A 126035-nucleotide genomic window follows, 5' to 3' on the forward strand; every position below is an offset into this window, starting at 1 on the left:
TATAATGGGCCATATGTCCAGGGGGTGGGCACCCTGTAGTGTTGGGTAAGTGTAACTTACAGTATTGTTTAGCATGTTCATGAAAAGGGAACATACAGTGCACCGTAGGTGAATTGCAGTCTCCATCCCTCTCTCTAAGCATAAATCCAAAAAGTGGGCGGGATTAAAACTTGACGGATATAAAAAAGCAGGAGAATTATTCTGGGCAGTCACTGGATGCTTTAACACATTTTAGAAGCTTTAACTTTAAGGATTATTTTGGGGAAATTCCTTTTCAGGTAAGCTTTGCTTTGTTTATGATAATTTTATGTCTTGGTTTTCTGTCAATTCTGTATCTGTTTGATATACTAACTATAATCATTATGATTATTAATATAATTAAGTTTGAGTAATTTACTGTGTGGTGTGTGTTTGTGTAGAAGAAATGCAGATTCTCCTGTCACTGCTCTTAATGCTCTCTTTGGGAGCCGCACAGAAAAGCAGAAGACAAAATGCTGAGTGGGATTTCCGAGCTGAAGGTAAAACTCTGATTGTGGTAGAAAGATACTGAGACATTATACCCCATCCACACCCCTACATTAGGCCCTCCACTTTGGTTCCTAACATGAAAAAAAAAAAGTAAAATACCAGCCTGGTGGTGTTCGTGTGCCAATATCCGACCAATAGCATCTCAGATTTTCACTTGTTTCACAGCAATTTAATATTAGACAGGTGGTACTAATGTGATGGCTGATCTGTGTGTGTGTGTGTGTGTGTATGTATATGTATATATATGGATATATATGTATATACACATATACACATGTTGGCTTAATAAAGTTTGTTGGATCCATTGCTGACACATTTGTGCAAATGCACACACACCGCTTATATATCGCAGCAATTTCCGTCGGAATCTGTAAGGTACTTCAGTACTGTGAACTAGGTGTGTATCGTACTCTTGCTATTGACACTCAAGGCATACTGGGAACCAGTTGTAGATTTGGTATAAATATCCACGGCTACGTGTTTTCTTATTAAAATGGAGAGCGGGTGGTTTTTGTTTGAGTATTGTAGCTGAGAAGACCAACTCCAGAGGATGTGCAAATCTCACCTTGGTTCTGGACAACTGGAAGTATGCCATCATGACCCAGGTGAAAGACCTGCTCCTCAATGACCACAGCACTGTGCTGCCGGACTATGGGAGGTCAGTTCAGTATGGTTTACAGTGGGTGGAGTGTGGGTGTGTGTTTTAAGCTCTTTGTGGGAACCATGAGTGCTTAGGGCCTTAAAAAGAAAGGTCCTACGAATGGTTCTTTGAGTAATGCCACAAAAGCATGTTTGTAAGAGAGATGTGTGAAGAACTTTTTAATAGAAGTTTTAGTTAATTTATGGGTTCTGAGAGAAAATGTGCTCCTCTCTAAGATTACTGACTGTCTTGTGGTTTCAGCCATATAGAAAGTTAGCAAATGGTCATCTTACTGCTTTGTTTGCCAATCCTGATCCTTTGAAGTTTTAACCATGAGATGATGCAATCACCCCCCCCCCCCCATGTTGATTCCCTAAAGTACCCTCACCTTCATCCCTCACATACCCCCTCTTTAAACTCCTCCTCACCCTCACCTCAGTGTACTTAAACCTAAACCTAAAGTCTATGCAGTCTTTGGACTGGAATGAACTGGACTTGATCAGACTAGACTGACCATGATCATCTGAGCTGTGCCCGTGTCTGATTTTCTGTCTGCACGTGAATAAAACTCCAACCCTAAAGATCCAGTCTCCTGACTCCTGAATCTGACTCCTGAATCTGCCGAATTCCTAACAGTCCTTTACCAATTTAATGGTTCTTAATACTCGCACATCTCTATTATAAACATTTTTTTTTTCTGGGCCCAAAAGTGCTTCTTCTTTGGCCTCGTTAAAAAAAAAACCTTTATTTTTAAGAGTGTAAGGTCCTGGAGATTTGTGATAGCTCCACAAAGAGCTTTTTATCTTATTTTTAAGAGTGTAAAAAAAAATTCAGGTCCACAAGAGCAGAAATGTCTTAATTTAAAGATACAGATGAGCCAAACATTTGTTTGTTTGTTGAGATGAAGTTTAATGATCCTAAACAAGTTATTTTGGTACTACGAAGCACTGAGGAATTCTATATCCTTTATTTAAAAAATGTCATACCTAAGTAATGAGTCTTATCACCTTCAGAGAGCCAGAGAGCCAATAAGCAAGCTGGTGGGTCTTAAATTCTGTGTGGTGGTCTTCTGATTACTCTAATCTTACATTTAAAAATTATTCCCCCCATAAATTCCCCCTGTAAACCCCTGCAGGATCCAGCCCCTGTCTGAAGCCCTCGGTGATCTCTACAAGGAGTTTAATGCGCTGAAGGAGCGACTGGGCGAGCTCAGTGCAAAGTTTGAGTCAGTGGAGTCATTTGTGGACGATGTTCGGGCAGGTAGGAGCTCCTCTGCCCCCAGAGAGCAGCGTCCTAGAGAAGGAGGAAACGAGCCTGAGGCCACACCAAGGAGAAGAACCAGAGTGGTGCTGAGAAAAGTGAAGAAACCAGAAATCCCACAAGTGTAGAAGAAGGTTGAGAGAGAGAGAGAGAGAGAGAGAGAGAGAGAGAGATTATTTGGTTTCAGGTTTATTTGTCAGGACATTTATGCATTGAAATGCTTGTGGTGAGGCTCAGGTTGATGCTCTACAGGAGGACAAAACTATATACATACTAAACATATTAAAATAAAGTTATATAAAAATTATATTAAATAAATACAAAATACACACAGAATATACATTCCAGTTGGTCCATTCATCATAACATTTTGACACAAGTGGGGGGGAAAATTACATTAAGTGAATGTATGTGAATAAAAAAAAGAAAAAACAAACAAACAATATATACGTGTGTGTGTGTGTGTGTGTGTGTGTGTGTGTGTGTGTGTGTGTGTGTGTACACCCTTTAATTGGCAGAATTCATTTGCATTGCTAGCTTATTTTAGGTAATGGTAGTTTTACACTTATTTTATGTCCCACTGTATGTTTGCAACTGTGTAACCAAAGCCTGTTTACACTGCGTTCTCTTCTCTTGCCCAGTCATTGCAATCTGCTGTTTCATCATGCCATTATTCCTGTTACCTCTTTCTTTAATAGAGTAAATGGGTTTCACAAGAAGAGCTTCACACAGAGTCCTCTACATGTAAGAGTTCACATCTGGAGTCAACTTATATATAGACTTATATATATATAAATAAATCCCCTCTGTAAATTACAGAAACAGTGGAAAGGCCTCTTTTTTATTGTAAAGCATTTTTTGAAAGCATTTGAGAATGCATCTCTTTAATTTAACTAAATTCCATTGTATATTCTTCTACCATCTAATGTATCATCTTAATTGTTATTGTAAAAAAAAAATCACATTCTTACTCATGAGTTTTATTACTGATTCTGAACAGAAACGTAAGAGTTGTTGTTTTATTTGTTGCTGAACTGTCGCAGCTCTCTGTGAAGCACGTTGAACTACTATCTGTATTACATTTGCTCTTATTTCTACTATTATTACTGTTTGATGTGACTCAGATATTGCCATTATTTGAGTTACTTAAAATAAGCTCAAATGCATTATATGCAAAATATGTAAAATATGTATTTCATCTGTACAACCGTAACCCTAACTAATAAACAAACACAAACACACACAAGCCTTTCATTTCTATAGTCACTATGTATTTGTTTATATATATATATATATGCATATAATATGTGTTTTTTGCAAATGTAGGCTGGCACAGAAACATGCAGTATCTTTATAAATATAATCTTGTCTAATTATTACATTTTAAATAAATGTTAATATATTTTTTAAATATATAAAAAATAAATATAATTAGTAAATAGATCCTCATTTACCAGCAGTGCGGTCAACACCGTCGCGTTTTTTACCACTGCGTGTTTCAGCCGCTAGGTGGGGCTGTTGTGCAAGATTGTAAAAACACTGTTAGACATGTATTATCTTTTTAATAATTAATAATGTGTTATTATCTGCTCACGTGTCTCCAGCAGTTCCCTTTTACAGTCTCGTCTAAAGTTTCCTAGTTTAACTGGTGAAACTGAAGCGCTGCTGAAAGGCTCAGGCTCCAGGCCGGGTCAGGGGCGAGCTGGAGAAACGAAACTGAAAGTGTGGAGAGAGACTTCAGAGCTGCAGAGCGCAGCAGCCACTCCAGCACAGCACCCAGCACAGCACCCAGCACAGCACGGAGCCCAGGACCACAACCCCTAGGTAGGCTCTGCGTTTTACTTTACCTACTTACCTAATGCTAGAGGAGAAGACAGTTGGGATAAGGAGACACCTTCAGCTCTGTTCGAGTGCCCTGTCCAATAAAGCAGGGCGATGACCTGCATGAACCACAGCAAAGAGCTGAAACGCCCAAACAGTGAACCTTCACCAACACAAGGAAACGAAACTTAGGAGGAACCTCTCTGAAGCAACCCTGAGGCCTAAAGGAGAGCAGCAGCTGCAGACAGGTTTGGGCAGTGGCTTTTCGAGTCATCACATGAAAAAGTGCACCAACATTAGGAGTGTAAGAGAATAGGTGCTATATAAGCTAGGAGAGAGAGAGAGAGAGAGAGAGAGAGAGATAGATATCAGAGTAAATCATAGTGGATGAGACAGGTTATGATATTATTACTATTATTGTTATTACTTTGGGAATACAGGCATCTTACCCTGACCATATGTAGACCAACATTGCATATGTTTTTGCTTACGTTCTAGGCTTGTCTATGGTACCTGCATGACCATTATGATCACCAACATAACTAGCATGTCCATGCTGCTTGCCAGCTTGACCAGCTTGACCAAACTACTTAACCAGCATGATCAGCTTTAAACTTTTTAATGGATTTTAGGTTTTCTCATGAAACAAAAATATATAAATGTCATGTTTGCATTAACATAATCAGACAATCAGTCATCATTTTTAATAATTTTAATAATAAATTTTTGTAAACAATGTTGTGGAAGGTATGTATAGATGATAAGTGATGAGGGTCTTGTGTGCACTTGGGTTGATTGGGGTAGATACATTTGAGGGTTTGAGGGCTGTGTGTTGAAATAGTGGGTTCTTGTAATTTTGGAGTGTACATTGTGTTGTTAGTATCTGTGAACCTGCCTTGGTACTGCTGATTAGTGTATTTATTACATTTTTGTAATTTATTTTAATGTTATTGTTATTATTATTATTATTATAGACCCCTTTACTGAGGCATTTGACTTAATGTAACTTGTACTTTCTCTTGACAGACTTCACGTTCCCCGAGTAAAGCTGCATTGTCCCCATGAAGCTGTGTATTTCAGTCGCAGTCTGTTTGGTTTCAGTACTAATGTAATCATAGCTACATTTACTGTAATGTACTTCCTCATTTTTTGAGAAAAGAAACTTGAAAATGAAAAGGAAAAGGCAAAACAAAGAGAGAAAGAAAGGAGTGAACACAGCAGCCGGGAACAATGACAGTCCCAGGGAGAGTGGAAGGAAGAAGACGACCAAAAAATCTGAGACCTCAACCCCAGCCCAATCCCAGAGCCAGCACAGAGACCCCGCATCCAGGTCAGAGGACCAGGCTAAACTTCAGGAGCCTGACCGGAGCTCCAACAGGCCAGAGCCTGAGAAGGGCAAAGTGGAGGCTCAGACGCAAACAGTCAGACCAAAGGTCAAAACCAGTGTGACCCAGACTGACTCTGTAAAACTAGTTAGTCGTCACACACAAACAGAATCAGCACAGCAGACGCCACAGCCCGAGCCAGCAGGGGGCGCTGTGGAACGGGAACCGACACAGCCAGACAGAGGGAATGCAGAAGATGAGAAGAATGAAGGAAAAGGTACTGTAGACAACAAGAAAGAAGCCACAGCACCTGAATGGGTTTACTGAGTACTGTAGGAGTGTTGTTCATTGACATTCAGGGAATTATTTACACTGGAAATCAATAATTTCACCTCATCATAGCATATAGCTGACCCCAAAATGATTAAATATTGGATACTAAACTTTTATTAGATATGTATTTTAATAGGGCTCTAAGTTGCTTTGTAAAATGTTATGACATGTTTTTAGAGAAAAACACTAACAGTACTGTAAACACACAAAAGCCTGGGGCAGTATTTCTTATTACACTTATAAACATGCTGTGAAAAATTATTTTAGCAATGCCATAGAAGAACCAAAAGAACCATGGTTCTCCATGCTTGTAAAAGAGTCCCAAAACCCCTTTAAAACAACATTATGGGGCATGTACACCTTAAAATAGCAGCTTCAGAAGCATGTTGATGCTCCATTGACTGTACTGGGGAGAATGGCATCTCTGTCCTGTAGTATTACATTTATGGCATTTAGCTGAAGCTCTTATCCAGAGCGACTTACAGTGTTAGTATTTGGAGTTGTGCCCAAGGACTCTTGTTGGTGTCACGCAGCATAGTCACCCAGACCAGGAACAAACCCCAGTCTCCCACATGGTAGCTGACTGGCAGGTAGTGGTGTTATCTGTTGCACCACGCCATTACTCTCCTGCCCCAGTCCACATGCTTTTTTCACATTCAGATGCCAGTTCTGTAGCTCTCGGCTTGCCCAGAAATGCATGTGTACATCTGTCCATGAGGGGGCGCTCAAAGCATGATTTATATTTACGGCAGTTGTGTAAAAGTGCATTACACTCCCCAACTCCATGGAGAGCCATGGAGCGAAAAGTACCAATTCTTGCACAATTCTGCTTTAAAGGCTTAAAGCAAAACTATGTAAAATTTTTGCCTTAAACCTTGCTGTCGTGCTTATCTGGCCTCGGCATGCTGCTAACTGCATTATGGAACTTTGAAGAAATGGCAAGATGACGCTTGTGTTTTCACAAATATTTGTCATATGTGCGCCTCAGTCCACTTCCCGGCTGTAGGGGGAGCCCAGGAGCAAGAAATACTAATTTTTCATAGTGTTGCTCTAAAGAACCTTTGTTAGATGTAAAGCTTGTTTACTTTAATTTTTAATTTAAAGGTTCTTTGCACTCACACATCTCTATTACAGAAATGGTTCCTTTGTGGCATTTTATTCCCCTTTTTTTTTTTTAAGAGCATAGGGTGTCTATGTGCTTTGTGTTCATTGATAGATGTGTGAACTTAGAAGTGTTCAAAGACATTTTGGGTGCACAATGTTGCATTAGTTTATAAACACCAAAAATGTCCAAATATGTGGACAAGTACAAAACTAGCAATTTGACAATTGAATATTTAAAAAGAATAGTAACTTAAAAAGATTAAAGAAGTAAATAAAAATGTAAAATGTAACTATTGGTTAGCTCTACTGTACATTAGGTTCCCTTTTGGAGATTGATCACGTTAAATACTGTCTTATTTGATCTTAGACAAGAAGAATGTGTCCAACCTTAATGTGAAAATGGGGGAGGAGAAGGGCAGTAAGAGCGAGAAGGTGCCACAGCCAGCAGAAGGCCTGCAGAAGTCCTCCGACCCTGGGTCAGCAGAGAAAGGACCGAAGTCATATGCTGCTGCTGCATCGTCCACTGAACCACCCAGAGGCTTAAAGGAAAAGAAAGATCAGGCAGCAGGGAAACAAGAGGGCCGAACTCAGAACGAAGGAAAACAGAGGTGGGTTACTTTTTACTTTTCAGATGATCCCGTTTGTGGCATGTACCATTAAAAATCCGGGTTCCTGAATAGTTATTGGTTTTGGACGTGTGATTCTTTGAAAGCCCTTTAGTTGGTATAGAAGCTTTGCATTATGTTCAAAGTCATTAAACATTTTTCTTCCATCACAAATCTTCTTTACAAAAAAGTGGTTCCTTTTTGTGACATTGCTCTGAAGAACTCGCTAGTTAGCTTTCCACCACCGCACCATGCTACCAGGGCTGGAAGGGTGAAGGCTACCATGTGTTTCCTCCAAGTCTAATGAAGCCAATACAAACAGCTGCTAACACAACGACACCCGACAGCTGTACATGCTTGGAGGAGAACACTAACCGGCTGTACTGGCTTATGCTGTGCTAAGTGATGTGGAGAGGGAGGGCCAACACTCAGACAGTGAGGCCATATATGCTCTCTTTATGCTTCATGGTGATAAAATATCTCTGAAAGTGATGAGTATATAGAAGACATTACTGTAATGTGCCTCATACTTTTAAATCCCTACAGAAAAACATCCCCAGAGAGAGGACCAACCGGACAGCCAGCATTCACTTTCTTTGTGCACATAATAGTGGATAAAGGATTCAGGTTTAACAGAGATAAAGACAAACTTCTGCTCATTCATGACGGAGGACGTATTGAATTGGACATTACGTACTTCAGGTAAGGGTTTTCTTTTCTTTTTTCTACTACACTATTTAGTAGTAAACAGATTAAGTACTGCAGTAGTCGTTGGGCCCGTTTATCTGTTAGAGCAGGACCCTTATATTTAGTTGAAAAATTATGAATTTAATATGTTACTCATAGCCCACTTGCAGAGTGTATTTAATATAATTATGCATTTTTGCGGCACCATTTTCCAGTCTCGCTCTGTCCCTTAAATCAACAGGATATTTTTGTTACTGTGCCTTTTTGTGTTTGGCTGCCCAATATTGTGCCTCATTCTGAAAGCTGACTGAAACTTCTTAATGTGAATGGGTGAAGCTAATATATATATATATGGTGAAAATTTCATGTAGCCTCAAATAAACCTGATATATATATATATATATTAGCTGAATTTGCAGATATATCGCAGCAATGACGCAATAAGAGACTCCTCATTGCCTAAAGGCTTTGACCATCATATAGTAATAGTAGCATACTGTATTTGCATAGTCTTTTTATACTGTGATATTTGATGAATAATTTTTCATGATGTCTTTAATATCAGTGGACTTTGGTGTGTGTTGATATACATTTTGTTCTTGTTTCTTCACATACAAGAGGTTTGCGTGAGAAAGGATACCTGATCGAGGCAAAGTTTTCAGTTGATGAATGTAATTTGCAGAGAGACAGCACAATATCATATAAATATGCAGTGCTCCAGAGACAGAACGTAATACCAGAAATTGCTTTAAGACAACTCTGGATTTCTTTTGGCCATTCAAAAGGTAGAGAAATTGTCTCTTGCATATCTTCTATTCAGACGAGCCTCTGGCTTGTTCCACTTAGTTGATGTATTTTATGTCTAGAAATCCACCTTTTTGAGGCCCATATGAGTCGCCCTGGACTAAATAACTGGCTGAGAAGCTGGATTAAGTCTGCTGATAAAGTCGTTACTGAGGCTTGGGAGAATTCTGCACATTTTCTGCTGGACAGACTGTTTGAGACATGGAAACTGTCAAACCAGGACAACATTCATCAGTTCATTCAACACTTAAACAGCTATAAGTGTTGTTTTCTGGCTGCCAGGAGACGGGTATTGTACTCTGAGAATGTGACAACGCCTGTTGTTAAGGTCAGTGAGTTGTTAGTGTTGTTTAGATTAATTAGTAATTCAAGGTGGTTTAACTGAAACTGGAACTTTGAAGCTCTGCAGTGCAACCCTAAATTATGCTGCTTTGCTTTAGGTGCCAGAGCTGATCGCACAGAAGCTGGTGAACATGCTGAATGAAGTTAGAGAACAAACAGAGAGACCCTCAACGACTGCCAGCCCCCTGATGCTAGGTCTCTCAGTGTTCCAGGTGTGCTGTGCATGTGAGATTGAACTTGGGATTAAAGACTGGGGCAAAATCTGTCAGCTGGTCTCCTCTGGTGCTGCGCAAGGACAACTAGGGGAAATTCAACATGCCTTTCCAACACTGCAGAAGTAAGTAGAAGGACAAAGAGGTAGAAAAAGCCTTTGAATAATACAGCAATTCCACAGTATTCTGCAGTCATGGCCAAAAATAAAGAAAATGCACCACATTTCCCAGAATTATCCCAATTTGTTGCAGTTACAAATTATTTAGTATTCACAACTAAAATAAGCTGAAAAACAGTCAAAAAAGAAGAGGGAAACAGTCAAATCTGATATGCTGAACTCCAGAAATGGACTGGACAAAATGATCAGCTTTTTGAAATGAATAAAAATAACTGGATTTCATGTGATGCTTCTTTAATTTGTACGTGTGGTAAGTAGCAGGTGCTGGCAATATGGACATCATACATTCAGTCAACCTCTCTGTACCACATTGAGCATGAAGAAAAGAAAGAAGAGCAAAAAGTGGTCTAGGGATGTGAAAATTTAGGGCTGGATGATATGGTTAATATACTAAATACTATATCATGACATTTAAAGACATTTGTCACAATATTAATCATGATACATGTAATCACATGTAATCAGATTCTCAAAAACTACTATTCAGGTACTCTCACTGAATACAGTGATTTTTACTCAACATCTGCTGCACTTCATCCAATTAAACCAGTCTAATTACACTGTTTGTAATAAAACCTGTAGTTGATCAAGCACTAACAATATCCTTTAAACTAACAAAACGAACAAAATTTTATCAAAAATACGATAAAATACCGTCATATTGCCCAGCACTATGAGAACCAGAATTATGGACAATCTCAAGGCTACAAGTCAGTCTCCAGAGATCTTAATGTTTCTATGTCCACTGAGCACAATGTCATTAACATCATTAAGACGTTTATAGCCCATGGCTGTTTAGCTAACCTCCCTGGATGTGGATGGAAGTGAAAAATTGCTGGAAGACTTGTCAGAACTTACCAGAGGAAGCCACAGTCCTTCTGGACGTTTTGGTAAAGCAAATCATTGTAGCATTTACAGAAAATAAGATGAGGCCTTAATAAATGGTCCCTACGATCAAACCTGACAGAGGTTCAGGTTTAAATTTGTTAAGGTTTTTCTGCTGGTTTTGGTACTGGATGCTTTGACTGCATTGAAATATGACATCTGGAGAATACCAAAGAATTGTGCCCAGTAAGGGCCCAGTGTAAGAGATCTCAGTAAGAGATCACAGAAGGCAAAACATTAACTGCAACTGGGAGAAGTGGTGCATATTCTGATTTCTTTTTTCAGATAATAATAAATATAAGTGATTATTCATTTTTATTTATTAGGAACTCCTACCTGGTCTCCACCTTCTTGTCTCTGCCTACCTTGCAGATCCTTTATATACTTAATATTTCCCCAAGTCACCCCATATGTATGTGTATAAACAACACAAGTGTGGCATTACAGTTTAAATTATTGCAGTAAAGGCAGAACTGGCTGTTTGAAGCAAATCATTGTAGCATTTACAGAAAATAAAATGAGGCCTTCAAAGAAAATAACCCGGTCCCCACAATCAAAAGACAGAGCTTTATAGATTTTATTTTTCAATGCCTTGACTACATCTGAAGAATACCAAATAATTGTGGAGCCCAGTAAGGGCCCAGTGTCTCCATCAGAGATCACCCAGCAGAGCAATGACCCAAAGCACCCAGCACCCAGAAATGGTTTAAGACAAAGCGCTGGAGAGTTCTAAAGTGGCCAGCAACAATAGTCCAGAGAGTCCAGATCTAAAACTGTGCACATATAACACATGTGAATAGATCTCAGGAGTTGGGAGAAGGCATCCATCAAATCTGAGAAATCTAGAGAATTTGAGAAAAGAAGAGTGGTAGTGTATTATATAGTATATAACAAGTGCAGCATTATATTTTACAATATTGCAATAAAGGCAGAACTTCTATAGGATCATAATACATTTACATGTTACACACATAATCTTAAGAGTCTTACCAATAAACTGGTGTTAGTAAAGCAACAACATTCTTGTCTGTAAAACCTTGATCCTTCTTGATTTGATTTGCAGGACAGTATTGGGTCTGATGATTCAATGTGCTCGGAAGCTGGTCTCAGAGCTGGTGCTGCTGGTCCCTGTGCTCCATACTCTGAGGCAGCCAGGAGCAGACGCAAACCGGCTTGGGTCGACTGTGGAGGAGACCGACTGGGCTGGACTGCAGTACGTGGAATATCGTCCATACAGAGAGAGGATAAAAACACTCCCTGACAAAAGGAGGTTTGTTATATTGGCTTTTGTGGGCCTTTTTGCTTTTAATATAAATTAAGGAATATATATAAAAATAAATCTTCATTATTCATTTGAATCTACTATCATAATTCAGATATGTTATAAAAAATGTTTCATCTATAATACAGTGAGGAAAAAAGTATTGTCAGTCACCAATTGTACAAGTTCTCCCACTTAAAAAGATGAGAGAGGCCTGTAATTGACATCATAGGTAGACCTCAACTATGAGAGACAAAATCAGAAAAAAAAATCAGAAAATCACATTGTCTGATTTCTAAAGAATTTATTTGCAAATAATGGTGGAAAATAAGCAATATTTCTGGCTGTCACAGACCTGTAACTTCTTCTTTAAGAGGCTTCTCTGTCCTCCACTCATTACCTGTATTAATGGCACCTGTTTGAACTCGTTAACAGTATAAAAGACACCTGCCCACAACCTCAAACAGTCACACTCCAAACTCCACTATGGTTAAGACCAAAGAGCTGTCGAAGGACACCAGAAACAAAATTGTAGACCTGCACCAGGCTGGGAAGACTGAATCTGCAATAGGCAAGCAGCTTGGTGTGAAGAAATCTACTGTGGGAGCAATAATCAGAAAATGGGAGACCTACAAGACCACTGCTAATCTCCCTCGATCAGGGGCTCCACGCAAGATCTCAGCCCGCGGGGTCAAAATGATCACAAGAATGGTGAGCAAAAATCCCAGAACCACACGGGGGGACCTAGTGAATGACCTGCAGAAGCTGGGACCAACGTTACAAAGGCTACCGTCAGTAACACACTACGCCGCCAAGGACTCAGATCTTGCAGTGCCAGACGTGTTCCCCTGCTTAAGCCAGTACATATCCGGGCGCGTCTGAAGTTTGCTAGAGAGCATTTGGATGTTCTGGAAGAGTATTGGGAGAATGTCTTATGGTCAGATGAAACCAAAGTAGAACTGTTTGGTACAAACACAACTCGTGAGGAGAGTGAATGCTGAGTTGCATCCAAAGAACACCATACCAACTGTGCAGCATGGGGGTGGCAACATCATGCTTTGGGGCTGTTTCTCTGCAGAGGGACTAGGACGACTGGTCCGTGTACATGAAAGAATGAATGGGGCCATGTATTGTGAGATTTTGAGTGCAAACATCCTTCCATCAGCAAGGGCATTGAAGATGAAACGTGGCTGGGTCTTTCAGCATGACAATGATCCCAAGCACACTGCCAGGGCAACAAAAGAGTGGCTTCGTAAGAAGCCTTTCAAGGTCCTGGAGGGGCCTAGTCAGTCTCCAGATCTCAACCCCATAGAAAACCTTTGGAGGGAGTTGAAAGTTATTGACCAAATACTTATTTTCCACCATTATTTGCAAATAAAATCTTTAAAAATCAGAAATCATGTGATTTTTTTTTCTCATTTTGTCTCTCATAGTTGAGGTCTACCTATGATGTCAATTACAGGCCTCTCTCATCTTTTTAAGTGGGAGAACTTGCACAATTGGTGACTGATTAAATACTTTTTTTCCCCCAATGTATTTCATATGGTAAAATAAACTTCAGAAGCCTAACAGATTGGTCTTTAGTTCCACGTTGCAAGCAATACATGCCTGTATCACTGGCGCACCGGCATCTCAACCAAAACCTAATCCTAACCCTAACCCTGGTCCTAATTCTAACCCTAACCTCAGCCTAATCTTAACTCTCATCCTGACTCCAGTCCTAACCTTAACCTTAACCAAAACCTAATTTTATCCCTGGTCCTAATACTAACCTAAATCCAAAGCCTAACCCTACCCTGGTCCTAATCTTGACCTCAACCCTAATCCTAACCCTCATCCTGGCCCTATTTATAACTTTAACCACAACCTGAAACCTAACCCTAACCCTGGTCCTAATCATCATTCGAACCTCAACCCTAACCCAATCCCAACTCTCCCCCTGACCCCTTAATCTCAGCCTAATCTAGTTAGGCTCCAGTTTCAGACTGGTATCAGCAGCAGGTCTATAGCAGCTGATTGAGATGTTGAGATGGTCTGTATTAGAGCCGTTAGATGATCAGTGGTGTCTCAGGAACATCTGAACATCTACAACATCACTGAACATTTACAGGTCTGAACTTGGACTCTCCAAATAAAGTGAAGAACAGCTGGATTCAGTAAAAGTCTTAAGTAAAAGTCTCTTGATAATCCACTGAATGTTCATGTGCTGCTCCATCACTGAGATGTTGTTGAGATGTTACTGAGAGTCTGTCAGTGTTAATTTTACCACTGTTTATCAGTACTGTTGCAATACTATAGCAATACATGGACAGAAGAGTAGCTTGTATTCCATATGCAAGACAGTCGTGTCCTGTGTGAAATAACAATCGTTATGGACGGGTCCCAGTGTACTACACAATAATGTAAGGTAGTGGGTTTTAAAATTCCCTTCCCAAACTGAAAAGAACACTTTCTTGATCCATAAGTATGAGGCTTTAAATGGGATCGAAATACAGTCAACCATTTTCACCTTTGTCTTCTCAGCATGATGCTCCAGATGGTCCAAGAGCACAAATCATTGGCCAAGGAGAACCCTCAGATTTTGACCAGCTGGCTGTCCATGATGGCTTTTGAGGACATGATCCAGTTTGCCACGTTGACAGGCATTGTTCCTGAATATCTGGTTCAGAGTCTGATGTACAGACTAAATGATGTTGAACTGTATCTTCACAACATTAATGCTGCTTTTTTATTGAAACTCCTGGAGGTGGGTGATGCCAGACAGCAATTTTTATACATTTTTCACAGAAGCTCAACATTTATTTAATTTTCTGTTCATTTTACAGCTCACTGAGGAGATCTTGAGATATGTACTGAAGGGGATTGAGCAGGACATTGAACGGTACGCTGCCTCGGACTACTGCTTTAGGACATCACCCTCGTGTTTGACTCATTAATACAGTGAATCCAGTCTCTGCTACAGTTGTATGAATGTTGCTCACTGTTTGTTTTGTGTCATATGGTTTTGTTTTCAGAATCAGGGCCTCGAAACGTTTGGATGGCATATTTCAGTGCTGCGGGAAGGTTCTTACAAGCACTTGCAGAATAGCTCGACAGAACATCCAGATGTTCCAGGCAGGAGTTTTATCTTTCCGGCTGGTGCTGAAATTGGCTGAAATTCAGTATGAAGTACTTTCAGAGGTACAGGATCTCACAGCTCTGCAACAGATATTCCACTCTGCTCTGGGCTAATGTTCACAATGTAGTGATCACTGGACTTTATTTTCAGAGTGGAGAGGAGAGAGATCAGGAGAAAGCACGCCTTTTGTCCCAACTTGAAAACATGCAGAAGGACTTCATTCAGTGGAGGGATGGACTTCTTCGCCAGCCACTGTTCCACCAATCTGCACTCTCTTACCCCAAAGAAATAGAGGTACAGTATTTTACAGTACAGTCAGTAACTAATATTTGATATTTAGTATAACGTCTGATTCATTTTGAAATGTGAAAAAATGCTTGATACAACAGTCCTTAGTGTTAAAATGCAGTAATGTAAAAGGTAGTTATGTGATGCTTAATTATATAAATATTTGGTGAATATTTTGCAAGTTCACTAGTTGTAAGCACAGTGTAATTAATGTGAGAAGTACCAGGTATGTTTCAGTATTTAATAACTAGATAACTACTAAATTACTTCAGTAAATACATGCACACCTTATAGTATACTAGGGGTGAAAAGGGGTGTAACATGTGTAGGGTATCTACCACTACCACTGGGCATATTTTTGTCCAGTAAAGTCATAAATTCAGTATTAACATATATGTTTAATGGTAAGTTTTCTGTAGTACTATGGTAACAGGACTGTAAAATATTGATGTACATAATAATTAGACACCGAATACCTATTCTCATCATCATCCTTTGCAGAAAATGCTTACACATACATTTACATTTACATTTTACATTTACGGCATTTAGCAGACGCTCTTATCCAGAGCAACTTACAAAGTGCTTTGCTATTTACTCAAGAAAACCTCAGCTAGTTAGAATAGACTAATACAAAAGATACCTCCAAGCTTAGACATTGCTAAACACAATTCAATAAGGCGACCATAGAACTATTCGTCCAAGTACTCTCTGAAGAGGTGGGTCTTCAGTCTGCGTTTGAAGACAGCGAGTGACTCGGCCGTTCGGACATCCAGGGGCAGCTCGTTCCACCACTTTGGTGCCAGGACAGAAAAAAGCCTGGACGCTTGTCTTCCGCGGATTTTGAGGGATGGCGGGTCGAGCCGAGCCTTACTTGAAGCTCGAAGGGCTCTTGGTGCGGATCGGCTTTTGACCATTGCCATTAGATACGGAGGGGCTGGTCCGTTCTTGGCTTTGTAGGCCAGCGTCAGGGTTTTAAATCTGATGCGGGCAGCTACAGGAAGCCAGTGGAGAGAACGCAGCAGTGGAGTGACATGGCTGAATTTAGGGACATTGAAGACGACCCGTGCCGCTGCATTCTGGATGAGTTGCAGGGGCCTGATGGCGCGTAGAGGGAGACCAGCCAGAAGAGAGTTGCAGTAATCAAGTCTGGACGTGACGAGAGACTGAACAAGCACCTGGGTGGCCTCTCTAGAGAGGAAGGGTCGAATTCTCCGGATGTTGTACAGAAGAAATCTGCAGGACCGAGTTACGTTTGCAACATGACTTGAGAACGATAACTGATCATCCATCACTACACCAAGGCTGCGGGCTTCAGTAGAGGGAGTGACCAGTGAGTTCTCGAAGGTGATGGCAAGATCGTTTCTTGGTCCAGCAGTTCCCGGGATGTACAGCAGCTCCGTCTTGCTGGGGTTGAGTTTGAGGTGGTGAGCCGCCATCCAAGACGAGACGTCGGCGAGGCATGCTGAGATACGGGTGGAGACCTGTGTGTCAGACGGTGGGAAAGAGAGCATGAGTTGAGTGTCGTCGGCGTAACAGTGGTAAGAGAATCCATGGGAGGATATCACTTTACCAAGAGAGTGAGTGTACAGTGAGAAAAGAAGAGGACCAAGAACTGAGCCTTGTGGAACGCCAGTAGAGAGACTACAAGGAGCGGACGTGTCGCCCTGCCACGTTACCTGGTATGAGCGTCCCTGCAGGTATGATGCAAACCATTGCCATGCAGAGCCGGTAATTCCAAGACCGGCAAGGATAGACAGGAGGATCTTGTGGTCCACTGTGTCAAAAGCTGCGGAGAGGTCAAGAAGGATCAGAACCGAGGACAGTCTGGCAGCTTTAGCTGCATGGAGCTTCTCTGTAACTGCAATGAGAGCAGTTTCAGTAGAGTAAACATACATGCCATATTATACTACCTATTAGTATTTTCACCTATGTAATATCATAAAAACTGGGCTGTAAAACAAAGTGTGCAATAAGAAAAATAAAACAGGAGAAATAAACATCAGGATCCCAGTGATTTCAGCCATTCAGAAACCTGGCTTAGACCTAGAGAGTTTCACATGGATTCGATGCTGACAAAATCTCAACATTGCATCAGTGGTCTATTTTAGTGGTCACTACATGTTTACAGAAAATTCACTGTAATACCAAAATCCAAAAACTGAACTAAAACTATGTAAAAATAAACAAAATATTATGTAAAACTGTAAATATACTCTTATGAACCTACATGCCTATATAAACCTTTAAAGAAAATAATGCAAATAAACCTTAAAAAAGATGAAAACAATATACTATTTAATTATATGATAAATATAATAAATATAATATAATAAATAATAATATTGATTCAGTAAACTATTAATTCCCTTTCTGTAGCTCTGGGATTCTCTCTTTGGACTGAAGTGTTCGATCCAGGGTGTCACAGAGCCGTGGATAAGCAGTTTGGAGACAGACTTAAGAAAGAGGATCTCTGAGGTAAATGCATTACATCTGAGATGCACAACTCCAGTCTTCAAGGGCCGGTGCCCAGCAAAATTTTGGAGTGGCTCTGCTTAAACACCTGATCAAATCACCAATCAATCAGCAGAACATCAGACAAGGTGGGTGTGTTGAGTAGGGCAACTCCCAAATGTTTACTGGAGAGCGGCCCTCTAGGACTGGAGTGGTTCACCTCTGATGCACAAGTACATGATCAAGCAGTGCCTGCAGTTTATTTATTGTCTGCTGCGTATCACACCTGCACCTGTTTCCTTATGTTCAAAGCTCAGCGAAGTGCAGAAGATACAAGTCTACTGTGTGGAAACTTCAGCCATGGCTATAGCGAAAAGCCACGGCACCATTCAGACCTGCTTTCAAGAAATGTGTCTGTGTGCAGTTAAGACCATATGTCAGGTCAGTAGTATTTTACTCACATGTGTAGATAGTTTCTCCATTTCTCAACTTCCTGTGTAGAAAAATGATGAGATATGCATGTTTTTCATTGCTTTTCTGGTGTTTTGTCACATTTCTCCACTACTTCACATTCAGGCAGGGAAAGAAGGAGACCTTTTGAGGACTCTCTTGTCATGGCCAAAGCCTCCTCACTCATCCATCTTGTCCTCTATCATTGTGGAGTCAGCAGCTCATTTTGGAGAAGACACAGTGACCCAATTACTGGATGCTCAGTCTGCTGTCCATGTCCTTCTTTCTAAGGGTAAGCTTACCACTGTAAAGCCTCAAGCACATAAACCTGACTATTTACTAGGAGTGTAAAATGCATTGTTTGGTTTACACTGCGGTTTCAGGTACAAAGGTACAAAGGGGTGTAAAAAAACAAAAAAACCCACAAGACTAACCCAGATTTATTTCCATTTATTTTGAAAGTCGTGTAAGTTACAGTTTGTTCTATTGAGTGCCATATAGCGCCCCCCTGAGGTAGTTACTACAGCCTGTAGTGTGTTAATGAAGCAGTAAAGTGTAAACATTAGCATGTTAATGTTTTTCCATGCACACAAAAAACACAGACCCATCGTCCTTGTCCAATCCACCTTGATGTTAAAAGACAGAACAGGGCTGGGCGATATGGTAAAAATACTATATTACGATATTTTTTCATTTTTCACAAGATGTAGCGACAGATTTTTAAAAACTACTATACAGGTCTCTGTATCCAGTACGGGAGAGTATCTATGGCAATGACAATAAAAGCAACTTATCTTAAATACTCGTACTGGTTACAGTGATTTTCATTCACAATTTGCTGCACTTCAAGTCAAATTATACTGTTTGTAATAAAACACCAGTGTTTATTGAGCACTGACACTATTCTCAATATGCCTAGAAAAGCATATTGTGTATCATCATAACCAAATTTATGACAGAATAGGAGTGGGGAGGGGGCAAACAAGACTACAGTTATCATAGCAATACTCATAAACCACTGCAGTTCCAGCCATACCATGCAAATCCGACGGCTTACAGCTTAAAGTTTCTAGGTGGCATACATGCTTGTAAAATTACCATCTTGACCCTAACAGCACATACTGTTTTCTCCGTGCGACTGCATTCACCGAACTGTGACCCCCATACTGGTATAAATGCATGTACCGTTACATCCCAAATATGTACACGTCAGCTAATGAACATATTTTTATTTGGTAATTTTAAGCTTGTATTTTCTGACACCAGTACTCCAACACCAGCACTGTGCTCCTTTTGTTTAGGGGACTGGAATCAGAGGACAGTGAATGAGGACGCCTGTCATATCATGCAGAAGTGTCAGTCTACTTTGGATTCTCTTGTCACTTCTCTTTGCCAGGGTAGTATTCCTCTTGGCCAGTTGCAGACTATCCTGAAGCATCAGAATGACTTCCAAAAGGTCTACAAAAACTGTAGGTGCCCAAAACTCCTATCATACCTGCTATTATTTTAATCTCAGTGATGCCTGTACCGGATTCATCTGTATCTGTATGCTGTTATCTAATACAAATACTATTTCTTTAAGGATGTTCTTCAGCTATGTGCACTTACTTACCTTTTGGGACATCATTAGTTTCATATAACTGTGAAGTGATCCGCCTTTCCTCTTCATCTTCAGATAAGAACCACAGCAAACTGGAAAACATTTCCATTGAGGCAGAGGCACTACTGGCTCAAAGAGAGAAAGACCTCCAAGCCCTGAATGAACAGAGAACACATATAGATGCCCTTCTAAAGATGATTGGGAAGATCTCAGAGATGATTTATGGTGAGGTCCTCCTGTACATCTGCTTACAAAAGCTTCATTTCCTGTGTTTTACTCATTTTGAACTTCTTGAAATACGTCTGTGAGATGCATTTCATGTTCCGACAGTACCTGAGATCTCCATACTTGAGGAGGAACACAAGACTGATCTTCAAGCACTGAGCTTGAATGAACTGCTATCAGTACAGCCATGTTTCTCCGAGGACGATCTGAGAGAAAGCTCCACAGGGCAGGTTCTGTACTACACTGCTGACCTGATGGTGCTGGACACAGCAAGGCAGATGCATGAACTCCGAGAGAGTAACCTTCTCCTCAGCTTATGGGTGGACAGAGCAACTGAACGAACATCTGTGAACATTGGTTCTGACCCCATGTCACTCAACCTGGTGGAAGTCATCTCTGAAATCTGGCAGCCTTCTCTCAGGGATTTTAGCATATTGGGTATTAGGATCGCACAAGGATTTGCTACCTTTGAAGAAGTTGATAAAGTTCTGGATGGGTGTGGAGATGAGGGCGATGGCACTAAGATCAAGAAGGAGCTGCACATTATGGCCATTCAGCTAAAGGGTTATCAAGACCTGAAGGAGAACTGGCCTGAACTGAGACTCTGTCAGATCCAGGAGTACAGACAGCTTTACCATGCAGCTGAGGCCGCCAACACGTTACTGAGAATAAGAGACAGGCTCTCCCTGAGAGGAGACTTCAGCCACATTTATGGGCTTACTGAGCTGGTAAGAGGAATTTCATTTCTGAGTAACTTGATGTTCAGCAGTTGAAGTCTTCACTTTTGTCTGTATTTTTTTTGGATAAGTAAAAGAGAGTGTTGTGTTCTGCAGAGAGAAATCTCCTTTAAACAGAAGACTCTAGGATCGCTGAGTGACGACCTCATCAGTGCCAAGAATAAGCTGTCAAATGTCAAACATCAGCATACAGCCTGCCTGGAGGCTTTCTTGGAGAGTGAAAAGCTAGTCTATTGGGTTAAGAGTTGCATTGAGAGTGAGTTGCAGATCATCAGCTTTCTTCACTGACAAGCTGTCTCCAGTAGATACATGTCCAAATGTTTGTGGACACCCTTTCAGATGAATACATTTAGCTTGTCTAGTCCCTGTAGAGACTCTCTGGAGAAGATAAGCATGAACCTACTGCCTAATACCAGGCTAGAGGGGTATAAAGCCCCCAGTATTGAGCAGTGGAGCAGTGAACCTGTGTTCTCTGGAATGATTGGGTTAAGGATTTGGGGGGGGGGGGGTTGGGAATGAGGTGAGGTTTTGATAAAAGGATAAAGGTAAAGGATAAAGGTGCACGTATTCGTCACTGTACAGTGTGGACTGTACAGCGAAATGTGTCCTCCGCATTTAACCCATCTGGTAGTGAACACACACTCACACACACACACACGTGTTAGGGGCAGTGAGTACACACACACACCCAGAGCGGTGGGCAGCCAACTCCAGCGCCCGGGGAGCAGAGAGGGTAAAGGGCCTTGCTCAAGGGCCCAACAGTGGCAGCTTGCCGAGCCCGGGAATCGAACCCACAACCCTGTTATCGATATCCCGGTGCTCTAACCGCTGAGCCACCACTGCCCCAAATGATCATCCACCACCCTGTCCTTGTTAATGCTTTCATCACTGAATGCAATCAAATCCTCACTGAAATGCACCAATATCTAGTAGAAAGCCTTCAACCCTGGTCATTAGAGTTAGTTACTCCAAATAAGCAGGATAAACTGTTTTAATACCCTTGATTTCAGAAAAGAACTATCAATAAATAGGTGTCCCAATACTTTTGTCAATACAGTGTAGATCTATACCTAAAGCAGCATTATGCACATTTTATCCTGTGCTGCCTCTACAGTTGGGAAGTGGAATTCACGCTTTGAGCCACCACTATAGGAAATGCTTTTTACATGCATTTTACAAGCTTAGAGATACAGAACCTGCCTGAAATTAACAGAAATATGTGGACTGAGGCTGTAGAGTAAAACTACAGGATTTTACACAATTATGACTTTGGATACTTTAGTATTACGCTGCTCTTACAAGCATTTTCCTGCCCGCTTCTCCAAAGTTACATAGTGCAGTTAGCAGCCTGCCGAGCTTGAGTAGCAACAATAGCAGTGCTGTTCTCATTACAGTCACTGGAGAAGAGCTTTAAGGCTGCTAATGCTATGTAATGCTGGGGCAGTGGTGGCTTAGTGGTTAGAGCATTGCGCTGTTGATGGGTTGTGTGTTCAAAACCCTGGTTTGCAAAGCTGCCACAATTGGGCCCTTGAACAAGACCTTTAACCCTCTCTGCTCCCTGGCTGCCATAACCCTGGGCATAAGAGCTCACAGTCAACTGTGTGTGTTTGCTCACTAGTATGTATGTGTGTGTGTGTGTGTGTGTGTGTGTGTGTGTGTGTTCACTGCATGGGAATGGTGCTTGCTTTAAGTTGAGTTGCCAACTTAACTGTTTCATTTCCAGTAACTGATTATTGAACTCTGAGCAGATCCCAGTGAGCTGAAGTTCTTCATGAATTTGGCTGGAGAGAGTGATGCAGACATTGACAGATTGGCCAGTTTCCGGGATGCTGTCACAGGCTACAGTGCACTGTTGTACTCTTTACCTGAGAGGGCAGGCTTTGAACAGTTACTTGCCCGTGCTCAGCAAGTCTGGGATAATCTCCAGAATGATGAGAAACTTGCAACAAAATTGGTAAGCATCTTGTTCATATCTTGGGTAAAATGTAAACAGTACACTTTTCAGAGAAATACGTTTTGCTAAAGTATATTTTAAGGTTGTATATTTGAAAGTATATTTTAAGGTTGTATATTTGAAAGTATATTTTAAGGACTGCCTTTTTCACTCTGCCTGTGTCCTGTCTGTAGAAAGACTCCTGTCGCTGGCTGGACTGGCTGAAAAGTGTGAGGGAAACGTATGGCTCTGTTGAACAGTCTTCTCTTTCTTTAGCCTCAGCTATCAATGCACAAGGTGTTTACCATGTAAAGTGGCCAGTAGACTCTTCTGGAAAGGTGAGTAGATGGTAGCTCCCACACATTTATCTCAAATATAATAACCTTGCATGTCCAACATTGCAACTTTACAAGGAGAAGGAAAACCTTAGCTTCCAGTGGACGTCAGTATAAAGATATTTGATTCTAAGTCATTGTGGACTGTTTCTACTGGACCATTCATCATGAGATTTTGACACAGTTTAAATTTTGACAGCAGATTTAAATTATGCCAAAAAGTATAAAGATTCTGTAGGTTTATTTGTAGGTTTATTTGTAACATGGCTTAAAGATTTCTTGCTTTGTGTTTGTGTCCTTTGTTTCCAATGTTTAGAAATGTCTGGACAGTGTCTTACATGTGAACGTTCTAAGCAATGAAAAGGATAAGAAATATTACCTAGATGACTTACTGGAATTACAAAACAAACTAATGCTGATGTCATCCAAAGGAGAATGTGGCAAAGAGCAAGTCTACAAGTTCACAGAGGTCAGTTTGACATAGTACATGTATTCTGAGTCATATATTGATGGATAGGACTGGCACATCTTTAAGTTCTCTTCCGGAGAATAATATAGTTCATAAAACTATGCAGATATGGGCCAGCAGCTTCAGGTAATGTTCACATCAACTATCAGAATAAGGACAAAATCTCAGTGATGTTAAGTTTGGCATGATTTTTGGTGCCAGGAGCTGTTTTGAGTATTTCTAGAACTTCTGATCTTCTGGGATTTTCAGCACAACAGCCTCAACAGAGTTTACTCAGACTAGTGTAATCAAGAAAACACATCCAGTGAACATAACAGATCTGCAGAAAGAAATGCCTTGTTGGTGAGAGAGGTCAGCAGAGAACAGCCAGACTGGTTGAAGTTGACCGAAAGGTCTACAGCAAGTCAGATAACCACTCTGTACAACTGTGGTGAGCAGAATAGCGTCTCCAAAAGCACAACAACATGTCCAGCCATGGGGTGGATGGGTTCCGATTCTGTGAGTCTAGAACAGAAGGCTGAGGATGCATTGGGCAAAGACTGACCAACACTGGACTGTAGAGAACTTGAAAAATGCAGCCTGGTCTGATAGTACTGGATTTCTGTTGGGACACCCAGATGGTAGGGTTGGAATTTAGCGACAACAGCATGACTCTATGGACCCAGTCTGTTGAAGGTGGTGTAATGGTGTGGAGAATGTTTTCTTTACACTTTGGGCCTGTTAATACGAACATGACCGTAAGTGTGGTGTTCCTCAGTGGCCTTCCCAGACACCAGATCTGAATCAGATAAAATGGGAAATTTGCAGAATGAAAGTGCTTCTGAAAAAGCTGTGATACAATCATGTCAACATGGTTTCTCAATTGTATTGTCTTCCTAATAAAATGCTAAGTGAATAGATACATCAATAAATATTAAATAAAAACATGAATCAAATACAACCATCTGTCTTATTAAGTAGTTATCTGCCAATACTGATATGATTCTCATATAATTGTGCATCCCATATGTAATCTGTTTAAACTCTAATATGAATAATGTAACTCTTTTCTTCCAGATTTTTGAGGGAGTACAAAGAATGGGACGCATTCTCTTACAGCTATGTTCGTCTGGCAACATATTCTTCAGGAATTTGGAGGCACTTATCAAATGCAATCCTGAGGGAGATCCATGCATTAATGTTCACTGCCCCTTGCTTGGAAAGCATATTGTCTATCATGGCCATGTTGCGGAGCAGCTTCAGAAAGTATGCCGCTCAATGGAAGTTTGCCATGAAAACTGGTGTAGCTTCATATCAGACATGCGGTCTAGATTCTATGCCCTAAATCACTACACCTCAGAGCAGATAGTCTACCTTTGTAATTGGATCCGCAACATATGTGTGAAAGGAATGCCTGTGCCACAGCAAATATGGTACCTGATGTACCCTCTTAAGCCATCCTGCTCCCTAAATGACATCAGAGAAGCCTTTGCAAGGGCAAGAAAGAGCATTGACCTTCAGGGCCACCGCAGTCCTCCTTTGACGGAACTGGACGTAGAGGACTATGCAGAGTCAGTAGATTCTATGGACATACAGGAGCTCACACATCATGATGGCATGTGCATTACTGACCAAGACAAAGAAGAACGAGTTCACTCTGAGGATATGCTGGAAGAACATCTGGAAGACCTCGCATTACCCAAGCAGCAGTGTGAATGGAGCATACATCAACCACACACTGAAGAAGAGGAAGACATCTCAGCGTTGGAGTTGGAAACTTTCAGTGATGAACCTGAATCAGAAGACGATTTCACTGTGCCTGAGCCTCACTCTTCTCCACAGGCCCGAAGCTACAATATGGAAAAGACTGCCACGGAAACTTTGGACAGTTTGTGGAGTCACTTCAGAAACGACATGGTCAGATACCTTACCCAATATGTGGACATTGAGACCCTTGCTCTGTTTCTTTCCAGTCTGTCAGACATGAACCAGGCACATATCAAGCGTAAGCTACCCTCAATTCTTCAAGAGGGAAAGCCCAATCTTGTCCATTGCCCTGCTATGGAATTGATCAGCACCACACTTTCCGTTTATATGGAGAGTCCAGAGCAAACGTTTCCTTCAGTGGATGAAGTGCTAATGTGCAAGGAAGACACATCTGAAGAAGATGTGGAGATCTTTCTGCGTCGGTGCCTGGGACGAGGTGCTCCCAGTAGCCACCAGAAGATCTATACAGTAGTCAATCCAGGTTTGCTGACCTATGATGTCAGTGTAGCTCTGGCAGAACATTTTGAGGCAATGGAGAAAAGTGCTCGGGCTCATTATCGCATAGTTATGATCTGCCCGGTCAATCAAGACAGATATGTCCCATCATTTTTTAGCAGCTATAAGGTGCAAGGAGGACTGATTGTTTCTGGAGAAAAAGCCAAAGAATACCTCAGATGTCACTTAACTGTTCCAGTCTGTCATGGTGGCCACTTTCAGATCTATCCAGAAGGTCTTTCTGCTTGGATGATTACATCTAAACGTGCAGCTGTTGGTATGTGTTTCAGTTTGTATATGTAGTTACTTCTGTTTTAGAAAACTCTATATTGGGTGTTCTCACTCACCAGTCTTGTCTCTATGCAGGGAAGTCACTCTACATCAGACGGATGTTCCAGAATTTCGAGGCGAAGCTTCCAGCAGCCAGTTATCTTCCACTTAGACTGATTGAGCCTTTGGTTGACACAGATTGCTTTGTGCTGACTCTTTCTGAGAAGTTGAGAGAACAGGATCCTGTTCTTCTGCACATTGATGCTGCAGCTGTACGTTTAACAATAATCTAAATTATAATTAATGCCAAAAAGCTTCCAGTGTTGCTTGAAGTTAATATGGAATGTTGGTTTGACAGGTCCGATGTGGCTTAGAGGAGTTCCTCTTCAAATTACTTGTTCTAGGATGTTTGAGTGATGGTAAAGGACAACTTTGGAGGAGAAATCCAGCTCACTTGATTGCAGTTGAAGCACTCCTGCCAGATCCCACTCATCACAGACAAACTCTTAAAGAGGTATGCGTTGGTCTTTGCCTTGGTCTTTGTGATTATTACTTCTAATGGACCTTATTCACCAATATCTTCTGTGGAATTTTTGAAATTCCCAACGAAAATTCATATATGTCCAAATGTTGTCCAAAAGTGGACACCCCTCCTAATGAATGCATTCAGTTACTTTAAGTTGCTTTTAGTGCTCAAAGGTGTGCAAATACACACACACACACACAGCTTGTCTAGTCCCTGTAGAAGTATTGCAACTTTGTAATGATGGTGGTGCTCCACCCAGAACTTTTGAGATGAGTTGAGGAGTTTGGGATGAGGTGGGAGTAGTGATCATCCAACATCTAGACTTCACTAATGATCTTGCCACTGAATGCAATCAAATCAAAACCACACAGCAAAGCTTTATAATCTAGTAGAAACCTTCCCTATAGAAAGCCTTCTTTTTAATACCCCTGATTTCAGAGTTTGGACAGTTTGTGGAGATATTGTACACAATATGTGGACATTAAGCCCCTTGCTCTGTCCCTTTTTAGTCTTTCAGACATTACCCAGGCACATATCAAGGGTAAACCGTCAATTCTTTAAGATGGAAAGCCCAATCTTGTCCATTTGCCTGCTATGAAATTGATAAACACCACACTTTCCTTTTATAAGGAGTTGGGAATTAGGTGGGGTGGTAATCATCCAACATCCAGACATCATTAATGCTCTTGTTGCTGAATGATAGCAAAATCCTCACATAAATGCTCCAAAGTACCCTTGATTTCAGAAGAAACAAATAATGAGCAGGTATCCTAGTAATTTTGTCCATCTAGTCTATGCTCTTATAGCGATGGATCCCATCATTATAAGAGCATATGGTCATTGGTGAATGTCAGAATCTTTGTAAAAACTGAGTAAGTGTGTTTTAAGAAAAACGGGTTGGTGAACAAGGCCTATTGTTCCCTTTTATAAATCTTCCCCACATTAAGTTATTTAGCATTCAGCATTCATTTCATTCATTTATAACAAGTCATGTGAACTTATTTGTGTAGGGATCCCTCTGAACAAATTGTTAATATAATCAGCTTTCTTTTTCTTTAAGCCGAATCAAGGACTTCTGCACCTGCTGCCAACCATTCACTGTAGACCACCAAAGGAAATCAAAGAGTTGGAGCTTAAAAAGAGAAATTACAGACAAAATCATGCATCTTTAGATCCACTAATGGATATTCAAGAATTTCAGAGTGAAGGCATTCAGAGATCTTACCAATATTTAAGGAGATTCAACAGAAATGAGAACCTGGACCATTTCAAGTACCAGGCTAAATCTGTAGAAGGAAGTCCAGTTGATTGCCTTCATCATCTTTTGTCAAACTGTGGACTGAAGGACCCATCATGGGCTGAACTGAAGCATTTTACCTGGTTTCTCAACTTGCAGCTTAAAGACTGTGAGAATTCTGGGTTCTGTGACCCAGACTTTTTTGCCCAAAGTTTGCATGGCTTCAAGAGCTTCATAGTCAAATTCATGATACACATGGCAAGGGACTTTGCATCTCCTTCTCTGGACATCTCTGACCAGAGCCCTTCTCTTCTCCCAGAGGGTGAGCCTGAGGATGATCTTTTGTACAGGCTAACCATTCGGAAGCAGTGGGAGAATCAGTCTCATCCGTATATCTTCTTTAATGCAGATCACCTCACCATGACCTTCCTTGGTTTTCATGTAAAGCAGATGGGAGCTACTCTTAATGCTGTTGATCCACACAGTGGCAAAGTTTTGATGGGGAATGTGATGTCACCTGACTTGTTTGTGGGACTTAAGCAACAAAGAATTTCCTTCTCCGAAGACTTTGATCAGCTGCCAAGAGAAAAAAAAATCAGAAAGATTTCCTTAGTTGTTGGTGCTAAGGAATGGTTTGACCCGGATCCCACATATGAGCTCACTGCAGACAACGTCATGAAAATGCTGGCTATTCACATGAGGTTCAGGTGTGAGATACCCGTCATCATAATGGGCGAGACTGGTTGTGGAAAGACCAGACTAGTGAAGTTCCTCTGCGACCTGCAGAGGGAGGGGAGAAATGTTGAAAACATGAAACTGGTCAAGGTTCATGGAGGAACGACTGCTGACATTATATACAAGAAGGTCAGGGAGGCAGAAAGACTTGCAGTGGAAAACAGGCGAAAGCACAGTCTAGACACGATTTTGTTTTTCGATGAGGCGAACACCACCGAAGCCATCTTTGCCATCAAGGAGGTGCTGTGTGACATGACGGTGCAAGGATTTCCTTTGAAGAAGAACTCTGGCCTGAAAATAATTGCTGCCTGCAATCCCTACAGGAGACACACTGCTGAAATGATTGAGCGCTTGGAGCGAGCTGGGTTGGGCTACAGGGTGAAGGCTGGGGAAACAGAGGACAGACTTGGTAAAGTCCCCATGCGGCAGCTTGTGTACAGGGTTCATCCACTGCCTCCAAGTATGATACCACTTGTGTGGGACTTTGGACAGTTGAGCGATTCGACAGAGTTCTCTTACATTCGACAGATTGTACTGAAACAGATGAATGAACACCACTTACCCCTTGAGTGCCAGACTGTCATCACAAATGTTTTGGCAACTTCTCAGAGTTACATGCGTGGTCGAGTGGATGAGTGCAGTTTTGTAAGTCTTAGGGATGTCGAGAGGTCAATGATGGTGCTGGTGTGGTTCTACCAACACAGAGGCTACCTTTTTCCAGATCACCAGGGGACAGGCATAGTGTATATGACCTTAAAATGCTTGGCTCTTGCTTTGGGTGTTTGCTACTACCCATCACTTGAGTGCCGAGAGACCTATCTGGCCACTGTTTCCAAGCATTTCCGTGAACCGTTGAACACCAAGGAGGCCCTAAAGCAGGAGATTTCCTCATGCCAAGACTTCTTTCTCAAGAATATTTCAATGAGACAGACGATTGCCAAGAATTCCGCCTTAAAAGAAAATGTCTTTCTCATGGTGGTCTGCATTGAATTGAGAATTCCACTGTTTCTGGTAGGCAAGCCAGGGAGCTCGAAATCTCTTGCCAAGACTGTGGTAGCAGATGCCATGCAAAGACAGGCTTCTCATTGTGACTTGTTTAAGAAGCTGAAGGAGACCCACATGGTGTCTTTCCAGTGTAGTCCTCACTCGAGTCCAGAAGGGATCATTGCAACATTCAGGAACTGTGCTCGTTTTCAAAAGGACAAAAACCTGGATGAGTATGTATCAGTAGTGGTGCTGGATGAGATCGGATTGGCAGAGGATTCTCCCCAGATGCCACTGAAAACCTTGCACCCACTTTTGGAGGATGGGTGCATTGACAACGAGAGGCCAGATCCACACATGAAGGTGGGCTTTGTTGGAATCTCAAACTGGGCTCTTGATCCAGCAAAGATGAACAGGGGGATTTTTGTATCTCGTTGGGATCCAAGTGAGAATGAATTGGTGGAGACTGCTAATGGCATCTGTGCATCGTCCAAGTCAGTTTTTCTCAAAATCAAGCATCTCCTGCCTAAGCTTGCAAAGGGCTTTTTAAGCATCTGTGAAAATGACAGTGACCAATTCTTTGGCCTTAGAGATTATTACAGTTTGGTGAAAATGATTTTTGCCACGGTGAAAAATACAGACAAGGATCCTAGTGATAGTGACTTAGCAGAGGCTGTACTGCGGAATTTCAGTGGCCAAAAAAACAACTTTGATCCTCTCAGTCATTTCCAAGATCTCTTCTTCAGTCTGCATGATGTCCCCAGGACAAGCACCTTGAAAATGATAGAACAAAACCTTGATGAGACCATCGAGACCCGCTATCTTCTCCTGCTCAGTACAAACAATGCTGCTCTGTACATAGTCCAGCGGTATATTTTTTCAAAGGGTAACTACACCTGTCCTGAAATCGTGTTTGGGTCTGGCTTTCCCAAAGACCAGGAGTATGCTCAAATCTGTCGCAATGTGAGTCGGGTGAAGACTTGTATGGAGACTGGTCGGACCGTCATTCTCTTGAACCTTCTCAATCTATATGAGAGCTTGTATGATGCGTTGAACCAGTACTATGTTACCTTTAGTGGACAACAGTATGTTGACCTGGGCCTAGGCTCACACAGAGTGAAGTGTCGAGTGCACAGGGACTTCAGACTGGTTGTGATTGAAGACCAAGAGAAAGTCTATGACAAGTTTCCTGTCCCACTTAAAAACCGACTGGAGAAGCACAGAGTAGACAGGAGTACAGACTTGACACCATGGCAGCACAGAGTTCTGGGAAAACTCCAAGACTGGGTGAAGAAATTTTCAAACTGTAGATTGTCAGAGTTTAGTCCCATGGATGCCTTTGTTGGTTTTCATGGAGATGCTTGTGCCAGTGCACTCCTGCAAGCCTTGGAAAGAAGAGAAAACCAGGACCATGTTGCCACTGATGTTCCTGAAGCAAAGGACAACATTATCTCAGAGCCCATGGATGAAGATAGTATGACTATGACAACAGGGAACGGCATGAAGGAAAGTCAGACACAAAGGGAGGGAGTCGTGTCTCAACAGATTAGACCTGGTGATGATGATGAAAATGCTCTGATAGACAGTAGGGTTCAGTCTGATGATGATTCCTCAATGCTCCCAGATGAGAAGGATGAGGATCACGCCATGATTCATGTGGACGATAGCGCTGAAGTTGCAACTGAAGTTGAAAAGGATGCAGAGAACCTTGAGGAAATCCTAAAATCTGAGCAAATGGACATAGACCCTGTTGACCTTGAGACAGTAAAATACAATGAGCCAGATGAAACCAAGAATGAAGAAGAAGAGGTCTACGAATCTGCCAAGCACTTCTTGTTGAAATGTGCCACTCCAGATTCTGTGCTGAGGCTAAAGTACTCATGGTTGGGAAAACAGGAAGTAGACAGGCTCCAGAGGCTATATTTCCATCAGCAAGGCCAGCACACCTTCAAAGACTTTATGAGCTGCCATTTGATGAAGAAGGACAAAGAAAAGAGCAGATTCATAGAGGTGAGAAATATGTCTGACACATGAATATTAATTGTGGAAAATTAGATGCCATCAGATTACATGCATTTTAACAGTCTCTGTATTTTATGCAGGTAACCACCTTCTCTAGTTTGCTCACTAAAGCTGATGTGCGAAATCTGACCCGGGCTCTGGGCTTGTCCATGGAGCAGCTCCTTTTGCTCTCTCTACACCAGTTTGACACAGAGGCTTCTTTCTGCAGGAAGATTCGGTACAGAGCATCTTCAGCTTGTATGCACACTGCATACAAGTTCTTATTAACTCACGTTTAATTAAGGATGTTTGAATTGTGTAAAAATACGTATAATATACATGTCTGACCAATCAGATGTAGTCTATTTTATAGTTTTCACATTTTCCACAAATTAACTACAATTTAACCATTACAATTTTGCTCCTTTCCTGTCATTCTCAGGAGTTTTGTGCAGAACACAAGTCTGTCCCTCCGCATCTTGCTAATAGAGATGGACATGGAGGAATCCCTCTGCAAAAATGAGCTAATTGCTTCAGCAAAGTGAGTCTTCTTCTGCTTTCTCCATTTTATCTTATTCTTTCTTTTTTTTTATTTTATTAATTTATCACATTTTCAATCCAATTTGGTACAGCTAGTTGACCCACCCATTTGTAGCTCCCCCTAGCTCTAGCAATGCTCACAACATTAGGCGGGTACAAATTTAAAACAATACATGTGAAACCAGCCACCACCAGGTTTCTCTGCTCCGACGCACAAGCTACCCAACATCTTTGCCAGCCTGCACTGCTTAGAGAGAGATGAGGGTAGAGAACGCCATCTACCCACCTGGAGAGAGCATGGCCAGTTGTACTTTCTCGACCCCTGGGCCATAGTCGTAGTGCATTGGACAACCAAACCACTCCGTATGGTCTTATTAAGCCCCCTGTATGGTCTTATTCTGACTTCTAAAGCTTGGAATAAGACCATGCTGGGGGTTTCGAGTGGCTTAGCGGTCCAATGAGCTACCACTATGTTGTTTTTTGTTGACTAATTGTACAATATGTTCTAAGGAACTAGATGTACACCACTGGATCGCTTGTTCAAATCCCGGTCATGCTGTCTGCCATCAGCAGCCCGAGACAGAGAGAGCATAACTGGCCTTGCTTTCTCAGGGTGGGTGGATGGTTTGCCCTCTCCCCACTTCACCTCAGGGTGATGCTGACTTCCATGGGCATTTGCTAGAGCTAGGTGCTTTCCTCAGTGTGCGTTGGTTGCCCAGGGATGTTCTTGCATTAGCAGCAGTTCAAAAAGAGGCAGCGGCTGGTTGCGTATGTGTCAGAGGAGGCATGTGTCAATCCTCACCCTCCCAATATCGGGAGCATTACATGTAATGGGCGAGAGTGAGTTGGGTAATTGGCTATTTAAAATTAGGGAGGAAAACTAGTGTCACAGCTAGCGATCAAGCGTAGTATTAACTGTGTCCTGTGCATATCTTGACCTTGTGTACAGATACTGCACCATGAATGAACTTCTGTCACTTGGTTCAGAAGATTGCAACTGCTATGTTGTGTTCATCACAAAGCTCTCCCGGATTGCTGGTGGAAATAAGTACATTGGTTTCCAAGGAGGTGAGTACCACCACGGTCTTAATTCAACACAGCACCATCATTGCTGGTCTTCCTTCATATTATTTTCTATCAAAGGTGCATGGCTTTCGGTGCATGTTGACGACCTCAGAGACACTGATGACATGAGCATGGATCTTTCTGTTTTCTGTGGAACACCTATCAGCAAGGTCTTCTCCCAGACAACACTACCAGGTGTGGTGATACATAGAAACTAATATGCTCAGAAATCTACACACAAACATACAATCATGAAAAAATTAGGACACTACATGAAAGCCTTTGCTTTTGTCTTTTTGCTCTGATATTTGTTTTTGACAGCAATGGTTTCCACCAGCCATTAAATTCAAACTGTGGCATCAACAGTTGCAGAAGCTACCTGTAGGTCCTGTAATGACATTTTAGGATTGTTGGAAATTTCATCATGTACCTTGTGGTCTGCTTTTTGGCTGAACCTGCTAGGAGGGCCTGATCTGGCCATGCTGGCAGATATTTTCAATGTTTTCCACTTTTTAATTATTCTGCGGATGATGGAACCCAAAGGAAATATGTAATTTCTTATCTTGTGGTCTGAAGAGAGGTTCTCCTAAACCCACTTTTAGGCGAAAAAGGACATGAACATCAGTGCTTAACTGTGACACAAATGAGAAAAGGATTAGATCTTCTTTAGCTCTGATAGACATTATTTTGATCAAAGTGAGAACATCTAGGGTTGTTGTCAGGAGCTGAATTTTGAAAACAAGAGAAAAATGCTCAAGAGGAAAGGTGAAATTCTCACATTGGTCTAAAACAGTTGATCATTTTAAACCCCTTCCCAGACTCATCTGCAGCTACAACCTTCTCTCTGAAGGCCTACATATTTGAAGTAGTGTAAAATGGGGGGTGTCCTACATTCTTCCTTGGAAATGAAAACTGCATTTTCATTTATTACATTTTAATAACAATATTCTAAACATTTTGTTCAGTTTTATTTGTTTAGTTATAAACAAATCTCTCCATCTCTCAGTATTATTCTAATGAAGATCAAAGGTTTTCATGCAGTGTGCTATTTTTTTTTTTTTTTTTTTTTCATTTTATGCAGAGACCAAGTCTGATTCTGGACTAAATAGCATTACTGATTTTCAACTTGTGCTATTGCCATATTGTGTATTTGTAGATGTAGAAGTTGTTGGAGAACATCAAGAGACTGCCATGCCAAAAAGCCACTGGGTAAAGTTGTAAACCAGTATTATAAAATATTAAAAAAGTATTATATATGTGCTAAATATGCATTGTTAGATTAATAATCAACATTATTATTATACATTTTGATACATTATCATTATTATTATTATACATTTCTTTGTTGTTGTTAGCAAAAGAAGTCTGTATACCTGCACAGTCTGTCCCTGGTGAAATCCTGTACTCAGAAAGCTGTTTCTTTACTGAGAGACCCCACTAATAAAGCCTCTAGGAGCATGAAGCGCATGAGTATCCTTCTTGACCTTCTTGGAAATGATCCAGGTGAAATAGCAGGTCAGTTGATTTCAGTGAGATAACGGTCATTTATCTTCTGAAATACAGGGCACTAGGTCTCTCAGTGGCTTATGATCTGTATGATCCTGTGTGTGCATTAGCCCGTTTCCAGAAAGTGCTGCTGAGGAGGTTGGTGGTTGTCTTGACACAAAGAGAGGAGCTGATTCCCAATTCAGGAGATTGGGTGAATAAGGAAGCAGCAAAGCGAGAAGCCCTGCAAGAAGGCGGCACTCTCAGGTGCAGTACTGCAGAATGCAGATAAATCTGCTCACCCTTGTCAACACAGGAGAACAATGAGCATAGTGCGTTAGCTCTTGAGTAAGACTAAGAGTAGCCTATTAGTCTTATATTAGTTCTAAATGTAAGGTAACTTCAAACATTTAAAAATCGAATTCTGCAAATTATTGTTTTTTTTATTCTTTTTGTTTATCTTTTTGTCTTCACCCTCATCATCATCTTATTAGTATTATTATTAGTAGTAGTAATAGTAGCAGTAGTAGTAATAGCTGTAGTAGTAGTAGCAGTAATAGCTGTAGTAATAGTTGTAGTAATAATAATAATAGTTATTGCTGGAAGTTACTTGTAGCAACACAGGTACTTTTTGTCAGTTGTGTATTAACAAGAGACTGATTTTTAAAAAAGAGAAACTTCAGTCTTGTGCACTAAAACATTCATGCCACCCAGCACATAAAGCATTTTTAAATATTAGACAAGACAACCAAACTCACTGTTTTATGTTGGACACAGATGGAAATTGGCCTTCGCCTTTTTACCCATCTGTTCAGTGAACACACACACACACCCCACACATAAACAGTAGTGATTAAACACACACAGCGACAGTTAGCACACATACCCGGAGAGGTGGGCAGCCACTGCTGCGGCGCCCGGAAGCAGAGAGGGTGAAGGACCTTGCTCAAGCTCAGCTTGATGAGCCCAGGTATCGAACCCACAGCTCTGTCATCAATAACCTGATGCTCTAACTGCTGAGCCACCACTGCCCGTACCTTGGTAACAAAAACCATGCGGTCTACATGTCTGTCCAGTAAAAATAAAATCACACTGACAATTTCTAGTACCGTTTACATGGCACTTAATGTTTTTGTGTTGTGTTTTGTGTGTAGGCACACTCTCTGGCGTTGCCTGCAGGGTGTTCTGACCCCTGTTCTGGCCAGAGTGTTAGAGGTATTGGACAGAGACTCTAACCTGGACCTCCTGTATGATGCAAGGCTCAGTGAGGGGCTTATTCAATTCTGGCTGGACATCTTTAGTGACCAGCACATACTGGACCTGACACCACCACAGAACTCAAGGTACACCATCTGATAAAAGATGAAACTGGATTTTTATTAAAATCTTGTTTTTTCAGAATGCGCTTAACTAACGAGTTGAAATGCTTACATTGTGACTTGTCTTTCCTTTAGTGCCACAGAGCAAGACATTGATGTTCAGTGCAATCTGCTGTTGGGAGTCGAGGAGCGCTCCTGCACGGCTCCTTTTAGCTGGCTCATCAGGCTCTACTGTCATAATCTATGGGAGGAGTCTCAGTTTGTGCAAGGTGAAGACTGAATAGACAGACATACTGATTTCTGGAAACAGATTAATAACAATACACAGTCATATCAGAATATTATGACCACCTATCTAATAGTGGGGCATCGTGGTATGGACTATATTAGGTGATGGAAGGTGTTCATTATAGAGGTTATCTGGTTCACAGTGACGTGTCGGATGCTTTGTACCGCTGGTCGGAGTTTACGTTCCCGTCAGGCATCAATGGCCAGTGGGACACCACTTTTATGCTGTTGAGGGGCAACCAATGTGCGAGAAGTCCATTCTCTGTACACCTTCACTACTGAGGTTTTAGTACATCCCCCCGAAGATGCTACCACCACCAGAATATTATGACTGCCCCTGATTTGGAAAGAACTCAGCCTGGGACATTACAAATACCACATAGCAGGATTTAGCAACCAGTCGGTTGTAGCAGAGTGCAAAACAAAAGGACATGATAATAGGGTCCCGGGTGAGGGGTGTAAGCATCTCAGAAACGGCTGACTTTGTGGGATGTTTCAGAGCGGTCGTAGTGAAGGTGTACAGAGAATGGACTTCTCGCACATTAAGTGCCTTCCATCGACATAACAGTGGTGCCCTACGGGCCATTGATGCCAGAGGGGAATGATGGTAAGGGTAATCTTCCATACCATGATGTCTCGCCAGTGTCATCCGAACCAGTGGTTGTTATTTCCACTATTAAGTAAGTGGTCAGTTGCAATACAGATGCCATGGAATGCTAGGGCTAGCCTTTAGCCTAGCAGGAGTACATGCTTGCTTCTGCTTTTTTGCTTTTGCTTCCTCTCACAATGTTTCGGCATACTTCACCGAATACTGGCATAAGGCAAAGCCCTAGTCACAGGGCCTGGTTCACGTAGGAACCTGAGTCTGGTGGTGATATGCTGCTCACCAGTGTTACTAATGCACTTCCTGGGAATGATGGTCTCCATATGCACCAGAAGCACCATATGTTTTCATACCCCCATCTTGGACTAGGGCAAGAGTGCTTTTTATCTATGCCCAGGTAAATGCATTGTACCAGGTTTTCATTGTATGGCATCTTTAAGAAAAGACCACTCAGAAGCAGCTGAATGTCATATATTGCACTACGTTGTACCCAAAAGATGATGAAAGGCTCAGGAATCGCAATCCCCAGCTGCTTGAATATGCTGTCTTATTTCTTTCAGGTACTGAACAAAACAGCAAAGAGAGAATCCAGCAGTTTGTGAGTGCGGTGACAGGCAGCAGTCTGGGCAGCTATATTGAAAAACTCTCAGAGAGAGAGCGTGCGGAGCTAGCTCACAAATATCTTAATGATTTTGTGCTCCTTTCCTTTAAAGTCAAAACTGAGGAGGAAATGAGGGTGAGTTCTCATTACAAGTTTGACCTAAAATTACCATTAATGAGAGCCAGTTGTCAAGTATAGCAATACAGCCTGTGTTTATGAGCATGCATCGCTTTTCCTGTGTGTGCGCTTACACATGTGTGTGTGTGTTTATGTGTATTTGTGCATTACTGCAGGTGTTTAGTGCGGCAGTATTGGGCTGTGTTTCTGCTCTACAAGAGCTCATGGGGGTGACTCCAGACCTTTCTCCAGCTTGGATCATGGCAGCAGCCTGGCACTACAGCCCTCGTCTGGATACTCTGTCACACACCCTGCAGCTTCAGCCATGTCTAGCACCTCTCATCCTAAACAAACAACCCTTTCAGAAAGACCTCCCTGACATGGTGAGAATGTCACTAATATCACTAAAGTCTCTTAGTCCTCATGATCATAGATAGTCTTTGAGAGCAGGACAGGATTACTGATGTTGGATATGCTGTTCAGAAGCGACACCGATGATGGAGGAACCCTTCTGGTGCTTTACATTTCCAGCCTTATTTTCATATGTTTTTAGAAAAAGGAAATGTGCACAGACTTCATTGTGTCATTCTGGTTTGTCACAGTGTGAAGACATCCTGGCTCTTGGTATCTGTGTGGAGGAGACTAAGCTTCAGCCAATCACAGCGTTTTCTGAGTGTGAATCCTTCCTTAGCAGAGTTGAATTGCTGCAGCCTTGTTTGCAGAGAGCATTAAGTTACAGCTATTCCTCCCTCTGCAGCCCTGGCTCTCAGAAACACCTCAACGCTATAAAGTAAGTGACTCCTGGCCAAAAAAACCTTTTTTGTCCAAAATGCTTATTTTTTTATTTATATTATTTTCATTTATTATTTTTATGCATTTTTCATTTTTCCCATCAATTTGGTACTGCTAATTAACCCTAGCTCTAGCATTGCTCCATACACTAGGAGGGTAAGAACTTAACACATGTCTGTTCTAAAACATGTGAAATCAGCCGCCGCCTCTTTTTGGAACTGCCTTCCAGTAAGGCCTGTGTATATGTATCTCCAGTGTAGCGGGGCTGTGTCCCAAACCACACAGTATCACTCTACACAGTGCTTCAGAAGTTGCCACCATTGACGTAAAATGTTACAGCTTTAACGAACATCGTTCCATGAACAAATTAGCACGTACGTCAAAATCAGGGTTTAATACTGATCTCATGATGACATGGATTAATAAGCCAGGTTCAAGGATCCAGTAGTTTGTTTTGATTGCGTGGATCATGCAGGACCTTTTGTCATATGTGCGTCATACGTCACCTTTTCCTGTAGTTTTTGTTTAATTGCTTGGTCCGGAGCTGGAAACCCAACTACAAGTATAAACACACCCTAAGAAATGAACACATGCCTGTAGTACTTACCATAGGTTGTGTCTTTTCTTCTCAGGTCAGTATGGCAGGGGATGCTGGTCATGGCTGCTTTTATTGAGCAAGTCATGGCCCAAGTGAATCCAAGTAATGAGAAGCTGGTGGCCCTGACAGTGAAACACTGCAGCCAGCTCCAAAGGGTGAGTCGGATGGTACTGCCTGAAGTCCTGAGGGACTGAAGTTCTGCTCACAGATTACACAAATCATGTGCACTCTTAAAAATAAAGGTGATGCTAAGGTTTCTTTGAGTGATGCAGTAGAAGAACATTGTTTTGGTTCCATAAACAGCCATGTTTGTAAAAGAGGATGTGTGTGACTGTTAAAGAGGTTTATGTAAAGGGTCTTTACCAATTTAATGGTTAATCACATGCTCATCTCCAGCCTAGTGGTTCTTTATGGCACCTTTACTGCATGCAGTTTATTAATGGAGTTGGTAAAAAGTGACTGAGACAGTTTGCTTACTAGGTGCACCAAACCTTTAGTGTCTGTAATAAGAACATACAGTCCCGGATCCTCTAAAAGTCACAATACTCACTAATTACTTTAAAAGAATTGGTATCTTGGAATTACAGATAATGATGTATGTTGCAACACTTTTCTATTATGTAAAAAAAAAACAAAAAAACTAAAAAAAACTTATTATCCACTTAATAAGTAAAATTCTTAAGGAAATACATAATCAGTTCAATGTAATGAGTCATAATTTGGACCTAAAACAGAAAACGATAAAAATCTTAACAAGGGTTTAAATTGTAGGAACCCGTGATTATTTTCATTGAAGTTCTTAGTAGATAACCTGCAGCACAAAGTATCAGTATGTTATCACTATTAAGCGCTTACCATTTAAGCCCCTGACATGTTTTTTTCATTCATTAGCTGATGGAGGAGTGTCCTGACCTGCAGAGCAAAGCTAGTCTACAACAGCTCATCCGCATCCTCAATGAATACCACGAGAAGTCCATCAGCAGAGAGCTACGGTACTATCTTCCCTTCTGCTACACAGTCCAGCTCAATTATTTAAAAAATAATGGGTACATGGGAAAGGGGACAATTGTGGACATAATTTTATCTTTTTAAATAAATTTATTGTGTATCTTTATTTCAGCTTCGGTGTGAAGTGCCCTGTGTGTCTACTGGACCTGTCTGAGCCTTGTGTCCTGCCGTGTGAGCATGTGTTCTGTCTGCAGTGTGTGAAGAGGTGCCTGAAAGCACAGGAGGCAAAGTCCTGCCCCAAATGCAGGACAGATTTGGATCCCAGCTTCCAGGCCACTGTGTCTGCCAGCATACAGTGAGTTTTATTCAGGGGCCCAACACAATGTTTTCCCTATTAGTATAACCTAATCTAAGACAACCATCCTATATCAAATACCTCAGATCTTGCACTAGAATAGACTAGATATTGTTATTGCACAAGTACCACAAAGCTTGATTGTGAACGCCCTGACCAGATTCTAAGGATGTCCCGATCTGGTTGTTTTGCCCCCGATCTGATCTTTGTGTTTGTATGAATAATGCAGCCTCACAGTTTAGATCAGATAAGCTGCTGATTAATCTGTTAAGTAAAATCCCTTTATATTTAGTATAAGTTTCAATTATGAGACATTCTGGACTGATTGATTTAGTTTAGTCGGGACTTTTGTTAAAATCACGGTTTTATAGTGTTTAATATGTTATAATCCAGTTTCCAGACTCTCCTCCCTGACCAATCAGCTCCCAGCTCCTTTACAACACTGCAGTCTAATCACTTCCTGTGTGTGTATGAGTGTGTGTAGTGGTACACACTCTGGACTGATATGTGTGGGTTTTGGTCTACTGGTGTGTAATAGCTGGTTTATAATGGGTGAATGTGCTGTGTGAGATTAGGGTTTTCTATAGTGTGTGTGTTTTCTTCAGTGCTGGTTTATAAACAGAGAAAGGCAAGCGCCAGTTCTCCCGCTGGTAAAACAGAGCTTTTCAGTGGTAGTTTTATAAAGGGTCAGATATTACGATCTGTTTTCATGTTCCACTGTAAAATAGCTCCACCCAACTCCCAACTCTATTTTTTACCTTCTGAGAACATCCACACTGCTGAAGCCAGCTGGGAATAATGTCTATTAATGGTGCCCTAAGGACTCCAGATGGCGATCTGGACATGTGGTTAAAACTAAGACTCGGAACTGGATTGGGATTAAAATAGTCGACACCTGATCCATTACAGTATGCCTTAATTGGACCGGGTCATCCCTACTAGATGCTGTATGAGATATAATACATTAAAAATACAAAGAATAGAATAGGCTGCTCTAGCAATAACTAACATTATAGCACTATAAATAATAACAGTCATTAATGCAGTAGTTTAAATATCCAAAGCAACAACAGTAACAGAGGGATGTCCGTGTGAGTCTTCATAAATAATTATACTCTGAGAACTGACATATTATCTGTAATAGGTCAATAATATCAAAAACTCTTATCAGTAATAGCTCTTCTAGTTTGTGCTTTACCATACTGTAGTGTGTGAGTTAATAAATGTGTGTGTGTGTCTGTGCTTCAGATTAGCTCTAAAGGAGCACAGAAGTGTAAGGAGATGCTGTAACTCCTTCTTCCTGGAGGTGGTCTCTCGTTTCTGTCTCTCCGAGGGACAGCGCCCCCAAGAAGACATGGTGGAACTGCTCTTCTCCCTGCTCATCTCAGCACAGGGTAGGTTTTGTAGGCTGTTATTAATACTGCAAGGCCTAATGGGCTGCCCGAAAACCATGCTACCTTGACCGGTTGTTATCCTGGCCTGTCACCTGGTTAACACAAGTGATACTAAAGTAGCAGAAATGTCCTTTTTTTATCAAGAAGAACTAGATTTAACTGGGTATGAATCAGAGCTCTGTCTTCATTTTGATGGGATTTGAAGGGTAAGGACAAACCAATGAAGTGTTTCTGTGTATGGGTGTGGTACGTGTCCCCTAGGAGATGTATATAAAACCAGAGAGCTCACTCCATTCCTGGAATGTGTTGACCAGAGCCCTGTGGTTCGTTCTGTGCTGCCCAAACTCCTACTGCAATACAGGTATCAGCAAAACACACACTATCATGAATGATTAAAATACAGGTACAATAATTTTCAGTCCAGCAGGCTTCATCTACAAAGTTTCTAATAATAATTTTGTGACTTTTTATGGTTTGACAAAGAGTAAGCAAACACAGATTGCGTTTATAGTTTTGACCAGGTAAAAGACCACATTCAGACATACCTGGAGAACCTAGAGGACAAGCTCTTGGACAGAGAGGACAGGACAGAACTTTATCGCCTCTTTGCCAACTGTTTCCAGGTAAGTAACTCTTTTCCAAACCTGAGCATTCGATAGCACTAGATTTATGACTACTACTTGTTTAAACCTTGTAAAAACCTTGTAAAAACCTTGTATCTCCAAAATTGCATTTTTATAGGAAAAGGTCAAACTTTCAAGGACAATCTATACTTTCAATAAAAGTCTATCAGCCCGTTAATCATGAACTGTTGACACAGTGTCAAAAAGTGAAAACTTTTTTAGAAAATGGAGATACAAGGGTTTTGTGTGACAATGACTATATACAGTATAATAAATATTTGTTTGTTTATTTATTTATTTTTACAAATATATTAACATATATTTTACATATATAATATATATAAACACACACACACACACACACACACACACATATATATATATATATATATATATATATATATATATATATATATATATATATGATAAATATATATAATAAATCTTCTTCCAAGTTTTTGAGGCATTATACTATACTATATACTATAAATGTAATACGGTTTATTAATTTATTTATTTATTTATTAATAATACCATTATTTATTTACAGTCATTTACTGTCACATTTTTGGAAGTGAATTTGTACATTTAGCAGTTTAGCACTAATCAGGTTAAGTATTGTAAACATTGTCCTCTGCTTGGTATTTGGTCAGGATTCTCTGCTCTGTCCGGGCCTGAGTGGCACTCTGGAGGTCAGAGAGTTCCAGCTTCAGCAGCAGGACATTAGCTTTCTCGGTCGGTTGGCCCGCAATCAGACCCCATCCAGAGAGCACCAGCCAGCTGAGTTTCTGCTGTCCATGGCTCGCCTCAGGGTGTGTCTGGACACCACTGCACGAATACTTCCCAGAGCTGTCGGCCAAAAGAGTGGTGAGAGTTTGGATAAAACAACTGAAGAGACCAGCTGAATAGCTTAAATGAGCTGGTGTTGCATGAGCTCATAGCATATTGATCCAAGATTTAGCCATCAGAGTAGCTCAGGGTTTACCGTGGTGCACTGAGTTTCTGTTTAGTAGCGAAACTCAGAAGACATGGAAGCGCCATAGCAGATCATCACTGTCCTGCTAAAAACCTTATATCTCTAGTTCTGCCATTTCACGTTTTGACATAATTTAAAATTTATTGATGAATTGGCCAATATAAATGCTCCAAAATGACTTGATCATGACTGGATGAAATTTTTCACATTGTCAACCATGGTTTTGTTAATAAATGCTGTTTGAATGTGTTAATGATAATTAGTGCAGGAGAGCAAAATACATGACCATAGAAATGATTTGTAAAGTGTTACAGTTGGACACGTTGATGTCTGTCTATTTGATCTTTTAATTTTTCCAAAAAGATTTTATTTTTACTAATTTGACTGGAGATGTTTGGTATCAGTATGTCCTTAATTTCTATGGTACTCTGTTTTATCACATTTAGAGGAATATGTGTGTGTATATATATATATATATATATAGCTCTGGGAAAAATTAAGACCACATGTATGGCAGATAATTAAGTCCTGGCTTTTCTTCAAACAAAGCTGAGTTACCTGAATTTGCAGACTATGAATGGCATAAAGTCACCCAACAGCAATGTTAAAAACTAGTTGAGAGCCTGCCATGACAGGAAGGCTGTGGTTATTTCATCACAGTGATTTCTGATTGCTCTCAAAGTTCAAAGTTTCAATAATAACTTATTTGCATTATAATTATTATAATCATTTCTCTGCATTATTTGAGCAGTTAGTTTTGAGCAGTTGTATTTCATGCAAATAAATGCTCTATATAGCAATATTTATATTTGGAATTTAGAGAAAATGTTGTCCATGGTTTATGAAATATAACGCAAATGAGAAACTTATAATGTAGGGTGGTCTCTTAATTTTTCGTATATATATATATATATATATATATATATATATATATATATATATATATATATATATATATATATATACATATACACACATTGACATACATTATTATTGACATTGTCATTTATATATTGACATCTTATTGTTTGTATTTTTGTTAATGTTGCCAAAGTGACTATTGTGTGTCTTTCAGGTGGATGTTCCTTGTGGGAACAGAAGCTGTTAGAGCAGGTGAAGGCAGTGTGTGAATACAGTGGGAACGACTGGTACAGAGTGTATGTGCTGAGAGCGCTGAACAGGCAGGCTGGCATTGACTGTGTGCAGGCTCTGATGAACAGCACCCCTTATGCGTGGGTCTTCCCCACTGAACTCCTACGACTTCAGGTACCAGCACTACAGTCTGGTCCAAGCTGTTTTTTCTCAGCCACTGTACAGTTTTCCATTACACCCACCAGGAGCGTACTTGCAGTAATCAATCAATCAATTAATTGTTAACATCCTTCACAGTCTTGTCATTACTGTTGTAAATTTGTGGGTAAATAATTAATTCCATAGTAAGGTACATAATCCATTACATTTACATTAGATTCACACTAATTTATTAGATTTGAAACTGTGTTTCTGACTTTTCCTTAGTTTGTTTTAATGGCAACCAAGTCAGAAACACAGAAAAACGTAAAGGGAGCATAACACAAGCTTAGAATGTCTCCTACTTAAAACATACATGTGGCATTGTTAAAAGTACTACTTTCATTACCATTACTTCCCTTTTAATTCCTTTTTGAATTGCCATTGACTTCTAAAGGTTAACACTCCTCATTGTATGCCGATGCATCACTGTTATGTTTTTCTTATTTTAAGAGGCTGGTTCCTGCAGAGGTGGATCGGTTCCTGTGCTGTGGTCCGCTGTATCAGTGCCTGAGAAACGGAGTGGCTCAAGTGTTACTGGATTCCAGCACAGACGCGCTTCACAATACCCTGCAGGTCAGAGTTGTTATCTACTGTTGCATAAAGAACACCAAACTTGGCTGTTCTGTGACCCGTGAGCAGTGATATTGGGACATCTTGCTTCTTACTGTAAAAAATGGCCATAATCTCCATGTTTGATGCAAAATATTAAGTCTGATACATTTAACGTTTCCGTTTTCTTTCCTTTATCTTTTATGTAGTTAACACTAGCTTTTTAAATGACAATAGCATGTTTTCAGGTAGACATGTGTAAGTGTGCCTGTCTGTGTTGTTTTCCAGGACATGGCCAACGCTAGTTCAGGAAGTAGTGTTCTCCTATCCCTGGCCTTGTTCAGGCGGGTCACCTGTCGCCTGTTCTCACCTGACTCTGCCATTCACCCTGGAGCTCAGGTAAGTAGTAGTAACTCTCATGCTCATACTTAAAGAGCAGCCAGGTTTGCTCATGTTTACCAGGGGGGGCAGTATTTGTGGGGGTCGCTGGAAGAACACGTTGTCTATATTAAAAAAATCTAGAATCTGCACTTTTTGTTTTTAGTGAGGAATAATTCAAATGACAGTAGTTTACTACAGCTACTATTATTATTATTATTATTATTATTATTATGATTGTTGTTGTTGTTATTACTACTATTACTACATCTACTACAACTATTATTATTATTATTATTATTAATATTATTAATATGAATAATAATAATAATACCACTGCTATTAATAATAATAACAATAAAAATATTTTTCCCATTTTACTCTACAGAAGCTAGATATCCTGAAAGATCTTGTCAGAAGGAACACAGTAGGGCATCTCAGAGATCTCTGCACCAGCCTCTTATCCAACCAGCCTGTAAATCTGGTGTCTCAGTTGTACAGCAGGGCACGTGAATCTGCTGAGAAGCGCCTCCTTCTGGAGCTTGTGGTTCATGCCAATGCTGTGTTCCACAGTGGAAGCAGATTGCTGCACCCTCTCCATCTCATTGCCACTAGGCCACAAACCATGACGGTAAACCTGAAATGACCTGAATAAAGATTATTGTTATAATTAAACATCAGGATTAACTTCTAATTTCTGATTGAAGGTTTTGACTGGTACACATATTTAGTTAATGCTGAAATAATGTGATAATAATGTGATAATAAAACCCTAATCTGTTTTTTTGTGTCTCAGGAGGCCTTCCTGCCAACCATGCCAGATGACAACACTAGCGTTGTCCGCAAGTGGCTAAATGAAACAAATCTGAAGATGTACTGTAAGTTTATTAAAGGGAAATATAGTCTGAAGGACTGTGAGCTCTGTTAGCTTCATGAAATTGACAATTTTGTTCCCACTGAATTTGTTATTATTTTTTGTTTGCAGTATGTAGAAATGGTCATCCATGTTTGGTTGGAGAGGTAAGCTGCATTTCATCACATTTAATCACTGTACATTGTCCTTTTTTCCTTTTTAATGAAAGTGCAAAACAGTACATATTGTCACTGTTTACTGGGTATACGCCACTTCCCTCCAGACACGTTTATTGCCTGGTGATGTCGCATCAGCAGCAGTTCGGAGGGGGCGTGTGTTGGTCGCGCCCTCATTAGTGCCGGGGGCGTTGCATGTGATGGTGGGGGAGGGAGAGAATATGTACATGTTGGGTAAATGGTGATCTAAATTGGGGAGAAAAAAAGAAAGTACATTTCAATTTGAGGGCCCTGAGTGGCCCAGCAGAATAAGGTGACGTCTCTATGACCATAGGATCGCATAGGCCCCAAGAAAGCACAATTGGCCTTGCTCTCTCCAGGGTGAGCAGATGGCACTTTCTCCCCACATCACTCCAGTGCAATGCTGGCTGGCACCGACACCTGCTGGTCGATGCGTCAAAAGCCGGATACACCATGTTTTTCTCCAAGCACGTTGGTTGCCCACTGACGCAGTGACCCATTGAAGGTAGTTCGAAAGAAGAGGCCCTGGCTGGCTGCGCATGTGTCATAGGAGGCATGAGTTGGCCTTCACCCTTCATTTATTGCATGTGATAGGCGGAGAATGTTTATGGGTTGGGTAGTTGATGATCCAAATTAGGTAAAAAATCTGAAATAAAACCTAAAATGTGAAATGATGAAGTCTTGAAATGACAGCAGACATAAGGACTATGACTAGATAATGCAATAATAACTAAGCATATATATGTTTTCTTTCTCTCTAAGTGTGGGAAGCCAGTGGCTTTAGCAAAGTGCGATACATGTGGAGTGCCAATAGGCGGTGAGAACCACAGACCAGTGGACGGATTTACTCCACTTCACAACACATCTGATCGGACTAGGCCTGGCCATATTCTGGGGCAGGCTGCCAACAGATCAGAAGCCCCAAACAGAGATCTGACCATGGCCCAGTCCAGCGTGCTGCGCCTCTGCCTGCATTTGGCTATGCTGCAGGGATCAGCTTTCAATCACCAGGTACATAATACAGAATGACATGACACAAACAGCAATCACCTGTTATATTAGTTTATTATTAGGCCTCTAAAACATATAACAAAAGGAATGATCATATTTCCTGCCCGCACATGCTCCTAAAGACTTCTGAAATATTTTTCAGGGTATTAGTGCAATGATCCACCCCAATGTTAGCGATGTCTATGGGTTTCTGTGGCATCACCTTGAGAAAGACATGGAAGCTCTTGGGAAAACTCTGAATCTAAACTGGGATGACACAGCCGTCACTGTTCATCTCATCCTCTGTGCCTCTGCACATCTCTCCACAGGTCCGTGACCATGCGACTGCAAATAACATGACACTACCCCGATTATGTGTATTATAACAATGAGCAATGAAGAAACACTGTTGACATAATAACTCAGAGTCCATGATGTACATTTCTAAAGGAATATTCAAGCACTTAATAAACTGCCATTTAGTGCCGTACCAACATAAACACTTACCTGATAGAGGTGTAATGATTGATATACAGCACATTTATGTCTCTCATTCTTTTTATTACACCAGCTCGTGTCCAACAGGGGGCAGCACAGTTTTCGTCTCGACAGACCCGAGAGGAATGGGAGAAGGAGATCTGCAGGATTGTCATCAATCCCATCATAAGGGTCAGTTTAGAGAAACACACGATGTATTAGAGTAGATATCTTCACTTTGTGTGCTTACATTGTAAAGACCCAGCTCTGTGCTCTATCTCTGTCTCTTTTTGTTGCTGTGCTCAGTTTTGCTTGACTGAGGTGCGCTGTTCTTCTGTTGTCAGGATCTGGACAAGCATCTCCGGGAAGCTCAGGAGCGCATTATAGCAGATGAAAAGCTGTCTGACAGCACTCTGATGACAGTGCTGAAAGGAGACCCCTCTACTTTCCTGCCTCTCCCTTCAGACTGTCCAAGCCAACACTCAGCATTTTGGACCCCTCCAGACCCCCTAACTGTGGAACGCCTTTCCCAGCTCATAACCCAGAAGCAGTCTGTTAGCCCAGTCCCCCTTCTCTCCCTCTTCATCAGTAGAGTGAGTACAGTATACAGAATACCAGCGGCTCCTTTCTGTCTTTATTTATTTCTCTCTTCTTTCTATTTTTTCTTTCTTCTATTTTATCTTTCTTTTTTCTTTCTATTTTTTCATTCTTTATTTCTTTCTATTTCTTCTTTCTTTCTATTTTTCTTTCCTACTTTCTTTCTTTCTATTTCTTCTTTATTTCTATTTTTCTTTCTTTCTTTCTTTTTTCTTTCTTTCTTTCTTTCTTTCTTTCTTTTTTTCTTTCTTTTTTCTTTCTTTCTTTTCTTCTTTCTTTTTATCTTTCTTTCTATTTTTCCATTCTTTTTTTCTTTCTATTTCTTCTTTCTTTCTGTCTTTCTTTCTGTCTTTCTTTCTATTTTCTTTCTTTTTTCTTTCTTTTTTTCTTTTCTACTTTCTTTCTTTCTTTCTATTTCTTCATCCTTTCTTTCTATTTCTTCTTTATTTCTATTTTTCTTTCTTTCTTTTTTCTTTCTTTCTTTCTGTCTTTCTTTCTTTCCTTCTTTCTTTTCTTCTTTCTTTCCTTCTTTCTTTCTTTCTTTCTTTCTTTCTTTCCTTCTGCTTCAGGGAATCCTATTCTATTGGCAGTATAATCCCTTATTTAAAGGGATTGTGTAAGCTGTGTGTGAGAATTTGCACATCTGTGTCACCAATGGGTGCAACTTGAAGAAGCTGAATACATTGTCCACAAACATTTGGACATTTAGTGTATTCCACTGTATGTAAACCACTTTATAATTAGTTATGCACTTTTTTTACATCCATGGAAATACTGACAACATCCATGATATGCTGAAAATGATTTTATGCTTAATATAATACAATGGCTTACCTGAGATACTGCACCTATTGGCTTATACCCAGTGTGTTATACTGTACACGTGTGTATTGGTTTGATAATAGTGGGCTTGAATTAAAGAAGCTTTATCATGAGATGATGTTGCAATATCAGTCCATGATGTGTCTCATCTCATCTGTTTTGTTTCTGCATACCCCTGTGTGTGAGACAGGTCCAGTGTATAAGGCAGCTGGCTTGTCTCCCTGACCTGGCAGCGCTGTTGTCTGATCTGATAAGGGTTGTGCCTGCTCAGCCGGAGACAGTCAACCAGACCATCGCTTCTCTACTGCTCAGCATGCCTGCAGGTAGGCCCATTGAGCAGGATTAGCAGCGTCTGTCAGATATGGAGGCGTATATGAATGTGAGATGCTGTGTTGTGTCTCATCTGATGATGTTTATTAGGTCATCAGAAGAATACACTGACACAGAGGGTCAAGACCTTCTGCCATGTGTGGAACCATCTCCGAATGGAGCTATCTAACAATGGTGAGAGCTGACCACGAAGGTTGTTATCTCTTTTACTGACTACTCACAACAAGTTTATAGAGTGTGGATGCCTTTTGTAAGTTAGTTAAAAAACATATTGTACTTCCTATTGTAAGCAAATTCACACAGGTGTGTGTGTGTTACCTGCTATAGGTGTGAGTCCTGAGCTCTGTGGAAAGGACATTACCATGGAAAGCTCTGCAGAGTATCTGTCACTGAGTCGCCATGGTCCAGGCTCCTGTCTCTACGCTCTTATCGACCTGCTGTCAGAAACGCACAACAGTCTTGTTCGAGAAGCTCGAAAACTGCGCCGCCAGGACGACAGGTGTGTGTGTGTGTGTGTGTGTGTTTGTGTGTGTGTGTGTTTGTGTGGTAGTCAGTAACGGTCAGGATAGGAGTTCTTCAGCTTAACTTTTCAACTTTACTTATATTACATTTTGAGGAAGATGTTCTTGTGTAAATGAGTAGTAGAGAACTGATGCCACGCTTGGACAAAAGTATTGGGACACCTGCTCATTCATTGTTTCTACCAGAATGCTGTGAGGATTTGATTACTTTCAGCGACATAAGTGATAGTTAAGTCAGGATGTTGGATGATCACCACCCCACCTCATCCCATAACTCCCATAACTAATCTCAAAAGTATTGGATCGAGCACCATCATTCCAGAGAACACAGTTCTGCGTTATACCCTTCTAGCATTAGGCACGATGCCAATAGGTTCATGTTTATCTGCTTTAGAGATTCCTATTCTATTTTTTGCACATCTTGGGTGCAAGTTAAAGTAGCTGATTGCATCCACAAATATTTGGACATATAGTGTACATTCCCCTACCTCTGAATCTGTAACTGTAATGTAAATGTTCTACTTTTGTCCTGTAGTGACTATAGTCTTCCTTTGGGGGTGCTGTCTGAGACTCAGCTGGCTTTCTGCCACCCAGAGAAGGAGCTGCTTCCCTTGGTGCTAGCTCACTGTAACTACACTCTGGTGAAGGGTCAGCAAACGTCCAGTGACTATGACGTACAAGCAATTGAGAGACAACTCAACAGGCGTTTTCTTGCTGGCAAGCCTCGGATCCAAGCGGTCAGTTAGCCTCTCCAGTCCACTGTACCATGTGCTGTGTTTTTTTTTTCTCTATTTCAGAAACTGCCTTTTTAATCATTAATAATATTTGATTTGATTTGCAGGACACTGAAAAGTATTTGAAGAGGCATCATCAAGATTTCTCAGAGGTCCTGAAAGATGTCAGGATAAAGATACCACAGGTGACACTACTGCAGAGAACAGCTATTGGAACTGTATATACAGTGGCATGCAAAATTTGGAGCACTCTCATTTAATATTTTAACAATGTGATGTTTGATTCCAGAATTTGCTGTTTTTTCTTTATTAAAGCCATTCTTCCCCCTCCCAGTGAAATGTTATCAGTGCCACTGGCTTCAACACACGCCCCAAGCATGATCAATTCACCGCCATGCCCAAATCTTCCCAAAATGCATCAGACTTTAAAACTTCTGACACTGAATTCTGTGGTGAGGACACCAGAAAGGTCTTCAGAAAGGGGCAGTGGTGGCTCAGCGGTTAGAGCGCCGGGATATCGATAACAGGGTTGTGGGTTCGATTCCCGGGCTCGGCAAGCTGCCACTGTTGGGCCCTTTATCCTTTATCCTTTATCACCTTTTCTTCTGAAGAGTCTTCCATAAAGGTCATACCCATATATGTATGGGTATCGCTGCACAGTAGAACAGTGCACCACCACTGTCCAGAGTCTGCTAAATCTTCCTGAAGGTCCTTTGCATGCCACTGTGTATATATGCCAATGTGACAGAATTCATAGATTGTGAGAAGGGGGGGGGTGCAGTGCAGTAAGGGTCTTGTTGGATGTTTGGAAAATAGGACGCAAAGCAGATGTTAATGATTGGCAAACAGGAGGGATTGCATTTGGGCGTGCCAAAGACCATAGTGTGAAGGGAGTAGATGAATTTGCATGAAAGCGTACGGTCATTCTGGTCTTCCAGCAGTGGCAGAGATCCCAGTCTATAGGACATTCTCATCAGAATTGTGGCTGGAAGACGAAACTGATGGGCAGGGACCGCCGGCGTGTTTCACAGCTTGTGTTCTTTCAGAAGTTGATGGTGAAGGACTTGCGTTGACTTCTACAAGCAGCTCTTACCTGGAAGTGAAGCGATTTTTAATCCATAAGCCATGAAACGCGCCAGCGGTCCCTGTCTGGTCTGACGAGAATTTCCTGTAGCCTGGGCTTTCTGCCATTGCTGGTAGACCCGTATGACCATATGCTTCGTTACACCTGCAGAATCAGCTGCTTCTATCACACTGTGGTCTCTTGGCACGCCCAAATGCACTCATTCCTTTTTCCACATCCAACGAGACATTCAGTGCACTGTACCTAAATCAATGAATCCCGTCACACACCTGCCATATATATGTATATATACACTGAAGACCATACGTTTGTCTCCCCTTTCATGTATTTAAACAACCTTTGGACCAAAATAGTTATTTCTTAGATGTTTTATGATACAGATTTAATATGCCGTGCATATAAGTCATTTGATTGCAGTTGGCTTGTGATCTAAACACTTATTCGGCTAAACAGGTGCCACTGAAAGGTTCAGTGAACAGCTCCATGAGGACAGTGCTGCGCTCCTTCACTGAAGTGTGTAACGCTGTGTACGTTCTGGAGATTGGTTTGCGTTTCCTGGGCAAAACCGGAGGACGTCCAGAATCCCAACTCCTGTCCTACCTTCAAAAGTCTCTCAGAATGGAGCAAGACATCTCCAGCAACGTGGCCAAGGTGAGAATCATAGCAGTGAGCTACATGATGTTTCTTTAATATGTGAATATATGTAAAAATACATTCAGAATTGGCTGATTTTCATGGCTTTTTTATAGCATTAGCTTTATAGCTAATGGATTGCATGGACTTTCTGGGTAGAAATAAAACATTTAATTTTGTGACATGGGCCCTTTAACCAATCGAAACGAAGGCCAATTAGTGGAAGCTGACACCATCAACATTATAAAAGTTAGAACTGAATGATGAGACTGCTGTCGTCACGTGTGATCAGCTTACAGCAAATGTGTGCTAGACCAGATCACTTAATATATGTGTAGAAGTACAGGATCAGTGAGTGAGTTGTTATCCCTCACTCCTGTGTGCCCTCAGGCCTTGGCAGAGAGCAGACTGGATCAGAGTACAGCCACCTGGCAGCTGCTCACCTGCTGGAGGAGTGAGCTGAAATTGAGGAAAGGACAGGTGAGTGAAACCACACCACATCTACACCTGTACTGTAAAAAGGGTCACCTTGACTTGTGTCTTAACAGCAATAGTTTAACAGTGATCTGACAGGAATGCTAAAGTGGAATAGCTTAAAGCTTTTGCTTCAGTGCTTACACTATGTGGCCAAATGTTTGTGGACATTCCTTCTAATGAATGCATCTGCTTCTTTAAGTTGCTCCCCACGCACATTGCTGCATTGCTGCTAGAATAGGACACCTGGCACCATGCCTAATGCCAGGCGTGGAGTAGAGGGGTATATAATTCCCCAGCATTGAGCTGTGGAGCAGTGGAACTGTGTTCTCTGGAATGATGGTGGTTCTCCATCCAATACTTTTGGGATGAGATTGGGAGGTGGGGATGTAGCAGTGCTTCTCCAAAATCTGGTAGAAAGCCTTCCCTTCACCGTGGAGTGCAGTCCCCTTAGCACAGTATAGTTATTTCCAGCTTGATCAAGATGGCCGAGCGATCACAGCACAGGCCGTGTTCCAGCTAACTGAGGTTCAGATCACACACGTCTACAGGATAAAGCCCCAAACCCGAGAGCAGAAGGTGGAGTGAATGGTCTTGGGAATGTTTTGGACTGTTTTCAGACACATTTTAGCTGCCTGGTTCATCCTTGCTCTGTCTTTCAGTCTAACTCAGTGTTGCTAAACTCGCAACTAGCACCCCCAACCTGTGGCTCTCTTAAATGCACTTGGGGAAATTGGCTTACTTGGTACTAGATAAACACAGAACAGAAATGTGACGTGATGCCTCATTTTCAGATGCCGTCAATATTGTTAAATACTGTTTCCGTCCAAGCCTGCTCTTAGGTGTGTTTTCATGGGTTGTGCACTTTTCTGCAATTTATTTATTTTAGATTCTGCAACATAGTGATGGACAATAACATTTCCACAAACAATAACATTTTTATTCTCTTCTCTTCTGTTTTATTGTAATTACGATGTAACGCATCTCTCCATTGGTATTCAAGCCACATCAGCATTTCAGTCTGACCAGAAAGTCCAATAAAGCTCCCTTCTGCTCATCTATTTAACTTTTTCAATAATCCACCACCCCCACCACCACCACCACTGACCCTTGCTGACCCTTAAGCTGTGTGTCGTAAATCCAGGGAAAGTGTTGGCCAGAGTGTGCCAGGCCTTTGTTTGAAGCGTGTGCCACCGCCTGTGGATTTAAGGCATTTGACCTCGGGTTTAGAGTATAGCTATGAAAGGCGGTTCACGTTGGGGTGGAAGAGCTGTGACTAAATGAGGCCTTCTGGAATGAGGACAGGATCTGTACGTGTGTGTGTGTGTGTTTCAGTCTGGACTCTGGATTGTTGCATCAAGCAAAGGGTGTCATTGCTTTTAAAACACATGTTTGGCGAACACAGTTTTCCACTTTAACCCAGATGTAGTTGTTTAGTTTAGACATGTTTAGGGTCAGATGCTGCTTCTTTGGTTTAACGCTTAACTAACAAACGCTAGAAGTCGAAAGTCACCCAAATCTTTTACGCAAACACATGCCAACACATTTCTCACAGTCCGCTCAAACTGCATCCATCCATGAAGGTTGCAGGACACATTATGTCTTATTGTGAATCGAAAAAAAGAAACCTTTAACATGTAGCTGGAGTCTCAAATTCAGAAGTCAGAATTCTGTGCAAACGTTGTTCTTCAGTTTTGGAGATCGCAGTAAACCATACTGGGTCCTAAACCACATAAGAAAGTGCAACCCTCAAGAAGGCCTGGTGTGAGCAGTCTTTGTGGGTGTTTACAGATAAGCTTTGGGTGATTTGGCTTCTACTGCTCTCCTAGCAAATTAGCCTTTTAGTCTCAGTGCACAACTAAATAAGCAAATTTTGGACTCCAAGCATGTCTTGGCAGGTCGACTACATCTGGGGCAAGTGGAAAATTGCGTAAACTTGATTGTTTGCCAAAATAAACGTGTCAGGCACCCACACACACTGTTACAGTGTCAAACTATCATGAAAACATCCAGCAATCATCTAGAGCTATCTGAATTCTGTATTAACATTTGCATTAACTGTGTCACTCCACAGGAGCCTTTCCCAAGACTTTCCGATGAGTACAAACAGAAGATGACAGTGGATGAGAAGAGAGAGGTGAAGGACTTCTTGGATGTCACTGATGTTGAGCTTTTCACCCTGGAGCTTCATGAAATCCTGCTCCTGAAGGCTGATAGTACCTCGCAGAATGGCTATTCCGCTCAGTGGGAGTAAGAATCCCTTCTGTTCTTTTTACCCTGCTCTAAAACAGTGGTGCTCTTAATATAAATGGTCTGAAAATGTTTCGCAACCTTTACTTGAATAAAATAGTTTTTTTTATTTATTTTTTTTTTTTTAGCAAGAACTGATGATGAAATAATTACATTTAATTTACTTCATTTGTGTTAAAGCACAGTTAAAGCAATGTGTTCTCTGGTGCTTGCTCTTAGCACTTTCTACCTAATGCACAAAACGTCACACCATTTGGGTGAGAGACCTCTGAGGTATTTATATGACCACATGTGGGAACCCAAGCTGTTTATATGGCATTTGCATTTGAGATGAGACTAAAAGAACTTTAGGAGCGAGAGAAGTAACTGTTTTTTAATCTGAAAGGTCCAACCACAGGGATCAACAACACACAAACTGTTATTTACACCCTGCTTTACACACTTTTGACCATAATGGTGCCAACGAGGGTTTTATGAGAGTTGTGGCTTTGGAGAACCACATTTGGTTACATTAAGAACCTTAAGGTAGTTCATTTTCTGTAAATGAGATACAAAAATGAGACATAATATACAAGGTTATCTATCAATGGAAGCCCTCATCTACTAAAATAAATGAAAGCCCCCCGTTTACTAAAAAATTAAAGCCCCTGTCTACTAAAAAAATTAAAGCCTCTGTCTACTAAAAAAATGAAAGCCCCTGTCTACTAAAAAAAAATTAAAGCCCCCATCTACTAAAAAAATGTACAGGCCCTGTCTACTAAAAAAAATGAAAGCCCCCATCTACTAAAAAAAGTAAAGCCCCCGTCTACTAAAAAAATTTACAGGCCCCGTCTACTAAAAACAAATGAAAGCCCCTGTCTACTAAAACAATTAAAGCCCTTGTCTACTAAAAAAAAGTAAAGCCCCTGTCTACTAAAAAAATGTACAGGCCCCATCTACTGAAAAAAATGATGTCGGCCTTTTCTGTGGAGAGAACTATTTTCTCCATAGTTTTCCTCTGTTAGATTTAAGTTGGGCAGGACTAAATGTGTCCCATTTGACGTCAAAATGTCTGTTTATGACACCTACCTCCATTCCATTAGATACTTTCACTAGTTCATCTAGTGTGCCTCCTCCCGCACACAGCATGTCCCTAACAGCAGCACCTGTGTGTAAGTTTGCCACTCATTCCGGAGTGCCAAAACCTTTTGCACAGTACTGTACTGTATCTGTAAAATGATCAGAACAGAGCTGAGCTTAGTGAAAAACAATAGATTATCACATGTAAAAAAAGTCCCTTAGCATCCCATGTATATTTAACTCCATCCAAATCAGACTTCTGATTGTGGCACTATGTCACATGAGAAGCACATTTAAGCTTCTCTTCCAGATTGGATGCTTTCAATCACAGCAAAGCTTCAGCAAGGCTTCCTACACCTAGTTATCCCCTAGGGAACAGGGTCCTTTTGACTCTACAGAGCCACACTTTGACCCCTCCAGGCTTCCATCTGTCAGCCCAGGCCTGCTGTAGCCACCTCCCGAGCAGGCAGCTGGCTGGGGAGAGAAAAGGAATGCGTGTGCTGCAAACAATAGGCTGCAATACTAACTGTTGATCCTTTCCCCAATTCCCCAACCCCCCACCCTTTCACAGCATCAGAAGCACTATGGAAAGCCATTTGGAGGAAAAAGGTGCCCCTGCCTTGCCTGGACTAGAGAGCCTTCAGTCTTCGGAGATCACCCTGAGCAAAGCTGCCGAGATCTGGAGGCTTGCTGTGGAGCTGAAGACATGAGTGGCTTTACCCCTCTAAACGATTCCAGTGAGAATTATGAGACAGAAATCAGTACTAAGAACTCTTCTGAGTGCTTTTCTGTTAAAGCTCATGTACACCTGCTTCCCTTTGACTTTCCCAAAGGCTTGAATGTGAATTCTACCCAGAACAGTGCTTGACATAGTCAGCAACATTCAATGTTCTGGTTTCTCCTGTGAAAATTTTGGTTTCTGTGTGTTTAATGCTGTCAATGCCAATTACAATCCCTCTCTAATAATGTGCACTTTATTATGATCAAAGTTAATAATTTGGTCGTGACTTTATGTCTGTAATTGTGGTAGAGTTGGTAGGCTTTGAGGCCCTGGTTCAGGCTACCTTATCTTCTTTTTCTTACTTTATGTGCTTAACTGTTGATTTTTGCTTCTGCTATAATTACAACTACTTCTGTAATTCCTGCACATTCCCTATTAATGTCTATGTTGTTTAGAATATAATAGTAGGGCATGTAGTAATGATTCACATCCTTTTGGTACTCAAATCAATAGAACAAAAATGAAAAATAATCAGAAAATGTATAAACAATTGTATTCCGTCTTTGCATCCAATGCTCTCATATTAAAACCGCTCTCTGTAAACTGACCACTGACAACTGGCCACTGCTCTTATCCCTATTGCATCTTTGTATATTTGACAAAGCAATAAACCTGAAATCTGAATTACATAAAAAGGTTTTGTGATGCTCAGATTTAACAATAGTTTATTATTATCACATTTTTAACAGTTTGTATTACACATAATATTGACAGCTACATTTTGGGTGGCATGTATAAAAAATGCTACATATTAATCAACACAAAAATAAGTAAGTTTGCATCAATATGAGAATCGTGGGCTACAGTCAATACCCAGTGTTTTCAGTGTAAGGTAACAGATGCAGTGAAATGAAATAAATGCTGATTTTTAGTTCAGTAGTCCAACATCATCTAAACCTTGTGCACTTCTAGGTTCAATAAATATGTGATCAAATATAAGTTTACTTGAAATACTGCTCAAATCTAAACATTTGTCTGATAGATTTTTATCTGCTAATACCAATATGATTCCGACACCATTGCGCATGTCTAATCAGTAGTATTACTATTTATGTAATTCGTAGTTGTATTATTTGCAGTAGCACGAGTATAATCGCAATGAATTGTATAATTATAAGAAGCATCTGCAGTATTAGTCGTATTAACCATACTACTTTAAGATAGCTTTACTATCAGGTGTAAACTTTGAACTTATTAGTTTATCATTAATAGTATAATGATCACTATTAGAAGTAGCAGTATAAGTACTATAGTACTGTACTACGAAGCCGCCTGTTTTGCTGTAGCCCAACGTTAGCCAGCTTGAGTATATTGCTAGCTGTGTAATACAAGCATATTTGTGTTATACCTAAAAGAAAAACCTCACTTTTACATCTTTATCTCTGATTTAGTTGTAGTTGTAGAACAGTATTAATAATAGGGGTTACCAATATGGTAAAAAATATTAACTACATTTTCATGATCTAAAATATTAATCATGATATTTTGACAGACAAAATGCAGCAGTAGCAGTAGCTGTTATGCTGTCCTTGCAGTATTATTTATTCACAATTGCCGCACTAATACTATTATTAATAACATTATTATTAGTTATATTATTATTATTATTAGTAGTAGTAGTAGTAGTAGTAGTGGTGGTGGTTGTGATAGTACAAGTACTCATTGTAGTTTCAGTTGTAGACGTTCAAGCAGTATCAGTACAAGTAGAAGTAGTAATAGTAGTAGTAGAAGTACAAGTAACAGTGTTTACAGTTGTAGTTGTAGAACAGTATTAATAATAGTAATAAAGGATTGGCACAATATTTAACTACATTTTCATGATCTAAAATATTTATTGTGATATTTTGACAGACAAAATCAGCAGTAGCAGAAGATCTGAAAACCTGTCCTATCCTTAGTACAGTTTTATTTATTCACAATTGCTGCACGAATACTATTATTAATAGCATTATTAGTAGTTTTATTATTATTATTATTATTATTATTAGTAGTAGTAGTAGTAGTAGTTATATTATTATTAGTAGTAGTAGTAGTAGTAGTGGTGGTGGTTGTGATAGTACAAGTACTCATTGTAGTTTCAGTTGTAGACGTTCAAGCAGTAGCAGTACAAGTAGTATTTTACTTATTAATAATAGGGGTTGTCACAATATTTAACTACATTTTCATGATCTAAAATATTTATCTTGATATTTTGACAGACAAATTGCAGCAGTAGCAGGAGATCTAAAAACCTGTCATCCAAACCTCTTTAGTCCTTAGTACAGTATGATTTATTAAAAACTGCTGCACTAATATTATTATTAATAGCATTATTAGTAGTAATATCATTATTATTATTATTATTATTATTAGTAGTAGTAGTAGTAGTGGTGGTAGCTGTATTAGTAGGACAGTATTAATATGATTAGTGCAGTGTTTATGTTATTGTTCACAAAACTGTCTGCTTTTATATAATTTTATAAATCCATCATCTGCCATCTGCTGAACCTCAACCAAGCTTTGGTTCACGGCTGCCCGACACGCCTCTCGACTGACTGTTTAAAAGAACGCCCTTTCTCCGCCTATCAAATCCTTGGGAACGCCCCCGGCCGCCCTAAGACCACCAATCCCTGCGTGCTGTGGGCGGAGTTTCCGTGTGGTTCGGGTTGCCAAGTGATGATGTTGCTCCGTAATGTTGGATACGGAGTGTTTACGCTGGAGGAGCGAAGCGGAGCTGCCAGAAAGCGGAGAACCAGCACCCGAAAACGGATGTAAATCCCATTTGCTCCACAAACAAACGAATGTAAGGGGGTCTGCTTCAGTTATTTGGTAAGTTTAGAGCGTTATGCCCTTAATTCAGTGCTGTTTTTGCTGTTGAGAGTCAAGCTACACACACGAAGAAGCCTGTTGTGCTGTAGCCCAACGTTAGCCAGCTTGTGTAGGATATCTAGGATATGTTGCTAGCTGTGTATTGCAAGCATATTCGTGTTATACCTATATATAAAAGAAAAACCCCACTTTTACATCCTTATCTCTGATTTAACATCTCAGATAAATAACAAGGGGGATTATCACCCCCTTTTGCACCCCGACACTTGCTGAAAGTGGTGGCTAGGTTAGGTTAAGTACCTGTGTAGTTACTGTATGTCAGACATCAGCCAGGTTATCAATTATTATTACATTATCTAGCTTGCTTGCTGTCTATTAGAGGTGGTACTAGTACTGCTACATGTTGCACTGCATGTCCAAATGTTTGTGGACACCCCTTCTAATGAATACATTCAGCTATCCTAGCTACTTCTGATTGCACCCATTGCTCCATCCAGTACTTATGGGGTGAGCTGATGAGTTAGGGATGGAGGTGAGGTGGTGGTCATCCAACATGTTGACCTCACTAACGATCTTGTCGCTGAATGCAATCAAATTCTCTCCAGAGTCGAGTAGAAAGCCTTCACCGGACAGTAGAGACAGTTACTCCAACTGTAAAACACAATGAATGAGCATTGTCCCAATACTTTTGTCCGTTTAGTGTATCCTGCTTACTTGTTTACTATCTAACCTTAATGTTAACGGGGTCAAATAATAAAAACACACCTATTAAGGCTTTCAAACTACAGTTGCAGGTACAGTACGTCCTTATGGTTAGCTTACAATACCTGGCAAAGTTGCCTCCAGGTCAGAGAGGCTGCGGAAACAATACAGGACTGGAAACTGAAACCGACTGATATTACAACATGTTACAGTGGGCTTAGTCTGCTGGACTTGTATGTTTTGGCATGTCTTGTGTCTCCGGCCTATTCAATACTTTACAGATGACTCTCTAAATAGGGCTGAGGTTGTTGCTCGGGGTCCCTGGCAAGACAACACCATTGATTAAGACACTATGTAATGGGGCTGGTGGAGTCCCTGCTGCTTCTCCTGGCTAAATTAATGTTTAAAATGTTTATATGATATTGGGTGATTGATTATGTCCCAGCAGTGCAGAAGACCAGAATTGACCATCGCAATGTAATTCAAATGCACTTTAATGGGGCTTAGCTACCAACAAACAAGTGTCTGCTTTGACAATCCATACACTGTACATAGTTGCACCTGTGGCTTTATATGTAGAAGTCGTTCACTTTTACCTGTGGACAATGAGGGAGGGACAGCACTGTCCTGCACAGTTTAAAGTATTTCCTCCCACAGTCCCACAGTGATCCAGATCATTTAAGGCTTGGTAATTACTTTAGGTGCTTTGAGACCAGGAACACTCATGAATGTGAAGCTTCCAAAATGCTTCTTGGATGTATATTTCTGGGAAAGGTCTGAAATTGGTATTTAATCTGTACTTAATGTGGAGACATTTTAAACATTTAAAAGGTTCTACAGCCTCAGATGTCACTCATAAACATGGGTCTTCAAAGACTCATCCAATGAAAGGGTTTCATTTGAATCAAACCACTTCAATGCCATCGCTCCATATAACGTTTTTTTGGCAGTGAGGAAACAATACTGGACTGCAACCTGAAACCAACTGATATTACAACACACGTTACAGTGGGCTCGGCCTGCTGGACTTGTATGACTTGGCAGATGTCTTTTTGTTCTGGCCTTCTTCAATGCTTAACAAATAAATGTCTAAATAGGGCTAAGGTTTTAGCTTTGGGTCCCTGACCATGGAAATGCACTATATAGCAAGTGTTCTAGGTGCTGGTGGTATCCCTACAGCTTCTTCTCACTAAGTTAATTTGGTTTTGGGTGATTGATTACATCCTACAACATTGCAGAAGACCATTCATTAAAATAAAATCCTCACAGTTCTTGATTACTCACTCAGAATACCCAAAGCTAGTGTTAATAGACACGAATTCAAGCTACTTGAATGGCCCTTCTAGAAATGACTACCCAATAACCCTAATGAAACAATTTGCGAACAGTACATCACCTTTATGGTGTTTAGCCATGAAGGAAACAGGTCTCTGCTTTGGGAAGCCACACACTGTACACAGCTACACCTGTGAATTGGTTCACTAGGAAGATTAAATGCATTCACATACATTCGCTTTTCAACTGTCTTTTAGGTCAAATGTTTTACCACTGATTGTTCTCTCTTAATATATTCCTTTACATGGCTTACAACAGTCTCCTGTGTTGTGCAGGCTGAGGGAGGATGCACACTACTCGCAGTCCCACGTCCATCCAGTCCGGAAGGGCCAGTGACGCTCTGGACCTAAGCTTGAGCGGGTCCCAACTCTCCATGGGCCGCAGACCCAGCAGCGCATCACCAGGGAAGCACTTCTCCCGCTCCATATCTGTGTCTGTGGCTGGAGATGGCCGTGGCAAGCGCAACACACTGGTGAGTCAACAAGTCATTGCTTCTTAAAGTTACACATAGAGGATCACATTTAGTGTGGTTGCTTGTTAGGGACTAAATTCATTATTTTGGCTTTATTTCTATGAATTGTGTGCTACTGGGAGAATGTATGCCGCAGTTTTGCATGATAAACTTGCCTAATGACACATGCAGCCATATGCTTAGGGCTGGCCGATTACACTGACTGAATCAGTATGTTATTATATGTTATATTCAGTATATAAGCATATTAACTGCTTCAGTTTAGGTGTAGATAAATAGTAATTTCTTTAGTTTCTGCTACCTGTTGAGAATATCATGTAAAGTAATGTTTCTAACGTAGAGCCTTGTATTAAAAGCACAATGTCTTTCTTTAAATATATATAATAAAAATATGTATAAGTAGAAAGAATAAGAATAAGTAGGGATCTAAAAGTTGTATGGCATCATTTATTTATTGTTGGTGTACTGTGTGGTATAGATAATGTGGTTAAAGGTCTCAGGAGTGTTGTGATTTCTGTAGCTGGTGTTTAGGTGGCACCGTGCTGTCATATTTGTTAAACAGGCAAGCAGGATTGAGCCATGTAGAATATAATATTGCCTGAATTCCAGCAGGCATTTGGGAAGTTTAAAGCATGTCATCACAACACAGTCTTTAATCACAGTGCTGTTACTTTGTGTTGTTGGCAGGTCGATGCTGGATTTGGGAGTTCACGTGCCATTAAGAACCTGCGGCGGTCCAACAGCACCACACAGGTGAACCAGCAGGCCAACGTTAGCCCCAGGTAGAAAACATTGCTTGCTTTCTTTTTAGCTTTTCTTCTTTCACAGCTATTATAGCAAATTTTGAGAGGGATATAATACCCAAAAAATGGCAAACTGAAAACCTACAAATGAGGAAGTGCAGTGGCCTAAATGAATATACTAAAGGGTCTTCCAGTTTCAGGCCTGAACTGTGACAGTCATAGTAACACTGGATCCCTAGTGAAAGCAGTTTTACCATCCTGCACCGTTTAAAGTATTTGCTTCTACAGCACACCTAATCAAGCCTCAATAAAAGCTTGATAATTGGGTATCATTGAGTCAGGAAATGTTCTGGGAGTTCTGGGAAATGTCTAAAAGTGATATACAACCATTACTTTATATGGAGGCATTTTAAAATGTCCTTCATCCTCACATCTAGCTTAAAATCATGGTTCTTTAAAGCACCATCCACTGAAAGGGTCCTTACAGAACTGAAACCATTTCTATGCCATCGCTCCAAATAACTCTCTGGCACATCTATTTTTAAGAGTGAAGGCCAGAGAGTTCCAAGGACTAGAATTGTGAACCGCTTACTAACGACTCAAGCTGGATTTTCTTAGAAGGAAGAGAGAAAGCAGCAAGCAGAGACTAACTCTGGCTGTTGATTTGTGAGTTGCACAAATTATTCATAAGTTATCAACAAGTTCGATACTTTATTTTATGGTCCAAATTTTGAATACTGTTAAGTTTCCAAACTTTTAGATCTTTATCTAAATAACATAAGAGATTCATATTGATGCTGAGTAAAATATGAATTAAGGTTAAATGAATGTTAATTAATGCTTTTTTCTGATTTTTACTAAAATGTCTTTCACACACTAAACGACTAGAGATCATCCACTACATTTGCATTTGCATTTATAGCATTTAGCAGACGCTCTTATACAGAGTGACTTACAAGGTTACTCGTATTACAGAGATGGGCCAATGCAGTGTTAGGAGTCTTGTCCAAGGACTCTTATTGGTGTAGCGCAGCATAGTCACCCAGACCAGGAATCGAACCCTGGTCTCCCACATGGTGTGGTAGCTCACTGGCAGGTAGTGATGTTACCTGTTGCGCCACACCAACCCCCACAATACACCTGCCGAACTGAACACACCCCTAAAACACGCGTGCCTCATGTTACCTAGCAGACTCAACTTCGCGCCACCATTTGCGCTGACCCTAAATAAAAGATACATGAGATTTCTGAATACATGAATTTCTAACAAACAATAATCTAATTAATGTAAAAACACATTGTAATGGTATCAGTATCTAAATCAAGCTCTGGTATCATATAGAGGTGCAAGAAAAAAAAGTTGATATATCAAAGTACTGCAATATTATGTTTTGCAGTACTGAATCAATTCTCAAAAACACAATATCGGTTAAAGAAAATGATGGCAGACAGTGGTTCATTTTGTGTCGTGTTTAAACTAGACATCAGTGGTGTACTCTGATTTTAGATCCCACTGTTATGCATGAAATGTTGTGATATGACATGAGGCTTAATGCCAATGCGCAGCCCTAGGATCATGACAATCCTAAGTCTAGATCTACAGATGGAAGTTGCAGCAGTTGAACTGATCTACTTCTCAGTAGCATAAAATGTTCTCGGGCAAAGTCTCGGTTACCTAACAAAATATCAAACATTTTTTCATTATCGTGGACAATCTGAAACGCGCCCCTGCACGCTGTCTATCTGTCTGGCTTGAGCGCTTCTAGCCACAGGCAGTGAGTGTCATGCTTGGGTGATAGCTCCTCAGCTTTGGAGGGGCTTTGGGGGGGTTTGTGCTAGAAAGGGGAGCAACAGCTGGGGTTTGGGAGGCTTTTTTTTCCCCTCCCCTTCTCTACTAGTTCTAGGAGACAATGGCTATTGTGAGCTGGCGACTGCTGCCTGATAAAGAGGAGGGCAACGGGGGCTGCTTTGTCCCGAGCGTGAGGGGGAGAGAGAGAGAGAAAGAGAGAGAGAGAGAGAGAGAGAGGGGAATCCTCTCGGGTTTCTGTCAAATGAGGCCGCAGTGAAAGGAGAAGTGTGCACACACTGGGAGCCTATTGTCCGGCAGCTGCCGTCTCCCTCCCCTTGCCCAGCCTCCTGAGATGCCGTGGAGCGTTTGAATGAAGACTGACCTAACACTGCCCCCACCTCTTTCTGCTCTTCAATAACTGTCTTTCTCTGACCTCCTGAAGGAATGCACGCTTTATATCAGTGCTGGGCCTATTTTTCATTGGGCCAGCTGGCGACGGGTGTTCCCCTGTCTACACCCCCACCCCCAGCCGAACATACTCCGACACACATAAGTCTGCAGGGCAGATGCTGATGGTGTGGGTCAGGCATCTGCCTGGTTGGCCATGCTGGATGTTCGGTGGCATGTGAATGTGAATGTCCGGGTTGGATGCGGTGACCATATGCCTGGGTGCATTCTCTGTTTTTTAAAGAGACGACTGGCCCTTTAAAAGGCTTCTGTTACATCACATTCCTAAGCAAAGGGCCTAAAGCAGCTGTCGTCATGAAGCTGTCACCAGAAGAGAAATTCTTCATGCTTCTCTCCCTGTTCTTGCACTGCTAATTCATACTGAAGACCATAATGTCTACAAAAGGTTGTGGGGGCGTCCTGCAGTTTTGCATAATAAACTGTCATGGTCTTATCCTGTGTTCAGGACACATCGTACTCAAGGCTGGGCAATACACCGATCAGTATCAATATTGTGCGGGGCCTCCAAAACAGCTCCGACCCATCAGGTCATGGACTCCACAAGACATAGTTAGCATTAACAGCATTACTACTGTGTGATCAGGCTAGACATGAAGTGCCCATGACCCTGTCACTGGTTGACCAGTTGTCTTTCTTGGAGCTTGTTTAGTCTGTACTGTCCACTGCATACCAGGAGCACCTCAAAGGACCTGTCTGATGTTTTGGAGATGTTCTGACCCAGTCGACTAGCCATCAGCTCCTGTCAAAGTGGCTCAGATTCTTACGCTTGGCCATTTTTCCTGCTTTTAACCACCACCCTCAAGAACTGGCTGTTCACTTTCTGCATATATCCCACCCATCGACTGGTGCCACTGTAACAATGTTCTTCACTTTACTTGTATTGTCTAAACTGGTATATTGTGATGTGGTGTCAATATCGTCAATTAATAATAATAATAAGCAACATTTAATTCATACAGCATGTTAATATCTGTAATATCTCACCTTTTTAGGTTGCTGACTTTGTCCAATGTGTGACCATTTTATCACTTTCTCTGTCTCTCTTGCTCTCTCTCTCTCTCTTTCTCTCTCTCTTTCAGTGAGGGCCACACTGAGGACTTCATGGCTCTGTTTGACAGCAGCACAGATGGGAGGCGAAAGCTGGCCAGTCTCACAAAGGCCTCTCCAGACCGCACAACATGGAATATACTGGTACTAGTCCACCCACCATAGACTGTGGGTCTTTGATAGATAGTTATCATCAATCAGCTTTAAAACGCCAAACTCATATATATATATATAATACTCTATCCTCATAATGGCTACTGGACTAAGTACAGAAGCTAACGGCAGTTAAGAAAAGTGGCAGTCTACCGTTGCTTTTTGATTGGTGAGAAACCTGTTGAGCCAGATGCCAAGTTGGAACTCTGAGGTAATCTGAGATAAGACTGTATAGTTATGGTCATATGTAAATGTGTGTGTGTGTGTGTGTGTGTGTGTGTGTGTGCGCGGTGTGTATCTCTGTGTTTCAGGACGACCAGCCAAGAGCGTTCCCCCTGCCCTCCAGCTCACGCAGTACCTGCAGTATGGATTCCCCCACTGGCCAAAAGAAGAGGGATTCCGGAGTCTCACTGGCTGCCAACTTTACTGCTAACAACAGGTGGGCAGCCACTAACTGACAGAGCTGTGAGCTGTTCATTGACTCTTCCTGTTTCTACAGCGACATTTTCTTGGTGCTGTGGGTTTCTTGCCTGTCAGTTCATTAAATAAGAATTTAATCCTTATCCTCTCTTCGTAATGTGTTGTTTGGTTAGTCCACTGAAGATTTCCACAAGATGCTCAGATGACCATATGTTGACACATTGTGCTGTAGTCTTTCTTGATAACAGTAAACATTGTCATGTTGGTTATGTTGGTTTACATGCTGTGTTAGCACAAGTACTGCACTGTACTCGCACTGTTTAGTTTGAGTTAATCATGAGTGTCATATTTTACCTTCAGGAGCAATAAAGGAGCAATGGGTAACTCAGTGACTACCATCCTGCACAACAACCACTCGGATAAGCCCCTCACACCCAAGAGCTCCAACCAGAAACCCTGCTTCAAGTATGGACACTTTATTATTATTTAGTTATTAGTGTTAGTGGAATGGGTACCTACACTACATGGACAAAAGTATTGGGACCTTCTCATTATCCAGGGGATTAAAGAATCTGAAGAGGTGTCACAAACATTTGGACATATAGTGTATGGTTCCAGTTTAAACAGTTGAATTAGCCCAACTAAAATTATATCCAGCAGGTGGTGCTGTAGCTCTGACCCAACAAGCCTCACATTGTTCTTTCTTTTGTGTGTTCACATCAGCAACATCATCAAGGCCACAGCGAATGATGAGGGAACTCTAGAGAGCGGCTCCCTCACAAAGTCACAGAAGAACTTCTCCTCAGCCTCATCCAGCTCCAACAACAACGCTCCCCGCAGCCCCCGCAGCCCCCGCAGCCCTCGCAGCCCTCACAGCGCTGGCAGGCGAGAGGTTACTGAGGAGGAGGCAGAGAAGTAAGTCCTGCCTGTTTTAGCACTACACTGCATCCAGAGCATTGTTCTTCATTGTCTCTTTAGGTACGATTATGTAAAGCTGAAGTGAAATGCTGTGGTGCTGTCTGAATGACTATTCATATGATTTTTTTTTTATCTTTAAATATTTGAATCACTTCTTTTGTTAATTTTACAGGTATTTAGTCCACCTAATTACAAATTTCCTCCAGTAACGAGTTTGCATTTTCAAGCCTAACATGTTTGTTCTGTTAACAGGTATATCCAGCAGGTCAGCCATGCAGCAGTCACCATCCAGCGCTGGTTCCGTCACCATGCCAACAGGAGGAGAAATAATGGGGCTGCCCTCAAGCAGATGCTCATGTCCAAAAAAAAGGTATGCAACAACTTTTAACACTTGATTATCTTGTGGTGTCTTTTTAAATCGCCAGCCATTTAAGGAATTGTTTGACAAACATACAAGGTTTTTCATGTAAGTTGGTAGCAAATCATGATGCTTAAACCTCATAATCACAATTTTGTCATTATTAATCAAACAATCCTGTTACTGCTTGTGTTTCTCCTGAAATTGTTGTGGATCTGCATTTCAAATGAGTCACATAATGTAATCGCACAGGAAAGGGAGCAACGTCAGGAGGAAGACAAGGCACTGGGATCACAGAAGAAAAAAGAAGAGGACAGGAAACGCATCAGGGAGGAAAAGGCTCGTCTGGCCCGGCTCACTGCTATTCGGGTATGTCTGGATCCTGCCACTGGATCCTGAGTGTTTGTTTGACCTTCTGGCCAATAGTTTCAAAATGAAATGAAATAACACTTTATATATGGGGCAGGCAGTGCACAGATAATCCACCAGGCAGAAATCATGTATCTGATTTTATTATTTAATGATTTAATTACATTTGACCATTTAGCATATTTTGCTTAAAGGATTTTGCCCACTCTACTGACTGGACCTAGGCCAGGTCCTCCTGTTTCTTTACCAGATGTATAGACCATGCTTTGTAAGGTCCATATGGACAGTGTTAATTTATTAATGTAATGTTTAGAATTGCGTTGATTTATTTATTTTTTTTTTACACAAGTGGTAGAAGTGTCAAATTCTAGTTCTTTTGTGCTTGTTTATGTTTATGATGATGGTTTTACAAGTAAGTCCATGACAGTTATAGTTGTTTGTGTAGGAGCTGCAGCAGAAAAGGGCCCAGCGGGCAGCAGAGGTACAACAAACAGCGGAGGAAGAGCTTGAAGCCCTACAGCATGCTGGGAAGGTGGGCCGTAAAAAGCTCACTCAGAGTTTACCCACCTCTCCTATAGCCGCCAAGGCCAAGAACACAGGTATCTGAAGTTCTGCAGGACCCTTATCTGTCTTTAGTCATATGTGAATGGGATTACACATTGGGGTAATGTAGTTTCACCACAGGACGTTTGTAATGTTAATAAACGATTCACATGGGATGAGACCTCTCTATATAAATAACAGAGATGGCGCTGGCTCTTGGATTTACGCATCACTACCACACCAAATTAATCCATATGCCTGTTTAGTACCTTAATTTCTGAGAATGTAGGATAGATAACTATAGCTGTCATAAGCACAACTCCATTCATACAACACTTGAGGTGCTGTGTTTGTAAAACAGTAAGATTTCCACAGGATGTGATGGAATACTGACTGACATGGATTAATATTACCTCAGGATTAATATAGCCTGAAATTATTATATTCATGAATTGTTCTATAGCAGACAAAATGCTCCAGAAGGATCACTAAGATACACCCATAATAATTACATTACCCCACTGAATAGGGCTTTTCTGCTTCTGTATTCATCAGCTGGAAAATAGGCCCTCTGCATAGAAGATAAATAATAACATGGGCACATTTTGATAATTTGTGGTTTGTCTAGTCTGTGGTTTTGAGTACACACTAAACCGAAAATAAAAAATGCTTATCTAATGATTGCCTGACTCACCTTTAACTAACTCTCCTTGTTCTACGCGTCTGTGCACAGATTCTAATGTGAATTTGGCGAGTGAGCTGGAAGATGCTGCTAACCTGAGGGCAGTATCACCCGCAGTGTCAACACGAAGAGGTTCTCAGTGTTCTCAGGTATTTCCTGTCAGGTCACGTCTTACTGTTTCGTTTTTGTCACTTTGTTGTGCTGGTCCTAAATTGAGATGTAAAAACATCACTTTCTGCTATGCTCTCCATGCAGACCTTAGGAATCCAAGACAACTCTCCTACATATTAAGCAGCCCTAGATTTCTGTTAACTGAATAAGCATGCTAATCAGGATTGATTTTTTTGGCACAGGAGATTCTGCAGAGGTCTGTTAGTGTTGAGGACCAGAGACAGGGCGTGCTATCCAGCAGAGCTCATTCTAAAACCACCCTCAACGACCTGCTGGACTCCCTCAAGCTCCTGGAGGAGGAACCAGGGGTACTGTCAGAGGCCAAGAGCTACAGGAAGGACAAATATGCCTGGATCGATGAAGTGAGTCTGCCTTAGTACTGGCTACTAACAGGAATGACTTCTGTAACCAAGTGATAGTGATTGATCTAATTTTCCAGATTAGAATTAGAAGTGCAGATCCAGTGTTCTTGGGATTGGCTTGAGGAAAGACCAAGGATTTCTTTGTCATCCTCTTCTAAATCTTAAATGGTCTGGTTGTACTAGCTCCGCTCTCTCCTTGCTCTCCTAGGATGGTACCTCTAACTCCTTAACCACAGATAATGTGGAGCGCCACGGGCAGTTGAGTCAGACCCCTGCCTTGCCAGATGAGGGCGCCCTCCTGTCCGAGGCCAAGCTGCAAAGCATCATGAGCTTCCTGGATGAGATGGAGAAGTCAGAGCAGGAGAGACCACGCTCAGTCACATCCGGGTCACACAGAGAGGTACTGCAGATTCACTTCCTACCTTCAGCAAAGACTCATGGCTTAAGCTATATTATTTTATTTGTTGGACAGTTGTCCTCTATTCCTTCAAGGGACACTGATGTGAAAAATGATGTGTTGTTTTAATGCTTTATCAAAATAAAGAAATAATGTGTATATTTGTAAACTGAAGACATGGAAACTGAAGTGAACCAATTGATATTTAGCTTACCACAGTTTAACCCCACCCCAGCACTTTTTTTTTAGTAAGGCATATTATGTGGCAGCCTATCAGAACAGAGCTCATTTATCTTATATACATCTTAAAGGTACAGTAACAAACATCCTGTTTAATTCTAAGGGATGAGTGTTTGGAAAATGATCGTGTAAAAATTATCTACAATCATTTTTCAATTTTTAAAGCCAATCAAACATTGTAAGTCGAGCTTGTATGTGTATATATATATATATATATATATATATATATATATATATATATATATATATATATATATACAGTCATGCCCGAAAGTATTCATACCCCTGGCAAAGTTTGACTTAAATTTACTTTTATTTTACCAGAAGTTATATTTTTGCCTTGAAACGACACAGGCATCTCCCAGGAGATAACACGATGATGTACAAGAGGCATCATTGTGGGAAAAAGTATTTCTCAGCTTTTATACACATTTGAACAAAAAGTGGCATGTCCAAAATTATTCATACCCTTTGAAAACTGTCACAGTATATGGGAAAATCCAAAGTTCTATACCATTCCAAATAGTCCAAGCTGTTTTAAAGCATCCTAATTACCCTGATTTATTGGGAACAGCTGTTTTAATCAACTCAACAGGAGAAAACCAGCAGCTCTCTGCAGTTGGTTTGTGGACAGTCATGGCTAAGACAAAGGAGCTCACTAAGGACCTGCGGCTGTGCATTGTGGCCGCTCACAAGTCAGGAAAGGGCTATAAAGCCATATCAAAATGTTTTCAAGTTCCAGTGGCTACAGTGCAAAGTATTATTAAAAAATACAAGAAGTTCCGCACTGTGGAAAATCTCAGAAGATGTGGTCGGAAGCCAAAAGTGACACCTGTGCTGGCCAGGAGAATAGTGAGAGAGGTGAAGAAAAATCCAAGGATCACCACCAAGTCCATCCTGGTGAATCTGGACTCTGCTGGTGGCGACATCTCAAGGCAGACAGTTCAACGGACACTGCACACTGCTGGGTTCCACGGACGCAGGCCAAGGAGGACACCACTTCTCCAGAAAAGGCACACAAAAGCCCGCTTGACCTTTGCAAATGCTCATCTGGACAAAGAAGAAGACTTCTGGTGTTCTGTTTTATGGTCAGATGAAACAAAAATTGAATTGTTTGGCCACAATGATGTGTGCACCATTTGGCGTAAAAAAGGAGAAGCCTTCAACCCTAAGAACACCATCCCCACTGTCAAACATGGTGGTGGGAACCTAATGTTTTGGGGGTGTTTTTCAGCCAATGGACCAGGGAACTTGATCGCAGTAAATGGCACCATGAAAAAAGAGCAATACATCAAGATTCTCAACAACAACATCAGGCAGTCTGCAGAGAAACTTGGCCTTGGGAACCGGTGGACATTTCAGCACGACAACGACCCAAAACACACAGCCAAAGTGGTGAAGAAATGGTTAGCAGACAAAAACATTAATGTTTTGCAGTGGCCCAGCCAGAGTCCTGACTTGAATCCAATTGAGAATCTGTGGAGGGAGCTAAAGATCAGGGTGATGGCAAGGAGACCCTCGAACCTCAAAGAGTTGGAGCTCATCACTAAAGATGAATGGGCAAAAATACCAGTGGAGACATGCAAAAAGCTGGTCAGCAATTACAGGAAGCGTTTGATTGCTGTAATAGCCAATAAAGGCTTTTCTATTAATTATTGAGAAGGGTATGAATAATTTTGGACATGCCACTTTTTGTTCAAATGTGTATAAAAGCGGAGAAATATTTTTTCCCACAATGATGCCTCTTGTACATCATCGTGTTATCTCCTGGGAGATGCCTGTGTCATTTCCAGGCAAAAATATAATTTCTGGTTAAATAAAAGTAAATTTAAGTCAAACTTTGACAGGGGTATGAATACTTTCGGGCATGACTGTATATATATAATACAGGAACAATGTAGCATATGGGCAGTTTCAATCTTAAGGTCCTGTGTGAGAATCCACACTTCATAAGTACATTACCTATGTAGTAAGTTTGTGCTAATTCATGAATAATAAGTCCTAATAAATTACTAAGGAATTACTTTTATTTTTTAAGGAGACATTAAACATATTTTTTATTTCTAAAAGGATGCTTGTGTGTTTGTGTCTGTAAAGTTGCTGCTTTCTGAGGAAGAACTGGCTGGGGTGGACCACGCTTCAGCTACTGCTGCGGAGGTCACCAGCTCCATGATGAGAATCAAATTGGAGCTGGAGGAGAAGAGGCGAACCGTCAACATGCTACAGACTGCTCTGGTAAAAACTCATACTCGCACATGCCACACACCTTTTCGCTGGAAGTAAATACCAATATATGGTTGTTTTTAATTGTACTATCGTAAATGAAACATGGTGATCTGAATGGCAGGCTCAGCAGAGAGAACTGACTCTCCATCACGTGAAGGAGACGGAGAAGGAACTCAACCACAACTTCCAGCTGCAGAAACAACAGTATGAGGCCACAATACAAAGACACCTGGCTTTCATAGACCAGGTACGCACACTTCCTCTCAAAGAAAACAATATCCCTGCTGAAATCTAATAACAAGAGTGTTTAAAGACCACATCCTAAAGCCAACCTCATGTAGTTTCATATAAAGGTGCTATGTAGTGTTATTAATCTGTGTAGTAGTTTACACATTTCTAGACTAGTTAATACCTAATTAAAACCTGTCAATTGTGCTGCTCAGAACATTAAAAACTATCCTGTTAGGTTTAATTAAAGCCTTGACTTTAAAATATATTTGCATCTCATTATCCTGTGCTTCCTGCTTCTAGCTAATCGATGATAAGAAAGCCCTGAGTGAACGCTGTGAGGGGGTGGTAGCTGAACTCAAACAGGTGGACCAGAAGTACACCAAGAAGATTAGCCAGATGCAGGAGCAGCATGAACTGGTAAGTACATCTTTGACTTTTCGGTGGTTTTTAACTGGCATCATCCAAGAACTGGAAACTGATCTTGAAAGTATTGAAATACAGAACCTGCTGTTTTTGGAAAATCACACCACCTCTGTATGCATTTTACTTCCAGACAGGGCATGCACTAAGATTATAATGCCACAAGGGGGCAGCATTGCCTGCTCACTTGCTTGCATGCTTGCTCTGCATGTAAAGGCTGCTTTGATATGCTATGATCTGTGTGAGCATATTGTCGCTGTCATGCGAAAACCTTCTAGCCTGAAGTATATATTTTAGATACTTTTATTATTTAATTTTTGACACAATTTGAATCTGGAAGTTGTTGTTGTTGTTTTTTTACATTGTGTCAGAATTTCATGGTCAAGTCAAGTCAGATTTATTAGTATAGTGCTTTTTACAACTGCTGTTGTCACAAAGCAGCTTTACATAATTAGTAATTAGTAAAAGACAGAGACAAAAAAAAGAAATAAAGTTGGACATGACATGACGTAAGACATGGTGAATGGACCAATAGAAATACTGACCAGGTAATATGTTTTATATTGACTTCTATTGAAAGCTAAGAAGTTTTTCCTTCTTCTGTAAATAGCTATTTTGGAGATATAAGGTTTTTGCTTGACCCCGACAGTACATGTTGTCTTGTTTGTTTATGTACTTTCGTTGTACTTGTGCTTCTTCGTCCGCTTCCCCATTAACCACTGATGCTTAACCTCTTGCACTACTTTACATGAAGAGCTGTGTGCATGTGCGAGTGGGAAGTGCATGCTCTTGACTTCAGCTTTTTTGCCAGCTTTACTCCTCTTTAACCTGTGTTCTCTCTTCCTCTCTTTGTCTGTGTTTTCTCTGCTTTTTTTCTATGTCTGTTCTTCTGGCTGTAGGTGTGGCAAATTCTGGGTCCCTTGTGTGAGGTAATGCTTGTTTTTCTGTTTCTAACTTTCACTCTGCCATCATCTCATCTCATTCTCTCCATGTCCCATGTCCAGATTTTGCTGTCTTGGGAACATTATTCACACGTAGCGATGTTAAAGCAACGTGCCGATGTTTAAATCGCAGTAATCCATTTAAAAAGACTAACCCAGCTGCTGAAATCCAGCTGCTGAAATTGTTGAAGTGTCCTCTGATGACAGGGTGGCATGATGTTATGTGAGTAGCCTGTAATCAAGTCAGAGTCAGACACAAAGAGTTATGGGACAGAAACAGATGCGTGCTATTTACTTCATACAGTTTGCACCATAGAAGGAACTTTTGGGAATTCTGCTGCAGTCCAGTTCGATTTTTATGGAATGTGGATCACGCCTTCAGTTCAGTTGATGATCACACTATTGCCTGTCAACATTACCTTACTGTTACAGATCCAGGTCCAAACGCTTGTTGACAAGTTCCTAGCCGGTGTTTCATTTGAAATCAAGGGTATTCATAGGGAGTTTCACCCCCTTTTACTGCAGTAGAATCCTCCGCTTTTCTGAAAAGGCTTTACACTAAATGCTAGACCATGTGCTGTGAGGATTTGAGATGATTCACTGATCTTGGAGCATTAGTTTTGGATCACAGGCACCAGACCAACTCATTCTAAAGGTATCCATCACTCCAGAGAATGCAGCTCCACTACAAAAGGTGTCTGGATACTTTTGGACATGCATTGAACGCACAGCAATACAGGAACTTATTTCAATAAGCATCCGTTGTAACACTGTCAGAAGTGTTAGTGTCTCACTTCACAGTTGGTTGCTTCTGGTAGCTTACTTTTGGCTCTGCTTTGCTATAAGCATCTCAGCAGCAAAGCTAAATATAGAAAGTCAGCTGCTTTGCAATTTTGCAAAATGAAACAAGTACATTCCTTTCATTTCAAATGAAACAGCGCTTTCTTCAGTTCACCACTGAGTGCACAGTTAGTGCACTTATCTCTAATCTCACTCATTTGTCAAGAAAAAGAAGACCTTTTGGCTTCCTTGTTTCAATAAACAGTAACAGTCACTGAAGGCCCAAGTTGAACCCTATAAAAAAATCTATTTTCTAGGACGGCATTTCACAAAGCATGATTTCTCAGTTAGCCAGTAGGAATGATTAGATAGGCTAGACTCACATCAACCTGCTGGTGGAACACTGTAAAATCTTTTACATCGATATTGATTTTTTTCACAGTGAGGAGTCAGGGGGCACAGGACTTACATCTTGTCCATAAGCTCAGTAGCAGATAACATGCCCATCTGGAGCCTGTATGGCTAGCCCAACTGGGAGCCAGAGAGTTTTGTCCATGGGTTTCATGTTGGCCCCACATATGGATGCCCACTAGGGTCTCCTTTAGATCAAAGTCAGTGATGGGAACAAGGAGGGGTTAAACATGGGTCCAATCTGGGTTGTATACTTGGCCTAGATGGGACCAATGCCCACGTTCCACCCATGTGAGCCCCACATGAGCATGTTGGCTGAGATAGGGCCAATGTGGCTATAGGTTTTGATTCCCACCCATCAATTGTATGAAGACCATTTAGTCTGAAATTACATAAATAGTATATGATAATAATAATAATAATAATAATAATAATAATATTTAAAATGTTTTATTTTAGCTTGTGAGACGTTTGCTCTGGAATGGTGTTTTCCCAGAGAATTTTGATTTCTCTCTCTCTTCATCTTTCTCACTCCCCCTTCTTTCTGTTCTGTCTCTTTACCCCTCAGGAGATTAAGAAGCTGAAAGAGTTGATGAGTGCTACAGAAAAGATCCGCAGAGAGAAATGGATTGATGAGAAGACAAAGAAGATCAAGGAGATTACTGTAAAAGGTGAATAACAAAGGGGCTCATTCATATACTCCTGCACACAGTACACTACTACACAGTCCAAACCACAGTTAGGCCCGACTCCCCGTATCTCAACTGGACAAGGAGGTTGAAACCAGTTGCGGTCAGGTATTCTGAAATGGATTAAACCCAATTCAGAGTGTTCTCCATGCGTTATCAGCTGTCTGAAGATGCCACATGTCCAACAGCTGTAAAGGATGTAGTGATTGACTCCATGTGTTTGATAGAAAGCATGTGTTGGGAAGCATGAGAGAACCCACCGATTTAGGAACTTAGATAGACGTATCTCTTGGATGGGCTTCTATATATAAATAATTGTATTTACAGTACACCTACATAAGTGTTCGCTTTCACAATGTTGCTTTATCTGATGTAAAAGGAAAGGGACTTGTGTTTTGAAGCCCCTACAGGACAGTGAGTAGGTCAAGACAATGATTAAGCACATGACCTTTAATAGAGGGTGAAATTGCGGGTTTTATTGTTTACTTGTTTAATGTCATATGTCCTCAAAATCATCTAAGCAGCTGCATTTGCAGTCTTTAGAAATAATGTTTCTGCTTAATTTGGTTTTAAAGTTTAGAATAAAATATATATGATGAACTATTGTTGTTGTTTATTATTATTATTATTATTATTATTATTATTATTATGGTTGTTGTTGTTGTTGTTTGATGCCATAAAATATCTTCCATGTTATTTCATGAGCTGTTTGTGTTTGTGTTTGTGTGTTTAGGCCTCGAGCCAGAGATTCAGAAGCTGATCTCCAAACACAAGCAGGAGCTGAAGAAACTGCGAGTCCTTCACGAGGCTGAACTAATGCAGGCAGATGAGAGGGCTGCCCAGCGATATGTCCGGCAGACTGAGGAGCTCCGGCAGCAGCTGGAGAAGGAGAGAGATGAGCAGTGCCAGAGAGAGCGAGAGCTCGCCAAGCAGAGGTACACATACGCCTACACACACACACACACGCCTACACACACACACACATACACACATACTTAGAATGGGAGGTGAAAGGTTAGCCAAGTTGAAGTAAACTTGTGCATGCAGCTGTTTAACATTTCCACATACATAAATACACACACACACTTAAGGGAGAGACAGAAAGATGAGCAATGAGTTACACCCTTATGTGTGAGCTCAGACACACATACACAGCGACCGAGTGACGGCTAGGCAGAGATCCATCTATACTAGCAGCTGTTTTTCTGACAAGCATAGTGGAAAAAGACTTTAGCCATTTTACAGCTATTTAAAGGAGACATTATTTATTAGTCCACTGTGCTCTTTGAAACACAGCTGTGAAGTGTATAAAACCAAGAACACTTTAATTCAAGGTTCATATAATGTTCTTTAACCTGTCAATGAATTCTCTGTTAAAAAAAAAAAAAAAAATCCTCAGGAGAGAGGGTGGATGGGGTGTGGCATCGTATAATGGAGAGGTAGTCAACAACAGCTACCACACAGAAAAGCATAGACAGGCCATACATGTTGGACTATTTAAGTACAGTCAGTAAATTATGAACCTCCTGTTATTGCACAGCAGTCTGGCACACAGAAACCTTGGAGAATGATTTGAAATTTGAGAGGCGCTGTGGCCTAAAGGTTAGCGCAGACAGCTTGTGACCAGAAGGTCACTGGTTAGATCCCCAGGACCGGCATCCACGGATGAGGTGCGCTTGAGCAAGGCACACAGCCTCTAATTCCCCCTTGAGCATGGGGGAGATTCAATTCTGTTCTTGTTTATGTGTTTATGTTATTCTGGTCTTGTTTATGTGTTAGCTATGCTAAGATCATGCTAATTTCCACTATTTCAACTGATAATGAGGATTTGGCCGTTAGGTTAGCATCAAGCAGACAGCTGTGAATTTTGGAATTTATAGCAGCTGTCCAGAATAGATGCTGATATTTGAAACTTTGAACAAATAATTAAGTAATATAATCTTTACCTTGGATATGGACAATTGCTTACTTTGCTTATAGAAAATCTGAGCTTCTAAAACAAATATTTATTAAATGTATTTATAAGAGAACAGAGAGTCTGGAACGGTAGATGCAGAGACCAGTAACGGAAATGCGACCTAGCACTTTCTCTCCTTTTAGGTGTACACACCTCTTCACACCTACTAGCTTCGACTTTCAGGGGAATTTTCAAAAAAAATATGCTTCTGCTTTACTCGCATATTGGCACTGTTTATACACACAGCTGCTAGGGCTTTTTAAATAGCTCGCAGAACCAGCTAATGAGGAGATTCTGCAGACATGCACAGCTGCCAGTTTGCACACATTTACTCTTGCAGACATGCACAGCTGCCACCCACACATTTACTCTTGTAATGAACGAGGCAAAAGCACTGTTGTCAGTCAGTAGTGTGGGGGAGCGGATGTTGAAGGGCTCTGAAAAAACATCTATTTTTATTAGCAGTAATTGTATTATAATATGTATTCTTGTAAATTATAATACAATATATATAAATATTTGATATTTTTATATAAATGTATATAAAATAAATGGAATATTTTAAATAATTTATTATATAGTTTAAAATAACCACATATTTTATAAAATCAAATAAATGTTTTTAGTCATTAGTGTATGCATTAGTTAAATTCAGTTGAAACAAAATTTGGTATACACTTTACACACAAGCTTACATAAAACTGCTGTCCTATTCTGCAGTACTACTGTGTCTTTGATCCCATTCTGAGTCAGGAACTGTGCAAATGGCTAAAGTCTAATTCTGGTTCTGTGGTGGAAACTGTGACGTAATGACCCATTGTCTTATTAAAAACATTTTAACATTTGTTGCACGTACACGCATATATATTTATAGAAAAGCTAATTTAGCATCACGCTTTCTACGTCTTCAGAGCATTGCTTTCCACTTCTTCAGTTCATTGTTAATGTTTAACAAAGACTTGCACTGAAAAATGGCCACACTAGCAGTTTTATTAATGGCTCAGCTCAGGCTACAGCTGGACCATAATGTCAGCGGCAACTTACAGGGTCTTTGGTTTAGCTGCTGGTTTGGTCAAATAGATCAGACGCTGAACTGAAACATCTCTTGCTAAAGGTAGAGACCTCTGGGGCCCATAACAAGCTGTTAGACCTCAGTACTGGACCATTTTAATTCAGCAGAGGAGAAGTGAGACAGTTTTACAGTAGTGTAAAATACTGCATGATTCATACCTTACCACGTCATGCGTTTGTTTATTTTTTTGTTAACGTGGAAACATTTTGTGTGTGTGTGTGTGTGTATGTTAGGTTTGAGAAGCAGCTGCAGGAAGAAGAGAATTCATTGCAGCAACAGAGGAGGCGGCTATATAAAGAAATTTCAGAAGAGAAAGAAAGACTTGCGCAGCTAGCAGCAAGGTCAGAGTTGGGCAGGCTCTTTTGCATATTACCAGTTACATAATCAGCCAGTCATTTAATCATCATAATATTATATTATAAAGGTTCATGCACCTTCCACCCCCGACTACTGCCACATTAAAAGTAAAAGTGATGTATGAGTGGTCATGAGTGCACAGAATTGCAACCAAATGTGTGTATTACAGGCAGCGTGCTCAGCTGGAGGAGTTGAAAACTCACTTGGAGAACAACAGCTCTCTGGCTAGTCAAACGCTAAGAGAAGAAATGGAAAAGAGCAGAGAAGAGCAAGAAAGACGGCACCAGGTAACAGACTCTTAGCAGGAAAATAAATGATCAGAGCACACATGAGGGCTTATCCTGCACATAAATCGTATCAAATTTTTTGATTTTTTGATTTATTTGTATATTGCTTTTTACAACTGTCACAAAGCAGCTTTACACAATCAGTAATTAATAAAAGACAAGAAATCAACAACATAACTTAAAAAGACATGAAAAATGTAAGGCCCCCAATAAGCAAACCAACTGCGACAGTGGCAAGGAAAAACTCCCTCAAAGCTGGAGGAAGAAACCTTGGGAGGAACCAAGACTCACCATCCTCCTCTGGTCATAACTATTTATAAATTATTGACAAAAGTCACCAAATGACCTAAACTACTGTACTGCTCAAGTGTGCAACATATTCTTAATCATAATATAATAATCATGGTGTAGTATAATTTAATATAGTCATAGAGTAATGAGAGTAATGAGTAATAGAGGTCAGAGTAATGTGAGAGTAATCATAGTTAATAGTGGTAAAATTAAATGTGGCAGATAGTTAAGAGTCCATTTAGGTTTTAGGTTTTAACATGTTAACATGGTCATGAGACAGGTGGCAGTGGAAGCATAACAACCTTCTCAACAGTGCTGAGTGATCTGAACAGCCATGATTAACTCCTGCTCTGTTTCTACCCATCAGCACTTGCCTTGTGGTGTTAGCTGTGTGCTGAATGTTGCAATCCTTGTAGGTGTGTGATCCTTAGTGGTGTATCTGGCCATAATGTGAAGCGATTTCTAATGTTTGTGGTTTGTGTGTGTGTGTGGGTTTAGATTGAAATAAAGGCCCTGCGGGAGCGTCTGGATATCGAGAAACAGACATGGGAGGAGAATTACATGAAAAAGGAGGTGAGTTTAGGTGTGTCTGATCTTGAATAGGAGCACATGGAAACTCCGGTCTAAACCAGAAACTCAGAGCCAGCATTCAGAATACATTCCTGTACAACATATTCCCCAAGAGCAGCACTAGATTATATATTTATCTTTTTCCATATAGAATGTTTATGATGTTATGCAAAGTTGAGTCTTTACATTGCATTAGAACATTTCCAAGACACTTTGTCTGTGCAGTGGCCTTTGTTAGATACTGTATTTTAACTTCTGCAAGCACTTTATTAGAAACACTATACTAGTACTGGGTAGGGCCTCCTTTTGCCCTCAAAACAGCCTCAATTCTTTATGACATGGATTCCACAAGATGCTGGACACATTCCTGTGAGAGTTTATGATTGCATCACACAGTTCCTGCATTTCTTAGGAGCATTTTCATGTTGTGAATCCTCTGTTCTACCACACCCCAAAGCTGCTCAGTTAGATTGAGATCTGGTGACTGGAAAGACCCACTGTCATGTTCCTAAAACCAGTTTGAGATGACTTTTAATTTGTGGCATTGTTGATTATCAAATAGGCTGTGACATTCAAACAGTGGTTGACCGGTATTAATAGGCCCCCAAAAAAATCCCCAAACCATTACACTGCTTCCACCACACTAGACTGTTGACATGATGCAGGGAGGGTTCATGGATTCATGCTATTGGCGCCAGACTCTGACCCTACCATCTGTGGGCCTCAGCAGAAGATTTGGTTATCGTTCAAGGTTGATTAGACCAGGCTACGCTTTTCCAGTCTGCTGGAAAAGTGGTTATTTGCGTTACTGTAGGCGTTCCTTCAGTCTGGCCATTCTCCATTGACCTCTCATCAACAAGGCGTTTCCAGTCTGCTCGATGTGTTTTCTTTATTACACCATCCTATGAAAATAAGAAAATCCCAGGAGATCAGCAGTTCTATAAATCCTCAAACCAGCCCCTCTGACACCATTTGCCACCATGTGCCATTTGACCTCTGACAACCTCTGCCACACCTAAAATCCCTGAGATCACAGATTGTGAACATTACAGTCTGCTGCAGCATGATATGATGGCTTGTCATGGTATGAAGTCTGCTATTCTCTCAAATGAACGCAGGAAGCGTGGTTGCTGGGTCGAGAGAGGGAACTGAAAGAAGAAGTGCGTCGGGGACGGGACAAAGAGATCGAACTGGCCATTCAGAGGCTGGAAGAAGAGACGAGCAGCGCTCGGGAAGAGTGTGAGAGAGCTGCTGACAACCGGTGAGCATGAAATGTGCATGCGTTTGTGTACTTCTCAGTTGTGTGTTTGTTCACTCATTGGTAAGTACGTTCCTACTGGTGTGCCTTTACCTTCTTAAACAGACAGCAGGCTAATTATCCGTATCATTAATTCCACAAAAGAGAGCAAACATGAGCCATTCAGAACCAAACAAACCCACCTGTGTTCTCAGCTCACTCCAGTGCTTTGTGTTCTGTGTGTGTTCAGTGTGAAGCGCGTGAGGGACAAGTATGAAGCTGAACTTCGAGAGTTGGAGCAGTCTGAACGAACAGCACTGGAGAAACAGCAGGAGATGAGGAAGAGACAGACCGAGATGGAAGGGGAGCTGCTCCGCCTGCAGACGCTCCTCACACAGAGAGATCAAGAAATCACAGACATCACTCAGGTAACCAGAGGGCACAGAGTGACAATGTAGCACTCACACATACCCAGAGTATTAAGCAACCTGTCAATCAGTCCTGCATCAACTTTGTATCTTCATTGTTTTCTGTTTTTTGCTTTTTGTTCTTTACATTGAATCAAAATCATGATGAATGGACCAGTAGAAATGCTTTGATCAAAACATTTTTTACATTGACTTCTATTGAATGTTAAGACGTTTTTTTGTTTACGTTTAAGGCATTTGCCTAAAGCTCTTATGCAGAAAGAAGTCAATTTGAATCTTGTTATACAGGAAGGAGAATGTAGAGTTAGGGCTCATGTCCTAATAAACATTTACAATAAGTAATAAGCATTTACATAAGTGTAAAAGTTTTTATGAAGAATTAATTCTGCTACACACATCCCACTCACCCACTCTCACACACTGTCCGGCCATGTGCTTGCAGATTCGCGATAAGCTAGCGGAGGAGAGGCGGAGCCTGGCAGAAGTAATCCGGCAAGAGTTTGCAGACAGGCTGGTCACGACGGAGGAAGAGAACAGGAGGATGAAGGTGGAGGTGGCCGAGGTACGCGCCCGCCTCCGTCTGGAGGTGGAGCGGCTGAGCAGAGAGAAGGAGGAAGAGCTAGCTGAGGTGCACCAGCGGTGAGGAACTCTCAGAAATAGCTTGCGCACAGACAGGCATTCAAAATGGCAGGCTTTGCACAGACATTAGCTCATAGTGCAGATGATGCCGTGTAAATGCAGGGTGGCTTACCTCTCTGACTAATGTGCTTTGTTTCTCTAGGGTGAAGTCAGCCATCCTGAAGAAGGAGGAAACTGTCAACAACTTGCGAAAACAACATGAGGTGTGTGTGATCTCCTTTAAGTAATAGATGGTTGTTTTTGTTGAAAGGAAGAATGCATGAACTGTCACAGAGTCATAATTTCCTGCACTATTGCTCTTCTATTGTTCTTCAGTAGAATCGCTTCACATTAATACATTAGATTTTGTAAGCAAAATTAACAAATGCAGATTTAAATATTACAAAGCATTAGCCAAAAGGTCAAATCTGTGCGTTCATTATATTGGGTAACAACACTGCACTTACTGTGGCAGAATAGGGTTTGATTCCCAAGCTACGCCGATAGGAGTCAGTGGGCAAGACTCCTAACACTATATCCTCCGACCTGAGTTATGAGATTAAACGTAAGTGTAATTATATATACTGTAATTACACAATATCCAAATATTTGTGGACACCCCTTCTAAGTAATGCATTCTAAGGAAGCGCATCGATTGCTGACACAGATGTGCACATGCACATACACAGCTTGTCTAGGCCCTGTAGAGACGTATTGCCGTTAGAATCAATGAACTTATAAACCTAGAAGGGTATAAAGGGTATAAACTGTGTCCTCTGGAATATAGGTGCTCCATCCAATACTTTTGGGATGAGGTGGGGTGGTGATCGCCCAACATCCTGAACTCACTCATTCTCTTGCAACCAGATCATCACAGCTATGCTCCAAAATCTAGTAGAAAGCATTTGGCCTTGGACAGTAGAGACAGTTACTCCAACAACAGCAACAGAAGCACTTTTTCCTGAAGAAAAAGTGCCATACTGCTTTCTTAGGCTGTTTTCACACCTCAAAGTCCAGACCCAGGTCTGAAATAAGGTTCACGTTTTTGTTACACATTGCAGTTTAGCTAAATAATGCATGATATACCTACGTCCCCTCATCATCTACGTGGACTGAATGTCCTTATACTTGTCAGTCCAAACCATTCAAATGTAGAGTTTTCACACTGCAAACAAATTGAACCATGGTTTTGTTTGCTCTAAGGCACCTTTCACACCTTTTTTTTGGTTTGGACCAAACTCAAAAGTCAAAAGGTCCAAACTAACCAGGGTAGGTTGGAAAGCGTCTAGGTCATTTTATACAACGGCTTCAACCGAGCATTTTTTGAGCATAATTTAGAATAGTTTTGGTTTGAAATGATTGAAACCAGTGATTTCAAACTTTTGAACCCTAGTGTAGTTCAGTGTAGTGTAGTGTTTAATACATTTTAACCCTTTTGTTTGTTCTTTCTTTCTCACTTATTTTGTTTCTTGTGTTTATTTTTTCCTTCTCTCCCAGGCGGCACTGAAAAGAGCAGATCACCTGGAGGCTCTGTTGGAGCAGCAGAGAAAACAGCTGTTGGGGAAGTGATTGACTGGCCATGAACTCATCCCTCCCCCACCCCTCACACTCCTCCTCTCCCTTTCCCTTCCACTGCCCATGGATATGGACCGGTGAGGACTGCAGTACGGTTTAACCTCGCTGCTCCATCCATCCGGAGAGAACGGCGCTGTCTTTCCCATGGGAACAGCAGCGGAACGGAGTAATAGAGGTCCTTTGTGTCAATCTTCAATGCCATGGACTAATCTACAGACTTTTCTTTACATCCAGCCTGACACACACACACACACACACATACATACGTAAAGAAAAAGCAGACTATAGAGGGAAACATGGAAGTGAAGAAGCGCGAGACACTTTCTCTGCGTGAGCAGAGAGCCGCTGTATGAGTGGGGGGTGGAAAAGCCCCTCTCTGGGTACAAAGCCCTCTAGTAAGCACTTCCAGATGTTCCAAGCACTCTGCACTGTCCCTCCCTCTGGCCGTCCCAGTCGAATGTGCCAAGTTATGCCCTTTTAAGCAACAGGCTGCAGTCTGTGAGAAAGTAAGTGAGAATAAGAGAGAGAGGGTTTAAAGAGGTGGGGGTAGAACCCCCCACCCCCCCCCCCCATCATCCCAAGTTTTCATTTTTATTCATATGTTATTTATATTCAGTCTTTTAATTACAATCTGCTGATCTGTGTTCGCTTACAGTCTGTGGTTTTCCGTTCTGCCCCCCACTACCACCCAAGCCCAGGCATTCGGCTCCTATACAGAAAGGCAGGAACAGAGAGGATAACCCCCCCTCCCCCTTCCACCTCCCCTGCCTCTTTGTGTTGCTTACAGATGCCTTTTGTCTCAGCCCCCCTCAAACCTCCCCCTCCAGGCTAGGGCTAAATTGTGGGATCAGCCTTGAAGCCTGTTGCACACACACACTAAAACACAGTGAGCCCTCATTACGAGCCCAGCTCTGCTTCTGAAGTGCATTAGGAGTGTCTAACAGAGGTAGATTCTTTTCTCTGCAGGATTGCAGAGCTAGCTTCACTCTTGTTTAGTTGAAGAACATGATAGGTAGAAGCGTTGGAATGTTAACAGAGAGAAAGAGAACAAAGGGAAAACGAAAACATGTCTGGTGTTTTTGAGTAGTCTATGGATACTGTAGGTAGGGTCTTTAGTAGGGATGCACAACAATGTACCAGGTTTGTATCGATATCGGCAGATAACCGCTTTCAAGAACTATTTTGGCATTGGACAGGAGATTAGATTTTTAGTGATATTTCAAACTTGAGGACATATGTGTTGTGCTCTATAATGTCAGAACATCTAGGTAGATCTGGGCTCCTGTACTATTGATTCTAGTACATTTGTAGTCCCAGTTTGAGTTCCAGTTTCAAACTTGAGGGTGTATTTCTTGTGCTCTCCTAGTTCTGGAACAGGAGAATGTTTAGGTGGCTCTGGGCTAGGGGTGGGCGATATGGTAAAATGATTATATTATTATATTACAATTTCATGATACACAATATTTAGCTTGAACTTTTGACATGCAGACAAAATTAATCTGCTGTTCGAATATTCTCCCATACTGAGTACAGTGGTTTCTATTCAAAGTGTGCCACACTTTATCTAATAGCAGTAATTACACTCTCTGTAATGAAATGCACAGTTGATCAGTGTTCTATAAGCACTGACGATATCCACAGTACGCTCACTTTTATCACTATTTCAATAAAATATGATCATATTGCCCAGCTCTACTCTGAGCAACTCTACCATTCATTTTACTGCATTTGTGATCCTCTAGTATTCTCTATAATGCCAGTTCAGGTAGCTATAGTCTCAATAAGCTTTAATAACATAGAAATGGCAGAGTATCATATCTTTTTACTGATCAGTGCATCCCTAGCCTTTATGACTGGAGAAATTAGTACTCAGAGTAGTTGTGTTGGGTTACATGTAGAGTGAGTCAGCAAGAGAATACTTTAGAAAGTGAGATTGAGATAAGGAAAAGGAAAAAGTGGGGTGAACAGAGGAATGTGCATAGAAAGTGTTTATAGGATTAGGGTAAGCAGAGCTGGCTCGTAGAGTGGACTTATGAGGGGCCAGAGAGGCAAACTACACTATAGAAGTTACACTATAGAGGTTTTTCACTAAAAGCCGTCCAGTTTCTCCGTGCAACGTACACCCCTCAGCCTGGAGAGGGGGCCTGGGACCGAATGCATTAAGACGTTGGGGGCAGAAGTGGTTACAAGAGTCCAGCTGCTCTCCCCACATTTGTGTTTTTCTTTCTCCTTCTCATCTTGTGTTCCTAAAGCTTTGGCCTTGTAATGGCGGATTCTCCATAATGAAACGTTTTTCTTTTTTTTCTTTTTTTTGGCTACAGTTCATGGAATGTACTCTGATTTGCCCTTTTGATTTGGAGCTTTTCTATCTTCGAAAGGACACCTTGTCTTATAAGAGCTTTTTGTTTTCTTGGTTTGCACCACTTCGAAACAGGAAAAGTGGCCTCTTGTTTCAGCCCTGAAAGTCTTTACAGCTTAGAAAACCACTTGGAAATAAAGATTACGCAGATTGTGACCGAGGGGAATCTAGATGAGCTTTTGTTGGGAAATGACCCAGATTCACCCAGGCTTTCTAGACCAATTTCTATTATTTTTAATCTGTAGCTTTAATATTTATTGTAGAAAATGCTCTTGTTTTTTTTTATTTGTTTGTTTTTTGACTAAACTTGCCACTACACTGCAAAATTTATATTTTGGGAAGGTGAAATCACCTCAGATCTACTGTAAACATTTAATATTTCTTATTTTAAGACTGTTGTGTTAATTACTTGCAATTAGTTAGCTAATTATCGTATTTCCATGCAGTTTGTACCTGTAGAGATCAGAAAATCTTGCTTATTTTAAAGAATAATGCAGATCATTTTGCTTTTTTCAATGAAAATGCCTGAAACGAGCAAAATGACATGCCAATGGAAAAATGCTACCCAAAATGACTTAAAACAAGTTTAAACAATCTCAATTAGAGAAATACAAGATGTTTAAACTAGATTTGGGGTGACTTGCCAGGATATACCACTTATTTTATGTTGTGAATGAAAGTGTAGCACAATGATGATGCTTGTAAGCTTGGCCTCAAGCAAATGGGCTTTCACTCTGAAGAGAAGGCCTCGTTTCTGACCTTACTGACCGCTGTACAGTTAGTACTGCTCAATTGTACCATTCTTGGATGGGTTTTAGTACGTCAGGTTGTTCTGACGTGAAGTTGTCTGTAGGGCGTTTGAGTGGAAGGAGTGTATCGAATGATTTAGCAGAGGTTAGTGAAAGGCTGCAGCTGTTGTTTTTCAGTGGTAGGAAGGAAGCAGCGCTTCCTTATTGAAAACCAACTTTTAACATTTAAAGACACACTGCCTACACACTGTTCACTCACAGGAGACTGGTCTCCAATAGTGTTAGGGTTAGCATTAGCAAACAGGAAAGCACCAGTGCCATGGCACTAGCATAAATACTGAGATCTGAAATGTGAGTTTTAGAGTTGAGAATTTGTGAGGGTCCAGCAAAGAACTCTGCAGTGGGCACAGAGTGCGTGTATCGGTGCTCAGGATTATCTGTGCACGTCATTTGGATATTAAGAACTTGGCAAGACCCCAGTCAAAGGTTCACGCCAAGTTAATGCCAATGTGAGGAATGGTCCTGCACATATTTTCTGAAGGGCGTCTGGAGGCAAGAGCAGAACCTTGGCAGTGATTGCTGCTCTGTGGCCTCGGTTCCAGCGCGGGTGGCAGCATGGTTGGCATTGCTGGTGCATGCCAGTCCCACTCATGCCAATGAGCTCGTCTTTCTTTGTGCCCCCTCATATACAAGCGCCGGTCGCCTTCTCTTGTGTCGTTGTTCTCCCACTTTTCTTTAACCTTGTGTTCGTGTGATTGCAGTAGGCGATCACACTTCTGTTCTTCTTAGGTTGTTGTCGTCTTATTATTATTATTCTATCTGGTTTTGTCTGGTTAACTCAGGCCACAATTTTGAGATTTCGACTCCGTTCCAACTTTAAATTGTGCATCATGTTGATGACGTGTGCTTGTATACAGCTTTAGGATTGGTCCAATAGTATTCGGACAGGAAGTATCCGAACAGGAAGTATCTGAAGCTATTGTGGCCAAAACACTACCATAGGAATGCATTAAAATGTGTTTGTAATCTTAATAATTATCTAATAGCGTCGTTTTGGGGAAAAGTTTTGACACCCCACATTTTGTCCAAATGTTTCTGGACACCGTTCTTTTAGCCCAATGTACTGGATTAGCTTTTGGGCAAAGGTTTTGACACCCCACATTTTGGCCAAAAAATTGTGGACACACCTCTGCTCCCAAACATATCAGATCAGAGCTTTTGGGCAAATGTTTTGACACCCCAAATTTCAGCCAAATGTTAGTAGACACACATCTGTTCTGTATTGGATTAGCTTTTGGTCAAAAGCTTTTTGCACCCACACTACCCATCCTTGTTCTGTTGTTGATTTGTGTTCTATGTTTAATGATCTGTTGTTGAGATTCCTATTTGCCGTTACTTGTAGCTCTTAACCCGACCCTTCATTATTCTGTTGCACACGTAGTTGTTTTGGTTCCAAGTTAGTCCTTCTGATGAACTATGATGATCTGAAACTGTGAAAGCTTTGACCGTTTTGTGTAAAATAAATGAATAAATCAATCTGATGTAGACGACTCTCTTTATCTTCACTCTCTTCGCCTTGCGCTTGAACAGAAGCAGAAACAACCCTGCGTTTGTTGTGGCTCCCCGGCGTTGCTCTCTCAGAGGAGAACTCCGTGACTAATCAGTTCTCTCTCTTTCTCTCTAATGTGGGCTTAGTGTATAGACTTCACTTTATTCCCTGTGGAAAAGGCCTTGCCTTGAACTGACTTCTCTACGCTGTTTACTGCTTTGTGTACATCTCTAAGAGTCTGCAGCTGACCCACTTCTGGTCAGTCTTACTTTCACCTCCTTCTGCTTTCCCTCCCTCTCTCTCTCTCTCTCTCTCACTCTTTTTCTCTGTTTTTCTCTGACCAGCAGAGATGTGGATTAAAAAGCATGGTTCATTACCGTAGGCCCTTTTCTTTCTTCTCTGCTCGTCTCTTGACTTCACTCCTTTCACGTTCAACCCCCCACCTCTTTACAGCCTCTGTGGCCTTTGTGACTGAGGCCAGGAAAGAGACGCGAGAGTGCATGTGTGAGTGGAGATAACAGTGCTATATGTAAATGTATGAGGCTTGGGGGGTGGCGGGACGGATGACCGTTTGATAACAAAGCAGCGTCCCAGACGCGGCGGACCCAAAGTATGTTAAGCATGTGGTTGCCAGTCTTTTGAGTGTGGGGTCTTCTGAGTGAGTGAGTGTGTGTGAAGCATAGAGACAGAGCACGAGAGAGGGGGGAGAAAACACATGCTCAGGCATGTCACCTGACACATCTGATGCATGGTTTAGATGTTTCACATATGATGTGCTTGTGGCATCTTTGCTAAAACTTTCTTTTTTCTTCTCTCCTTGCCCAACTCCTCTGTGTGAGACCCCCCCCCCTCTCTCCCTCTCTCCCTCTCCCTCTCCCTCTTTGGAGGACAGGAGGTGGGGGCGTTGACCAATTGCCAGCAGCTGTTGCTCGTTTCACAAAAGAGGCCGGCCCTCCTGTGCCCTGTGTGTGTGTGTGTGTGTGTGTCAGCATGGGATTCTCAGTGTGTGCTGAGTTGCTGGGTGGAACCAACGGTCCCGTTTCCTTCCGCTAGAAGGTCTAGAAGCGCTTATCTGACAGCAGGTTCCTCCCCCAAGTAAGGAGAACTTTTTTGTTGCCTCTTTGTCTGTTCTTCAGAGTGGTTCTCAGTAGGGTTGTGTATGTTGGAAAGAAGTTGTCTGATCTTCTGGCTGGCTTTCAGCAGAGATCACACACTTTGTTTTGGTTCCTCTGAAAGTTCTCTGCTCTCACAAAGTGTGTGAATTTGGGAGCTCTCCCTTTTATCAGATCCACTTTCTTTGCATAAGCAGGGAGAGGGAGGGTACTTGTGTATTTGCGAGGCTTCCTGTGGGAGGGGCGTTTTAGTTTGTAGTTCAGATTCAGTGTGCTGATGTTGCTCAGCCTCAGTCTGGTGTGGTCCTGTCAGGGGAAATCCACTGTGGCCTGAACACTTCTGTGCCGTCTTCTACAGGCAGGTCGGTTAGTTCTGCTATCGCATTCTTCACATTCCTCCTCGGATATTTGGGGAATAACTGAAGGATCCTAAAAAAAGGATGTCTAACAAAGGTCTGGTTTGCTGCTGACTGTATTTTCTGATCTTTAGTATGAAAGCAGGGTTACTGTATGTCAAATCTCTTATAAACATTATAGGGGTCAACGCTGGCTTATAAAACCAGCAGCATGCTACTTTAGACTGCACTCTTAACCCCAAAAATGGGTTCTATCTAGTACTGTAAAACAGTCTTTGACAATAACTACAGTAGAGCAATAGTACAGTACACAGTAGGTTGTTTTGGTGCTGTATAATAACAGAAGAGTTTCAAGATTCTTTTAAAAGCCTTTACAAGAATGTTTTCATCATATAGAAGAACCAGAAGCCTCTAAATAACACTTTAAAAAGCAGATTTGATTTGCACCAAGTGGAACCCCTTCTGGTGCTATAGCCATTTTGAAAGGTTCTTTAAAAAGCTCATTCATGAGGTTTGTCCTCATAAATAACAACATTTTAACCAGGCAAATAACTATTTGAGCTATTTGAGCATTTACAATGTTCTGGGAATTGTCCTAGTTTTATTTAGAACTATAACCTTCTCTAAAGTTATAGTTTAATGTTTCATTAATGTTTCAGTACTGCAGTTTGGCAAACCATTATCTATAAAAAACTTTCAATTATTAAATTCAATGCTTACATTACATTTTTGCTGATAAAGTAATTCATTATTTATCTGTGAAAATGTGAATCTATATCTGCAGTTTGGAGCTAGTTTCCCCAAAACCCAGGTTAAAGGCTAAGCCTATACGTAAACAACTTTTACAATGGTGATTCTGCATTAACCCAGCAATTTAACTCTAGAATGGGTTTAAGCTAGGTCTGGAAAACCAGTTGTTTATTTTTTTGAGTGTTGTCATTTTTGCTGTAGTATTGCTTGCTATTGAGTATTATAGATATCCAGATTCTGGAAACTGGATAGCGCTTATTTAGGGTAAATACAATTACAATTGAAACTAAAAGGGTTCTCTTTGGTCTTAAAATTTCTTCACTTGATCCTTTTGATTCTGTAAGCTATTCAAATGTTCTTTAAAGAACCATATACAAGTGAGTTTTCAAACAATGAAAAGAACCATTTAAGCATTCAAATGGTTCTCAGATATCGTGGTTCTACAAAGAACCATTGCCTAAAATAAAGAACCATTTTTAAGGGTGTATGTGTTTAGTAGCAAAGTCAGTGTTTCCAGGCAAGTAATGGTCTTTAAAGTAAGAGTTATTGCTATTAGAATATTATCTGTATCTGCAGATATCTTAAAAGATGCTTAAAAAGACATAAAATGCAATTTGACAGATATTTAGACCCATATTTTAAACAGAGATGATCATTTATTTTTTAATTGCCAAAGAGCAGAATGTTAATGTGATGCTGGACTTATCGTATTGGAAAGTTTGGGCACTCTTAGCCAGGGGGCACTTATTTTTGCCTTTTTTATATTTGAGAAGTAGTAAACACAGCTTCTGTAGCTAATCATAAAACATACAACACTATTTACAGCAAGTCCGAAAGCTCAGTTGCTCTGTCCCTCATAACCTACATAACCCAAAATCGCCTGAGTGGTCTGTGCTGACATTTAGGGCATCGTGGCTGTAAAGGCTCATATTCTTTGTGACAATGCTTGACACCAACCCAGGCCTGTCGCGTGTCACCAACTGTAATTATGAACTGCCTGCTGAATAAAATTTCCTAAAACTGTATTGTTAATTAATTTTCTGACTCTTCAAACCTTGTTCCAACAACAATGGTCTCATCTAAGACGCAATGCAAAGAAAGTAGTTGGTTCCCACATGGTAATGGAAAGCTATAAAAAGTTTCTACAGTTTCCAGTGTAAAGAAATGGCAGTTCAGGAGAACTGTGGAGATCAACATGATGTCTTCTTTAATAAACCTCTGCTCGCTTGCTGGTAAGATACAAACATATTAACCTGCAGGAAGCTGAATTATGACTGTTCTACTGTGCAGCACTGCTCGTGCAAACCTCTTCATGGAAGAGTCATAAGAGGAAACCTCACATGCAACCTTGTCACATAACTTGAACTTGACAGAATTTCGCAGAACTTTTAGAAAAGCCAGATGAGTTTTTGCAGATACCCATATTGGTGCATTTCTACACTCTTGAAAAAAGGTGTTCTTTAGAGATTCTTTAGTAAATGCAATTTATTTGAATTCTATAGAGACATTTGAATACGTGTAGCCTGATTAAATAGGTCTTGTCTGTAATGGAAAATCTCTTGTGTATTTAGTTCATTAAAGACCTATTTAAAATGAGTAAAGGAACATAACTACTGTTACATCAACTAACTTTCAGTGCAATTTGGAGCCCTTAAACTGAATTTTGGACTATAAACTCTGATAAAACAGGGTTGGTTAATGGTAGAAAACCAACCTGTGATGCATATAGGAATGATGGCAAGAGTTTAGCTGAATCAGGAAGGTGGTGCACTGTTTTACTGTGCAGCGCTGCCTGCATAATAAGGAAGCCTTGTCTGTGATCTGCACAACAAAACTTAGCACTTAAAGTACACCACAGAACTTCTAGAAAAGCCAGATGAGCTTTGGAATTTGGATTAAAAGAAATTCTATATACTACTATTCTATGCTTAAATAGAGTGCTTAAAACAGACAATCTGGCTAAGTGTTTACAAGCTGTGATTACTGATAACTGCCCAAACTTTTGCACCAGCCACAGTGCTGATTTTCATCTTTTTATTTTTGAGTCATGAAAGACGGAGCATCTGCATTTGGATTCACTTTGCTTGATTAGCTACAAAGGCTGGGTTTTAATACTTACCATATAAAAAAGAGCACTATCTCATTTAGCCAAGGTTGTCCAAACATTTGCATTGGCAGATATAAAAACCTAGAAACATTTGTCAGAATTCCCCTGTCAGTGCATCCCCACACTCTTTAACAAAAAGGGTTCTTTAAAGGTTCATCAGTAAAAGCTGTGGTTCTACATACATTTGAGTGCTCACATAGTTTGTTGCCTGTTTGTTCTCTCTTAAAATGATTCTCACACGAAAATGTTATATAGACACATATGTGGACAACTGCTCACTCACAGTTCTGCTTTTGCATCCCCAGCTCAACCCAAAAGTATTGTGTAGTATTGTGTATCATTCCAGAGAACACAGTTCCACTGTTCCACTTGGAATTAAGCATGGTGCCAATAGATTCATTTTGATTAACTCCAGAGAGTCCTATTCTATTGGAAATGCTTCTGTACAGGGACTAGACAAGCTGTGTGTGTGCATTTGCACATCTTTGTCAGCAATGTGCTTACAGTAGCCGAATGCATTAATTGGAAGAGATGTCGCCAAACATTTGAACATGTAGAGTAGGTTCCACTATTGTTAGTAGAGTCAAAGAAACCCATTTCAGCACTATCTAGAGCCGTTTGGGCCAAGAGCCTCTCTGATGAAGCAATATTAAAATATACAATATTTTATATATTTTTTCATAGATATTTTATGTCTTGTGTTTGTAATTGGGTATCGACATTTGCCAGAACTCTCATATCTGTGTATCCCTACACTCCCGGGCACTATGGCTCGAGTACAATTCCCAAGCCATGTCACTTTGCCATCAGCAAATTTGGCCGTGCTTTCTCAAGATGGGTAGATGCCGCTCTCTCCCCTAATCACTCAGTACAGTCGTCCGTTAGCTGGTACGGTGGAGCTGGAGACCCTGCACTTTCCTCAGAGCGTGGCGGCTGCCCGGGTAGGCTGCAGTTAAAAAAAAAAAAGAGCCAGTGGCTGGATTCACATGTATTGGAGAAGTCCTTACTCTCCTAGTCTCGAGAGCATAGCTAGTGTTAGGGGGAGTTACAAATGGGTGGGTCAGTTTGCAGTGCTGAATTTGGAGGAAAGGGGGGGGGGGCACAAAATAAAGAGTTTGGTAATAGTAGAAAACCAGCCTTTAGTGTTTAAAAATATATAGGAATGAAGGCAAGAGTGAGGCCTGTCTGACTCACAGTCTGAGGGAAGGAAAGGAAGTGATGCTTTTTTATTAATCACAGAATTACTCATGTTACCCACAAACAGTAAGTCATGCATACAGCATCCAACTAGTAAAGGAGTGTGGCATCTTGTAAGCTTTGCCAAGTTTCGGTCTCCATAGTGCTCACCACAGAACCACCCTCAATAGCTTCCAATGATTCATTCTCTAACCTGCTCATTTTCTACTTATTCTACTGCTTTCTAACTTTCTCAGTTTTCTCCCTCTCTTCCCTCTATAGTACAGCCTCCCACCCTCACCCCCCTCCTTTTCAGTCTTCTCCTTTTCTTTAATGGCTGAAACCTCAGAACTTAAACACACACTTGGAAAAGGGGGGGAAAAATGCAAGAAAAAAAAAAAGCCAGAAAAGAGGCGGGCGCCTTCTCCTATTGCCCCGTTTCCCAGCTCCGGAGCCCTTTAATTAAAGCTGGATTACTGAGGAGCTCTGTAGAAACAGCCTTGCAGAATAACTTGACTCTCTCTTGTTCTTCTTGTCCTCCTGTACAGAGCAGCTCATGGTGCTGGGGGAATAGGCCCTGTGGTTGTTGGCAACAGTGCCTGGGGATTAATAAAGAAAGAGCAACCCTCAGCATCCCTGCCTCACTTCTCCTTCCTGATGCAGGCTCCTGATCTGTGTGTCGGACAGCCTGCGGACTCTCCATCAGGACAGCTCTCCTCATGCCCTCACCGGGCGACCCGGAGTTAGGGGGACCAGCTGACGGGACGGGAGCGAAAGCAGGGCCAAGATGACAGTCTTGATGCCCCAGAGAAAACTGATGGTCTTTTTCCTGGTTCTGACCGCAGTTCTGGGGTTCTACATGCTGAGCCTAAGTCTGGAGCCGAAGCAGTGGGGTCACCAAAGCTTCGTCCACAGGTATGCAGTTCTTCATGCTTGCCGTCTGTGCTGCAATAACTTCAGTGTGAATGGGAGGAGCCAGTCTGTTGTTGATTGAATAGGTGGGCCGATATAAATGAGTACAACAACTTCTACATGGAAAAGTTTAGTGATCCATTGGACCCTTTAAATTCTATGTAACCACACACTTCAATTCATTTATTATGATTTTCATCAGTTTCATAGGCCCTAAAATAGACCCCTGTGGGACTGGTAAGCTGAACAGCTTTACACTAGTTTACACTGGTGTTCTTTTTTTCTTCTAAGGTAGAAGTCCACCATGCATCCTGGCTGGTGGAACACGTAGCCTTGCTGATCACTATGTACATCACTATGTGCATCACCATGTTTTTTCCACAAGGAATCATTGTTCCAGCTCCCAGAATGCTGTTATGATGAATGGGAATATTTACTAACTCAGACTGTCCTTAATTATTTTTCTTCACAGTCTGAAGAATCAACTACAGAAAGACTCTAGCCCCAAGCCTTTAGTAAACTGTTATTAACGTTCCTTAAAGAGGGTCATTTGGGCTTTGGCAGCTCACCCCTGCAGAGCATTAACACACCAGCTAGCAAATGGAAAAGTGCTTAGTCATTATAGTGGAAGCATGGCCTGCTGTGCTAAATCTGCTTTAGACTGAAAGCTGAAAAGTATTAGCCGGTAGAATAGGGCCTAACCAAAGAGAATCTCTCTACTAAACTCATGTTGAACTTGACTTCTGGCTTGTTTGCCTAAAAAAATACAAGCATCTCTGAGCGATGCCATAGAATGTTTTCTTAGTTTGGATTTGGGACATTGGGATCCAACGTTATGCAGGAATTGTCATTTTTAGCTCTTACTGTTGTGAAGTGAAATGTGTGTTTTGAGCCATCGCTAAAAGACACGCTTTGCACATGCATTTTACAAGCTAAGAGATCCAGAAACATCACTGAAAGACTGGTGGACTAAGGCGGTAGAGTAATATTACAGGACTTTACACAAATATAATTTGGGTTATGCAGTTCTCATGAGTGCTATTCTGCCCACTTAAGCACAGTTACAGTTTCTGGTGTGCCGAACCAAGAGTAGCAACAGTAGTTCTCCATTACAGTGAGTGGAGTAGAGATGATTTTGAGGCTGTTCTCTGAAGGTAAAATTGTTACATAATGTTGTTTTATATAGACATCATGAATCTGCCATAGATGTTTTGTTAGGACATTTCTTAAGAACAGATTTAAGGCCATTCTTGGGCTAATATTGGTGAATGAGGCCCATGTTTGTAATAGAGATGGATATAGAGAGTGAAGAACCTTTTGAAGGTCAAGCACAAAGGTTATTCATACTCGCATTTCTTTTACAAACATGATTCTTAATAGAACTAAAAGTGGTTCCTCTTATTGAAAGAACCATTTAAAATAACTATTATTTTAGGTGTACATGAATTAGGAATTATGTTAAAATGGCCTACAGAAAACAACCTGCTCTTTTATTGGGAAAACTTGAAAACCTAGTTATTTCATCCCGTTCTGGGGTATCATGGACTTTACGTGAACAGTTTAGGACATTGTTTGGAGACTTCCAGAGATTATTTTTATTGCTTTAGGACTGGTGTGTGTTTTGGTGGGGTTTTTTTGGGGGGGGATTTTTTATTAGTCCTGCCATCAGGTTCTCAGTTTTCCCTTGTTCTCTTACATGGTAGAAGTTTAACAGCTGTTAGTAACAGTTTAAACCTGACTCAATTGCAGCGTTTTAAAGAGAGCCTCTCTGAGAACATTCAAGCTGTTTCTTGAGAAAACTAATGCAAATAGATATGGCTTCTTTTTTTAGGCTCAAAGTGTTAAAAAAGTGCTGCTTCTAGTTTCTTCTTTTCTTCTGCAACATCTGCAAATAACTTCCTTGAACCTTGGCTGTTGGCAAGAACCAAAATGTTCATTAACACATTTGCATGGTTTCATACATTAAAGCTTAACTAGTCATGTGATACTTGGCACCACGTCACATTCTTGGTTTGTGATTAACTTTCGTGAAGGTTGTGAGAGGAGTTCTCTTTATATATAGTTGCAGGCAAGCAAAAACCTTGTTTCTCCAACATGTCAACTTTTATATGAGAAAGAAAACAGTTGTAACTTAATGAAAGTCAATTTAAAAAGAAATTTATTTGTTAAATATTTTGGAGCATTTCTATTGGGGGAAATTCTGAGACAATATAAAGAACTATTGCCAAATTATATAAAAATGGTCAAATTAAAAAAACATTTTAAAGGTTTTTGTGTCGCCCTGACTTTTTGGTGTATAGGTGTCTATACATCCAAATGTTTGTGGACACCCCTTTTAATCAATTAACTCAGATAAACATGAACCTATTGGCACCATGTCTAATGCCACATGCAGGCTAGAGAGGTATAAAGCCCCCCAGCGTTGAGCCCCACAGCATTGAGCCCCCCCAGCTGTGGAGCAGTGGAACTGTGTTCTCTGGAAAGATGGATGTTGCTCCATCTTTTGGGATGAGTCCTCCAACATCCATGTCATCCAACATTCATGTCATCCAACATCATGACCTTTCTAACGCTCTTTTATCTGAATGCAATAGAGGAAAGGGCTGAAGTGAGGTACACTATAAAGCCTCTTCAGTGGATACTCAGTCTGTGCAAGTGTGAAGAACCTCTGAAAGTTTAAAAGTCCTCTAGGTCATGTTTTTTTTCCCTAGAACTGTACAGCCCAGCCAAGAACCATCTACATTTATGGAATTGCTTCTGTTCCTGTCCAGTGCCCCTTGCATTTAAATCATGTTACACAGGAAGGAGAATGTAGTCTTCAGGGTCTCGATCAGGGATTCCTATTAATGTAGTGTGGTGTGTTGGCTTAGCTGGGAAATCCAACCCCAGTATGCCACTGGGGAGGCAGTGTTGTTTCCCAGTACAGCCACGCCACACAGCCGACAATGTTTTATCATACAGCGATGTGTAACAGTCTCTTCCCATTTAGAGAACCTTCTATTTATTGAATTTTCAGTCTTATTTAACCGAACTTGTCTCAAAACCTCAACAACTAAATCTTAAAGCAAATATTCCAGTTTAGTGCGTTCACACTTTACTGATATAACAGCTGCTATTCTTTCCTCCATGGCCTCCACGCCTCCTGTGATGTGTTTATTTTTCCCCCCTCCCTGCTCTGTACATGAGGCAAAAAAAAAACCCCACAGCTCCCTGAAATCTCCACTTCTCTGCTCCTATAGTTAGTGGTTATAGTTATATGGTTCTTCGTATAGAAGAAGTGGTTCTTCTTCTAGTTAGTGGTTCTTCGTATATTCTCTTTAACCTCTGCAGTTTTATGGTCAGCGTCTAGCTGCTCGTCAGATAAGCTTTTGTGTTCTGCTACAAACAAGACTGGCATCCTGATGCTCATTTGTTTGGTTTGCAAGCATAAGAACAAAGCTCTGATTGGTCAGTATGTGTTATATTTGAACACATCTGTAAAACGCATAAAGTAGAGCAGGCTCTAATAAAAAAAAAAGGAATTACGCAGCATAGCAGTCCGTCAGTTTCAGACGCTGTGTGAAAGACTCTGTTTTCTGCTTCTCATCATCCCAAAGTAATCCCAAACACATTCAATGATGTTGAAGTCTGGACTCTGGACCGATATGTTTGATCTTGTTCTTGATGTTTTTCTTTTCTGTCTTCTTTTCTGTTCTGTACATCTGTTCAGACCCACAGTGTTGAGTCATCTTCTCGCACTGAGAGGATGGACAGAAGCTCTTGTGGATGTTTTTACATCTGAAGTGAGATCCCCTCACCCGTTTATCTGGTGGCAGCAGTTTTGGGGGTGGTCTGCCAGGTCTTTGACAGTTATTGGAGGTCCCATTTCTATTGGTCTGTTTTGGCCTTCACCCTCCTAGCATTGGTAGCACCGTATGACGGGAGAGTTGTACAGTGTGTGCAGAATTATTAGGCAAGTTGTATTTGAGAGGATTCTTTTTATTATTGAACAACAACTATGTTCTCATTCAACCTAAAAGACTCATAAATATCAAAGCTTAATATTTTTGGAAGTTGGAGTGTTTTTTTTTTTAGATTTGGCGGGGAGGATATCTGTTTGTGCAGGTAACTATTACTGTGCAGAATTATTAGGCAACTTAATAAAAAACAAATATATACCCATCTCACTTGTTTATTTTCACCAGGTAAACCAATATAACACAACATTTATAAATAAACATTTCTGACATTCCAAACCAAAAACAAATCAGTGACCAATAGATCACTTCCATCCATAGATTCTGTCAGTTGCTTGATCTGTTTACGATCAACAGCAGACACTACAGCCTCCCAGACACTGTTCAGAGAGGTGTACCGTTTTCCCTCCCTGTAGATCTCACATTTTATGAAGGACCACAGGTTACAGGTTCTCTATGGGGTTCAGATCAGGTGAACAAGGGGGCCATGTCATCATTTTTTCTTCTTTTAGACCCTTACTGGCCAGCCACGCTGTGGAGTATTTGGATGCATGTGATGGAGCATTGTCCTGCATGAAAATCATGTTCTTCTTGAACGATACCGACTTCTTTCTGTACCACTGCTTGAAGAAGGGGTCTTCCAGAAACTGGCAGTAGGTCTGGGAGTTGAGCTTCACTCCATCCTCAACCCGAAAAGGTCCCACAAGTTCATCTTTGATGATACCAGCCCATACCAGTACCCCACCTCCACCTTGCTGGCGTCTGAGTCGGAGTGGAGCTCTCTGCCCTTTACTGATCCAGTCTCGGGCCCATCCATCTGGCCCGTCAAGAGTCACTCGCATTTCATCAGTCCATAAAACCTTAGAAAAATCAGTCTTAAGATATTTCTTGGCCCAGTCTGGACGTTTTATCTTATGTTTCTTGTTCAAAGGTGGTCGTTTTTCAGCCTTCCTTACCTTGGCCATGTCCCTGAGTATCGCACACCTTGTACTTTTTGATACTCCAGTAATGTTGCAGCTCTGAAATATGGCAAAACTGGTGGCAAATGGCATCTTGGCAGCTTCACGCTTGATTTTCCTCAATTCATGGGCAGTTATTTTGCACCTTTTTTTCCCACACGTTTCTTGCGAATATCCTGTTGGCTATTTGCCATGAAACGCTTGATTGTTCAGTGATCACGCTTCAAAAGTTTGCCAATTTCAAGACTGCTGCATCTCTCTGCAAGACATCTCACAATTTTTGACTTTTCAGAGTCCGTCAAATCTCTCTTCTGACCCATTTTGCCAAAGGAAAGGAAGTTGCCTAATAATTAAGCACACCTTATATAGGGTGTTGATGTCATTAGACCACACCCCTTCTCATTTACTTGATTGGTAGTTGGCTTTCAAGCCTGTAGAGCTTGGAGTAGGACAACATGTATAAAAAGGATGATGTGATCAAAATACTCATTTGCCTAATAATTCTGCACACAGTGTAGTTAGTCAGTGAAAACTGAGGCGAAAATGGCCAGGGGGAAATGAATAAATAAACAAACAACAATCATAATCATAGAAATATCTCCTGAACAATTGAAAATTAATTTATTTTTCCTTGGAAAAGAAAGAAATGAAGGGTCTCTTAATCTGTATTTTTTATATTTAAGCTTGCACAGCACTTTATTTCTTTAATTCAAGGAATTTTCTTATTTTTAATACCTCTAGGCTGCCGGACTCCCAAAATGACCGAAATACGTCCTTAGACTACCTGCCAACCCTCAAGCCTGATTTGATCCTTGCACATCAAGAAGACCAAAGGGAAGACAAAAAATACACCACGCAAGCTGTTGGGGGAATTTCCTCCAAGCAATCAACAAAACCTGTGTCTAACAGAGCCAGCACTCCCCAAGAACCTGTTAAACCTACAGAGCCAGACATTTTTGGAGACCAATACGCCACTGATGGTGTTCCCTTCCAAACTGTAAGTTTCTACTTTTGCTTTTAATCTGAGACTTGGGTTGATCTGCAGTTTTCAACATTCAAATATTTGTTTTCAAAACAGTATCAGATATCTTCTGTGTACATCAAACAAGCTCATGGTGCCAAACCCTAAATATACTCTCCCTTCATTCCAAAACCCCTCCACATAAGAAGATAAGAAGATGGTTATTATCAAATGAGATACCTCACTGATCCTTCCCAAACAGTACAAAAATGCTCCAGTCTTTAAGGCAACCCAACATTACTGCCAGAAACTCGTGGAAAAGGCAAGGCAGGTTCATTTCTCCAGCACATCTTCTACTCAAAGGCAATATAAAGTGCTTTAAAAGCAAAATAAAAACATCTTAAGATGCTGAAATAAGGAGTAATGTTTAAAACAGATGAGGAAGGTCACCACCTGCAAGACTGCATCATCATCAAAGCTCATGTTCATTGATGGGAATGGCATGGGGAATATTCCGCAGCCAATTTAATTAGATATTTGGTCAGCAGTTTGTTGGCATGTTTAATGATCATGGGTGGAACAGGTACATGTAATTATACTCCTGTGAATACAATGTGGCCTAGTATGTGTGCATTGCATTTCTTCAGTATTTGACATTGCTCTTTGATGTAGATAAATAGCCAGTATGTGACTTCGGTTGGTTGGTGACCTAGACGTGGTTTTAGGTGCTATGTTGTTTTGGCTCCAATTGAAACACTCTGCTTTTCCTTTTTTGGTGAAAAAAAAGCTCTGCTTTTATTGGCTGATTTGTGGCACTGTGACTGCTCACAGCATTGCATAGCTTTAACCATGCACTTATCTCCAGGTCTTACTGGATAGTGGTGGTGTTCTCTTGCTGTGTCCTCTAAGTTTGATGTGCTATTGTAGCAGGTCAGCTTTTAGCCTTGCCACCACTCATTTCCCCAGTGTTTAGCTTTCTTAAGTCTTACCGTTAAAAAAAATAAGCCAGTGCTTTCCCTTTTGATGTATGTTTAGCTCCAGCTTGGTTCAGATGAGGTAGTCTAGTTCATTTTCTGGGGAGCAGATGATGGTGATAAAAGCTGATAAAAGCGACTCGCTTTTAGCCTAGCACAGAGTCCCGTTTGCTTCCCTGGCTTTCACTGAATTTGAGCTCCTCTTCTGCGGATGCTGTTGCAGGAAAAGCCATGGTCGTGAGACCTGGTTTATGTAGCAACTCGTATTCCCATAAATAGCAAAGTCTGGAAGTGATGTGCTGTTTCAAAGTCCTCATGGGAAGTCCTTTCACTCTGCGGCCAGCTTTGCAGTGCCACCAGGCAGTTATTTACAGTCACAAAGGACCAGGCTTCTGTCTCTATGAATGAGGAGACATGAAAATACTTGTAACTAAAGATCAAATTACTGTTTCAAAAATATGTTTTGAATCACTGATAAAATCTGATGAAAAGACGTAGCATTCGGCTCAATAAGACCCAAAAAACTTGCTTGTTTTACCATTGTTTTACCATTTCATCAGCTCTGACTAGAGCTTTCAATAGTGGACTGAGTGTATGTCAGTTTGGGGAGGGAAATGTAATGAGTTAAGACTGGAGTTGTAAAATTGGTCTGTTTTACACCCGTTTTGGTTCTGCTGATTTGTTTTTCAGTTAATGAACCTTAGGATTATTATTAATAATAATAATAATAATAATAATAATATGTTGTTGTTGTTGTTGTTGTTGTTGTTTCACTATTATTTACCAAACTTTCATTATTGAATTATACTCTGGAAAAGTGTTTTTTTTTTTCATTCTGGGGAACCATTTAGATATTATCTTAAAAGATCAGAGATTAAAAATGAATACTTTTACCTTTTACCTTTTACTGAATTATATATTTAAGACCCAGCGCTGCTCCACAAGACCATCCTTCATGCAGACTTGAACTTCAACTCTGTTTGCACTACCAGCTCTGATTACTAATTTCAACTAATTTTTTTTTTTGTTTAATGACTGTTCACATGCTATCGGGATTATGGTGAAACTAGGTCCTGCCTCGGAAGTTGGTACTGGAGGGTTCATACGAATCAGTACTGGATGGTACATAATTCTGTAGTTTGAACAGTGCAGCTTCTTATAATGGTGGTTAGTGCTATATATATATATATATATATATATATATATATATATATATATAGCAAATTACTACTGTCATTGAGGTGCAAGTCATTAATGCGACAATGGCCACCATTTTTCATGACTCTCCACTTAAAGCGTGATGTGCTCGTAATTCCAGATTCACAAATGGAAGGCAGGATCTTCCAACTAGCATGTCAACATAGCGTTAGACTAGGGTTTGGGCGTAAAACCAACAAAAAGGTAGGTCTCCCTTCATCCTGTTGGTTCACGTCCCTGGTGACCACTGGCTTACATTTTAGCTTCAAAGTACCAGTCGGCCAAGTTCTTATGTGTTAATTATTACTATTAATACATCCATACAAATTCTGATCAATGTAAAATGAAACTGACCTTTATTTATCTAATTGATAATTTGTGGATCAGTCTTGCTTAGTTGCTGAATCACAGACTTCATATAGAATACACAATGCACTCAAATACAATCCTTAACTGGATACTTTTTCCCTTTATATCCTTGGTTCCAAGGTTTCACATAAGCACAGCCTTTTCTTTGCCTTTTCCCACCCCTGTTAATGCTGTATGTGCTCATAACCACAGGAATGTGGATTTTGGAACCCTGTTGAAAACCAAGTGAATTAGTCATTTTAATATGAAGCAAACGTCTCTGCAGTATTCACTAATGTTCCTCACCAAAGAGCTGAGCTCAGACCCTGTGCAAGGGCAGGGTGAGTCTTCAGGTAATCTGGTAGAGGATCCTGTTCTGATGTGGCAGACTGGAGGTTTGAACATTAAGGCGCCTCTCAATATGTTTGGATATGCCAACAGGACAATAAAAGATACATTTTACAACCATTATTCAGTGTGTCTGTGTGTACTTGGTGTGGTCCATTGGTCTACACAGTCAAAATAACTCCACCCTGGTGTGTTTTCCCCCATCTGCAATATGTGGTCTGGAATAGGACCCATATTTGCAAATGATCTCAAGAAACAGTCAATGATTAGCAGCAACCGCTGAAATTATGTCCCTGATTTTGTCCCTGTTGTTTTGCTACATGGATGGATGTTGCGTAAGCCACACACCTGCGCGTTCAAGCAGTTATCCGCCATTATTTTGAATGGCTTGTTTGTTCTCTAAGTTAATAAAGGGAATGTTGTATTTTGTCACTGCCATGCAAAAACTGTCTCTCCAAAACAGCAACTTTACAGGAGAGGGAAAAAAACCTCTGTAACTTTCAATGGAAGTATATGTAAAAATATTCTGTTTCAAGTCATTTTGGAGCATTTCTATTGGTCCATCGTAATCGTGAAATTTCAGTGACACAATATAAAGAACAACTGCCAGAGTCACATTATGCCAAAAAGTGAAAACCGGCAAAAAAGGATGACTGTGTTGATAACCATGCGAGGCTCAAAAAGTGAGAATTCCAAACAAAGCTGTCAAAAAGGAGATCTTTTGGACACGTCATCCAGCCAGCGTGAACTCCAACTCTCCTGGCGCTGTCAGGGGAAAAGAATGTGCTGGCTTCATCCACTGACCAATCCTAAATCAACAAAAGCAGTGTATGGCTCAGACGTGACTTAAAACACTGAGGAATCATGTCTGAAAACACAGCCTTTCTACAGATGGCTTTTTGTTCTGCTGCCTCCACGATGACTTTATTCTCAGATAAGCATAAAAATTTGGTCGATTTCGTAAACACTTTTTGTTTGACCTGTGGTAGAAAGCTGGAAAAATGTGGGGAAAAAAACCAAGCAATTCTTACAAAAAACTTATTAAACTTACATCGATTTATGTAGGGGGGGGGGGTGTCTATTTATGTGGCATTATTTTGCAAACGTGTTTATTTGGTAATCTAAGCAAATGTTCAGTAATTATGCTTCAGATGCTTTGTAGAGCATTTTTTCCACATTTTCACCTAACAAATTCAAAATCATTTAATCAGGGGTGCTCAAACATTTACAAAAGTATCTTCAGTTTGCCATAAATGATTACGGAATGCAGAAAGTAGGACCAATCTAAATGACTATTACAGAGAAATATAATTATTATAATATAATGCACCGATAGGCTCCTGGAAGAATTTCTAAATTGGTAGGGAATCTTTTTGATGTTATGTAAAGGTTATTTAAAATTTTATTAATGATTCTTCATGCTTCTCTTTTTATTTTTCTATGATTCTGTAAGCAACCATTGGTAGAATCATCTTTTTAGAACACTTTGAGGTACCTTTTATGTACAAATGTTTCTGCTGTTCAATAAATACATTATCAGATATCAGTTTAAAATATCAGTCAAATCAGCCGACTGATGCTGCTTTGGTTCTGATCTCGTTGTGCACCAATAAAATAATTGCATTCATTCCTGCACCAAGCCAAAGAAAAACATCATGTTAATCAAAGATGCTCTTTGGAAACTAAATTTGCTTTTACTTAACTTTAACTTTTCTTTCATCAACCCTTTAATTGTTCGTTAGCATAGATGGTTTAGGTGTGTAGATAAAGTTGGAGCTACAAGAAGTTCTCAGATAGACTTGCTTATGTGTTTTTGACAAAATATGATTGTTTTCAATGTGGACGCCCACATAGATGAAAAGATATGGCCAACACCTCGAAACCTAAATGTGTCTATTATGACTAATTTTACAAGTAAAATGAAATGTTACCTTCAACGTTTTGCTGACGGAACTCATTCATTCTGCATTTCAGAGCTGTCCCAGTAGCATTCGGAAGAAGCTGTCTCAGACGGCCTTCGCTGAAAGGTTTCTGGGGAATGTGCCGGTCTTACAGTGGGCTAAGCATTTTTCCAAGAAGGAATACCAGCGGTTAAGCCGCTTTCCAGGAGCCCACGGATGGGGCAGTGTGGATATTGAAGGTGAGTGCTCGCTACATGGTTGGATTATTCTTGTATTGAAATATCGATCAAGTCTAAACATTTGTTTGATACTGATATGATTCTGATCCCATGTGGCACCTGCAAAAATTCATTATGTTGACCACCTGTTTTTTTTTCTTTTCTTTTAGAAGCTCTTTAGATACATTTGTAAATGAGTCAAATAGAATAATTGGAATACTGATTGAGAAAGAAAAAATATTTTACTTGATTTTTCTACTTAATAGAGTATTAGAGTTAGGCCTTCAGTTTGAAGGCAAAATAGGTAAAAATACACCTCTACAATAATGCCGATTTCTTCTGTTGGCACCATGATAGCACTGATACACATGAGTATTTTTGGTTGTTTTAGTTTGAAGTTTAAAAAAGGAAATCTATTTATGTGAAGCTTGTTACAGATATTGTATGTAGATTTCTTAGTATGCTGTTGTACAGTCACTCTTTCAGTAAAGAGCCCTGCAACAGAGCTGATGCCAAGTGATTTTAAACTTGGTCACCTCTAAAACTCTTTTCAGAGACAGTGACTTATCTTAAACTTTCATAAGATCTCCTACTTAAAGTATGGCTTGTGCCTCAATTTGACCCATTAACATTTGTGTTATTTGGTGTTAATTGGTGTTATTTGTAACTGCCTAACCATTTTTTAACTTTTATATACCAATTTATAATAATATAGTGTCATGCCTTATCATAAGCCACCGTGCCAAGCATGCGAGAACCCATGACTGAGAATCTGCTATAACAGTCTGAAAACTGTCGTGATGGTCTTGATCACAGTGGGGATTTTAAACTGGAAGGTTGCTACAGCTTCACTGCATTTTCAGATTCGCAATTTTACCCACCGAATTGCAGCAGTTATAAAATGAAGTCATGTTCAGCAGGTGTGTTGTTTTAGGTACTTTCTAAATGATCACAGCAGCAAAAGGATTTCATACTTTGATTGCAGACACTTTTTTTAAATGCTGTTTTCTGTTGCTTGTTTGTTTAGTCACTAAATAATCTTTAATAAATGAACACTTATCTAAAGAGTATATTAAGGCAGTTAAGCTGTTAGGAATGTGGGTGGGAAACAAGGACTTAACCAGAGATGACTAAATCTTACAGCTGTTGTGTTGCAATAACCTGCTTAATCTCCTGAGGATGAGCAGACAGTATGTAAACACTGGTACAAAGACTTGGCCAGCCCTTCAATATTTACTATCCCGGTGCATGCCAATAGTCAATATTTGATCAAAAGAGCTAATACAATATTACTGAATTGTATGTTTTGATGTCTTTACAGTCCTGAACAACTCACTGGCCATCTTGAACACCTCAGCCAACTGGCAGATGTTTGATGACTGGGAGAAAAGAGAGAACCGGTCACGTTGTATCCGCTGTGCTGTAATAGGAAATGGAGGAATCCTGAATGGGTCCATGAAAGGCCAGGAGATTGACCAGCACGATTATATCTTCAGGTGAGATGTTTAAGAGAGTCTTTTTAGGAGTGCACATTTATTTATATGCTATAAGGACAAAAGTATTGGGACACATGCTCATTAAATGTTTCTTCTGAAGTCAGAGTCATTAAAGTTTTTGTTTTTTGAGCATTTCCACTGCTCTGCAGCTCAATGTTGGGCAGCTTTATACCCCTGTAGCTCACGCCTGGCTTTAGGGATGGTGTCAACTGGTTTATATCTGCTCCAGAGAGTCCTATTCTATTGGGAATGCTTCCCTACAGAGACTAGACAAGCTGTATGTGTGCATTTGCTCATCAGTGTCCCCAATGGGTGCAGCTGAATGCATTCTTTAGAAGAGGTGTCCACAAATATTTGGACACATAGTGCTCCTAAGTGTACCCTGGTGTTCTCAGTATCTTGCCCTGCCCTTCTTGTTATCGTTGCCAGGTGATCGTTACTCTTTCTCTTTAGCCCTTTGTTTTAGTCAGTCCTTATTGATTATTGGTGCTCTTTTCCAAGTCTTAAACATAGACTTTAGCCCTTGACACATCTGAAGATTCCTCATATTTTAAAGCCTAGTTTGTGTTCAGGTAATATAAGCCCATCTCAGATAGTAAACAAATCCTTCAGAGGGATCTGGCCTGCTTGAAGATGGAAAACCTGGGCTAAGTGCATGCCTTTTAACACTGGGTACCAATGGAAAATGTGAAAAGGGTCATTTTGGCCTAAAACTTTAATATTTCATATTCTAGAATGGGAAATATTTTGCAGACCAACAAAAGAGAAACAACTGTTCATGAATAGGACTAAATGATCTGCCTCTTAAAGTCAAGTAAATCACCCAGAGTTAACCATTCCTTCTAAAATCCCAGTGATGGCAGATGGGCCTTAACACAAAAACTCTACAAACTGTTCTTAAAGGTGCAGTAGACCATCACTTGAACCCAAAACACTGTAACCTATCAGCCAAACACACTCTGCTCTTTCTCTAATGAATAAATTACTACACAAACATTACAAACACAAAATCACTTGAACAAGGCATTATGGGAGGCACCATGTAAATTAACTGCAGAACATTACTGGTCATGTTATGTAATATTTTGTAGCTCAGCACCACGCCCCTCAGCCCTGTGGGTTTTATGTATTTTTGTGTTTATTATTAATCAGTGTTTTCTCACCATAATACCCAGCATGCCTTACACACACATCATAAAACTGATGAAATGATGAACAGTGAGTTAAAGCCTAAAAAGGTGTGATGGTAGTAACATTAGCTTTCTTGCACAATTTTTAAAACGGCCTGTACCCATGACCCATGACATGCCATGACTAGCTTGTCAAAGTTTTCTCTTCTACCGTTAAGTTACAACATCAGAAGGGGGTGGAGGAGATCTTGTCTTTAAACTAGTACAATTCACTCTAGAGACTCACTACTGTCACTTCTATAAGAAGTGAGTAGGCATGTTTCTAACAGACATAACAATACTCACATTTTTCATTTTAACTTGAAAGGTCTCTCTTCATCAGTAATGTAAGGTAGCCCACTGTGTGAGGCCTGCTAATTTGTTTTCATTCCTACCTTGTTTAGGGTGAATGGCGCGGTTATTAAAGGCTTTGAGAAGGATGTCGGCAGGCGCACATCCCTCTACACCTTCTCCACCAACACCTTGCGCAACTCAATGCGAAGCTACGCTGGTGTGGGTTACGTGGGCCCTCCTGTGGATAAGGTAACAAGCCATTATCTTTATTCAATCAATTTCTCTTTAATCAATGTTTATATATATATATATATATATATATATATATATATATATATATATATATATAAAAATTCTAATAACACTCCTACAGAAGGTGGTGTGGTTCTCCATCACTGTGTTCATTAGAACATCTCCAAAGTTCTCATAGTCTAGTATTATTCAGAGTTCTCCTCAGATCAACACCTGGTTTGGTGGTAAATCAGGGCTTAATGATGGTAAATCAGGTGAGCTGCTGCTGCTGCTGCTGCTGCTGCTGCTGCTGCTGGTGAAATTGAACATAACCACGCTGTGCTGGCTGGACTGGGGGGCTTCCAGGAGAAACCTGTAGGAACCGAGCTCTGTTCTTCAGACTAGCTCACAAGATCTCACTACTTTCTTCAGAATGAGAAGCTCTTGTTACTTTTACTGTATTTGTTTTCCTGCATTTCTGCTGTAAAAACTCTTATTGCTGAGAAAAATAGTTTCTCCTTAATTAAGTGCTTCATTTTATTGGTTGCATTGGTTGAAAATAAACATGAGGAAAAAATGTAACACTATTCTATAAAGTTTAGGGACATAAGACCAGAAAAAGTACAGACTTGATTGTCACACTCTTTTTTTCCTCCCATCTAGGAGACCAGATATGTGTTTCTGCCTGATCATGACCGTGACTATATCCTCATGAGGGCGGCAGCCACACACACTCCGATTACACAGGGGCCAGAGAAGAGTCCTAAGTAAACAATTTTGTCAAGTCTAACAGAAAATATGCTGTACAGACGTTAGAGACCACCCCTCATTTACATCGTTTCCAGTCAATGCAGCCATTAACGCATAAGAGCCCACACCCAGTTCTGACTGTTGTTCAAAATATTAAATGAATTAAGTTAATTTGGCAGCTTATTAGTGTTTCATATATGGGTTAAACTCCAGATGCAACATATGTCACAGCAGCAGTTTCATAATGTGCATTTCATCACTTTGTTTTAGAAATAGGGTCTGAACTAATTAAATGTCATATTACGTTTAATTAAAGTGTGTGAATTGTTGAATGTGTTGGAAGCAAATCATTCACTGTTATAACACGCTGGTTTAGTCTCAAGCACTAACCAAGCATACCAGCATTTTGCAAATGAGGTTGCATGTTCACACACTCACTGACTGTCTTGTTACGCAAAGAGAACGTTGCGCATGTGTCACTTCATGAGGTCGTCAAACTGTCAATGTATCTGCAGAAATCAGTAAGGAAATTTAGTCAAATTTCATTCCTAAAGCAGTTTCTGCTTCTCACCATCCAAGTCAACCCAAACACATTCAGTGATGTTGAGGTGTGAACTCTAGAGTGATTAGGCCATTAGTAGCTTTTATGGCTTTAATGTTTGATTTGATCAAATATTCTTCTTATTTGTCTGTTTGCTCTTTACTTTATTATTATTACTTATTTCTTTTACAAGTGGATTACCTTCAGTCTAATCTTCTCAGAAATATCACCCGAACAATGAACAACTTGTACTTGAACTTTGCTGTTTTGACTGGATATGAATGAAGTGTTCTTTACCTTTTGCACAGTGTTGTAACTATCCCTGATGGTGTGTGTTTTCAGCATTTTAATGAAATTATTTATTCTAAGACAGATTCCTGTTCTTTTCCCTCAGGCCACCTCCTTATTTTGGAGAGGATGTGACAGTAGAGAAATTTAAAATGTACCATCCAGACTTCATCCGTTACCTTAGAAACAGGTGAGAGATACAGTCTGAACAGGCTTCTGTTGGATAATGTACAATATTATTGTGATTATTTATGATTATTTACTCCCTGGACACTCTATTTATTAGAACCCCGTTCGTTTCATATCTCCACCCTTACTCTAAATGGTTCCTTAAGTGATGCCATTGAAGAAGCCCTTTTGGTACCATAAAGAGGTATGTTTGGAGATGTGTGGAGGAGCATTCTAATGCTTTAAAACTTTGGTTCTTTATCAATTGAAAGGTCCTTCAGACTCACTATTATCTCCATTACAAACATGATTCTTTCTAATAATTGTACAACCCTCCCCCTCCTTCCAATTGGGTTCTGCCAACTTACCCACCTGTTGGTAGCTCCTCCTTAGCAATGTGTGTCCGGAGCACTTAGCAATGCTCCGGACCCTAGGAGTTGTTGCTGGCCAACATCGCCTTAGGAGTGATGAGGGGAGAGGGCTGTCTACCCTCACTGGAGAGAGTTTGGCCAGTTGTGCTCTCTCAGACTCTGGCTGCTGATGGCAAAGCGGCATGACTCGGGATTGCTACCCCCCAGCCATACTGGCAGCGCATTAGACCACTGAGTCAAACATGATTCTTTATGAAAGCAAAAGTGTTTTTCTATGGAATCCCTCAAAGAACCATCTGTAGCACCCTACTTTTTAAAGAGTGTTCATGGTGTGCAAATTTTTATTTGTGGACAGTTTGTGGTAAAACTAGCCCTTCATCAGTGGACAGTTTTAGACTACAGCACCATACTTTCTGCATGGTAATATACTCTGAACCTAACACTGACTAATTACTGAAATGTTCAGATTAGTGCAGCTGTTGTACACTCCCGTATACCAGTGTCCCACACTACCCAGCCTTATGTCTGTATCACAGCTGTTGAGAATGGACCTCTATACAAATAATACATGGACAGTGGCCCTGTGTTCTGATGCTGGAGCTCCCACGGTTGACCTCTATTGGAGTGTAAAACTGTATATATGGACACAGAAGTGGAGTCTTTTGGCCAAAATGCTGATTCTCTCTCTCTCTCTCCCTCTTCCTCTCCCTCTCCCTCCCTCTCTCTCTCTCTGTGTTCTGCTGTAGGTTTCTACGTTCACACATGCTCAGCACCAGATACAAAGACATCTACAGGCCATCAACAGGAGCTGTGATGCTGCTGGCAGCTCTTCATACCTGTGACCAGGTGAGATCTCTCTTTCTCAATCTTTACAATCTGATTTACTAGAGCTGAGCTCTAGAGTGAGCATCCCTCCATTGGTACTATGGTGTGTATGATTAAGATATTTAGTTTTAGTTACGGCAATAAAATGAACTGCGACAATCAAATGCATCACTGCACACTTTACCCCTAATTAAGCTTTAATATTCATGCAGAGTAAATATAGGTTGTGATTAGAGCTGTACCCAACTCCAAATTCTGTCAGTCTGTTCAGATTTGTGGACCATTGAGACAGACAGCAGCATGTGTTTATGTTTAAAATTAAAAAACTCTTATACCTATTAGAATCACTTCTTCAACAGGATCAGTCGTCTACTGTTTTTCTCTTTAAACATACAAACTCATAAATACTCAAATAAAATAACATGTTTAGATTTATTTTAGGTAAACAAATCGCCACTGAAATAATAATAATAATAATAATAATAATAATCTTTCGTCTTCTACAGGTTTGCAGCAACTATTTATTGCAGTAATTAAGTATTTCTCATTAAATATGAATAAATCTTAGATGGAAACAAATAAATAATCAAACTCTTGTGATTTAGATTCTGAAATATTTAAAATGAAAAAGCAAACTTTACCCTGAACAACAAGCAGCTAATGAGTCTAAAAGGAAAGACTGGCCTGGCCTATAGAAATCACAGGGAAGGTGTGTGTGGTCATACTTTCCTGTGTTCGGACAGGGCCAGCAGAGATTTACAGAACACATATCTTTACCCAGTCCTGCACATAAAGGTATTGCCTGCAGTAAATCTGCACAGATCATTTGAGGATGGTCATGTTCAGTGTTGTTGAATGATGAATGAATTCTTGCAGAAAGAACTCAGTTTATCTCAGAACTCAGAACGCAGTTTATTAGGATTCTCCTTTAAAAGTGTCTCCCTACTTTGGACCTTTTCTGAAACCTCGTTATTATTAGCCTAACTTACCACTTCTGAGCTTCAGCTCGCCTCAGCAGTGAACCACCAGCATATGTTGTCACATAGATTTCCTTGAAGGAATCGAGCCAGACAGCCCTATAAGATAAATATACAAATATACTTCCATTATTTATAATTTTGTTAAAATGTCATCCTTGTGCATTTTTGCCCTTTTTAATTGACTTTCAGGAGTCAGAAGAGAGAACAAGCTTTAAACTTCTTTAAGAATGACCCTCAGTCTCTAAACCAATCCAACTTCAAGGCTTCAATGGTTTTAGGATGATCATGTCCTCCTGTGTTGACCGTAGCAGCAAGTTATGCATTTTGACACTCCCGTGTGAATGATCAACCACTCCGCACTCCATGCAAACAGCCACCAGCATGTTTTTCTCTTAATATTTAACCAAGAAAATATCTGTGAATGTGGTGGAGTATCCTTTTTTTGCCAATCTGATCTGAGTCTCTTAATGCTGAGAATTAGCCGATACAGGTCCGATCTTTCTTTTTATGTAATTAATAGAGTCCCACAGTGTAGATCAAATGAGCTGGTGTGTGTGTGTGTGTGTGTGTGTGTGTGTGTGTGTGTGTGTGTGTGTGTGTGTGTGTGTGTGTGTGTGTGTGTGTTGGTACACCAATATCTGGACCAATATCTGTTGTTGGTCTACTGGTGTGAAGTGGGAGAATGTGCTGTGTGTGTATTGGCCTCCACTTGGTTCTGAATGGGCTCTTCAGTGCTGGTTTATAAACAGAAAAAGGTGTGCGGTTCTCCCGCTGGTAAAACAGAGCATCTCAGTGAGAGTTTTATAAAGGGTCAAATATTATGTAAATAATATTATCGTTTCCATTGTTTGTTTTTTAAATAAATAATATTCTTTTATTTATATTGTGTATATAGTGGTAATTTATCTACGTTTTGCATCTGAGTGTCTTGCTATCTTTTGCTGCTGTGACACTGAGAATTTCCTCACTGTGGGACTGATAAAGGATTATCTTATATTATCTTGATATTATGGTCTGTTTTCATGTTCTACTGTAAACTAGCTCCACACTGCAGACTCTCAACTCTTTCATTTACCTTCTGTAAAAGTGTACACTGCTGACGACTGGACAGTGATATTGTTGGTGCCTCAAGGACACCATAACACGCTCTGAACACTAAAATTAAAATAGCAGATGTCCGATCCATTAAAATATGCCTGGACTAGCCCCGATCCGCTGGATCAGATTGGGAAACCCTTAACAAATATTTTTTAATATTATAAGTTTAAATACAAATACATTTTTAATAGCAAAAATTTGTGGATGGTTATAAATTTAGGGGAGCTTAGTGATTACCTGTGACAGTATAACATACTATAATACACTGGAACACCTGTTCTCTTTGAGGTGTCCTGGTGAGACGGATGTGTTTACACTGCTATAACGTGGCTCAAATGCTTCTCGGACCGCCTCCTGAAGTGGATTGAGTGCTAAGATTTGTATCTGGTTTAAATGAGTCTTGGCTGTGTTTACACTTGCAGTTTTTATGTAGCTTTGACTTATCCATATATTTTCATAATACTCAAGATGCATGGAGTGACCAGGTTGGCTCTCATGATGGCTCTCTGTATATTAGAATAGCATCTTTATTCATTTCTGTGTTTGTATCTCTGGTATCCTAGGTACATATGTAGTCCACGTGTTTAGGAGCTTAAACCAAATATATTAAAACAGCTGTACAAACATCACACTCAAGGTCACACTACAGAACTGTAGCTGGAGCTTGTAAAACCAGAGCTGCTCCGCATATTAAAAATGTAGTGTAGAACTGGGTTAACCACTTGTTTGACTAAGATGCAGTGCCGATATTTCAAAATCATCTCATGCTTAATATCACAGAATACCTGTGTATTTTCAGAAGCACCTACAAATGACCCCAGTCATAATAATTAAAAAAAAAATTTAAAAGGAAGGATTTTAGCAAAAACACTATAGCAGAAATTATAATTTCAGATTTTTGGATAAAATGTATCTATAATGTCTTTTTTGTTGTATTTATAGAATAGTCAAAATATTGACCAATTACTACAGGGAAGACCTGGCTCCTCCACAGTCACGCTGTATCAGACTGATTCTGTTCAGGTGGTCTACTGTGGCACAACCCTCGGGGAAGAGGCGTGGCCACTGTGACCCAGCATTCAACAAAGCACAGAGACGGACACAGATGAGCTCAATCCCAGAGCAAACCCCGAAGGGACCTTTTTACCCCACTCGTCACCAACACCAAAACCAAACTCCAACAAACATAGTTCTAAGACCCAAAAGGGGCTCTACTGGGCTCACTGGTCCCTTAGAGCTTAGTGTCTCTGCTCCCATGTGTTCCTGTCCCTAACCTTTTTTATGGTCCACCTGGGGCTCATTGTTCTGATCAACCCCAGGTGAGCAGCATTAGGGCGGTAAGTCCTCCAAGTTGTGAGGTGGGGCCTTCATGGATGGCAGCAATGAGCCTTAGGTGCCCATGACCCTGTCGCTGGTTCATTTTTCCTGCTTTTGACACATCACCTTGGCACATCAACTTGAACACATGAACTGACTGTTCACTAGCTGCCCAATCCTTGACAGATGCTGCTGTAGATTAAGAGAATCTGTGTGTTTTTCCATTTCAATTGTCAGTGGTGCTAATGTTGTGGTTGATCAGTGTACAGTTTGCTCCTTAATTCCTTTATAATTAATAAAGCATTTTCTGTTTGTTTGTTTTTGTAAAAGGTGAGCGCATATGGCTTCATGACATCGGACTTCTCCAAGTATTCAGACCACTACTATGACAAAACACACCATCCAGTACATTTCTACGCCAACCACGACTTGCGGCTGGAGCTGATGCTATGGCAGCAGCTGCACCAGGCAGGGCTGATAACGCTCTACATGCGAACGTGAGCGTGCAGTGCACAATATCTGTTGCAAACTCTAAGCCAAGGTGTTTCCTTTTCCCACCTGGGACGTGCAGTGGAATAAGCTGAGGAGCAAAAAAAAAAACCCTGATGCTATACGGCTGCTGGAGTTGGCCTAGCCCAGCTCTACGTGCTGTCGAAGGTGAAGGCAAGACTTCTGTTGTTGTTCTTTGTGTTTCTTTTTTCTTCCTTTACTTCAAGATTTTTATTTATTGACCGTTTAACTTGGGAGACCGTGAACCCTTGTAATGTTGCTCAGGAACTGTGTTTGTGTTTTAGAAGGAATCTGGTTCCTTTCCTACTCCCCTCAGTTGGGAGGAGACTGTCCTCCCAACACACAGCTCACGCTGTGAGCTGTGTATCAGAGCTGCCACGACTAAACCTCCTGCCTCCTGCTGTTTATTAACTTGTACTGGACACCTGCTCTCCTACTCTACTCTCTAATAACCTTGAAGGACTGAAGGGAATTTGGAGAGATAAACGACTGAGTTGGGGGCAGGAGAATTTCGTAGTGAACACAGGATGTGCTTTGCGAGATCTGAACTCCTTCGTCAGTTGGATAAACTGCTCCAAAGGAGGAGCAAGAGCTCCATTAAATGGTTGAAATAGGATAGTAATGGTTGGCACTGACTGAAGCCAGAGAGTGAGTGAATTTGGGCCAGTGGGTTGGCTGTGTGGGTTGAACCTGTCCAGTAATTTCAGATCAGGGCAAGACCGCATGAAGGAGGAACAGCCAGTAAGACCTCTGATACGATCTGTTACTAGAGGATGCCTTAAGATGAAGATGCCTTACGATTTAAGTGCTGAATTGATTCCACATTCGTGAGAGTGCGGTTTTGTATGTGTGTGTATGTGTGTGTATGCGTGTGAGACTAGTCTGACTATGTAATATTTCTTACGTTGAGATTGTTATAATTAACTTATTTCTAGAGCATTTTTCTCAAGTCATTTTATCTGTATAATGTCTTTTTCCACTGGCTGATAATTTAGCTTGTTTTAATTGGTCCATATTGTCCCATATACATTATATGGACAAAAGTATTGGGACACCTGCTCATTTATTGTATCTTCCAAAACCAGATGTATTAAAAAGACTTTATGCTGCTTTTGTTGGAGTAATTGTCTCTACTGTCCTGGGAAGGCTAGACCAGACAAGATCATTAGTGAGATCTGGATGTTGGATGATCACCACCCCAGCTTATCCCCAAATCATCCTAAAAGTATTGAATGGAGCACCACCATCATTCCAGAGAACACAGCTCTTCCACTGCTCCACAGCTCAGTGCTGGGGGCTGGGGGTTATACCCCTCTATATCTCACGCCCGACATTAGGCAGCATGGTGTCGATAGGTTCATGTTTATCTGCTCCAGAGAGTCATTAGCTTAAAGTACATCAATAGAACGTTTTCTGATATACGAGAGAATTTCGTATATTAAACAGGCTGTTTTAAATGAGCTTGATTCTGATTGGCTTTATTGGGCTTTTTTTTCTAAAAGCAGTCCAGGCTGAAACACTCCTTATAATTTTAGAGTAAAGAGGTGGGGCTTAGCTGCTGTGGAAGTTTGTTAGCTTCACATGAATATTGAATTTAAAGTGGGCTTTGTTCCATATGTAGACTTTATTATTAACAGCACATTTTGTAACCTTGACGTTTACACACTTCATCAAAGCCTTTTCTTCTTAAAGCATGAAAATATTTAGCTTTTAAGCAAAATTGTCTGCAGTATTTCTTGAAATGAGCAAAATGAGCAGCAGTGGAAAAAAGAAGTACAGCTGTAGTTAGTCTGATCGTATTCTCAATCTCAAAATAAGAGCATTTTACATGTTTAGACTAGATTTTGACGATATTCACTTGCCAGCAAGAGGCGTGTGTGTGCATGTGTGTGTGTGTGTGTGTGTGTGTGTGTGTGTGTGTGTGTGTGTGTGTGTGTGTGTGTGTGTGTGTGTGTGCGTGCATGCTGGAGCACTGTGCAATGACTTACCAGTTTTCTAAAGTTTTAGCAGAGATACATCACACTGATATAATCAACCAAAGACATTAAATCACTTCAGTGAAACCTTTTAACGTTTTTGGTTTGTTTGGGTTTGTTTTTTTTTTATTTTAATGGCGATTACTGTAAACTCGTGATTAATTTGAGAAAGGAACAGTGAAATGAGTATGTAGTTGACATGGTTACTGGTAGACTGTGAAGAACACTTTTACCGCAGTGGGGAAAAACACAGTGAAAACTTTTGATTCAGTTGATTCAGTGATCTGCCAGTGAGTACAGGGCTTCACTGGGCTTCACTGAGGTTCACTGGGCTTCACTGAGGTTCACTGGGCTTCACTGGGCTTCATTGGGCCTCACTCTTGGTGTCTTGGTGTCGGTTTGGTTGTATAAAGTGCAATATGTGACCTTGGATGAATCTTAATTGATGTGAACTTGAGCATTTTTCCTTTCTTGGCTGTCCCACACTCTTAAAAATAAAGGTGCCATGAAGAGCACTTCGGACGATCCCATAGAAGAACATCTTTTGCTTCTCTTCAAAAGAGATATTCCCAATATTTTCTCTCACAGAAGAATGAAATGAACCACAATGCTTAATGCAGAAGGCAGACATGCAGTGAGTCTTGCATTGTTACATACATACTGAGACTGAGAAAAGTATTTTATCTGTATTTAGACACAATTCCTTTGATTCTCACCTCCAGGCTGTTTTTTTTTTTTTTTTTTTTTTTTTGATGAAAAATCCAGAGAGTAAAAATCTACCCAGGATTTTGTTCCAACTGCCCGGGCGCTGAAAAAGTGGATTTTTACTCTGGATTTTTAATTTTTTTCATTTTGTTGACCATGTTGTGGTTAAGGGATTACATCTTGCCTCCAATTTAATTGATGTACACATGCCATTCTTTTAACATATGAACATGTAACAACAATGTAAAGTGATTATTAATTATTATAAAGTATTAAATTATAATGAAAAGCTAAGCTGTAGCAGTGCTGTCCAGGCAGCTGGTGGGGTTTTACTTTCTGGATGTGATTTTTTTTATTTTGTTTTAGACTTTTTATACAGCTTTAATACAGCCTTTATTTAGCTCTGCACATTTTGATTTCAGTGTAAAATAACCTTGTAAAGGTTAAAAAAACATTCAAGTAGTGTGACTGTTCTGTACTCATTTTACCTTTGGATCTAACAAATAAAACATTTACCTAAGACCCATTAAGCATTTTTAGGGAACCACAATGGCTGTTCTATGACATTGTATTTATAATAATAATAATAAGAAGAATTACAATAATAAGAATTACAATAATAAGAATTATGCAATTATTATTATTATTATTATTTTAAATCACTTTATTTTTAAGAGTGTGGTCCGGACCACTGACATTTAAAAAGTATTTAACTAAATGTTTAGGTCCAGAAAGTAAAATTCCTCCCCATAACAGCTGATTTTTATTTTTTTGCTGAACTTCTACTCGGACCTGGATTTTCTACCTTTAGGTTTTGTTGACCATGTTGTGATTTAAGGGATTATATTTTACCTCTGAATAATTGATGTAAACTATACAGTTCATTAACTAGTGTAAACGATGCAACAGCAGCCTCAATCCTGGCAGATCTACTTTCTTTTACTTTTTTTAATTTCCTCAAAATTGACCTGAAAATGTTTAGGTTTTGTTGACCATGTTGTGATTAAGGGCTTATAATTTACCTCTTATTAACTGGTGTAAACAATACACGTCATATAAAAGTAATATAAAAAATTATTAATGATACCTTTAAGTAACTTATTATAAAGTAGTTGAAGCTTCAGTAGGTTATGAAACAAATGAAGGGCAAAAGGGTCTAAATCCTGAATCTGAATAAATCTTAATAAATGTTTTTGTATCTCTCGATGTCTTGCTGTCGTGTGTGGTGACATTGTCTATTCTTTTAAAATTGACTTCAAACCATTACAGAAACAACTGATATCTTACGACAAGCAGTGGCTGCGTTGATGGTACAGATGCTGAAGTGGTGGACAGCTTTTGCCAGTACTCGCCAAAATCAAGAAGTATTTGGACACCTCCGCATTCACTGTTTCTTCTGAAATCAAGGATTGTAAAAGGGTGTTCATTCCACGTTGGATTGAGTAACTGTCTCTACTGTCCATTCAGCAACAGGAGCATTATTGAAGTTAGGATGTTGGATGCTCACCCAACTCGCAAGAAAAGTATTAGATGGAGCACCAGCCATCAATCCGGAGAGCACAGTGTGGCTCAATGTTGGGGGGCTTTAAACCCCTCTAGCCTACGCCTTGTATTAGACATGGAGTCCTATACAATTGGCAATACAAGATAAGCTGTGTGTGTGCGTGTCAGCTGTCAGCAATAGATGCAACTGAAATGCATTCATTAGAAGAGGTGTCTACAAACATTTGGACAGTTTCCCAGACATGGATTAAGCATAGTCCTGCACTACCCTGTCCTTTTAATGGGGGATCCTCATTCAGCTTGTTGTGTAGTCCAGGATTAGGCTTAATACTGGTCTAGGAAACCAACTCATAGTGCATGTAAAGAACTAAGAAAAGACAGTCATGCTTGGAAAAGCTGAATGTGAATGAGGATGAAGATGGTCAGCAAGAAAAAGGATGGATACGCTCAGAGAAATCCTCAACAAGCCATTAAGAAGCCTAAAGACTCAAAGAGAACATGGGACATTCTGCAGAAAGACTCTATGGTCAGCTTTCGTTTAGATGGTCCTCTGTAGATGATCAGCTCATCTTCAACTAAATTCACCTGACCTCTATAAACTTATAGTAAACCAAATCAGCCTTAACATTAAAACCACCTGCCTCATACTGAGTAGGTCCCCCTTGTGCCGACACTTGCTTTTGCTGACAAAGTGTCTACAGTAACAATACTGTGAGTGCTGAATATTGCAGTATGCTCTATTATTCAATATCTGCACATGCGCCATTCAGTTAACATCTGAAATGGATTCAAGGAACCAATTAAATAAAAAATCAAACAAACCAACCCTGCTTCTGTCAACTTTCACACTTCTCCCCACGTTCAGTTGCCAACACTGGTTTCATTTACAGCCCTTCTGACATAGTCAGTTCACACAGTTCTGTGGAAAACGATGATGCATCACCTCCTGTTTAGATAAAAGTTCCATGCTCTTGAGATAATATTCCTCAGAATCCATGAGGACCTCCTCCCTCTTCAAGGGTGTGTTATTAAGCAATCTCTGTCAAACTGTGATTCTGAGGAAGATAGGTGTGGTTGGTGTGGTGCAACAGATAACACCACTATCTGCCACTGAACCGGAGACTGAGGTTCGATTCATGGTATGGGTGGCTATGCTGCGCTACACCAATAAGAGTCCTTGGGCAAGACTGGCATGTTTCTCACCCGCCCCTTTCAGAAGGGTTTTATTTGCCTATATTATTTATGCAGAAACCTGTCTTGCCAAACCTGTATGCATTGATCTGTAATGTGTTGCTCATCAGCACAGGGTGTGCTCTTCTTCGGCCTTGGCGTCAAGGAGGAGAATATGGTGAAATGTGAAATCCAAGCTGAACAGGTGAAGAAATGGCCTCTGTCAGGTATATTTGCATTGACACGTTTCAGAAAGCATTGGGCTGAAGTGTCAACCCCATAAAAAAAGCTGACTTTGGCAAGAGGGAAGGGTGTAATTATGAAAGCCACATTATTGAAAACAATTATAGCCACACAGTTAACGTCTCTAATCCAAATCCATATCATTTAAATTGTTTATTACAGAAACCGCAGGCATGTGGCCTACGAAGCGCCTATGCTGACAACAGCGAGACAGAAGCTATTATAATACACACACACACACACACACACACATAAACTGTTGAGAGGTGTCCTAGTTTTATGTCTCGTCAGCAACTTTCATGTAGTACTGAACTCAATTTAAACCATACACCACAGTTTGTGAGCGAGCCTGCACTGCCCTTTAATGACCTCTTGGGGCAATTTCATGTAAGTACATCCATCCATCCTTCTCTCCAGGCTAAAGTGAGTGACTAAAGTGAGTATTAACAATTGTGTGCAGATTCAATTCAATTATTTATTTCATCTAAAGTTAAACTAGCAAAGTATCACCTTCCCAGTTAACCGGACCAATGCCCTTAACAACACCATTTGATTAGGCCCGTCCACACACACATCCAGATATTTTTCAAAATGGAGAACATGCTATTATTATTACTCTGCCTTTTTTTAAACGCCTGTTTGTCTAGATCAAATTACTTAAAACAAGTAAAACATGTCTATATTCTTACAATTTCAACAATGCAAGTCCATAAACCACCTCAGTAAACACTCTTACAGTAGAATCAGAAACTACATCATACAAGTCCCATACTTAAGTACGAGTAGTCCAGTTTAAAAATACTTAGATAAAGGTTGAAGTGTGTCTTCTGACATCTTTGACTCAAGTAAAAGTATATAAGTACTCACTCCTAAATGTGCATAAAGTAAAATAAAAAAGTAAATGTATAGTAAAAGTTTATTTTATGACTGTGTAAACTTTAAATGCCAGACGCAAATTCTTCGGTCTAGTTGCGGTGCCAACAATGTGGTTGAAGGAAGAGGGCCACAGCACGTTTACAATTAGACTGATCCGTCTGGGGTTGAGTTCTGTTTTTGGTACTTTTGGCCCAAGCTGAGAAAGGCCCGTCTCCCTCTACCCATCCTCACCCTCTTCTATAGGGGAACCATAGAGAGCATCCTAAGCAGCTGCATCACTGCCTGGTTTGGGACCTGCAGAGCCTCTGACCGCAAGTCCCTCCAACCATTCTCTGGTCTGTACTGTGTTGTGTTGTCTGTCCGCACTTATTTGTTTGTGTTGCACTTGTGTCTTGTATGCACTGTCTATGTTGCACCATGGTCCTGGAGGAACGTTGTTTGGTTTCACTGTGTACTCTGTATGTAGTTAAAATGACAATAAAACCCACTTGACTTGACTTGACTTGACTTGAGTCTGGTATTGTTATAAGTGGCGCACTACTGAAGTATCTGTCTGGCCTTTTCATGTTTATGGCAAATCACCAAAGTTTGCTGTTTAAAGAGTTAAAACTCTAGAAAACTGGATAAAACTGGATGCCTCCACAGGTTTATTGTCTGGTTTCTATCTGTGACTCAGTGTAAATGAATTATGTATATGAAAAGGAAAGGCACTATGTAGCTAATTAACTTGGAGAAGCAGTCCCAACTTCATTTTATACAGCTAAGTTAGATAATGCAAAGTTTTTTAAGCTAATGCTTGCTAACTCACTTTAGCATGCTGCCTCTCATTACATTAACATGTACATTTATAAAGGAGCCAAATTATTTTAAGTTCATGAAAATTAATTATATTAACTAGAATAAATGAGTTAGCATGATTGAAAGAACTAGCTAGTGTTAGTCAACCTTATTTATTTAAATGTATGTAGTTAACCTCACAAGTTTCCTAACACACTTTAATCTGCAGTTAGTCAACTATATAATAGGTTTCCATTTTTGTTGTATTTTAATTACTAGAAAAATAAAAACAACTCTTAGCTAAGCTATCAAAATATGACATTCCTAATGAACTGGAATTGTGGCTGAAAACTGCGGCTTCAGGTGAATATGGTGTTTGTGATACTTATGGTCAGTTTTTGGAGACAGTCTTTGTCAGGACTGTTCACCAGTAACACTGGAGAGCAGCACAACATCACCATTATTATCACAAAACAGGAGGCTGCTACACGAACCAGACCTCGTAACCACTGAGGTACCATTCGTTTAGGCCCCTCCACACGTTTCCGGATATTTCTAAAAAGAGAGAATAGACATTAGGCATGTAGTCAATAGGTTCATGTTTATCGGCTCCAGAGAGTCCTACTTATTGCAGTACTTCTCTGCAGGGACTAGAGACAAGATCTGTGTATGTGTGCATTTGCACATCTGTGTCAGCAATGGGTGCAACTTAAGCATGTCCACAAACATTTGGACATATTGTACTATCCTAATGGCACGAGGAAGAAACTTGGAGAGGAAGCAAGGCTCAGTTGTTGTGGGATGAGTCTGTGACTGAATGAGTACACTCAGTAAACTGGTGGTCTATCATGGTGGTCTATTTTATTATTTTTTTTTTATTATTATTAGACAATAATATATTAGACAAAATATTGGATGAGCTTTTGGGACAACCATTTTTTGGGCAAATATTTTGGCACCCCACATTTTACTCCGCACCTTTACCATTGCAGCACGTAAGCAACCACTTAGCAACACCTTAGCAACCAACATCTACACCACAGCATTATCATAGCAGTAGTCTTATAGCAAAGCTAGTGGATCTGTACAATATTACTACACATTTTGTATTTTTCCAGATTTCAGGAAGATATGCTGCATAAAGTCATAAGGGTCTAAGTTAAGGGTCTGATTTCACAGCTGGGTAAGTACACCACACTACACCAATAAGACTGACTCCTAAGACTACGCTCTCCTACCTGTCTAACATGATTCACATGTAAATCCCTCTGGATAAGAGCTTCAGCCAAACAGCTCGAGCACTGACCACCAGAGGTCCTCATTCTCACAGTATTGGTTTAAATGTCCTTATAGGACTCTTGTCATTGCTTACACCAATCAGCCATAACATTAAAACCACTGAAGTGACGTGAATAACATTGGTCATTTCGTT

At 40.6% G+C, this 126035-nt stretch overlaps 3 protein-coding genes and 1 long non-coding RNA gene across 18 annotated transcripts; 3 read left to right on the plus strand and 1 right to left on the minus strand.

Moving 5' to 3' along the window:
• Window positions 1-2089: 2089 nt before the first annotated feature.
• LOC140544319 (uncharacterized) lies at window positions 2090-4412 on the minus strand. Of its 2 annotated transcripts, none has more exons than XR_011978238.1 (3): window positions 4284-4412; window positions 3883-3943; window positions 2090-2517 (listed from the first exon to the last, which is right to left on the minus strand). It is a non-coding gene; the product is annotated as an uncharacterized lncRNA (long non-coding RNA). The 2 variants fall into 2 exon arrangements; XR_011978237.1 differs by lacking the exon at window positions 4284-4412 and adding an exon at window positions 4023-4061.
• On the plus strand, window positions 4165-57951 carry rnf213b (ring finger protein 213b). Of its 3 annotated transcripts, none has more exons than XM_072667810.1 (64): window positions 4165-4252; window positions 5276-5851; window positions 7379-7619; window positions 8163-8318; window positions 8922-9088; window positions 9170-9435; window positions 9548-9786; window positions 11789-11995; window positions 14510-14732; window positions 14812-14867; window positions 15001-15166; window positions 15255-15398; window positions 17772-17870; window positions 18159-18287; window positions 18423-18588; window positions 19598-19765; window positions 19972-20121; window positions 20227-20849; window positions 20955-21114; window positions 22607-22812; window positions 22986-23129; window positions 23443-23595; window positions 24652-26113; window positions 26203-26378; window positions 26465-26620; window positions 27693-31598; window positions 31691-31827; window positions 32032-32130; window positions 33079-33197; window positions 33273-33389; window positions 34351-34403; window positions 34550-34709; window positions 34811-34946; window positions 35834-36022; window positions 36134-36267; window positions 37451-37626; window positions 37785-37991; window positions 38211-38398; window positions 39033-39153; window positions 39890-39990; window positions 40119-40301; window positions 41550-41695; window positions 41957-42056; window positions 42207-42318; window positions 42972-43185; window positions 44370-44560; window positions 45038-45160; window positions 45425-45535; window positions 45903-46145; window positions 46311-46392; window positions 46500-46534; window positions 47327-47575; window positions 47718-47883; window positions 48126-48223; window positions 48376-48624; window positions 49641-49773; window positions 49871-49954; window positions 50108-50279; window positions 50837-51038; window positions 51143-51220; window positions 52573-52770; window positions 53143-53232; window positions 55301-55476; window positions 57107-57951. In XM_072667810.1, exons 2-64 carry the CDS (start codon window positions 5419-5421, stop codon window positions 57243-57245), a joined length of 15507 nt encoding a protein of 5168 aa, XP_072523911.1. In that variant the 5' UTR covers window positions 4165-4252; window positions 5276-5418; the 3' UTR covers window positions 57246-57951. The 3 variants fall into 3 exon arrangements, with proteins under 3 accessions (XP_072523911.1, XP_072523912.1, XP_072523913.1); XM_072667811.1 differs by lacking the exon at window positions 4165-4252 and adding an exon at window positions 4322-4497; XM_072667812.1 differs by lacking the exon at window positions 4165-4252 and having other exon boundaries at window positions 5075-5851.
• A 1971-nt stretch (window positions 57952-59922) lies between these two features.
• Window positions 59923-90027, plus strand: cep131 (centrosomal protein 131). 5 transcript variants are annotated; one of them, XM_072667228.1, is made up of 27 exons: window positions 59923-60124; window positions 62420-62633; window positions 63321-63415; window positions 66713-66824; window positions 67145-67272; window positions 67614-67718; window positions 67977-68168; window positions 68424-68541; window positions 68782-68898; window positions 69344-69497; window positions 70175-70272; window positions 70477-70656; window positions 70865-71056; window positions 73391-73528; window positions 73641-73766; window positions 74051-74167; window positions 75070-75099; window positions 76871-76973; window positions 77725-77926; window positions 80254-80361; window positions 80547-80664; window positions 81454-81528; window positions 82644-82786; window positions 83013-83190; window positions 83633-83829; window positions 83972-84032; window positions 85306-90027. In XM_072667228.1, exons 2-27 carry the CDS (start codon window positions 62448-62450, stop codon window positions 85375-85377), a joined length of 3345 nt encoding a protein of 1114 aa, XP_072523329.1. In that variant the 5' UTR covers window positions 59923-60124; window positions 62420-62447; the 3' UTR covers window positions 85378-90027. The 5 variants fall into 5 exon arrangements, with proteins under 5 accessions (XP_072523329.1, XP_072523330.1, XP_072523332.1 ...); XM_072667229.1 differs by having other exon boundaries at window positions 62437-62633; XM_072667231.1 differs by lacking the exon at window positions 80254-80361.
• Window positions 90028-91040: 1013 nt separating this feature from the next.
• Window positions 91041-120089, plus strand: st6galnac (ST6 (alpha-N-acetyl-neuraminyl-2,3-beta-galactosyl-1,3)-N-acetylgalactosaminide alpha-2,6-sialyltransferase). 8 transcript variants are annotated; one of them, XR_011978198.1, is made up of 11 exons: window positions 91433-91514; window positions 96090-96456; window positions 102110-102365; window positions 107171-107336; window positions 108637-108811; window positions 110385-110523; window positions 111169-111272; window positions 112191-112274; window positions 113370-113469; window positions 117174-117500; window positions 117638-120089. XR_011978198.1 is itself a non-coding variant. In XM_072666980.1 (10 exons), the coding sequence occupies exons 2-10, from the start codon at window positions 96329-96331 to the stop codon at window positions 117342-117344; spliced, it is 1323 nt and encodes a 440-aa protein (XP_072523081.1). In that variant the 5' UTR covers window positions 91041-91135; window positions 96090-96328; the 3' UTR covers window positions 117345-120089. The 8 variants fall into 8 exon arrangements, 7 of the variants coding, with proteins under 7 accessions (XP_072523081.1, XP_072523086.1, XP_072523085.1 ...); XM_072666980.1 differs by lacking the exon at window positions 91433-91514 and adding an exon at window positions 91041-91135 and having other exon boundaries at window positions 117174-120089; XM_072666985.1 differs by lacking the exon at window positions 91433-91514 and adding an exon at window positions 91048-91135 and having other exon boundaries at window positions 96205-96456; window positions 117174-120089.
• The last annotated feature ends 5946 nt before the right edge of the window (window positions 120090-126035 follow it).

This window comes from Salminus brasiliensis, chromosome 22, assembly GCF_030463535.1.
Source record: "Salminus brasiliensis chromosome 22, fSalBra1.hap2, whole genome shotgun sequence".
Lineage (NCBI taxonomy): Eukaryota > Metazoa > Chordata > Actinopteri > Characiformes > Bryconidae > Salminus > Salminus brasiliensis.

What these genes read in the sequence shown, in the direction of transcription:
- rnf213b (XM_072667810.1), top strand. Translation starts at nt 5,419, where the DNA reads ATGAAAAGGAAAAGGCAAAACAAAGAGAGAAAGAAAGGAGTGAACACA. An exon ending in TTGGACATTACGTACTTCAG is followed by an intron (nt 8,319 to 8,921) that starts GTAAGGGTTTTC and finishes TTCACATACAAG; the next exon opens with AGGTTTGCGTGAGAAAGGAT. An exon ending in GTACATTGGTTTCCAAGGAG is followed by an intron (nt 33,198 to 33,272) that starts GTGAGTACCACC and finishes TTTCTATCAAAG; the next exon opens with GTGCATGGCTTTCGGTGCAT.
- st6galnac (XM_072666980.1), top strand. Translation starts at nt 96,329, where the DNA reads ATGACAGTCTTGATGCCCCAGAGAAAACTGATGGTCTTTTTCCTGGTT. An exon ending in ATGGTGTTCCCTTCCAAACT is followed by an intron (nt 102,366 to 107,170) that starts GTAAGTTTCTAC and finishes TCTGCATTTCAG; the next exon opens with AGCTGTCCCAGTAGCATTCG. An exon ending in CAGCACGATTATATCTTCAG is followed by an intron (nt 108,812 to 110,384) that starts GTGAGATGTTTA and finishes TACCTTGTTTAG; the next exon opens with GGTGAATGGCGCGGTTATTA.
- cep131 (XM_072667228.1), top strand. Translation starts at nt 62,448, where the DNA reads ATGCACACTACTCGCAGTCCCACGTCCATCCAGTCCGGAAGGGCCAGT. An exon ending in GCACAACATGGAATATACTG is followed by an intron (nt 66,825 to 67,144) that starts GTACTAGTCCAC and finishes TCTGTGTTTCAG; the next exon opens with GACGACCAGCCAAGAGCGTT. An exon ending in AATATGCCTGGATCGATGAA is followed by an intron (nt 70,657 to 70,864) that starts GTGAGTCTGCCT and finishes TTGCTCTCCTAG; the next exon opens with GATGGTACCTCTAACTCCTT.